The sequence below is a fragment of the Ahaetulla prasina genome, chromosome 4 (genome assembly GCF_028640845.1).
Source record: "Ahaetulla prasina isolate Xishuangbanna chromosome 4, ASM2864084v1, whole genome shotgun sequence".
Lineage (NCBI taxonomy): Eukaryota > Metazoa > Chordata > Lepidosauria > Squamata > Colubridae > Ahaetulla > Ahaetulla prasina.
Window position 1 is genome coordinate 127,558,830 of NC_080542.1, and position 144,179 is coordinate 127,703,008.

General features: G+C 40.9%; 1 protein-coding gene across 2 annotated transcripts; it reads left to right on the forward strand.

Moving 5' to 3' along the window:
- The first annotated feature begins 32,413 nt into the window (after positions 1-32,413).
- JCAD (junctional cadherin 5 associated) lies at positions 32,414-83,403 on the forward strand. Of its 2 annotated transcripts, none has more exons than XM_058184325.1 (4): positions 32,414-32,824; positions 72,959-73,273; positions 76,594-80,111; positions 81,612-83,403. In XM_058184325.1, exons 2-4 carry the CDS (start codon positions 72,999-73,001, stop codon positions 81,644-81,646), a joined length of 3,828 nt encoding a protein of 1,275 aa, XP_058040308.1. In that variant the 5' UTR covers positions 32,414-32,824; positions 72,959-72,998; the 3' UTR covers positions 81,647-83,403. The 2 variants fall into 2 exon arrangements, with proteins under 2 accessions (XP_058040308.1, XP_058040309.1); XM_058184326.1 differs by lacking the exon at positions 32,414-32,824 and adding an exon at positions 33,331-33,453.
- The last annotated feature ends 60,776 nt before the right edge of the window (positions 83,404-144,179 follow it).

Genomic DNA, 144,179 nt, shown 5'->3' on the forward strand with positions numbered 1-144,179 from the left:
CATTTCCATCTCAGCAACTCATAGATAATCACTACAGATCACTGGATACTTTAACCTATTATTCAGAATAAGAGAAAGGGATATAATGATCCATCCTTTCCTCACAAAAACATTGCTAGATCCACCTAGGTTTGTCCCATCTTCATGCTCTTCTGGCACTTTTTCCACTTCCTCTGTGGGTGGGTCTAATTGGTATTTATAAAAGGAAGGGATCTATCACTAGGTCCTTACTCTTTATCTGTCTTCTGGGTTCCACTGTATCTTATTTTTACTTTATTTATAAAATTTAATTGCTGCCTATCTATGGGGCTACCCTAGGCTACCTAGGTGGCTTACAACAGTAAAAACAGATAAATGAACAGAAGTGTAAACATAACAGTAGCAAAATAATGAAACAATGAAATAAACATGAAAAATACAGTAATATGAGATCAAAAGATGTGCAGTGGGGAACAAAGCAGGAAATGCAGAGTGGGGGAGGGGGGATTTGCTATGAATCTGGTAGCCATCTCCATTGTGAAATTTCCCCATTGGGTCCCCAGCCAATTGGTTGAGCCAGGTCTTCAGGCTCTTACAGAAGGACAGGAAGGTTGACTTACAGAAGGAGCTCATGCTGGGGGCAGGATGTTCCAGAGGGTGTGTGCCATGGTAGAGAAGGCTCTTCTTCTGGATCCCAGCAGCTTGAGTTCTTTGATTTAGAGGATCTTCAATAGGCCCTCTCTGCCAGCGGGATGAGATGCCTTATATTCTTATTTAACATTAATTTAATTTAATTTAAACATTAAATTAAATTATTATTAATTTTATGCCACCCATCTCCCCTATAAAGAGACACAGGGTGGCATCCTACATAAAGATGTTGGTGAGGTATAATCCATCGGTATGCTGAGTATTTATTTCTACCCCAAGGGATAAAATGACAGTGACAAAGTTCTTTCCCAGTGGTGGTGAAGCTTTGGATGGGAAATAATAACATCCCTAACAAGACCAAATGGTTGCTGGCGTTGGGGCTTCCTGGACTTAGATACATTCCAAATATAGTTGGGATGGAGTTGTACTTCCTCAGGCAGAAGAGGCACCGAATTGGACAGTCTTCTTAGTCCTTCATGGCAGAGAGCTGAGTTATGTTGTTGGTTTGAGCTCCGAGCTTGGCGATTTGTTGCAAACGTTTCATCCCCATTCAAGGAGACATCTTCAGTGCACTTTGGATTGTGCTTGTCTGCGGAAGCACTGGCCTTTAAATACAGCCAGCCAATCACACAGCCCAAAATCAGACCAGGACTCAGATAGGTATTTAAAGGCCAGTGTTCCCCAGACAAGCACAATCCAAAGTACGCTGATGATGTCTCCTCGAATGGGGGCGAAACGTTTGTAACCAAATTGCCAAACTCAGAGCTCAAACCAACAACATAACTACCAACCCAAGTTACTGATATTCAAAGACATTTTAACAGAGCTGAATTATTTGCAGGACTGCATGTCTCTGTTTAACTTTGCCCATCCAGAAAAATTTAACAGAATTGGCATGCCTCAGGTCTCCTCTATAAAAAAAATTCAGTAAGGCATTTGACAATTAAATTAAATTAAAGTCTCTTCTCAAAAATCCCAAAAACTTCAACCAAAAACTGTCTACTATTGACCTCACCCCATTCCTAAAAGGACTATAAGGGGCGTGCATAAGAGCACAAAAGTGCCTACCGTTCCTGTCCTATTGTTCCCTTTCATTATATCAAATTAATATAGCTTTTGCATACTTTTGCTTATATATATGTTTTTTTATGATGTGTTGTTGTTTTATATCAATGTTTATGTATACTGTTGTGACAAAAAAATTTTAAAAATAGACCATAACCTACTTTTTAGTAAGTTAGATAATGTGAAATAGACAGCATCACCACCAGATGGATTTGTAACTGGTTGACAAATCACAACATGTAGTCCTTAATGGAACTACATCTACATGGAAGGAAGGAAGCAGTGGGATTCCCCAAGGTTCTGCTCAAGGCCCAGTACTTTTTAATATCTTCATAAACTATTTAGATGAGGAATAAGAAAAAAGCTCATCGAATCTGCAGACAACACCAAACTAACAGGAATAGCCAACATCACAGAAGGTAGGCTCAAGATCCAGATAGATCTTGATAGACTTGAACACTAGTCTCTATCTATCTAACAAAATGAAATTTAATGTGGAAAAAGGTAGAATAGAATAGAACAGAATAGAACAGAATAGAATAGAATAGAATTTTTTTAATTGGCCAAGTGTGATTGGACACCCAAGGAATTTGTCTTGGTGCATATGCTCTCAGTGTACATAAAAGAAAAGATATCTTCATCAAGGGTACAACATTTACACTTAAGGTTTTACACTTAGGCAAGAAAAACCAAAGGTACAGATACAGCCAGAAATCTGGCTCAATACCAGTAACTGTAAGAGGTATCTTGAAATCCTTGTGGACAATCACTTAACTATGAGCTGTCAGTGTGTTGCAGCTGCCAAAAAAGACAATGCAATCCTAGGCTGCATTAACAGAGGGATAGAATCAAGATCACAAGAAGTGATACTAATGCTTTATAATGCCTTGACAAGACCTCACTTGGAACACTGCATCCAGTTCTATCCACCACAATATAAAAAAGAAGTTGAGACTCTGGAAAGAATGCAGAGAAGAACCACAAAGTTGATTGGAGGCCTGAAGACTAAAACATATGGAGGAATAGGATATGTGCAGTCTAGTGAAAATAATAATAATAATAGTAACAACAACAACAACAACAACAATGTTGGAAGGGACCTTGGAGGTCTTCCAGTCCAACCCCCTGCCCAGGCAGGAAACTACACCATTTCAGACAAATGGTTATCCAACATTTTCTTAAAAATTTCCAATGTAGGAGCATTTACAACTTCTGCAGGCAAGTTGTTCCACTGATTAATTGTTCTAACTGTCAGGAAATTTCTCCTTAGTTCTAAGTTGCATCTCTCCTTGATTAGTTTCCACCCATTGCTTCTTGTTCTACCCTCAGGTGCTTTGGAGAATAGTTTGACTCCCTCTTCTTTGTGGCAACCCCTGAGATATTGGAACACTGCTATCATGTCTCCCCTAGTCCTTCTTTTCATTAAACTAGGCATACCAAGTTTCTGCAACCGTTCTTCATATGTTCTTGTAAAAGAAGAACTAGAGGTGACATGATGGTAATTTTCCAATATTTGAGGGGCTGCCATAAAAAAGAGGGGGTCAACCTATTTTTCAAAGAACCAGAAGGCAAAACAAGAAGCAATAGATGGAAACTGAACAAAGAGAGAAGCAACCTAGAACTTAGGAGAAATTTCTTGACAGTAAGAACAATCAACCAGTGCAATGTGGAACAACTTGCCTTCAGAAGTTATCGGTGTTCCAGTGCTGCAGGCTTTTAGGAAGGCTTAAATGATATAGCTTTGTATGGCTCCTGTTTGAGCCATACAAAGCAATAAATAAATATTCTAGGACTATACTATACATGTAGCACGTAAAATCATTCTTAGGGACAGAGTTTCAGATAAAAAAAATTTCCTCGAATTCTGGATAATCTCACTCATGCAGATTACATTGCTTGGGCTAAGGTCCAGTTTTAATCCACATTATCTAAACCATGAAATGGATTGTTTCTAAAATATATAATTTATAGCAATGAAGACCATTGGTCTGACAACAGCTGTGTAACCAATGTTTACAGAGCTCCAATGGCTGGTCTCTAACAGATGTGTATTATCTCATCACATACATATGCTGTGGAGGAAAAATGCTTGGTTTACAGTTCCCTATTGAACAAGTATGACTGGTACCACCAGTTTATGCTGACATAAATAATAATTACTCAACATCTCCTATAACAAGCTATGAGAGAAACTTACACAGCAGATGTTTCAGGTAAAAATCACAACCTATTTATCTCAGATTTCAGTTACATATAGCTTATCTTTTTTCAGGCATCCCAACTTTTTAAGTATTTAAAAATTTACATTTTTCTTTGCTATACCTACAGTTTTAAGCATGCTTGTATGTTCTGTGAAAAACAACAGACTACTTTAATAAGCAGAGGTGAAGTACTTGGTTCACATTTTTGAAGTGTGCATACCCCACAAAATGCATGGTGGTTTTTGCCCTGTTAGAGTCTAGAGCAAGGCTTCCTAGTTTCTGGTCCATGGCCTGTTAGGAATCAGGCTGCACAAGTGAATGAACCTTCATCTGTGCATGCATGGGATTTAGGTCAGTGATGGCAAAACTTTTCGGCACCGAGTGCCCAAACCGGAATGCACAGGTGCGCGCCGGAACCCCAGAAACCCGAAGACGAGCTGACCGGTGTGCATACATGCACCAGCCACCTGGTCTTCTGGTTTTCAGTACACCGGCCAGCTGGTCTTCATGCGTGCCAGAGCATCAAAAACCCAAAGACCAGGTGGCCAGCACACATGTGTGTGCGTGCACTGAAAATCAGAAGAGCAGCTGGTGACAGTGCACATTCCCATAGAGAGGGCTCTGCGTGCCACCTCTGGCACATGTGCCATAGGTTTGCCATCACAGATCTAGGTAGTGAGTTAAACCATTCTTCCCCACCACATCACCACTGCTGGTCTGTGCAAAAATTGTTTTCCCCAATCTGGTCCCTGGTACAAAAAAGGCTAGAGGCTGCTGGTCTTGAGCAGTGTTTCTTGACCTTAACAATGCTAAGGTATGTGGGTTTCATTCCCAGAATTCCCTAGTCAGTCATAGGAGTTCTAGGTGTTAAAGTCCACACATTTTGGAGCAACTAAGATTGAGAAACACTAGTCTAAAGAGCCATCTAGAAGTAGCAATAGCATTTAGACTTATATGCTGCTTCACAGCACTTTACAGCTGTTAAGTCCTCGCCCTTACGACCTGTCTGCCGCAGCCAGGATAGAGAAAATGTTCTGATTGGCTGCGGCGCAGGCAACAAGAAAAGCGGGAAGTGGGAAGCGCGCCTATTGGTTCCTCCCTGACAGCCGGGTTCCTTTAGCTATCAGTGCGAGCTCGGTCTTGTCAGAACTCTCTGGCAAGCTCGGAAGTTGAGTTCAGTTGTGTATTGAAGTTAATAAAGGTTAGTTGTTGCAGCCTGGCCTCTGTCCTCATCTGTCTATCTCAGGTCTTAATACTGGCGACGAGGGTGGGATCTGCCCATTGTTATAAGATCTGAGCGATTGGCAGAGGGCACGAACGAGCCGTGGCTGTGGAAGAAAACTAAAAAAAAAAAAATTTTTTTTCCCTCACAACTTTGGGGGATACAGCCGGCTGCCTGAAGATGGCCAACATGCTGCCCGTTTTCTCTCCATTCGTCCCATCATCATTCGTCCCATCATCATTCGTCCCATCATCATTCGTCCCATCATCCGATAAATGGGACGAATATATTCAGAGGTTTGAATGTTTCCTACACGCTAATGACCTTGCGGACCTATCGGGCCCGAGGAAACGGGGCTATTTTTTAAGCTCATGTGGCAGCGAAGTATTCAGTACCGCTCGAGCCCTCGCTGCCCCGCAACAAGTTTTCGACTTGACATGGGAATCCTTACTGGAAAAGCTGAAGGACCATTACTCTCCCGCCCCATCCCGAATCGCCCGACGCCGCGCATTCCGGCACTGCGTCCAAAGGGAAGGAGAGACCGTTAACGCATTCATGGCGTCCCTAAGAGTTGCCGCGCTGCAGTGCGAGTTTCGGGACCTAGATGACATGCTTTTGGACCAATTGGTCTGTGGACTCCGAGACTTGCGCCTTCAACGGCGCCTCCTTGCAAAGAAGGACGTAGATCTGGCCACTGCGATAGCTGAGGTGAGGGCAGCAGAAATGGCCGACGAATCGGCCGCTGTGCTCCAGAAGGGATCCCTGGCAACTGATCGGCCGCTAGGCGTCCACCATGAGGAAACCAGCCGAGAGGACTCGTCTACGGATGATGTGGATGTTCGCCGTCTAAATCTCCGTCAGGAGCGGCGACGGGACCTCCCTGACAAGCGCCCGCCAACACTATGCGTGGGCTGTGGCGGAGACCACCCCCGAGGCGACTGTAGGTTCAAGACAGCTGTGTGCCGCCGCTGCGGTAAAAGGGGGCACTTAGCACGAGTCTGCAGGGCCGCCCTGCCGGCCTACGATGACGCCCAAGAGCGAACCAAGGCACGAAAACCACCTGGGAGGCCGTTGCCACACCAACGAGACTGTTTCACTGTCTCCCGTTTTGACGATGAAGCCGTCAGTTTCGCTACCACCGCGGCACCTTCCAACAAAATACACCTGACGGTGCGGCTTGAAGGAGCGCCGTGCGATATGGAAGTAGATACCGGATCGTCACGGTCGCTCATCGCCTGGTCCACCTTGAAGCGACTCCTGCCGCAGCTGCAACAAGAGTGTCTTCAACCCTGCACTGTTACATTGCGAGATTATCAGGGCAGAATGATTCCCACCCTGGGTGTGGGCAGATTCAGGGTAACCTACCATAAATTCGAAGGCAGCCTGCCACTGATTGTGGTCAGGAGCAACCTGCCATCCCTCCTGGGGTTGGACTGGTTTGCTGCCCTGGGGTTGGATATCATAGGGGTTCACGCCACTCACCTTGACAGAATGTCGGAATTGGCCAGCGAGTTCGCTGACGTTTTTGGAGACAACCTTGGTAAATATAACGGCACTCCGGTATCTCTTCAATTAGACCCCCAGGTGTTGCCTATTCGGCTGAAGCCACGGAGGGTGCCCCTAGCGCTCCGCCCGAGGGTGGATGATCAATTGGATAAACTGATAGCCCAGGGCGTTTTCGTTCCCATAGACCATTCCAAGTGGGAAACCCCCATTGTAACCCCCCTTAAGCCGGACGGATCCGTACGGATCTGTGCGGACTATAAGGGGACTATTAATAAGGCCCTCCAAGCTAACCCGTACCCTGTCCCGGTCGTGCAACATTTACTCCACTCCCTTGGGCAGGGGCGAATTTTTGCTAAGCTAGATTTAGCACAAGCCTATCAGCAGCTCCCGGTGGATGAGGAGACTGCGTTAGCGCAGACCATCGTCACCCATCGGGGGGCGTTTAAGTGCACCCGACTCCAGTTCGGAGTCTGCGTGGCACCTGGGATTTTCCAGGGGCTTATGGAACGCTTGCTCCATGGGCTCCCTGGAGTTGTCCCTTACTTTGATGACGTTCTGGTGTCGGGAAGCGACATGCCAGACCTAGTCTCCAAAGTAAGGGCTGTGCTAACCTGTCTCCGCAAGGCTGGATTGAGGCTTAGAAAGGACAAATGTCAGATAGGGGTACCCCAAGTTGAATTCTTGGGGTTCCTTGTGGATGCCAACGGCATCCATCCAACTCCCTCAAAGGTCGAAGCAATTCAAAATGCTCCGACGCCCACCACTAAATCTGACCTTCAAGCTTTCCTAGGTCTCCTCAACTTCTATGCTATCTTTCTCCCACACAAGGCGACGGTGGCTGAGCCACTACATCGCCTCCTAGACGCCGGTGCTCCCTGGAAATGGACTCAAACCGAAGCAGCTTCTTTTGAAGCTGTCAAACGGCTCCTCACATCTTCCGCCGTTTTAGTGCAGTATGACGAGAAGCTGCCCCTGTCACTCACCTGTGATGCCTCCCCATATGGGGTGGGGGCTGTCCTCAGCCACCTGCTCCCAAATGGGTCTGAGGCCCCCATAGCATTCTACTCCCGTACTCTCTCTCCAGCTGAACGAAATTATAGTCAGCTGGATAGGGAGGCCCTTGCAATTGTGGCGGGAATCAAGCGATTCCACAACTACCTGTATGGCCGTTTCTTTTCCTTGGTCACTGACCATAAGCCTTTACTAGGCCTACTGGCTAATGACCGCCCCACCCCTCAAATACTGTCACCGCGCATGTCGCGGTGGACGGAATTCCTTGCCGCGTATTTCTATCAACTTATACACAAACCTGGCAAGGAGATTAGACACGCTGATGCCCTTAGCCGTTGTCCCCTTCCAACTTCGTTAGAAGACCTTGCCCCTTCTCTGCCAGTGCTCCTGATAGAGGAAGCAAACTCCCCTATCACCGCACTGGACATCTGCAGGGAGTCCGCTAAGGACCCCATATTAGCGCAAATCCTTGATTGGACGCGCCGGGGCTGGCCCAGAGGACCCATAGGACCTGAATTTCTCCCTTATGCCCGCAGACAATGTGAATTGTCTGTCCAAAAAGGATGTTTACTCTGGGGAAACCGGGTGGTGGTTCCCCCAGCCCTCAGAACACCTGTATTAGAATGCCTCCACATGGCCCACCCAGGTATTGGGAGGATGAAGGCCCTGGGTCGCGGCTATGTCTGGTGGCCAAAGCTTGACCATGACATAGAGACCTGGGTTGGCCTATGCCAACTATGCCAGGGCTCCAGAGCAACACCTCCGGCGGCGCCAACCCTGGATTGGGAGACCCCGCGAGGGCCATGGGCGCGAATCCATTTGGATCTCGCTGGGCCGTTCATGGGGCAAACATTCTTAGTGGTGGTGGACGCTTACTCCAAGTGGGTAGAGTTATTCCTAATGCAATCCACCACCTCGGACGCCGTAGTCAGGGTCCTAGATAAACTGTTCACAACGTTCGGACTTCCAGATGTGCTAGTCACGGATAATGGGCCCCAATTCACATCGGCCTCTTTCCTACAGTTCCTGGCATTACGGGGGATCCGGCATGCCCCCACGGCCCCCTTCCATCCGGTGGCTAATGGCCGTGCAGAAAGGGCCGTACGGTCAGCCAAGGAAGCCTTAGGCCGCCTGGGCACTTCAAATTGGCAGCAGAAGGTAAACAGGTATCTGCTAGCCCAACACACTACCCCGTGCCCGATATCCAAGGTAAGCCCCGCAGAATTACTAATGGGGCGACGATTAAGGACTGTGCTTGACCGATTGCACCCCACTTACATGCCAGAGAAGCCCCAAGAGCCCCGTAGCGGGGCCCGAGCATTTGTTAATGGGGACCCTATATTCGCGCAAAACTTTGAAGGGCGAACAAAGTGGCTACCCGGTTACGTCATTCAATTGACTGGACCATACTCTTATAGGGTCCAGCTCACCGATGGAAGGATTTGGAGGCGACACATCAATCAACTAAGGCGCAGAGAAATAGGCGACGCAAACCAACAGCAACAACATCAGCTGCCTGCGCAGACCGATGAAATTCCACAAATCGAGCTGCCAACGGCACAGGCTTCGCTTACACCAAACCCATGCGACTTCCCAAAACTCCCTGCCAACTGCCCATCACCGCGCAACACCGGAGCGTTCTCGGCTGACATACCTGATAATCCATCGGTTCCGGTTCCGAGAGTCCAGCTCCTCCATCCACGCCTCCGGTAGTTCTTCAGAGCCTGCCTCCAGCTCCTCCCTCGAACGCCCCGACCTCAGGACTGAGGCGCTCGGGGCGGAGTCGACGACGCCCTGCGTATTTAGCCGACTACGCTTGCGCGGTCCGGGGGTTGAGGGGTGTTAAGTCCTCGCCCTTACGACCTGTCTGCCGCAGCCAGGATAGAGAAAATGTTCTGATTGGCTGCGGCGCAGGCAACAAGAAAAGCGGGAAGTGGGAAGCGCGCCTATTGGTTCCTCCCTGACAGCCGGGTTCCTTTAGCTGTTAGTGCGAGCTCGGTCTTGTCAGAACTCTCTGGCAAGCTCAGAAGTTGAGTTCAGTTGTGTATTGAAGTTAATAAAGGTTAGTTGTTGCAGCCTGGCCTCTGTCCTCATCTGTCTATCTCAGATCTTAATAACAGCCCTCTCTAAGCAGTTTTACAGAGCCAGCCTATTGTCCCCAACAATCTGGGTCCTCATTTTACTGACCTGGGAAGGATGGAAGGCTGAGTCAACCTTGCAGGAAAATCTTTAAGTTAGAATTTCCAGCAACCCCATTCCACTCAGTTTTGTTATTAGTAGAGATAAAAGAATGTATTACAAAGGACTCAATTTCTCTCTAAGCAGTTCCTTAGCTTCTATACGCTTTTTCCAATAGCTTTTGCAGTTTCATTAGAGAAGCACCTCTTCACATTTAAACAGGAAAACTCAGGCAACTGTCTAAAGAAATTACGTTCGAGAGGCAGTTTGCTGTAGTAGTTAAGGCACCAAGCTATAAACTAGGAGACTGAGTTTTAGTCCTGCCTAAGACACAAAGCCAGCCAGGTGACCTTAAGCCAGTCCTCTCTCAACCCTAGGAAAAAAAGCAATGGCAAACCACTTTGAATTCTTGCCAAGGAAGTTGCAGGAATTGCTTAAGGCCGTTACCAGTAGTCAAGATTAACTTGAAGGCAACACACACACACACACACACATACCCACACACAGCTTAATCCAAAATAAAAATAGAGTTGCTGGGGTTAAAAAGCACCACAACCCCAGTTTACAATCGTGCATTCCAACTTTTTCTTCCTCCATATGTGATGAAAAGAAAATTTTGGAAAAGAGCAGGCAAGGAGGAGGCTTTCTAGGCATTCAATTTTTATGGTCATTTCACTTCTCAACCCCAGCAGCCATTCAGAGAGATAAAGGTTGGGTAGAAATGGATGGGACGTTTTAAGTTTCTGCTTACCACACACCCCCTACCCCAATTTTGTCTTCAGTGGCCCTGACTGCCTCTTTTTAGAGTTATTTCTATATAGTTTTCTCTCCAGGTAGGAAAGAATCAGAAAAGTAAGTAACGCTCAGCTACTTCATGATTTCCAGTATAAAATGGCTGCTTGGGGTGGGGGACTGGTGGTTTATGGGTTACAGACTTAATCCATTGCTGTTTCAAACCAATTGACTGAGGGTGGGGGGAAACAGTTCAGTACCTGGATCTTGGAAGCAATTAATGTGCCAAGGATGGTGTTAAAATAAACTGCAGCAGCAAGAGCTGGCAGCAGGGAAGCTGCTATTTGCACTTCAGTGAACTGAGTGCATTTTGAAAGAAATTGTTTGGATAGTTGATCCAGGGATGTGCAGGGACATGGGTGCCAACCCACTGCAGCAGTGTCTGGTTCTGTGTCCCCACTGACCAGCCTATCAAATTGATCCATTCTGGATAGAAGTATATTTATCCCCATTTTCAGAAACCAATATTAATAATAACAAGAACAGCAACAACCTTTGACAACCAAAGCTCTAATTAAAAGCTGTGATTTATATTCTAAGTGAAGTCTCTACCAGGAAGGATTTATGAAATTCTGCAGGAAATTGGTATTACCCATAATTGTTTCCTGCTGGGAAAGATCTAAGAGAAAAACATTGTTTTACTTCTCAGCTATCATTTCTTTAATGCAGATTGAAAAAGAGCTTTGCTCCCTATTGCACAATGTATTTTTCTAGAATATTGACACATCATATTGCTGGAAAAATGCAAATTTCTATTACTATGTAAACAATAAAAAAACAATTTGACATGTAAGCAATCCCCAATAAGCAAGTTATTAGTTAGCACTGACATAAGATCTGCTTAAGGATTTATTGGAGAGAAAAGAAAATTAACCAATGCCATAAACTTGAAAACCAACTGCCAGTTACAACTTCCAGAAAGAATAAACTATCAAGAAAATTAAAAATTATTGTACTTCAGGACTAATAGAAAAATCCTATGCACCAAGTAGTGGATGGAAAACATCTGCAGCAAAACTATTCATGCTACCAGAGCTAGAACCAACATAACTTTCCAAAATCTTAGCTAACAAGCCATTCATCCCAGCATCAAAAATTTACATCAGATATATATATATTTAACTAGATGCCAAGGCAATCACATGAAAGCAACAATCACATGGCTTAGCATGATATGTGGTTCTAGTTACCATTAAATGCATGATAGTAGTAGTAGTAGTAGTAGTAATTATTAGGAAATACGAGATTTCACTGAGCTGTTTCTGATTTATAGCCTGGTCTCTTAACCAATTTTTCCTAAAGAACATATGAATTGGGGAACAATGAACAATGATTTGCAAGATCCTTTGGGAAACAATAGGTGAAAATATATTCATACTGCTTCCAGCATGCAGTAAAAAATATATCATTGCAAAAATTCGCTAATTGTAACTTTGATATTTCTTTCCAATTGATGCCAGATCTCTGTCTTATATCACAAAGAAAATTGCTGCACTGACATAAATATATATTTATTTCCCAGCCCAGTGTATTTACTGGTACCATGGTTCCTGGTAATTTTAGGAGGAATTGTGATCCCTTATAAGCAGATGTCATAGTATCACAATAATACAATAATTATCAGGTATAGGACGTAAGTTGTATAACATCATGTGATATTTTTCTCTTTTATTCTGTTTCCCCTATTGTGCTAAGCAGGTGTTTTTATATTCCTGCTGGCAAAATTTATTTTTCCACTCGAGCTCCATTTTCTATATATATATATATTTCATCAAGCTTCAACTGCACATAAATTGAGATAGTTTGATTTTAAATAAAAGTGATCCTTCTGAAATGAAATTCTTGGATAGGCATAATATAATGTCAGGCTCATAAAAGGAGAAAAGGTCACAAATCAGCATGTTTGCAAAGACAAGGAGAATGGGCTATAATGCTCTTTCAAAACTTGCTTCATTTTTGCCAAATGAAAAATGAGTCATCTCAAAGGTGCTTTTTCAAACGGACTGTTTTTTCCTTGAAGAAGAAGGACAAAACATTTCATTTCTCATCCAAGAAACTTCATCAGTTGTGATGGGAGAGTGGATGGAAGGATAGGTACTGACAGTTGAAGCTGGATGATGGGGGGATGGAAGGATAATAAAGTAAAGATAGCAAAGTAAAACCAAGAAAGAGGGAAAAGAACAAGAACTATAACTCGGGCAAGGTATCCTTTGGAACTTGTGATTATCCTAACTGGGCCTTCATCAAATCTAGAAAAAGATCCAGCAGGAGCTTGTCCATTACAGACAAGAAGAAAACAACAAATGTAGCAATGTTGTTATTCCATATAGTGCAGGAATATCTGAAAAGCTCAGGAGATTTTCAACCAACACAACATACATGTGCACTTTAAATCCAAGAATATAGTAAGGCAGAATCTTGTCCACCCCAAGGATAAAGTACTCAGAGACTGAATATTACTGAGCAATGTAATCTATGCAATACAAATGCAGTGAGATATGGGCACATTTGTACCTTGGTGAAACAAAACAACCACTTCACAAGCATATGGCACATGGCACAACAGGCAATCTGTTGAATCTTGTCCTTGAATCAGGACAAGATTCAACGGTCCATCTGCATTTGAAAGATAAAAGTCACTGTTTTGAAGATAGCAAAGTCCACATTTTGGACAGAGAGGAACATTTGTTTGAAAGACGGATAAAAGAATCCATGTATATCAGGAGAGGAAGACACCACCTGTCTACAATCTACAACGCAGTCCTTGCAGCTTTTCCAAGAAGATTCCACAACCAATTGTACCCAGATTCAGATGACTCCGAGGTCACAGATAACCCCCTCCCCCAACAGCATCAACAGCTCTCAGAGAATGCTTACAAGAAGATGACTGCAAAGAAATATATCAAAGAAAGTATCATGTTTTTCGGTCAGATCGTGAAACCCATAGAGGAGGTGGAGTGGCTATCTTTTAAAAAAGTCACTGAATCTAAAAAATATTCAAGTTGCACATAAACTTTCTCTTCCTGAAACTATTGTATGTGACCTGTCCCTTAACATCACATTTCAATTCTTACTATGCTACAGAGCCCCTAACTACGACATCACTCATGCGAACATGTTAACTACACTTCTAACATGGGCTACCTCTTGCCCATATCCTCTCATATTCCTGGGTGACCTTAATCTACCTTTTATGTGGGTATCATACAAAAAGATTATAGTTACTTTATGCTTATGCTTATATATGCTGTCTGACAAAATAAATAAATAAATAAAATAAAATAAAATAAATAAATAAATACAATCCTTCCATTCCACCACCTCCATTATCATCATCTGGTCAGAACCTACTCTTTCATTCCCCTCCACCATCCAGTCTCAACAGTTATCCTTCTATTCCTCCCCATCACAACTGATGAATTCTTGGATGAGAAATGAAATCGTTTTGTTCTTCTTCCTCAAGGAAAAATCACTCAAGGAATTGCCTTTTGAAAAGCACCTTTGAGACATTTATGACCTGATGACTGAGAATCTCCACAAATAGAAAGGATGAGTTCAACTTTTTCAAGTCATTCCCTATTTGCCCCTGTCTCGTTATTGACTTGCGCAAACAAAGGTGGCAAGCAAGTGATGATATATAGTTAAATGAGGACTCTCTGATTCAATTTTTCAGGTAGAATCTGGCACCTTTAAAGCAGGTGGGATTTCAGGACTGGAGTGCAAAACTGGGGCAATTCTAGTCAAACTGGAATATAAGATAAGCCTGTTCCCAAATCTACCCTGTCATAATGCAGAGAGCTCCCTGTGTGGCTATGAAGTACAGTATGAACTATGATCGAGTCCTAAGGACCCTAAGATGCAGAAAATATTGGGACAGCTGATCAACAAGCAAAAAAGTGTTTGGAGAAGAACCAAACACTAAACTACTTATAGGTAAGTCCATTTTCATGAGGCCTCATGTACATGTTCCACTTACTTTGATATGAAGATGCCTCATTAACCAGTTTTAGCTGACATGTGCTCCTGATGCGGTCTTTATCCCATTTTCAACTCACCATGGAGATACCTGAAATATTCCTAGATGTTTCAGTATACAATATTTTGTTACATCATCTTGATGATGATGCTATCAGAAGCTGGAATCTGCCAATTTTGTATTGACTAGTTGATATTACCTCAGGCATGGACATCCTGCCCAGGGGTGAAATGCTCCCGATTCGGACTGGCTCGCCCCATCTAGTAGCGATGGCAGCTGTTGATTCGGAGAACAGGTAGCAAAAATCCCTGGCCCCGACTCCTGCCCCTGCTGAGCTGCGCCATCATCAGAGGGTTTTTTTTTACTTTTAAAAGCATTTTTTCTTCAGCCAAAACAGTGCTTTTAAAAGTAAAAAAAAAAACTTTGATGATTGCGTGGCTCAGCTGGGATCATTAGAACCCTTTAAAAGTTTTTTTTTACAACCTCTTAGCCGAAGAGTTTGCAAAAAAAAAAAAGGTTTTAAAAGGCTCCTCTGGCAATTCCAGCTGAGTTGCCTGATCACCAGAACCTTTAAAAAACATGTTTTCTACAAGCTTTTTGGCTGAAGAGGTTGTTAAAACAATCCTTTTAAAACAATCCGATCAGGCAAGTTCAGCTGGGATCGTCAGAGGAACCTTTTAAAATCTTTTTTTCCTCTGGCAATCCCAGCTGAATTGCCTCATCAATACAGGTTTTTAAAATCACTTTTTTACAACCTCCTAAAACAGCCCCCACCCATGCCCACCCAATGCCCCGTCCCCACTTGCCGTATTGCTGCTCCTTTCGGGCTCACAAAGCCATGCTTTGCTTCAGCTGCTGCAATCAGCTGCATTAGCTAGCAACTGAATCTGCCTGCCTGCAATCCATCTCCTCGATGAGCAACTCAATCTGCCTACCTTCACTTCGGTAAGTAAATGGGGGAGAGCTTTAAAAAATAGTTAATTGGGTTTCTTTTAAGGAGTTGGGTTTTTTTAGACACCAATTTAGACAGCAATTTAAAGTTAAGGAAGTTTTAAATTTAGCTGCTTTTATCTAAAACTGCCAAAGTTCCTCAGCCAGCTTTTCTGGCTGAGGAACTTTGGGAGTTGAAGTTCACAAACCTTAAAGTTACTAAGGTTGGAGACCCCGATCTAAAAAATATAAATAAAATAAAATAATAAAATAAAATATTTGTGCAGCTTTGTGAGATTTGGTGTGTTTCTGTAGTGTTTCACAAACACACAAAATCTCACAAAGCTGTATGTGGCATTGTGTGTGTGTGTGTGTGTGTGAGTCAGTTGTGTTGTGTTGTGTATGTGTGTGTGTAAAGTGTGAAAGTTAGTTTTTGAGCTTTTTGTGGCTGTGTGAGGTTCCTGCTTGTTGCAGGGGCCATTTTGGGTGAAGTGCAGCTGCTTTTACATTGTGTGTGAGTCAGTTGTGTTGTGTTGTGGGTGTGTAAAATGTGCAAGTTGGTTTTTGGTACCTCTTATATTTTTGTATACTTTGTTTATTATTTTTATTATTTATTGTTATTGGCCATGCCCACCCAGCCATCTAACCACTAAGCCACGCCCACCAATTAAGCCACACTCACAGAACCGGTAGGGAAAATTTTTAGATTTCACTCCTGATCCTGCCTCTATCTACAGAAGAAACCACACACTTTGTTTCTATGTAGGCATTTGCTATGTAATGCTTATGCAAAACATAATTCAGCCATTAGTATAATGGTCTTCTACTAGAAGACCATTAGGTTTTATTACTTTGGGAGAAATGCAGTACCATACTCTGGATTACTGCAATGCTCTCTACATGGGGCTGCCCTTGAGGTGCACCCGGAGGCTGCAGTTAGTCCAGAATGCAGCTGCGCGAGTAGTAATGGGAGCCGCTCAAGGCTCCCACGTAACACCACTGCTCCGTAGTCTGCACTGGCTTCCTGTGGTCTTTCGGGTGCGCTTCAAGATTCTGGTTACCACCTTTAAAGCGCTCCATGGCTTAGGACCCGGGTACTTACGAGACCGCCTGCTGTTACCGTATGCCTCCCACCGACCCGTACGCTCTCACAGAGAGGGTCTCCTCAGGGTGCCGTCCGCCAAACAATGTCGGCTGGCGGCCCCCAGGAGTAGGGCCTTCTCTGTGGGAGCATCGACGCTCTGGAATGAACTCCCCCCTGGCCTACGTCAAGTGCCTGATCTTCGGACCTTCCGTCGTGAGCTAAAAACATATTTATTTACTCAAGCGGGACTGGCATAATAGTTTGATTTTATATTGGGGTTTTATTAATATTTTAAATTTTAAATTCATTTTTAACTATCAGCCGTTTAGTAATTGCTATATTTTAATTTCTTTTAATTGTATATATCTTGTATTTTATTTCTGGCTGTACACCGCCCTGAGTCCTTCGGGAGAAGGGCGGTATAAAAATTTAATAAAATAAAATAAAATAAATAAATAAATAAATACTCTAATGCAACCCTGTGTACTCCATGAGACACTTCTGGATGCTGCCAGCTGCAACTACTCACTGTCAGCACTATTTATTATGTATTTATCAAATTTATACAATGCCATATCACTATGCTTTTTATCACTGTGGGATATTTTGAAATTGGGGTGAAGCCAACAAGTTTTCTTGGTTTCCTGATCTGAAAGAACAGTGCGTGGTGCTTCAGCAGTTCAGATTGCTGATGCTAACTTGCTGCTGCCAATTTGCCACAGGACAACTCCACATGGTCAACTCACCACGGGTGGCCAGAGGGAGAGCCAGGTGGGCGAGCAAGTAGATTGGCAGAGTGCAGGGGGGAGGGTGGTAGCAGCCAGGGCTTCCCATTTTCACACCTGCCATCATTGCGCCAGGCTCCAAGCGGAATTGGCTGGTGACAGTGGTGGCAGTCAGAGTAAGTGACAGGAAGGCAGCGGTGGCTAGAGGCTTCCCATTTTACACCTCCTGTCTCCACCACGCTGCCAATGTCAGAGTAACTGTGCCACTACATATAAGCTAGGCTGAAAGGTTGAATAATTACACAATGACCAATTTATTGAAATAATGCTAATTATTTCAAGTGCTGGCAAGGCAACTCCTTGCAATTGAAGCTGGGCAGTAACATATTTTGGGATGTTCTCCTTCCTGCGTATGTTTATAAAACTATGATAAATATATTTATAATTCATGTTTTTACCTAAAACAAAGAAATTGTCCTATGTCATTACTTCTTCATGGGGATTGCAAAAACAAGGCTCAGGAAGCCACCAATCCCAAAGAGAGAGAGAGAGAGCATTTGATGTAAGCAGCAATGAAAGATCTACAGATTGAATAACTTAATTAATAAAACATAACTGTTCTTTGAAAAGTGCCACAATTGCTATTCCATAGATTCCTGGTTTTTTTCATATGGACAGCAAAATCCAGCAGTCTATATGAACTCATTTAAAATGTTTCTGTCAGATCACCCAACCAGATAGTTAAATTCCAGTGAAGAGGCATGGCTAGAGGATCAAAGCAGTTCCTTGCACCAATTTCTCAGCCATTCATTCTTTTGTGAGGCTCATATAAAGGGAAATCAATGCTTCCATCTTAGCATAGTCAGAAAGTAGAGGAAGTGCTGATGTTTGAGTAACATTGGCAGCTGTTTCTCCCATTTCCATAATGCTACTTTACATTATGATAGCTCAAAATCACCAGCTGAACACTGAACACAGAAGCAGGTAAATTGTATTAGAGTAATAATATGGGTAATTCTCGACTTACGACCACAGTTGAGCCCAGAATTTATGTTGCTAAGTGAAAAATGTGTTAAGTGACTTTTGCCACATTTTACGACTTTTCTTGCCACAAGTGAATACCTGCAGTTGTAACATGGTTGTTAAATGAATCTGGCTCCCCCATTGACTGCTTGTCAGAAGGTTGCAAAAGATGATCACATGACCCTGGGACACTGCAAATGTCATAAATATGAACCAGTTGTCTAGTTTCTGAATGTAAATCATGGGACCATGGAGAGGATGCCACAATTCTAAGTGTGAAAAATGTGCTGTTGTAACTTCAAACAGTCACTAAATGAACTGTTGTAAGTTGAAGACAACCTGTACAGACATTTATGAAAGCCAATACAGCATGTTAATTTTGCTGAAAATCCTGTTAAGATAAATGCTAAGTGTGTCTTTATATATATATATATATATATATATATTTGTTTTCTGAGGTTTTCACGGGTGTTTGTATATAGGTCTTTGGTTGTTCGGGTTTTCTCCCGTGTAAAATTGGAAGTGTCTTGGCGACGTTTCGACGAAGTCTCATTCGTCATCTTCAGGCTTCAGCTTCGTGCTTCTGGGAGCAATGTGTGATCGCAGCTGTTTCTTCCTTTTAACTGCTAGTGGGGGTTTGAACTGATTGGGTGGGAGCTTGGCTGTGCTCTGATTGGATGGGGGTTTTTCTGTGCTCTGATTGGCTGGGGTGTGTCCTGTGTTGGTGGGGGCTTGGTTGTGCTCAGTCTAGTCTGTGCTGCAGGGGATTTGAGCTGGTGAGCTGCATAGCTGTTGTTTGGCTTTGTGGTCGTGCTACATCTTCATAGTGGGTGTCAGTCTGCTGCATGTATGGATTGGAGGGGTTTGAAATGGCTAATGTTGCAGCTGCGGTCTGGCTTCTGGTCCTTGGTCGTGCTTCATGATCAGTGTGGGTTTGGGTCTGCTTTCTGGGTGGATGTGGTGGTGACATCCTGTGTGGACCTCGTGAGTGTGGGTCTGGTGTCATTCCTCGTGTTAGGGACTCGTTTGTCAATAAGGGCGGGTTTCCAAATGGCTGGTAGGCGGGAGGTGTCATCTCGTTTGTTCATGCTGTGTGGGCGTCTTTCTATCTCAATGGCTTCTCTGATTATTCTGTTGTTAAAGTGTTCAGTTTTGGCGATAGTTCTGGTCTTTTTTAAGTCAATATCATGTCCTGTGACTTTAAAGTGTTGGACCAGGGAAGAAGTTGGTTCCTCTTTTTTGAATGAGTTCTTGTGTTCTTCAATGCGTGCACTTATTCTTCTGTTGGTTTGTCCAATGTATGTGGTGGGGCAGGCGGTGCATGGGATTTCATATACTCCTTGATTTTCTAACTCAATTTTGTCTTTGGGGTTTCTTAGGATGGTGGATATTTTTCTGTTTGTGCAGAATGCTGTCTTGATGTTGTGTTTGTGGAGGATCTTGCTGATTCTGTCTGTGGTGCCTTTTATATATGGGAGGAGGGCTGTGCCGTTTTCTTGTTCTCTGTCTTGGATTTTAGTGGGGGGTTCTTTTTGGATTAGCTTGGTAATCTTATTTGTTTGGAATCCATTGGATGTTAGTACGTTAGTGAGAGTGTCTAGTTCGGGTTTTAGGTGTTGTTCATCAGCTAAGCATTTTGTTCTGGAGATGAGTGTCTTGGCTACGGAGTTGATCTGTGCTGGGTGGTGGTGTGAGAGTGCGTGCAGATAGCGGTTTGTGTGTGTTTGATCAAGAAGCACGACCTAGGACCAGAAGCCAGACCGCAGCTGCAACATTAGCCATTTCAAACCCCTCCAATCCATACATGCAGCAGACTGATACCCACTATGAAGATGTAGCACCACCACAAAGCCAAACAACAGCTATGCAGCTCACCAGCTCAAATCCCCCTGCAACACAGACTAAATTGAGCACAACCAAGCCCCCACCCAAACAGGACACACCCCCAGCCAATCAGAGCACAAAAAAACCTCCATCCAATCAGAGCACAGCCAAGCTCCCACCCAATCAGTTCAAACCCCCACTAGCAGTTAAAAGGAAGAAACAGCTGCGATCACACATTGCTCCCAGAAGCACGAAGCTGAAGCCTGAAGATGACGAATGAGACTTCGTGAAGCGTTGCCAAGACATTTCCAATTTTACGGGAGAAAACCCGAACAACCAAAGACCTACATACAAACACCCGTGAAAACCTCAGAAAACATATATATATATATATATATATATATATATATATATATATATATATATATATATATATATATATATATATATATATATATATATATATATATATATATATATTCATAGACAATCACTAGAATAACACAGGTATAACTTTCAAATTAGCCAATCAGTTGAAATGTGATACTGTTTATTGATGATAGTTGGGGAATTCAGGTTCTGATCTCCAGTTATTAAAATAATAATAATAATAATAATGCATTTCCAAGTATGAGCAAATTGCACTTTATCTCTATATTGGAACATTTGATGGCTTATCTATGTTGGAAGAAGGGTATTTTTAGAAAACCTAGAAAGCTTACAGATCTCAGTACTCAATTCTGATCCCAGTTTATAAATCCAGGAACAGTTGGTATAAAGTTGGATTGACTCCAAAACTGCCTGATTTGATTCAAGTCCCAAATTTAAAATTAAATTAAGAAAATTAAAGTTCTTTGCCTCCTATTAACCATCATGGGTATCCAGAAATGGCAGTCAGTCACTTCTTTGCAAAACAGAATTAATTTGCAGGCACAGAAAATAATCCCAGGAGGAAACTTAATTCAGCGCCTAGGCTTTGTAGCAAGGCTCCTTTAAATGCTGATTTAAATAGAAAGAAAAAAGGCATTACTTTTTTTGCCACAATAAAATACCTTTACATGAATAGTTGTTTTCTTCAGTGGGAATAAAGCCTATTAAAGCTCAGAAAGCTAGACATAAGAAAGGTTGTGCAAGGTGAGTTTTTATGGATTTGGGGTAAAAAAAAAACTCATTTCCTTTATTATAGTGAAATAGTTATTTATCGCTTTTATTGGTCAATTAGCAAATTTTACAAAACAGCATGGCTTGCTAACAAACTTTCAACATTAGAGGGGCAAATACGGCAGCTAAATTTAAAACTGACTTAAGTACCAGGTATCAAATGGAGACTTGACTTTTACTAGAAAGCTGGAAATAGCAAAACAATACAATATAATATAATAAATCCAAACTCTAGCTAAACAAATTTAAGTCTATTGTGTAGGGCAAATCCAGACAATGTTGTTTAGGTATCATACAAATCCAGAAAATTGGGTTTAATAAAACATAACTAAATTATGTTATACAACCCACTACATGTATAATGCAACATTTCCCCAGAGCATTATGATTGAAACAGGCCTTGATCTAGCCCATTGCCTGCTGTCATAAATCCTGACTTAGATATTTGGAAAAAGAAGGATTCTTTTGCATGTTGCCTTTTCTCTGCCTTCTGGTCATCAAAATGTTCATAAAGCTCAGTCGAATCTTGCAGGTCTAAAGGGAATCCTGTTTTATCGAATTCCACAATCGAATTCCACAATCGAATTCCAGAACCGGCATGCTTCTATTAAATCCAGTTTATATTTCTAAATACTAGCATATCTGATCCAGCATTTAAGGATCTAAGGAAAAGAAATGTAAAAACAGTCATTTGGATTAAGGAATTGGAAGAACAACACATTTTGAATGTTTTCTTTTTCAAGGTGCAGATAGCTGTGCTTGTACCACATGATGAGATTAACTCAATCCATGAAGGGTTATGAGTCTGTATGACACACTGAACCATAAAATATCTGCTTTGCCTGAATTTGCACAACACTTGAGGGTGAAGAGCCGTGACAAATTTGTATTCGAAGCTAACCAAGTCAAACTTATAATATAATAGCTCTATGCTAGTTCAAAAGCAGTTCTGTGATCCTATCAGGTCAGCTATCTTTGAAAGCTCCAGAAAAACAGAGTAGGAAATGACATTGGAGATTTTGTAGTCCAACCCTCTACTCTATACAATTTTTAAAAATGGTTGTCCAATCCCTTCTTAAAAATGCCCACAGTTTATGGAGACAAGTCATTCCACTGATTTATTGTTCTAATTGTCAGAAAATTTCTCCTTAGTTCTAGGTTGGTTGTATCCTCGATTAGCTTCCGTCCATTGCTTCTTGCCCAGTCCTTAAGACAACAGCAACGAAAAAGAAACAAGAGCAGCAATGAAAAGGTCCTCTAGCTCTGTGGGGGCTCCTACCCTTTGGAACGAACTCCCCCCTAGTTTGCGTCAATTGCCTGACCTTCGGACCTTCCGCCGCGAACTGAAAACGCATTTATTTATTCGAGCGGGACTGGCTTAAACTTTTTAAATTTTTAATTTTTTAATTTTTAAATATTAATTTTAATTGGGGTTGTAATTTTATGAATTTAAGGGTTTTAGTCTAATCATTTTAAATTTTTTGGCCAATTATTGAATAAGTTTTTTAACTCTGTTTTAATTGTACATTGTTATGGTTTTATCTTGGCTGTACACCGCCCTGAGTCCTTCGGGAGAAGGGCGGTATAAAAATCTAATTAATAAATAAATAAATAAATAAATAAATAAATAGCTGACCTTTTGAGGGAGACTGTACGTCTGGCATCACTCTCCTTGGAAAGGAACTGGTGGACATATGAGTATTGCTCTCCCCAGAGAAGCAAACTTTTTGTATTGATCTTGAGCATCTATTATCACAATATCCTAGCCTTGGTCTTTCTCTATTGTGTCCAAGAGGCAGGAATCACACTTGGCCACTTTCATTATGATTTGAAGGGCTTGTACTGCCATATCCTCAAGAAGGTTCCTGATGATTTCATGAATTGCATTACAAGTAATGGAGTGACAGCTCTCCCTTTCCTAGTTCTCATAAAACCTGATCTTCTGGATCGTTCTACATAAGCTTAGCTGAATTAAGCTGCCACAAGACTCATTGCTGTTCCCCAACATTTGAAAAGGAAATTCTTCTCAGACTCTGAACAAAGTCAGTAACCCAGAGTTCATTACTGATCTGGAAGATGGTATCCTCAAGGTACGGAAGCAACACAGCCGATTAGTCTTTCTGCTTGAAAGGGCCAGATCCTCCAAGAACAATCAGATGTGATGGTGTCCTCCCTTCCAGACACTTCTTTACAGACCCTGCCAGGCAACACATCTAAAATAGCACCAGGTTGAGACTTCAAGAGGTCATGGTTCTGCTTCATGAAAGGCATCAGTGTGTGATGTGGCCCTTTTTCTTCATAGCAATCACAGGACAAATGTGAATGTTTTCTAGAAAGGCTGCTCTCTCAACAAGAGTATTATTTTCTGTAGATGGCTGAGTAGTGCAGATTCAGTAAATAGTCTGACAGTGTTGAGGGAATTATTTGTTTAGCAGAGTGATGGCCTTCAGGAAAAAACTGTTCTTGTGTCTAGTTGTTCTGGTGTGCAGTGCTCTATAGCGTCGTTTTGAGGGTAGGAGTTGAAACAGTTTATGTCCAGGATGCGAGGGATCTGCAAATATTTTCACGGCCCTCTTCTTGATTCGTGCAGTATACAGGTCCTCAATGGAAGGCAAGTTGGTAGCAATTATTTTTTCTGCAGTTCTAATTATCCTCTGAAGTCTGTGTTTTTCTTGTTGGGTTGCAGAACCGAACCAGACAGTTATAGAGGTGCAAATGACAGACTCAATAATTCCTCTGTAGAATTGGATCAGCAGCTCCTTGGGCAGTTTGAGCTTACTGAGTTGGCGCAGAATTTCAGCCCGCTGAGCCGGTACCTGGCCTTGCATTCCCACAGGTCTTCCCTCTGCTTGGAAAGCCTATGCTCATAGTCCTCAATGAGGTGCTTCTACTGAGCTTTCTTCTCAGTCAGATCCGATTTGAACTGATCCAGCTATTTTGCCAACTCTTTCTCATGGCAGCTACTTGGCTCCAAAAACTGCTTCCTATTGGGTCCCTAAGGAGCCCAGGTGGGGAGGCGAGGAGTGGCTGGGAGGGGAGAGGTGAGTAGAGGCTGGTGAGGCATCCCTCGACGGGAGTCACATTGAGTTGGCCATGTCCACCCAGTCACATGACCACCTAGCCACGCCCATCCAGCCAGTCATTAGGTAGATCATATTAGTGGTCCGCAGGATTTAAAATTATGAATTTAGTGGTCCCTGAGGGCCAAAAGGTTGGAGACCCCTGCTCTAGCTGACTTTTTGAAGGAGACTGCATGTCTGGCATTACTTTCCTTGGAAAGGAATCTGGTGTACACATGCACATTGCTCTCCCTAGAGAAGCAAATTCTTTGTGTTGATCTTGAGCATCTAACATATCTGTGCTTCCCGCTCAATCTCTCTCACACAAGTAACAGTGGTTTAGTGGGTTTATTAATTTTCCTCAGCAATTCCCATCATCAGAACTCCAGAACTATCTTAATTAAGTCCAGCCAAAAGCAGACCAATGCTAGTCCACAGAGTAATGGCCAATGTGTCCACAGGCACTAGAAAGTTTCCCAAACAAAATAAACCATCAGATAAAATTAAATCCACAACACAAGAGGGTTGACAAGGCACATTCCAAGCCAAGATACGGTGGGAATCCAAAGCAAAGCAGGGATCACAGCGACCAGGTAACACAAAGTTAGGAAATGAACACGTTCCCAGCATTGCCTCCATCTGTCTGCTGTGCTAGATAAATAGCTTCTGAAGCAGCCCATCAAGAAGGACAAGGCTGCCTCCTCATGAGTAATTGGGATAACCTTCATTGCTACTGTCTTTTCTCTGTCCTACATGTTCTCAGATCAGATGCAGAAGGCAGTTCTTCCTCCTCATCACTGACTGGCTGCAACTATGTGCTTTCCCCATCTGAAGCCTCAGGGTTGTCCTACTGCAGTGTGCTTCAGCCAAATCTCTCTCACACAGCTGCTCAGAGCCACTGACCAACTACAATCCAGGCATGTCTGCAACTGATTCATCCTCTGAACTGACATCTGGAAAGGCATCTGGGGAAGATTCCAGGAGAGTCATCACAATATCCTAGCCACGTTCTTTCTTTATTGTGTCCAAGTGGTAGGAATCACACTTTGCCATTTCATTATTTTTGAAATACTTATACTACCACACACTCAAGAAGGTTCCTGATGATTTCATGAATTGCATCACAAGTAATGGAATAATAATAATAACAACAGAGTTGGAAGGGACCTTGGATGCCTTCTAGTCCAACCCCCTGCCCAGGCAGGAAACCCTACACCATCTCAGACAGATGGTTATCCAACATTTTCATAAAAATTTCCAGTGTTGGAGCATTCACAACTTCTGCAGGCAAGTCGTTCCACTGGTTAATTATTCTAACTGTCAGGAAATTTCTCCTTAGTTCTAAGTTGTTTCTTTCCTTGATCAGTTTCCACCCATTGCTTCTTGTTCTACCCTCAGGTTCTTTGTGACAGCTCTCCCTTTCTTAGTTCTCATAAACCTGATTTTCTGGATCGCTCTACATAAGCTTGGCTGCCACAAGACGCTTTCATTGCTGTTCCCCAACATTTGTAAAGGAAATTCTTCTCAGACTCTGAACAAAGTCAGTAACCCAGAGTTCATTACTGATCTGGAAGATGGTATCCTCAAGGTATGGAAGCAATACAGCCGATCAGTCTTTCTGCTTGAAAGGGCCAGATCCTCCAAGAACAATCAGGCATGTGATGGCGTCCTCCCTTCCAGATACTTCTTTACAGACCCTGCCAGACAACACATCTAAAATAGCACCAGGTTGAGACTTCAAGATGGTTTTGCTTCATAAAAGGCATCAGTGTTTGATGTGGCCCCTTTTCTTCATAGCAATCACAGGACAAGTGGATGAATGTTTCAGTGATGTTTTATATAGAGGATGCTCTCGCAACATAAATGCTATTTTCTGTAGATGAATGGGATATTTCAGAATCCACTAAATTACCCATGATAGTAACTGAAACAAAAATCAAAATGAAAGAAGGGAAAAGCAGCTACATTGCTACAGTCCTCAAGACCACAGCAACAAGGGCAGCAACTAAAAGACTTACTCCTCTCTGAAAAAATAACAATAGAATTTAGCAATGAGATTTATATACTGCTTCACAGTGCTTTACAGCCATCTCTATCAAAGTGGTTTACAGAGTCAGGCTGACTTGCCCTCAACAATCTGGGTCCTCGTTTTGCCAACTTCGGAAGGATGGAAGTTTGAGTCAACTTTGAGCTGGTAAGAATCGAACTGCTGAATTGTTGGCAATTAGTTGTCAGCAGAATTAGCCTGCAAAGCTGCATTCTAACCACTGCACCACTGTGGCTCTTGGAAATGCAGCATAATCCTTCCTCAAAGTTTCCATTGGTTAAAAAAAAAAGATAATGAAACAAGTGTAGAATCAAGGGCAATTTTAATATTGTTCTCCCTAGAAAAGCAAAGTTTTTGTGTTGCTTCTCAGCAACACATATCCCAGCCATTATCTTCCTCTATTGTGCCCAAGATGTGGGAGTCATACTTTGCCATTTTCATTATATTCTGAAGGGCTTGTACTGTCACAGCAATATATGAGTTGATGCCACTAGGAGTTGAGCTCATGGCGGATGCCAGAGGGTCCATTGTGCAGCAGAGTCTGAGGTAAATATGGTTCTTCATTTGCAAAGAAATCCCTTTCCCCCAATCCCAGTTCCTGAATATTGGATTTCATGTATTTCTAGAGTTTGATAGTTTTTCAATTTTTCCTCACAGTAACCAAGTTTGGGGGTGGGGGTTGCACATCACCAAATAAATGCCCACAAGAATACTAAGAATACGGGTGAACTGTACAAGAAATATATGTTATTTCTTAGTAAAAGGAATTGATGTTGAGGTGATATTTGTTACTGCAATGCAGAACTTTTGCTTGCTCTCTTTTGTGGTGAGCATATTTGAAGACCATCAAAGATCACCTTCAAAGAACTTCTGAAGACTTAGAGAATGGACCTATGGAACCACAGAAAGACATAGATATATATTCTGATCGGCAAGCTTTTTTAAGAGCATTTGTTGATTTACTAGGAGAATGGTTTTGAACACAAGGAATTCTCCACTTACTGACTGGAAAATAAATTTATGATTGTAACATGCAGCTGACCTCTTGTTAAAGTTATCTCCTTTCCCTTCCTGAAGGGAAGTACCACTGAATTTAAGAATGTCACTCTAGCGTATGGCATATGAGCTTTTATGAAATTGATTTTATTAGTAAAAGCCTATTTAAACTCTCCCATCTTATTTAAAGGATATAGGAGTCATTTTATAATTTAAATGAAACAATGGTCTAATACAAGTGGCCAGAGAAATAATTGAGCCATCTTTCTTATCTGCTAATTGTTAAAAGTTTAATATATTATTAATTTGGGCACCGTCTTCAGCTATTTATTGGTACTAAATAGTTAATATATTTTTCTAATACTTTCTAGAACTTATTTGTTTTATTGATCAAATTCATTTGATGCTTATCTCATTGTAAAACTAAGATTAATTGTAAAACTAAGTTTAATTTGTATTGATTTATCCTAGATTTAAAGTTTTAAATATTGTCATCATATAAGGCTGTGTAATTCTGGCCTGAAATCCCTAATTATTCTTAAAGGTGAGATTGAATGTATTTAATGTAACTTCAACGCTGAAATTAATTTGTATTTATTTAGAAGGAAAAACTCTGGTCTCTCAGAAGTTTTCTTGAACAGTCCTTGTTGGTATATGGAGATATCTGAGAGAAGAGATGGAAAATTTTGACATAGAAGAAACAGAGAAAAGACAATAAAAACCAATAAAACAAACACCCCGCCTTATATAGCATATTGAAATGAGACCACAGAATAATATTGATCAAACTTTCCAAAACATTGTCAGGAAGCCAGTTCCTACATAGACAGTAAAAACATAATTTAATCAAGGATTTAAAATCTGATGTAACAGAAACTTTCCACTAGAGTAAAACAGAATTGTTAATAGTCCACAATCAAAGCATTCCAAATTTTTAATATACAGTATAGTTCGGCAACACAATAACATCTTGTCGAAAATCTTATGACTTTGAATCCAAAACAATACATCTGTACAAGACTATAAGGTATAAATCAGGTTTTTTTTGTTTGTTTTTTGTTTACATTTATATCCCGCCCTTCTCCGAAGACTCAGGGCGGCTTACAGTGTATAAGGCAATAGTCTCATTCTATTTGTATATTTTTTTACAAAGTCAACTTATTGCCCCCCCAACAATCTGGGTCCTCGTTTTACCTACCTTATAAAGGATGGAAGGCTGAATCAACCTTGGGCCGGGCTTGAACCTGCAGTAATTGCAGGCTCTGTGTTCTAATAACAGGCTTGTAATAACAGTTCTTGTTACCTATTTGGGGTTCCCTATAAACATTCACAAAACTAACTGATTTATTTCTTAGAATAGTTCCAGGCTTTTATTCTACGTATGATGAGGTTTCCCATTTTTATCTAAGTTAATATTTTTCAACCGTACATAAAAATTAACTGTAGATTTGGGAACCTCCAAAATTTCCGTATATTATTAATTATTTAGGACTTTCAGATACTTTTAACGCATTGGGCTCAAACTATAAATCAGAATACATTTTAAACGATTATACCCAGACATTCCTTTTTAAGCATATCAAATTTCCAAAAGATTAACAATAAGCTGATCCAAAATGCAGTATCATTTTTATGCCCATGAGCTTCAGAAATAGCTTATAAACCATTATCTCTGCATCAATTTCTCATAAAATTTAGGAACAAATTTAAATTATCCTCCTTTCATGATTCATAAATTGATGATGTAACAACAATTAATAACAAAATGAAGAACTAAATCCCTGCCAGAATATCAATGGGATAAAATGATAACTATTTTGTTATGCCTGTGTTATTTTGAAATCAATCACTTAAATTCCTCAAAGAAATAAAAGTCAAAATGTAATACCCTAACTGAGCTAGAAATTATAAAAGAATTATTACATGGAAGTCATAAGTGAGAGAAAAATCTAGCAGTATGAACAATCTATGGAAATTTTCTAAGTATTTCATTGATCAACTTAAAATATATGCATTGTTTTGTATTTTAGATATTATTACATCTTTTTTTTTGTTCTGTCTTTGCTACTTTGTTAGCAGTTTAGACTTGTAAAAGAAAGATTGTATATGTCTTTTATAAATAACATAACGTAAAAAATCTGTACATTATATTTTAACCAGTAGTTCATACAATACCTTTAACAATTATTTATACTTGAAAATTATACAAGTTTTGCAAAGTTTCAACTAGTGATGAATAGTGAATAAGCCTATGTACTAGGAGAAAGTGGATACTTAAAAAATAATTTGTTTGGTTCTCTTGCCATCTACAACCTTAAAAGTTATATATGTGAAAAGATATTTACAGACATTTTAAGCCATGACTATTACCCTAACTCTATAGAAAATGTTTTAAAGGAATGTTTCTTTAAAGGAATAAAAGAATTACCAAGAAATATGACTCTTTATTAATGACACTTTATGACTTACGACCACAATTGGGCCCAAAATTTCCACTACTAAGGAAGACAAAGACATTTTACAAATTGTAAATTGAATTACAGTTAAGTGTATCATGCAGTTGTTAAGCAAATCTGACTTCTCCCATTGACTTTGCTTGTTGAAGTAAATACATACTGATTGCCAAGCACCTGAATTTTGATCACGTGACCATGTGGATGCTACAGTGGTCATATGTGTGAAAACTGGATGTGTTGCTTTTTTCAGTGCTATTGTAATGTTTTAAAGGGTTTTTTTTCCCTACAAGTGATTGAGTATATATAGTAACAACAGCTCCAGAATATCTGCACTGTAAAATAAAGTTTAAACAAAGTACATATGGGTGTGGAAATAGCTGCATTAGTTAAGTTACATAAGCGAAGAGTTAGTTATGGTGGCCTTCAGATCAGGGGTGAAATTCAAAATTTTCCCCTACCGGTTCTGTGGGCGTGGCTTGGTGGGCGTGGCAGGGGAAGGATATTGCAGTCTCCATTCCCATCCCACTCTGGGCCCAGCCAGAGGTGGTATTTGCCGGTTCTCTGAACTACACAAACTTTCTGCTACCAGTTCTCCAGAACCTGTTAGAACCTGATGGATTTCACCCCTGCTTCAGATGTTGGTGGCTGTAATATATGCCCGAAATTCAAAACAGGCCTCAAGGATTGTAGAGTAGACTGTAAAAATATCTCGATGACAAATTAGTAAACTTAAAATACAAGTCTATGGCATGTAGAAGGCTATGCTTCTAATTATGGCCCCCTACCAATATTTCCTTTCTTTAATGATTCTATTCCACCATTTCTTGGCTATTAGTGCAACTCAGTTCCTCAGTCAGCTGCACCATAGTTAGTTGGTCATGACAAGTTGGCTGTGGTGAATTGTCATAGACCCTTCTCCAGATGTGTAGATTCAGGCTGGAGAATGTTGAGATTGGAGATTCCCATCTCTGGAGAGAAGGATTTCTCCAGGTAGAGAAGGATTTCTAAGTGACAGACCTCACAAAAAAGGAAATAGAGAATTTTGAAAAACTGACCATGCTTCATAATTGAAGGTGGAGAAACATTTGCAAATTTAGATGCCCATAGAGAACAGTTACAAGCCTCTTGAAGACAAATGGTATGGCTTATACGAGAAAGAAATAACAGACCCAATGTTTCATTTGGCAGAGAGAGATATCTCATAAAAGATCATGTTTAATAAGAGGACACTATTCGACTCAACACAGAAATTGGAAATTCTACAGTAGTTCTTTCATATGCCAAGCAATGTTTCGTAGCACACTGATGCTAGTTCCAAAGCATTAATTTACAAGGCAGCTTTGTAGAGTTTCAACAATCACTCATCAATACAACGTAAACAAAAGCCATTTCTCTAACTAGCTTGCTTTGAATGCTGGCTATTTCTTTCCCTTCCGTTTCTTATCTTAATTTCTCCTTTTACTCTGGGTGTTTTCATGTGGCATGCTCCTCCCTTTTAAACAATCCATTCAACCCAATTTCCTGGATTTGCAGGACACAACAAACCGTATGCCAAGGCTGGGTTTGCAGAATTTGGTTAAAATGTGTCTGGTGTCATAATGTAGTGTCATAATGTGTTTCCTGGACACAGCTTGTTAGTAGCAATTAGGGGCGGGGAAAATAAAAGTTTATCAGGCCTGCTGGGCAACTTTTATTTTATTTTTTGTTAAAGGCAAATGAGAAGAGCTTGTATGTATGGTAGCAAATCCTACATCCAAGGGCTTCACTGTAAAGAGGGAGAGATGCCTCTATGGCATAAACAAATGACATTGTCACTGACATTAAATTGATGCGAGAAGACAACATCACTTGCAGATTATTTTCTCTTTGCATCATGGTTCCAAAAACAGAACAGTCTTTTACTGTGTTTTATCATCCCCAATCAGTTATTTAAAGTTTTAATATTATAAATTCTTAATCTCTATTCTCGTGTGATTTGCTGTCTCTACACAACTTGAGTTTACACAGTTTTGATTTGCTCCAGGATGCTTAAGGACTTTGTATCTTCTCTGAAACATCTTCCAGACATTTGAAAGAATAAGCAGCCTACAGACGTTTGGTGGTGGTAATTGGTGGTTGAGACTTGATCTTTTCCTTCTTGATGATAGATAAATAACACTTCTTTAAATAGGCCAGTCTTGATTGCTGGTGATCTCCCCTCCTTCATCTGTCAGTTTCTAGAGATCAGTGCTGAAATTAAGCAGTCCACAGGTTTATGTTGCTTACAGCCCTGGCATGGAGAATTGTTATCTGCCTCTTAATACAATTTAAACTTTCAGTCAAGTATTTCTTCACTGGATCTTGACCAGAGCGGCATCCTAAGGACTGATCTAATACAAATCTAGATTTGAGATGGAGAGTAGGGACTACTTTCATAAGAAATGAAGCCATCATACCCCCCATCCCAAAGTTGTCTCCCACCAAAGCAGGCTCTTTGCCCAGGTGGCTTAACATTAGGTAGCTTCCCTCACACCTTAGGACAAAATCTTAAAAGAAATACTTTGAGGAGGAAATAATAAATTCGGGCCATTGCACTGGAGATTTTCACAAGGTGCCCAGCTGAGGTACCCTATTTTGGGCTCCTGTACCAAAGTTTATTTAGGCCGCATCAACCTCCTCTTGCCTCTTCCATAAGACGCAGGCGAAGGAGACACACAAGGTGCACAGGGAAGGACGTAGGGAGGGGAGGGACGCGTAGCCTTTGAAACCTTGCCCGGCGCGCGAGTCGCTTTCTCACTTCAAAGTCGGTGCAGCGCTGGAGAGAAGAGCGACGCGCAGGCATCTCGGACTCTCGCCCTCCACCGGGCGTGCTAGGCGGCGATGCTGCTTCGCCAGATTCCCAAGTTCGGGATGTCGATGGCGGGCGCCCGCCAACGCCGCCGCCGCAGCAGTCCAGCACGTAAGTGGCCAGGCGCGCCGGGGGCTCCTGACGCTTCTTGCGATCTGCTGGGCTGTAAACTCCCGGGGGTTGTTGAGACGGGGGACACTTCTCTTTCTCCCACCACCGCCCGGTTTGCAAACTAGCCTCACTGTTGCGCAACTGCCAACGATTCGAGCCTGGCCTCTTCCTAAGTTTTTGGCCGGAGCAAAATGGGTTGCCTGTTCTTTTCTGTTTCTTCCTTCTCTCTTTCTGAGATCCAGGAGAGGGTGCGGTTACTAATCGCACGTGCATCCAGATTTGGGCTTGTTGTTACTTGGGGGAGGGGGTTATCTTCTTCCCTCCTGCCTCCCCGCTCCTAAATTTACAAATTTGGCCGCCAGATTGCCCGGCTCAACCGCCTAGCTGAGACAGTTGACCTTCTGAAGGGAAGTTGTTTTCGGGAAGGGAGGTGGGGAGATGTAACTTTTGGGCCAGTCCTCCTTTTCTGGAGCAGTCTTGCTTGTAGGTGGAATCGCAGTTGCTGGGTTTACGGCACTGGTTTTCCTAGTACCTCGTAGGTTTGAAAAGAGCAGCGTGATTTGGAGAGGGTGTTTTCTCCCCTCGAAGCAGCACCTTTTCCAGCTGTCTGGCGTTGGATGAGCCAAGGGGTATGTCTGTTGGATGGGACAGAAACTTTCTGAAGTACTCATAACTAGTTATATTACAGGCTTGGCCTGGCTGTTAACTAATTAACCACAGTTTGGGTCAAGGGGATGCTGGCCCTAAAAGTAATCCCTGGAGTTAGGTTAGATAGTTTAGGCTACCTAACCTAACTTCCAGTTTCATACCAGGAAACTGGTTACTTTGATAAGCCAAATTAAGCATGAGTACCTGTGTAATGTGAACGCAGCTGTGGAGTGCCCGGTCATGTGCATCTGAGCAGAAGACATGAGTGTAAATCTTGGGTTACTCTTTATCTCTTCATGGTTCATCATTGAACTGGGTGCTGCTGAATAATTGTTCTGCTTGGTTTTATCCTCAAAACAGCCCTGCTAAGTAAGGGGAGCTAATGCAAGAACATTTCCAAAAATGTTTTTTAAAAAAGGGGGAAGCTATAGTTTTCTTCTCTTAAAGAGAAGTTAATATTGACTGCTTGATATTTTGTTTCTTGGGTTGTATTTGTAACTCCATTATCTGTTTTCTGTGATTTTTTTTAAAAAAATAATAAACTTGGAACATTTGAGGGATGCTTTTATTGCTGGAAACTTTCAGCAGACGTCCCTTTAACAAATAATAGTAACAAATAATAACAATAGCTGGTAGAAATATGAAGCTGATATACTACCCATTCTTAATCTATAACAATGGGTAGTATCAGCTTCAAATCTCTAGTAAATTCCTGTGGATTGCCAGGGAATTCCTAGGAAACTAGGCCAGGTTTAGGGACAGGGACAATCTGCGATGCCAATTTTAAGAGTGTTACTTGTACTTATATCTAATGCCAACGTAATGTGCCTTTATAGAAAGTGAGTCTCTTCCCCCAGTAGAAGAAATCACGCACCCATCAGAGATGTGAAGCCTACAGTTATTGCAAAAACCAGATAAGTGTTCAGAATCCAGAAAGCTCAAGGTTCAAGGCTAGGCTGAAAAATGAAAAAAAAAAATCTATGCAAAAAGCGATAGTATAACCTACCATCTGTGTATGTTGCCAGGAAAACAGTGCTGATGTGCAATACAATCATTTTAACTTGAATATAAGAGTATGAGAGTGATTTTCACCTGGGACCGCTTGATCTAGGCTTGTCATTGGTTCTCTATTAGAAAGTTGATGTTCAGTATTAGCTTGTGCACATCTTAAGAGGACAGTAAGAACCACTATGCACTAAAGGCCCTTTTTCTTTCTAGTTCTGCCAAAACGTTTGCTGGCAGATGGGCTAATAGAAGACATTTAATCTTACGGCTTTTTTCTATTGTAAATACATTTTTGAAACTAGGTATTGACCTAAATACATTGCATTTGTGTATATCCCACCTTTCCACTCTGATGGTACTGAAGGTAGCCAACAGAAATAACATTTTATAAAAATCTAAAAAGTTAAAAGAAAAAAAAGAGTCTTAAATTAACATCATAGCAAGCATTTAATTTATTAATTCAAAGTATGACAGATGAACTGTCTCTTCTTAGATTTTTCCAAAGGCTGAGTTTGGGAAATTATTGCAACTTCTAAGGGATGTGTTTCCTAAATAACACAGGAGAAGGAACTTCCCATTTGCCACACACACACACACACACACACACACACACACACACACACACACATGAGCCTCCAAGGGCACGAGCATCTTCCAAAGGGTCTCCCCTGGAGAGCTTCCTGTCTGGATAAGTTCCTAAGATCAAGAGCAACTCCTTAAAATGTGCCTGGTAAAATGAAATCTTATGGAAGCTTTGGAGTGTAGTGGTGATAAAAGCACATCAAATGCTGCCATCCTGAACTGCAGTGTTGTCAGTTCTGTGAATTCAAGATGCTTAACGTACTTGGGTCCAAATGTGGAAAGTAAATAGGAATTGCTGCTTTTGCTCCTCTGAAGGGAAACACATGCTTAATAGAACAGCATACAACTTTCAGTGGTGGAGTTTTGGAACGTGTGGAGGCAGATGTAACTCATCTTTTTCTGGCTAATTAGAGCAGCTGTGGGTTTGGCAATAGACACAAGCTTTAGTCCTTCACAAAGAGGAACTTCAGTACACACTCCTGCACATTCCAAAGGAAAGATATGGATAGTTCTGGTGGTTATTTTTCTTTCTGTTCCTCTTCTCCTTATAGAAATAGGAATGTTTGGTTTCTGAATAATTATACTTAGATAATCATATTGCACATGGGGCAGGGAGATTAAGTAAAGTTTGGACCAAAAATAAGCCATGCAGTCTCACAGTTCTAGAATGCTAAAACTTAGACAACAACAGGGGTGTCAAACTCAAGGCCCGCTGGGCCATCCTGGTCTACCCAATGCGAAGAGGAAACATGCCAGCAGTTTGGAGAGTGGCGGCAGTTGGCCATACCCACGCAGTCGGCCACACCACCATTACCCCCGGCCCCCTGAGCTCAACCACAGCCCTGATGTGGCCCTCAATGAAATTGAGTTTGAAACCCCTGGACTACAACATGCAAGATCAAGAAGAGTGTTCTCCTTGATTGTTGAATGATCATAGCCAGTCCTTGTGCAGCAGGTAACTAAGGGAACATAACTTTCAAATAATTTGGAATGCTGATATCTCTCCTTTGCAGCCAAAAACTGCATGTCCTCAAACCTCTGAAGCATAACTACCCAAACTGGGCATCCTCCTTCTTGAAGTTCATCCACCTGGGGAAGATTACTCCAAAGTATGCATACAGTATAGTCTGCCCCTTCCCTCACCTTGGGCTGATTTCATTGCTCATTTTGAATTTAGTGTATTGATACCCTGCATTATCTATGCTTTAAAATTTTTTGATTTTATCATGTTTTCAAATGTTGTTAATTACATTTGGGCAATACTCCTGGTATTTTGTAAAGGGAAATTAGAGCTCAAACTTAAAGAGATAATCAGTGTATTCAATGCCCCAAACTATAGTTTTGCTGTCTAAGTTAAAGCTTTTTTCCCTAAGATAGGAGTTGTAACCATGTTGAATTACATGGTTGTATTTTTGGTCTTTCATTCTCTGGATTTCTGAGCATAAAATGGTCTGCTATTTTAGATAACCTTTTTAATGGATGTGAAGAAAATGTGAAGGCACTCCATTAAAAAAAAATCAGCTAGAACTACAGATTCAAGCAAATGTTGGCCAAGTTTTAAAAGTTCATAATCCTAAAATTAAAGAGTTTAATGACAGATTTGATTCCTTTGATCAGCATATGCGGTCAGTAGATCTGGGTGGATAGTCAAAAGCAGAAACAAATCTTGTTTTTCACTACTCTTTAACAACCCATCTTAAGGTTGCAGTCAGGCCAAGGCCAGCCCAAGATAATTTGGCTCAGAAAAATCTAAATAAAACACACTTCCCACTAATTACCATGCAGAAGAATCCAATCCATCAGCATCAAAAAAAAAAAAAGACAACTGCTGTTTCCATGTGGACAGGGGAAAAAAGAATATAATCTTTTTAGGGTAATAGGATCTTGGTCTATCTAGTAAGTGATAAGATGATGTATTACGATTTTGACTATTCTGTTTTGGAATAATGATTGTTTTAAATCGAGTGTCAGGGAAGGATCTGATTTAGATTGGAATGGAATGGAATGGAACGGAACGGAAGGGAACGGAACGGAACGGAACGGAACGGAACAGAACAGAACAGCACAGAACAGAACAGAACAGAACAGAACAGAACAGAACAGAATAGAATAGAATAGAATAGAATTCTTTATTGGTCAAGTGTGATTGGACACACAAGGAATTTGTCTTTGGTGCATATGCTCTCAGTTTACATAAAAAGACAAAATACATTTGTCAAGAATCATAAAGTACAACACTTAATGATAGTCATAAGGTACAAATAAACACTCAAATCATACTAGGAAACAATAGCAATATAAATCGTAAGGATACAAGCAACAAAGTTACAGTCATGCAGCCATAAGTTGCAGGAGATGGATGGTAGGAATGATGAGAAATTTAATAGTTATGCAGACTTAGTGAATAGTTTGACAATGTTGAGGAAATTATTTGTTTAGCAGAGTGATGGTGTTCGGGGAAAAACTGTTCTTTTTTCTGTGTCTAGTTGTTCTGGTGTGCAGTGTTCTGTAGCATCGTTTTGAGGGTAGGAGTTGAAACAGTTTATGTCCAGGATGCGAAGGGCCTGTAAATATTTTCACAGCTCTCTTTTTGACTTGTGCAGTATACAGGTCCTCTATTCATTTATTTATCCTCTCTTTATGTTCCTTAGACCTTATTTCCCTATTTTTCCTTAAACTGTGGTAAGATTATTACTCAAGGAGAGCAATACTAATGTGTAATTTCCTCTTCTCTGAATTCTGGATGGCATCATCCCTGCAGGACTGTACCACATTCTTTTATTTAATAAAGTACATAGATGAACTTGCAGAGTCTCATTCCGGGACTGCCATTAAAATGCCTTTTTCAGAATTAAATACAGCTGTCACTAGCATCCCGTGAATTTGTTTTAGAACATTACTAAATATTATTTGTACATTTCTGGGAACATAACAGCTGGTTGGTCACTAATATCTTGTATTTATCAATCTTAAGACTGACCTAGCTGATCTTGAAAAGGGCTGTGGCAAGACTAGGAAGATGTAAATATACCCCTGAAGAATGCAAGTTATTTCTGTACTGCAGGTAACCCTCAACTTTTACAAACATTCATTTAGTGCTCATTCGAAGTTATAGTGGCATTGAGAAAGTGACTTATGGCTATTTTTCATATTTACCACCGTTGCAGTATTCCCATATTGATCACGTGGTCAAAATTCAGGTGCTTGGCAACTTTCATGTATTTGTGATGGTTGCCATTTCCCGGGGTCATGTGTTCACCTTTTCCAACCTTCTGATAAACAAAGCTGCTCACATCACAAGGTGTGTCAGAAGCGTCAAGGTGCTTCAGGGTTGAAAGATTAGCCTGTGACATCACGAGTGCCCAGGATATACCCAGTTGGAGACTCCTTTCGTATCCCTGGCATGGGGAAGCCAGATTCATTCAACATACTAACAACTCACTTAACAATTGAACAAAAAGGGTCATAAAATGGAGCAAAACTCACTTAACAATTGTTCACTTATCAGTGGAAACTCTGGGCTCAACTGTGGTCGTAAATTGAGGACTATCTGTATAGCCAGAGGAAGTACACCAGTGTGCTGTGATCAATAGTCAAACTCAACTCAAGAGACACTTTCCTTTGTTCAATCATGTTATGGAAGGTCCAATATCCCACTGGATTCACATGCAACAATGCTGAATATGTAAACAATATTCATTGATAAAGACAATGATAGTGTGAATCACTATTCTAACAATGGAATTCCAATGCTACTTATGCAATGAACTATGAGTGTAACTGATCATTTGTTACTGGTGTATCTAAGGGAATCTAATGGATGCTTGCCACTATGGGCCTTATTTTTTATATAAAAAGTTTTTTATTTTTTATTTTCTTATATATATATATTGTAAATGTACACTCTCTTATCAATACATAATCATACATATTTTTTCTAAAGAAAGCACAAAAATAAAACACTTTAATTCTGTTTGGGTTTGCTCTTCTAACCTTTCTTTCCCTTTGTTTCACAACAAACCACCTTCTCCTCTTTTTCCTCCCTCTATCTTCACCTTTCCTACCTTCTTCCTCCTCCTCTCCTTCCTCTTTCCTACTTCCCCTTCCTCTCCCCCACTCCTTTCCTTCCTTTCTTACCTTCTTCCCTACTCTTATGCCCTATCTTATCCTCCTCTCCTTCCCCTTCCTTCCATCTCTCTCTCTCTCCCTCACCTCCTCTATCTTACCCTCTGTTCCTCTCTTCTTTCTTTCTTCTTTGTTGTGTAAAATTTTCCTTGTTTGCTAGCCAAGCAACTCCAATTTTCTAATATTGTATACTTTCTTTTCAGTTTCTTTTCCATTTTAACCCAATGTATCATTTCATAATTGTACATTTACATTTATAATCTTCTTTCCTTCCCTCCCCCAGCCCTTTTTTCTATTTACTTTGGTGACATCTGGATTTCTATTTCTTTTTTGTCATTTCCCTCATATACTTTCATTATTGATATTGTTATTATCTATTGTCTTTTGTTTGTATCTCTTTTCTAACCATACATAGAATCTTTCCCATGTCTTGAAGTACATCAATTCCTCTTTATCTTTTATTCTCAGAATTAGTCTATTCATTTCTGCACAATCTAAAATCTTTTTTATTATTTCACCTTCTGACGGGATTTCTCCATCTTCAAATTTTGTGCAAATACAATTCTTGCTGCTGTTATTACATGTATAATTAAATATATTTCTTCTTTACTATATCTCTCTGACAAAATATCCAATAAGAAAAACTCTGGCTTAAATTCTATAGATTTTTGTAACATTTCCTTTAACCATGTCTATATTCTAACCCAGTATCTTCTTACTTCTAAACATAACCACCACATATGATAATATGATCCCGGCAAATGCGAACATTTCAATATTTAGCTGATTTATCATTAAAAACTTTTGCTATCCTTTCTGGTGGCATGTGCCATCTATAAAACATTTTATATAAGTTTTCTTCATAAGCAGTTGCCATTGCCAATTTATAATTCCTTTCCCACAGTTATTGCCATTTCTCTAATTCTATTGCATAATCAAACAATTTTTGCCCATGTTATCGTTGTCTCTTTTACTTCTTCATCTTCTAATCTAACTTGCAATAAGTAATTATACAATCTTTTAATCATTTTTCATCCTTTCCTGTCAGTATTTTATCCAAATCTGATTCCCCCAGATCAAAACCATATTGTTTCAAGTCTTTGTCATATCTTGATTGTATTTGCAATCTTGTGTATCAGTCCATCTCAATCCCTTGTTTTTCTAAGTCTTGCTATGGGCCTTACTGAAGTGGCAGAAATTTCATCTCTTTTTTTCAGCCATTCTTATTCAATCTGATGGGAACCAAATGGTGTCTGATCTTTTTTTTTAAAGGAAATAATTCTGATGAAATTCTTATGCTGTGGCTGAAAACGTTAAGTAAATAACACTATCATGACTCTGATATGGAAAATAATAATCAAACTTAGTCATGAAGTACTTATTAGGTTGTGGGGTAAATGTTTATGGTGCTATAGCTTTTATTGTACAGTTTTTTCTGACTGCAGCCTTTCTAACTCCCCTCTGCCCTTTCAGTTAAATCCCAAGGGAAGATAAGATCGGGGACCTTTTCCAGATCAGAAAGCATAATCTGCTGTGGAGAAGGATGCGAAACGATCAAGAGGATCTACCCAGGTAGTCCTCAACCTAGGATCACAACTGAGCCCAACATTTCCATTACTAAACAAGGCAGTTGTTAAATGAGTCATGTTCCATTTTACAACCTTTTTTGCCATAGTTCTTAAGTGAATCACTGCAGTTGTTAAGTGAATCATATGATCATTAAGCTTCCCCCATTGAATTTCCTTATCAGAAGCTGGTTGGAAAGTTTGCAAATGGTGATAGAAAGGAATAGAATAGAATTTTTTATTGGCCAAGTGTGATTGGGCACACAAGGAATTTGTCTTGGTGCATTGGACCCCGAGAGGTTCCTGACGGAGCTTGGGCCATTCCCTGAGGATCTGGCCCACGGCACGACTGAGGAACTAGTTGCGGGCTGGGAGCGGGCCGCGGCTGGGGCCTTGGACCGTGTCGTGCCTTTGCGACCTCTGACCCGGCGCAGATCTCGTTTGGCCCCTTGGTTCTCCGAGGGGCTGAGGGAGATGAAACGCCGGAGAAGACATCTAGAGAGCACCTGGAGGTCCAGCTGCCCGGTTGATCGACACTAGTTAGGTCCTATTCTAGGACCTACCTAGTGGCAATGAGGGAGGCGAGGCGCTCATATACCTCCACCCTCATTGCGCCGGCAGATAACCGCCCAGCCGCCCTGTTTGGGTGACCCGCCTCCTTCATCAGGAGGTGCGGGATGACCCGCTGCAGGGACGTGCTGAGGAGTTTAGTGGTTATCTATACGATAAAATCGCTCAGCCCGGGATGGTCTGGACCGAAATTGGGATGATCCAGGCGAGGGAGAGGAGACACGTCTTGTTGAGTCCATTTGGGATGAGTTTGACCCTGTGGCTCCCGAGGACGTGGACAGGTTGTTGGGGAGGCTTCACGCCACTACATGTTTACTGGACCCGTGTCCTTCCTGGCTGGTACTGGCCACTCAGGAGGTGACACGAGGCTGGCTCCAGGAGATTATCAACGCTTTGTTGGAAGGGTTTTCCTGCCGCCTTGAAAGAGGCGGTGGTGAGACCCTCCTCAAGAAGCCCTCCTGGACCCAGCTATTTTGGGTAATTATCGTCCAGTCTCCAACCTTCGCTTTGTTGCAAGGTTGTAGAGAGTGCTGTGGCGCGACAGCTACCCCAATACCTGGATGAAGCCGTCTATCTAGACCTGCTCCAGTCCGGCTTCCGACCCGGGTACAGCACGGAGACAGCTTTGGTCGCATTGGTGGATGATCTCTGGAGGGCCAGGGCCAGGGGTTATTCCTCTGCCCTGGTCCTATTAGACCTCTCAGCGGCTTTTGATACCATCGACCATGGTATCCTGCTGCGCCGGTTGGGGGATTGGGAGTGGGAGGCACCGTATATCGGTGGTTCTCCTCCTATCTCTCTGACCGGTCGCAGACGGTGTTGACAGGGGGGCAGAGGTCGACTGCGAGGGACCTCACTTGTGGGGTGCTGCAGGGGTCGATTCTCTCGCCCCTTCTGTTCAACATCTATATGAAGCCGTTGGGTGAGATCATCAGTGGCTTTGGGGTGAGATATCAGCTGTACGCTGATGACACCCAGCTGTACTTCTCCACCCCAGGCCACCCCAATGAAGCTGTTGAAGTGTTGTCCCGGTGCATGGAAGCCGTACGGGTCTGGATGGGGAGAAACAGGCTCAAGCTTAATCCCTCCAAGACGGAGTGGCTGTGGATGCCGGCACCCCGATTCAGTCAGCTGCAGCCGCAGCTGACTGTTGGAGGCGAGTTATTGGCCCCAAAGGATAGGGTGCGCAACTTAGGTGCCCTCCTGGATGAATGGCTGTCGTTTGAAGATCATTTGACGGCCGTCTCCAGGGACGCCTTCCACCAGGTTCGCCTGGTTCGGCAGTTGCGCCCCTTCCTTGATCGGGACGCCTTGTGCACGGTCACTCATGCGCTCATTACCTCTCGCCTGGATTATTGTAATGCTCTCTACATGGGGCTCCCCTTGAAGTGCACTCGGAGGCTCCAGTTAGTCCAGAATGCAGCTGCGCGGGTGATAGAGGGAGCTCCGTGTAGCTCCCATATAACACCGCTCCTGCGCAGACTGCACTGGCTGCCTGTGGCCTTTCGAGTGCGCTTTAAGGTGCTGGTTACGACCTTTAAAGCGCTCCATGGCTTAGGGCCTGGGTACTTACGGGACCGCCTGCTGTTACCACATGCCTCCCACCGACCCGTACGCTCTCACAGAGAGGGACTTCTCAGGGTGCCGTCCGCCAAGCAATGTCGGCTGGCGGCCCCCAGGGGAAGGTCCTTCTCTGTGGGGGCTCCCACACTCTGGAACGAACTTCCCCCGGGTTTACGCCAAATACCTGACCTTCGGACATTCCGTCGCGAACTGAAGACGCATCTTTTTATTTGCACGGGGCTGTCTTAAATTGAATTTTATCTTTTATCAATTTTTAAACGGGGTTTTTAGTATGGAAATTTTTAATTTTAGGCTAATTTAAATAAGTTTTTTTAAAATGGTATTTTAATCTGTATATTGTATTGTTTTATCTTGCCTGTACACCGCCCTGAGTCCTTCGGGAGAAGGGCGGTATAAAAATCGAATAAATAAATAAATAAATAAATATGCTCTCAGTGTACATAAAAGAAAAGATACTTTCATCAAGGTACAACACTTACAACACTTAATGATACTCATAGGGTGCAAATTTAACACTTAATGATACAATACCTAATGATAGGCATAGGCTACAATTAACAATCAGGAAACAATATCAGTATAAATGGTAAGGATACAAGCAACAAAGTTACAGTCATAAATGGAAGGAGATCGGTGATGGGAATGATGAGAAGATTAATAGTAGTGCAGATTTAGTAAATAGTTTGACAGTGTTGAGGGGATTATTTGTTTAGCAGAGTGATGGAGTTCGGGAAAAAACTGTTCTTGTGTCTAGTTGCTCTGATGTGCAGTGCTCTATAGCATCGTTTTGAGGGTAGGACTTGAAACAGTTTGTGTCCAGGATGTGAGGGATCTGTAAATATTTCCACAGCCCTCTTTTTGACTCGTGCAGTATACAGATCCTCAGTGGAAGGCAGGTTGGTAGCAATTATTTTTTCTGCAGTTCTAATTATCCTCTGAAGTCTGTGACTGTCTTGTTGGGTTGCAGAACCAACCCAGACAGTTATAGAGGTGCAGATAACAGACTCAGTAATTCCTCTGTAGAACTGGATCAGCAGCTCCTTGGGCAGTTTGAGCTTTCTGAACATTCTTTGTTGTGCTTTTTTGATGACATTTTTGATGTTAGCTGTCCATTTTAGATCTTGCGATATGATAGAACCTAGAAATTTGAAGATTGATACTGTGTTGTCTAGAATTGTAAGAGGTGGAAGTATGGAAGGGTTTCTCCTAAAATCTACCACCATTTATGATCACATAATCCCGGGCACTGGGCAATCGTCATAAATACCTGCCGGTTGCCAAACGCCTGTATTTTGATCACATGACCACTGCAATTGTCATAAGTCACTTTTTTCAGTGCCGTTGCAACTTCAAACGGTCACTAAACTGATGGTTGTAAGTCAAGAACTATCTGTGGTGGAAAAGACATTTCTAGTATCACCCATCACTTCACAAAATTATATTCAAAAATAACACCCCGGAAAATCCTAAATCAGGGATCCCCAACCTCTGGACCATGGCCCACTAGTGCCATGAGCTATTTGCAACCAGGCTGCAGAAATAGTGGTAAGCATGTGCGTGTGCCTGCCCATTTGCACAAGCAACGGGCAAGTGTGCACACATGCATTCCATTTGTGGGAGTGGTTGGCATGCATGCCAGTCATCGCGTGGAACCATCCCCTCTCTGACGCCTCCCTCTCCCTGCTGGTCCGCAAAGCCAAAAGTGATTAGGTCAGGATGTCCTAAAGCAGGAGTCTCCAACCTTGGCAACTTTACGACTTGCGGACTTAGCGTATGCTGGTTGAGGAATTCTGGGAGTTGAAGTCCACAAGCCGCAAACTTGCCAAGATTGGAGACCCCTGTCCTAAAGCATCCTTTTTTTTTTTGTAAAAAGTTTTTTATTTTTTATTTTTCTTATATACATATTATAAATGTACATTTTCTTATTCATAGAAATCATATGTATTCTCTCTAAAAAAAAGCACAAAAATAAAAGCTTCTAATTGCCTTTGGAGTTGCTCTTCTAGCCTTTCTTTCCCTCCGTTTTACAACAAACCTTCTTCTCTTTTCCCTCCCCCCTTCTCCTTTCCTACCTTCTTCCTCCTCCTCTCCTAAAGCATCCTGAGAATCTGGTAATAAAACCAAAGTCTTTTTTTTTTTTGCATGAGAATAAATTTGTCAGTAAATTGGAAAACAGATATCATCACAGCCAACTCTTGAGTTGTGGCAAGAAAAAGAGATTATTTCTCCCCATGCATTTTATACCAATTTCTGAGACCACTCAACCATTAGTTTAGTTTAGTTTAGTTTTATTAGATTTTTATACCGCCCTTCTCCCGAAGGACTCAGGGCGGTGTACAGCCGAAATAAAATACAGAGTATATACAATTAAAAGAAATTAAAAGAAACTATTAATAAATGGCCGATAATTTAAAAATTAAAAAATTTACAAATGTTTAAAATCTCTAAAACCCCAATTTAAAATCACTATTTATGCCAGTCCTGCTTGAATAAATAAGTATGTTTTTAGCTCACGACGGAAGGTCCGAAGATCAGGAACTTGACGTAAGCCAGGGGGGAGTTCGTTCCAGAGCGTCGGTGCTCCCACAGAGAAGGCCCTACCCCTGGGAGCCGCCAGCCGACATTGTTTGGCGGACGGCACCCTGAGAAGGCCCTCTCTGTGAGAGCGTACGGGTCGATGGGAGGCATACGGTAACAGCAGGCGGTCTCGTAAGTACCCGGGTCCTAAGCCATGGAGCGCTTTAAAGGTGGTAACCAGGATCTTGAAGCGCACCCGAAAGACCACAGGAAGCCAGTGCAACCACGGAGCAGAGGTGTTACGTGGGAGCCTCGAGCGGCTCCCATTACCACTCGCGCAGCTGCATTCTGGACTAACTGCAGCCTCCGGGTGCACCTCAAGGGCAGCCCCATGTAGAGAGCATTGCAATAATCCAGCCGAGACGTAACCAGAGCGTGAGTGACCGTGCATAAGGCATCCCGGTCAAGGAAGGGACGCAACTGGCGAACCAAGCGAACTTGGTAAAAAGCCCTCCTGGTGACGGCTGCCAGATGTTCCTCAAAGGACAGCCGGCCATCCAGGAGGACGCCCAAGTTGCGAACCACCTCCTTTGGGGCCACTAACTGCTCAACAGCCAGCTGCGGATGCAGCTGACTGTACCGGGGTGCCGGAATCCACAGCCACTCCGTCTTGGAGGGATTGAGCTTGAGTCTGTTTCTCCCCATCCAGACCCGTACGGCCTCCAGGCACCGGGACAGCACTTCGACCACTTCGGTGGGGTGGTCCGGGGTGGAAAAGTACAGCTGAGTGTCATCAGCGTACAGATGATAACTCACCCCGAACCCACTGATGACCTCACCCAGCGGCTTCATGTAGATGTTGAACAGGGTAGGCGAGAGAATCGACCCCTGGGGTACCCCACAAGTGAGGCCCCTCGAGGACGACCTCTGCCCCCCTGTCAACACCGACTGCGGCCGGTCAGAGAGATAGGAGGAGAACCACCGATAAACGGTGCCTCCCACTCCCAATCCCTCCAACCGGCGCAGCAGGATACCATGGTCGATGGTATCAAAAGCCGCTGAAAGATCTAATAGGACCAAGGCAGAGGAACAGCCCCTGTCCCTGGCCCTCCAGAGGTCATCCACCAACGCGACCAAAGCCGTCTCCGTGCTATAACCGGGCCGGAAGCCGGACTGGAACGGGTCTAGATAGACAGCTTCCTCCAGGTGCCGGGGAAGCTGCCATGCAACCCCCCCCTCTCCAACCTTCGCTAAGAAGCGAAGGTTGGAGACTGGACGATAATTTCCCAAAATAGCTGGGTCCAGGGAAGGCTTCTTCAGGAGAGGTCTCACCACCGCCTCCTTCAAGGCGGCGGGGAAAACCCCTTCAGCTAAAGAAGCATTTATAATCCCCTGGAACCAGCCTCGTGTCACTTCCTGAGCAGCCAGTACTAACCAGGAAGGACACGGGTCCAGTAAACACGTGGTCGCATGCAACCTCCCCAGCAACCTGTCCACGTCCTCGGGAGCCACAGAATCAAACTCATCCCAAATAACCTCAACAAGACGAGTCTCTGTCACCTCAGCTGAATCATCGCAATCATGGTCCAAACCATCACGAAGCTGAACGATTTTATCGTATAGATAACCGTTAAACTCCTCGGCTCGACCCTGCAAGGGGTCATCCCGCCCTCTTGTTGAAGGAGGGCGGGTCACCCCAGGCGGCCGGGCGGTTATCTGCCGACGCAATGAGGGTGGAAACGTAGGAGCGTTTCGCCTCCCTCATTGCCACTAGGTAAGTCCTGGTAAAGGACCTCACTAGTGTCCGATCAGCCTCGGACCTGCTGGACCTCCAAACACTCTCTAGGCGTCTTCTCCGGCGTTTCATCTCTCTCAGCTCCCCGGAGAACCAGGGAGCCAATTGAGATCTGCGCCGGGTCAGAGGCCGCAAAGGCACGACACGGTCCAAAGCCCCAGCCGCGGCCCGATCCCAAGCCGCAACTAGTTCTTCAGTCGTGCAGTTGTTAAGTGAATCACTGCAGTTGTTAAGTGAATCACTGCAGTTGTTAAGTGAATCACTGCAGTTGTTAAGTGAATCACTGCAGTTGTTAAGTGAATCACTGCAGTTGTTAAGTGAATCACTGCAGTTGTTAAGTGAATCACTGCAGTTGTTAAGTGAATCACTGCAGTTGTTAAGTGAATCACTGCAGTTGTTAAGTGAATCACTGCAGTTGTTAAGTGAATCACTGCAGTTGTTAAGTGAATCACTGCAGTTGTTAAGTGAATCACTGCAGTTGTTAAGTGAATCACTGCAGTTGTTAAGTGAATCACTGCAGTTGTTAAGTGAATCACTGCAGTTGTTAAGTGAATCACTGCAGTTGTTAAGTGAATCACTGCAGTTGTTAAGTGAATCACTGCAGTTGTTAAGTGAATCACTGCAGTTGTTAAGTGAATCACTGCAGTTGTTAAGTGAATCACAGCAGTTGTTAAGTGAATCACTGCAGTTGTTAAGCGAATCACGGCAGTTGATAAGTTAGTAACCCAGTTGTTAAGTGAATCACGGCAGTTGTTAAGTGAATCACTGCAGTTGTTAAGCGAATCACGGCAGTTGATAAGTTAGTAACCCAGTTGTTAAGTGAATCACGGCAGTTGTTAAGTGAATCACTGCAGTTGTTAAGTGAATCACGGCAGTTGATAAGTGAATCACTGCAGTTGTTAAGTGAATCACTGCAGTTGTTAAGTGAATCACTGCAGTTGTTAAGTGAATCACTGCAGTTGTTAAGTGAATCACTGCAGTTGTTAAGTGAATCACTGCAGTTGTTAAGTGAATCACTGCAGTTGTTAAGTGAATCACTGCAGTTGTTAAGTGAATCACTGCAGTTGTTAAGTGAATCACTGCAGTTGTTAAGTGAATCACTGCAGTTGTTAAGTGAATCACTGCAGTTGTTAAGTGAATCACTGCAGTTGTTAAGTGAATCACTGCAGTTGTTAAGTGAATCACTGCAGTTGTTAAGTGAATCACTGCAGTTGTTAAGTGAATCACTGCAGTTGTTAAGTGAATCACTGCAGTTGTTAAGTGAATCACTGCAGTTGTTAAGTGAATCACTGCAGTTGTTAAGTGAATCACTGCAGTTGTTAAGTGAATCACTGCAGTTGTTAAGTGAATCACTGCAGTTGTTAAGCGAATCACGGCAGTTGATAAGTTAGTAACCCAGTTGTTAAGTGAATCACAGCAGTTGTTAAGTGAATCACTGCAGTTGTTAAGCGAATCACGGCAGTTGATAAGTGAATCACTGCAGTTGTTAAGCGAATCACGGCAGTTGATAAGTTAGTAACCCAGTTGTTAAGTGAATCACGGCAGTTGTTAAGTGAATCACTGCAGTTGTTAAGTGAATCACTGCAGTTGTTAAGTGAATCATATGATCATTAAGCTTCCCCCATTGAATTTCCTTATCAGAAGCTGGTTGGAAAGTTTGCAAATGGTGATAGAAAGGAATAGAATAGAATTTTTTATTGGCCAAGTGTGATTGGGCACACAAGGAATTTGTCTTGGTGCATTGGACCCCGAGAGGTTCCTGACGGAGCTTGGGCCATTCCCTGAGGATCTGGCCCACGGCACGACTGAGGAACTAGTTGCGGGCTGGGAGCGGGCCGCGGCTGGGGCCTTGGACCGTGTCGTGCCTTTGCGACCTCTGACCCGGCGCAGATCTCGTTTGGCCCCTTGGTTCTCCGAGGGGCTGAGGGAGATGAAACGCCGGAGAAGACATCTAGAGAGCACCTGGAGGTCCAGCCGTTCCGAAGCTGATCGGACACTAGTTAGGTCCTATTCTAGGACCTACCTAGTGGCAATGAGGGAGGCGAGGCGTTCATATACCTCCACCCTCATTGCGTCGGCAGATAACCGCCCAGCCGCCCTGTTTCGGGTCACCCGCTCCCTCCTTCATCAGGAGGTGCGGGATGACCCGTTGCAGGGACGTGCTGAGGAGTTTAGTGGTTATCTATACGATAAAATCGCTCAGCTCCGGGATGGTCTGGACCGAAATTGGGATGATCCAGGCGAGGGAGAGGAGACACGTCTTGTTGAGTCCATTTGGGATGAGTTTGACCCTGTGGCTCCCGAGGACGTGGACAGGCTGTTGGGGAGGCTTCACGCCACTACATGTTTACTGGACCCGTGTCCTTCCTGGCTGGTACTGGCCACTCAGGAGGTGACACGAGGCTGGCTCCAGGAGATTATCAACGCTTTGTTGGAAGGGTTTCTCCTAAAATCTACCACCATTTATGATCACATAATCCCGGGCACTGGGCAATCGTCATAAATACCTGCCGGTTGCCAAACGCCTGTATTTTGATCACATGACCACTGCAATTGTCATAAGTCACTTTTTTCAGTGCCGTTGCAACTTCAAACGGTCACTAAACTGATGGTTGTAAGTCAAGAACTATCTGTGGTGGAAAAGACATTTCTAGTATCACCCATCACTTCACAAAATTATATTCAAAAATAACACCCCGGAAAATCCTAAATCAGGGATCCCCAACCTCTGGACCATGGCCCACTAGTGCCATGAGCTATTTGCAACCAGGCTGCAGAAATAGTGGTAAGCATGTGCATGTGCGTGTGCCTGCCCATTTGCACAAGCAACGGGCAAGTGTGCGCACATGCATTCCATTTGTGGGAGTGGTTGGCATGCATGCCAGCCATCGCGTGGAACCATCCCCTCTCTGACGCCTCCCTCTCCCTGCTGGTCCGCAAAGCCAAAAATGATTAGGTCAGGATGTCTTAAAGCAGGAGTCTCCAACCTTGGCAACTTTACGACTTGCAAGATTGTTTACCATGGTCTAATTCAATAAAGTAGATTCTAGTCTTATTGTGGAGACTGTTCCCTGATTTGAACAACCATGAAGGGCTGGTATCCACAGAGGCATGAGAAAGTTGGGTGACAGTAGAAGATGCTAGTGAGGAAATGGAAACTTTGCTTGCATGATGATTTATTATAACTATTAATCCCTATGTTGTTTTTTTTACCCACAATCTGCTAGTATTACATGTTGGAACTGTGCTAAAATAGTTTTGCATGGTAGCCTGTCATTAAACTTAGTTGGATTGCTACTCAAAACCAACATTGTCTCCTCTTCCCAGCAGTGTGCTGCTACTCCCACTTCACCTTGCCCCAAAGTGCCTCCCAAATGTTTGATTGTAAATCCTGAGACCGAACCTGTAATCTGCAAAGCATATGTCAACCACAAAGCAATGAGGTTCAAAGCTCTTTTATTTTCTGATGAGATCATCCGTGCTTTTGCTTATGGGGTGGTCTGCTCTGTGTTGCCTAGAGTGGATGGAAATTGCATGTGTTAGCCTCTTAACCCCTTGATTTGCATACAGTTGTCCTGTGGCATGCAGCCATTGCCAGGAGTGTGCGTGGGACGAGGAAGCAATAATACGGTATTTCTAGAAGAACTGTATTTTTTTTCTCCTTCTGATGAACTACAACGATGTATTGTTCTGTAGATTAATAATCAGGCCCTGCTCTTCGGGTTGCAGAGGGAGGGGAAACAAACAAGAGCTTTTTTGTTCTCTAAAGGGAAAAAACATCTAATCTCTGCGAAGAGCTTGATTAAGATGAGTTCACAGTGGAAATCATGTTTCTGGATGGTTAAAATAGCCACCTGTATAAATGGTTCGAAGTATTGTTTTTTCCCCCAGATTGATTGTTTCTGAAGTTGAGCGGCTCAGTATGAAATGTTGTCCAAGGGTTAAACATTCTGATACCCTATCCAGAATGTCTGTCTCTATCTGTTTGATGGAGGGGAATATTGTGACACAGCATGCAGTGCTGGCTGCCATTGTACAAACCCCCTTCCCTGCCCCATTACTCTGTAAGAAAACCTCCAGATCATCCTCAACTGAGTCTTGCATAATATGCATAATTGTGCATTTTGATTTTTATTTATTTTTTTACTCCTTCAGAAGCCATCTAGCCAAAATATTTGTATCAGGTTACGAAACTTTTATCAGTTCCCTCTCAAGCACTGGTTCATCAGTTCTTGCAGTCTTAACTGGGCTCACATCATAAAGAGGGAAATGTTCTGCCCTAAACTGAGGTTGATTTAGAAGATTTTGAATGTCCCATTGAAATCTAAGATTTTATCTGGATTGAGTTATGTAAAGGTTCCTCACTAAAAAAAATAAAAAATCATAAATCAGTTTACAACCATCAATCTATGACAGGATTATAAATCTCAGATTTATAATCTAAAAGGTTGGGTGTACAACCTTGGCAACTTTAAGTTTAGTGGACTTCAGCTTCCAGAATTCCCCAGCCAGCAGGACATATTAAAAAAAGAAAGTAGGTAGTTGGAAGAAAAACATAAGCTTTTAAAGTTGGTTGATTGATTATGTGTCATCAAGTAAGTGTTGTCTTTTAGTGATCGTGTACATATCTGTTCCCAACCTGGGCCTGCAGATATTCCAATAATGTATCCATTAATAAAGGAGAATATTTGTAGCTCCGGTTGAAATGAGGGATGCTTGGTGCTCTCTGAGCTTGCTTGGTTTCTTGCAGACGTTCATTACCCAAACTAGGTGACATCATCAGTGCTAGTGCAGTGTATCCATCTTTATGTAATTTGAGTTCAACCTGGTTTCCTCTTTGTTGCCACCTTTCCCAGCACTTCTCAAAAAAGCTACGTCTCTGCATAATGCATACAAACAAGATTTGACCATGGTCATTTGTGCCTCCAATGAGAACATGGATTGATTTGTTCAATAATTCATTTGGGGGTGCTTTTGGGTTGTTGTTTTTTTTGGCTGTCCATAATATTCCCAGTAGTTTTAATCTTTCTAACATGCTTCTTGAAAGCACTTAATTTTTTTATAGTACAAGAAAAAATTACTGTCTGTTTAAAGATTCTGATCTTTAAAGATATAGAGATGGTGTGGCATCTTTTCCAAGGTCTTCTGGACTAACTGCAGCCTCCGGTGCACCTCAAGGGCAGCCCCATGTAGAGAGCATTGCAATAATCCAGCCGAGACGTAACCAGAGCGTGAGTGACCGTGCATAAGGCATCCCGGTCAAGGAAGGGACGAACTGGCGAACCAAGCGAACTTGGTAAAAGCCCTCCTGGTGACGGCTGCCAGATGTTCCTCAAAGGACAGCCGCCATCCAGGAGGACGCCCAAGTTGCGAACCACCTCCTTTGGGGCCACTAACTGCTCAACAGTCAGCTGCGGATGCAGCTGACTGTACCGGGTGCCGGAATCCACAGCCACTCCGCCTTGGAGGGATTGAGCTTGAGTCTGTTTCTCCCCATCCAGACCCGCACGGCTTCCAGGCACCGGGACAGCACTTCGACCGCCTGCTGGGGTGGTCCGGGTGGAAAGGTAGAGCTGAGTGTCATCAGCGCACAGATGATAACTCACCCCGAACCCACTGATGACCTCACCCAGCGGCTTCATGTAGATGTTGAACAGGGTAGGCGAGAGAATCGACCCCTGGGGTACCCCACAAGTGAGGCCCCTCGAGGACGACCTCTGCCCCCCTGTCAACACCGACTGCGACCGGTCAGAGAGATAGGAGGAGAACCACCGATAAACGGTGCCTCCCACTCCCAATCCTCCAACCGGCGCAGCAGGATACCATGGTCGATGGTACCAAAAGCCGCTGAAAGATCTAATAGGACCAAGGCGGAGGAACAGCCCCTGTCCCTGGCCCTCCAGAGGTCATCCACCAACGCGACCAAAGCCGCCTGCTATAACCGGGCCGGAAGCCGGACTGAACGGGTCTAGATAGACAGCTTCCTCCAGGTGCCGGGAAGCTGCCATGCAACCACATTTCTACAACCTTCGCTAAAAGCGAAGGTTGAGACTGGACGATAATTTCCCAAAATAGCTGGGTCCAGGAAGGCTTCTTCAGGAGAGGTCTCACCACCGCCTCCTTCAAGGCGGCGGGAAAACCCTTCAGCTAAAGAAGCATTTATAATCCCTGAACCAGCCTCGTGTCACTTCCTGAGCAGCCAGTACTAACCAGGAAGGACACGGGTCCAGTAAACACGTGGTCGCATGCAACCTCCCCAGCAACCTGTCCACGCCTCGGAGCCACAGAATCAAACTCATCCCAAATAACCTCAACAAGACGAGTCTCTGTCACCTCAGCTGAATCATCGCAATCATGGTCCAAACCATCACGGTTGAACGATTTTATCGTATAGATAACCGTTAAACTCCTCGGCTCGACCCTGCAGGGGTCATCCCGCCTCTTGTTGAAGGAGGAACGGGTCACCCAAACAGGGCGGCCGGGCGGTTATCTGCCGACGCAATGAGGGTGGAAACGTAGGAGCGTTTCGCCTCCCTCATTGCCACTAGGTAAGTCCTGGTAAAGGACCTCACTAGTGTCCGATCAGCCTCGGACCTGCTGGACCTCCAAACACTCTCTAGGCGTCTTCTCCGGCGTTTCATCTCTCTCAGCTCCCCGGAGAACCAGGGAGCCAATTGAGATCTGCGCCGGGTCAGAGGCCGCAAAGGCACGACACGGTCCAAAGCCCCAGCCGCGGCCCGATCCCAAGCCGCAACTAGTTCTTCAGTCGTGCCGTGGGTAAGATCCTCAGGAAACGGCCCAAGCTCCGTCAGAAACCTCTCCGGTTATTGTAGAGGTATAAACCTGCCTTCATTGCTCTTGAATGCAATGCATAGAAAGCCATAGTGAGAACCTTGGTGAAAATGGTTACAAAAAGAGGCTGGATATTGTGAGTTCTAGTCCTGCTTTAGGCATGAAAGTTGGACAGGTGAACCTGGACCAATCACCTCCTCTCAACCCAACTCATCTCTCCAGGTTGTTATGGGAAAACTAGGAAGAAGAAGGAATATAAGATATGCTCATGGCCCTGAGTTATTTATAATAATAATAAAGGTGAAATAAAAACTACCTTAAAAAAAAAGCAAAATGGGCAAAAATAATGTTCCTTCAGCCCTGAAAAGAGAAGGTATTAGGGAAGAGACTCAGACCAGCTCCCCCCTGTCTCACTGGGTTATAAGAGGGGAAGAAAAATAGAGACTTGCAAGATTGTTTACCATGTCTAATTCAATAAAGTAGATTCTAGTCTTATTGTGGAGACTGTTCCCTGATTTGAACAACCATGAAGGGCTGGTATCCACAGAGGCATGAGAAAGTTGGGTGACAGTAGAAGATGCTAGTGAGGAAATGGAAACTTTGCTTGCATGATGATTTATTATAACTATTAATCCCTATGTTGTTTTTTTTACCCACAATCTGCTAGTATTACATGTTGGAACTGTGCTAAAATAGTTTTGCATGGTAGCCTGTCATTAAACTTAGTTGGATTGCTACTCAAAACCAACATTGTCTCCTCTTCCCAGCAGTGTGCTGCTACTCCCACTTCACCTTGCCCCAAAGTGCCTCCCAAATGTTTGATTGTAAATCCTGAGACCGAACCTGTAATCTGCAAAGCATATGTCAACCACAAAGCAATGAGGTTCAAAGCTCTTTTATTTTCTGATGAGATCATCCGTGCTTTTGCTTATGGGGTGGTCTGCTCTGTGTTGCCTAGAGTGGATGGAAATTGCATGTGTTAGCCTCTTAACCCCTTGATTTGCATACAGTTGTCCTGTGGCATGCAGCCATTGCCAGGAGTGTGCGTGGGACGAGGAAGCAATAATACGGTATTTCTAGAAGAACTGTATTTTTTTTCTCCTTCTGATGAACTACAACGATGTATTGTTCTGTAGATTAATAATCAGGCCCTGCTCTTCGGGTTGCAGAGGGAGGGGAAACAAACAAGAGCTTTTTTGTTCTCTAAAGGGAAAAAACATCTAATCTCTGCGAAGAGCTTGATTAAGATGAGTTCACAGTGGAAATCATGTTTCTGGATGGTTAAAATAGCCACCTGTATAAATGGTTCAAGTATTGTTTTTCCCCAGATTGATTGTTTCTGAAGTTGAGCGGCTCAGTATGAAATGTTGTCCAAGGGTTAAACATTCTGATACCCTATCCAGAATGTCTGTCTCTATCTGTTTGATGGAGGAATATTGTGACACAGCATGCAGTGCTGGCTGCCATTGTACAAACCCCTTCCCTGCCCCATTACTCTGTAAGAAAACCTCAGATCATCCTCAACTGAGTCTTGCATAATATGCATAATTGTGCATTTTGATTTTTATTTATTTTTACTCCTTCAGAAGCCATCTAGCCAAAATATTTGTATCAGGTTACGAAACTTTTATCAGTTCCCTCTCAAGCACTGGTTCATCAGTTCTTGCAGTCTTAACTGGGCTCACATCATAAAGAGGGAAATGTTCTGCCCTAAACTGAGGTTGATTTAGAAGATTTTGAATGTCCCATTGAAATCTAAGATTTTATCTGGATTGAGTTATGTAAAGGTTCCTCACTAAAAAAAATAAAAAATCATAAATCAGTTTACAACCATCAATCTATGACAGGATTATAAATCTCAGATTTATAATCTAAAAGGTTGGGTGTACAACCTTGGCAACTTTAAGTTTAGTGGACTTCAGCTTCCAGAATTCCCCAGCCAGCAGGACATATTAAAAAAAGAAAGTAGGTAGTTGAAGAAAAACATAAGCTTTTAAAGTTGGTTGATTGATTATGTGTCATCAAGTAAGTGTTGTCTTTTAGTGATCGTGTACATATCTGTTCCCAACCTGGGCCTGCAGATATTCCAATAATGTATCCATTAATAAAGGAGAATATTTGTAGCTCCGGTTGAAATGAGGGATGCTTGGTGCTCTCTGAGCTTGCTTGGTTTCTTGCAGACGTTCATTACCCAAACTAGGTGACATCATCAGTGCTAGTGCAGTGTATCCATCTTTATGTAATTTGAGTTCAACCTGGTTTCCTCTTTGTTGCCACCTTTCCCAGCACTTCTCAAAAAAGCTACGTCTCTGCATAATGCATACAAACAAGATTTGACCATGGTCATTTGTGCCTCCAATGAGAACATGGATTGATTTGTTCAATAATTCATTTGGGGGTGCTTTTGGGTTGTTGTTGTTTTTTTTTGGCTGTCCATAATATTCCCAGCAGTTTTAATCTTTCTAACATGCTTCTTGAAAGCACTTAATTTTTTTATAGTACAAGAAAAAATTACTGTCTGTTTAAAGATTCTGATCTTTAAAGATATAGAGATGGTGTGGCATCTTTTCCAAGGTCTTCTTTGCTCCTACCAAATATAAGTATGGGCTGTATTTCCTAACTGTTGGTTCAAGATTGATTATCAGGATTGTTAATTTACTCTAAAAGGTAGAACTTCACTATCTTCATGTCAGTTCCGAGGGTGGCTGTGGCACCTTTTGTTATTAGTTTGGTGGTTCTCGTTTTTTGGTTTTTTTAATTGTGCTCCTTGATGTTCCTCACTAGAATTTCCAGCCATTCGCATTTTCAGTTATCAGAGTAGAGTCATCATCATAGCACAGACTATTAATGTTTCCTCCTCCAGTTTTAAAGCCGCATTCCTATTCTTACAATCCAGATTCCCTTAACAAATATTCAGCACAGTGGTTGAGTAAGTAAGAGAGTTTATACAGCTATGAGTAGGCAGGCAGCCTAGCAAATAGCCAACACCTGTGGTTGCTGTTGTCCTGCCTCTTTAAGCCTTTTCTCCAGCCGGTGCAGCAACCTATAAAAGCTAGGCTGGGTGTGGTCATCTTCAAGGCGAGAAGGAGTGACGGAAGAAGGAGTGACTGAGACAAGAGAAGGAGGTATGTTTGCATGTGGACGCGGACCAGCTAGAAAGATAATTTTGGTAGTGATTTGCTTTCTAAACTAAAAGTTATTTTCTGTTATTTCAGAGATAATTTTATCTATCTGAAAGATGCTTTTCAAAACTTAACTGAACTTTCTTGGTGTTTTTTTTTTAACTTGAAAACCAAGGAAGTCTTTTGAAAAGCACCAATTATGTCTCCATAGACAGAATTTTCTCTAACAAAACTCAGTAAGACTCACAAGGAGTAGTAGTTGGAGCAGCAGTGGGGAAGAGTGGTGTAGTGATGGGCAATGAGTAATAACTATGAATCCTTGTTTGTGTTGCCTAGGGACCTGTGCTTGTTGGCTCTTTTGTGTTTGGAGCCCATTAAATTGGGTTTAGTTAAAAGAACCTGCGACCACAGCCTTGTCTTGCTGTTTTGCCATTATGGAGCCCATATGTTTTATCATGTTCTGTCTGGACAGTAGATTTCTGTCCTATGTAAATGCTTTATATAAGAAAAATGATATGTTAGTGGGATTCCTATTTTTCTAAGAACATTCCACAACTTGACTCAAAAAGTTTTTCTATTACTGCTATTCCAGGAGTAGTATCCTACTACTCCTTGCGAGTCCTACTACTAGTGACTATTGCTAAAAAAATTCTCTGGAAATTCTCAGTTGCATCAGTCTGAAAGGTGCTTTTTAAAAGACAACTTGGACTTTCTTGGTTTTTTTCCCTAAGTTTTCAAGGAAAAAACTCCCAAGAAAATTCAGTTGCCGTTTGAAAAGAACTTTGGGATAGAAAATTAGCTCTTTCGAGCTGCTTCAGGCTGCTTTGCTTGAATTAAGCTTGTATTGGTTTCTTTTCTGGTATTCTTTGGCTTACTCAATGTTCATTTGTTTCTCAGCTTTTTGCAAAAGTATTTTAACATCCAGCATCACCCTTTCTATGTATTGCTCTAAACTGCATTGTATAATCCTAAACATTAAATTGCTAGCATTAAAATTAAGGATATTCTATGATATAATTTGTACATTTTTTAAATCTTCAGTATTGATATGTATATTAACATCTTTCAATCTAGTGATCACTCTCTAGATTTGCTGGCATTGTTTGGTTATAATTTTTAATTTTCTCTGTTGCTCATTGCTTTATTTGTGAGAATAACTGTCTTTTGGCTGAATTGTTTAAATTATTAAAAGAGACTAATTGTTTTAAATACAATAATACCAATTTAAATTTGGCAATGGCGTGTTGTTCTAACTTCCCCTTCTAGTATTAGAAGTTCTTGTAAGTAGGGAGTATCTTTTAAGGTATTTTGAATATTGAGAACTCTAAAATATGGCTTTCATCTTTTGAAGTTTGAATTAGTTGCTCTCAGTCCACTAGTGTCTTTAAGGATACCAATTCAAATATGGAACTCTTCCTGAGCTCAGCATTTTTTGTATAGCTTTTCTGGTTTTCTTATATATTTTGTCAACTTCCATGCCTTTACAGATGCTGCTGTACCACTGCTTTCTGAAATTCTTAAGCTCCTAAGAAATCTTTCTTTCTTAGTTTTGGCTTCTTTCCTTTTCTTGGCAATTTCTTGGGGTGTCTGGTTTGCTTACATTTCTTTCCTGGTCATTGGCAGTCTCTTTTCACATTCATCCTTAATATCTTGAACTGGTTTCATGGTTCCTATGGTTCTCTATTATTCCAAAACAGTTCCTAATATTCTTATTGGAAATGGTGGTTAAATGTTCAAGAAGATATCATGGTTTGCTTTTGTTCTGATTTATCCTGACTTAGAAGTGTTGCATCAGCAATTTATAATCGGAAGTCAGCCCCTAGCCACGCTTTGCTGTTAAAACCGAATTCATCTATTTTCTTTTATCACTAATGCAGCCAATGTGATTTCTGTATCCTCTCATGTGGCAATGTCCATGTACGGTTCCTGGTGAACATGCAATGTCCATGCAAGCTGTGGTTTATTGTTAATTTTGTCTGTACTGGTAGTTCCTTGTTTTTTTCTGGGGTCCTTAGCGTTCTCTGGTCTTGGTAGTTTTCTTGCAGGTGTTTCATTATTCAAACTAGGAAATATCTTAACTGCTAATAGGGAGTAGGCTTTGCTCTTATTTTTATCTACTAATGGCTTGATCTCTCGCTGTTGGAAGTACTGGGCTTAGTGGCTCCTTGATTGAGTTGTGGTTTATTGTTAGTTGGGCTGTTTGTTGGCCGTTTGTGCTCTGAGCTTGGTTGCTTGCAAAGGTTTCATCACCAAACTAGGTGACGTCATCGGTGTTAGTAGGGATAGAATTTTATTCTTTATGGCTTCTAATGGCTTGTCATCTCAGTGTTGGTAGCCTGACTAGGTGGCTCAGTGGCTAAGACACTGAGCTTTGTCAATGAGAAAGGTCGGCAGTTCAGCAGTTCAAATCCCTAGTACAGATCTCCTGTGTGGGCAGGGGGTTGGACTAGATGACCTCCAAGGTTCCTTCCAACTCTGTTACTGGTAGAAGTGAACTTGCTGGCTCCTTGATTCGGTGGTGATTTATTGTTAGGCCCTTTGCCATTTCAGGGGTCCCCTTTGTGCTCTCTGAGCTTGATTGCTTTTTTGAAGACATTTCATAAGCAAACCAGCTAACATCATAAGTGCTAGTAGGAATTACGGTTTGTGTTATTTTTATATATTTGTGATTTGCCCTGACAGTGTTTTGCTGGGAATGGTCCTGATGGTTACTTTTTGTAGTTGTGGGCTGTGGTTTATTGCTAGCGTGTTTGTCTGCCTTGATAGTTTCTTGACTGGGATATTGTTTACTGGGGTCCTTGGTGCCCTATGAGCTTTTGGCTGCTTTCTTGCAGCCGTTTCATAACCAAACTAGCTAACATCATGAATGCTATTAAGGATTAGGGTTTGCTCTTGTTCTTTAGTGGCTTGCTTTATCAGTGTTGGTAGCAGTGGTCTTATGGTTCCTTAATTAGACTGGCCTCTTGTTAATTTGTTTGTCTGCATTGGTAGTTCCTTGATTGGCATATTGTTAATTGTGGATTCCTTGGTGCCCTCTGAACTTGCTTGTTTTCTTGCAGACATCTCACTACCAAACTAGGGGTCCTCATCAGTGCTAACACAGATGAGGTTTTGCTCTTATGTTTATTTACTAGTGCCATGACGGCGAACCTATGGCACATATGCCTGAAGTGCACGCCTGTTGCTCTTCTGGGTTGCTGGTCTGCAAGTGCACGTGACAATCAGCTGGCCTTTTTGCATGCAGTAGTGCAAAAAACTAGAAGAGCTGTTTTCCTGAGTGAGCATGCTTGCAGGCCAGTTGATCATCATGTGTGCTTGCACGCCAGAAACCGAGAAGAGGAACGGGTGACTGTGCGCGTGCCAGGCAGCATGGCTCCTTGTGCTACTTCAGGCACGCGTGCCATAGGTTCGCCATCATGGCACTAGTATATAAACATAAGAGCAAAACCTCATCTGTGTTAGCACTGATGAGGACCCCTAGTTTGGTAGTGAAATGTCTGCCAAAAAACAAGCAAGAAAACAAGCAAGTTCAGAGGGCACCAAGGAATCCACAATTAACAATATGATTGACCCAGATTGTTGGGGGGGCAATAAGTTGACTTTGTAAAAAATATACAAATAGAATGAGACTATTCCCTTATACACTGTAAGCCGCCCTGAGTCTTCGGAGAAGGGCGGGATATAAATGTAAATTAAAAAAAAAATTAAAAAAATGGCACTGTTATATAAACATAAGAGCACAACCTCAACACTGTTAGCACTGATGAGGGCACCTAGTTTGGCAGTGAAACGTCTGCAAGAAAGCAAGCAAGTTCAGAGGGCGCCAAGGAATCCACAATTAACAATATGCCAATCAAGGAATTACCAATGCAGACAAAAGGAACTACCAATGCACGCCAGAAACCCGGAAGAGTAGCTGGCTGAAACCAGAAGTTCATTTTGGGGGTGATGCATGCGCCCTGAGCAGCTCCTCTTCTAGGTTGTGGCCAGATGCGCATGCGCCCTTTTCAGCACTCAGTGCCAAAAAGATTTGCCATCACTGTACTAGTGTTTTGCCCTCTCAGTGTTGGTAGAAGCGATCTTTGTGCTTCCTTGATTGGGATGTGATTTACTGTTAACTTCTTTGGCAGTTCAGGGGTGTTCTCTTAACTTGGTTGTTTTCTTGCATATATTTCACAATCAAACTAGCTAACATCATCACAGCTATTGGGAATTAGGGTTTGCTCTTATTCTTTAGTGGCTTGATCTGTCAGTATTGGGAGCAGTGGTCTTATGGTTCCTTAATTAGACTGGTTTTTATTGTTAGATTGTTTGCATACGGTACATTAGTAGCACTTTGATTGGGAAATTATTTCCTGTGGATTTCTGGGTGCCTTCTGAACTTGGTTGCTTTCTTGCAGATCTTGCCAGTGTTTGGATGGGAATGGCATGACAGTTCCTTTATTAAGCTATGGCTTACTGTTAGCTTGTTTCTGTACATTGGCAGTCCTTTTTGAGTTTGGTTGCTTTCTTGCCGATGTTACATTACCCAACTGGGTAACAGCATCAATGCCAGTAGGGAAAGGGGTTTGCTCTCATTTTATTTTCTAATGGCTTTGTGGGTAGCGGTGGTCTTGATGGTTCCTTGATTTAGGCTATGTGGTGTATTGTTAGCCTGTTTGTCTGCATTGCTAATTCTTTGGCATATATTTTGCTCCTTGGTGCCCTCTGAGCTTGGTGGCTTTCTTGCAGACCTTTCATAACCAAACTAGGTGCCCTCATCAGTGCTAACAGGGATGAGGTTTTGCTCTTAAGTTTATATACCAGTGGCTTGCCCTGGCAGTGTTTTGTTGGGGGTAATCCTGATGGTTTCTTGGCTATGGCTATGCTATGGCTTACTGTTAGCTTGTTTCTGTGCATTGGCAGTCCTTGGTGCTCTTTGAGTTTGGTTGCTTTCTTGCAGATGTTACATTACCCAACTGGGTAACAGCATCAGTACCAGTAGGGAAAGGGGTTTGCTCTCATTTTATTTTCTAATGGCTTACTTTGTCAGTGAGGGTAGCGGTGGTCTTGATGGTTCCTTGATTAGGCTATGTGGTGTATTGTTAGCCTGTTTGTCTGCATTACGAATCCTTTGATTGGCATATATTTTGCTGTGGGGTCCTTGGTGCCCTCTGAGCTTGGTTGCTTTCTTGCAGACATTTCATTACCCAACTAGATAACATGATCAATGCCAGTAGGGAAAGGGGTTTGCTATCATTTCCTAGTAGCTTTGCTCTGTCAGTGTTGATAAGAGTGATCTTGGCGGTCCCTTGATTAGGCTGTGAGGTTTTTTAGCTTGTTTGTCTGCATTGGTAGTTCCTTGATAGAGATATTGTCAATTGTGGATTCCTTGGTGCCCTCTGAACTTTCTTTCTTTCTTGCAGATGTTTCACTACCAAACTAGGTGCTCTCATCAGTGCTAACAGGGATGAGGTTTTGCTCTTAAGTTTATATACCAGTGGCTTGCCCTGGCAGTGTTTTGTTGGGAGTAGTCCTGACGGCTTCTTGGCTATGGCTAGGCTATGGCTTACTGTTAGCTTGCTTCTGTGTACTGGCAGTCCTCGGTGCTCTTTGAGTTTGGTTGCTTTCTTGTAGATGTTATATTACCCAACTGGGTAACAGCATCAGTGCCAGCTGATCATCTTGTACGCATGTATGCCAGAAACCTCCTCTTCTGGGTTTCTTGCATGCACACATGCATCATGATCAGCTGGCCTTTTTGCATGTGGCAGTGCAGAAAACTAGAAAACTAGAAAAGCTGGTCTTCTGTTTTTCTGCATGAACATGCATACTGGCCAACTGATCATCACATGTGCATGAATGCCAGTAACACAGAAGAGTAGCTGGCTGGAACCGGGAGTTCATTTTTGGGCATGCACATGCTCTGTCAGTGTTGGTTGCAATTGTTTTTTCATTCTTTGATTAAGCTATGGTTTAATGTTAGCTTGTTTGCCTTGGTAGTTCCTTGTTTACTATATTGTTTATTTATTTATTTATTTATTCGAATTTTTATACCGCCCTATCTCCCGAAGGACTCAGGGCGGTGTACAGCCAAATAAAAACATAAGAATAATACAAATAAAAACAACAATTAAAAAACTTATTAATTAGGCCGAAATTAAAATATCACTAAAATAGTATAAAACCCCATTAAAACTAAATTTAAAACTAAAAACCCTAGGCTAGCCCTGCGCAAATAAATAGATGTGTCTTAAGCTCGCGGCGGAAGGTTCAGAGGTCGGGAAGATGGCGCAGCCCTGGGGGAAGCTCGTTCCAGAGGGTGGGGGCCCCCACAGAGAAAGCCCTTCCTCTGGGTGTTGCCAGTCGGCACTGCCTGGCGGAGGGCACCCTAAGGAGTCCCTCTCTGTGAGAGCGTACGGGTCAGTGGGAGGCAATCGGTGGCAGTAGGCGGTCCCATAAGTAACCCGGTTTACTATGTGGTTATTGGTGCTCTGAGTTTGGTTGCATTTTTAGAGACATTTAATTATCAAACTTAGGTAACATCATTGGCGCTAGGAGAGATTTTGGTTTGGTCTTGATTTATGTTTTAGAAACTTGCTTTGTCAGGCAGTTTCTATGGTTTATTATTAGCTTTGTTTGTCTGCATTGATAGTTCCTTGATTGCGATATTATTTACTTTGGGCTCCTTGGTGCTTTGTGTTCTTGGTTGTTTTTTGCAGACATTTCATTCCTGGCTAGGTAACATCATCACTACTAATAGGGATTGGGGTTTGCTCATAGTTTTATATTCTAATTCTTTCCCTACTAGTGTTTTGGTGGTGCTAGTGGTATATTGATTAGATTGTGGTTTACTGTTAGCTTGTTTGTCTGCATTGGTGGTTCTTTGTTTAGGATATTGTTTATTGTGGGGGTGTTTGGTGGTCTCTGAGCTTGGTGCTTTCTTGCAGATGTTTCATTACCAAAATAGGCATGAGTGCTAGTAGGAAGTCAAGTAAAATATTCCTTGCCATGGCATTAAAATAATTGCTGCTTTGAAATCCGTTTGTGCATTGCTGTCTACATACAGGGGGACCTTGAGTAGAACAAGGTCAGTGTTCAAACACGTGAAGACAATTTGGAAAAAACTTGTAATTACCATATAATTTTGCAAAAGACCTTGTCGCCTTATCCCTTAAAAGAGAAGGGTATTATTTGTGCTGCTGTAGGCAATAAAGGTAATTGAGATGCCTTGAGATGTGAGTAAGAAACACTATAATTATCTCCTTTCTCACCTCTGAATTTGGTCAGCTGATTGGGATGCAGAGCAAATATTCAAGAGCTGGGATGCCACATGTGGCAAAAATGATAGTATCCCCTCCCAGCTTGAAAATAATATCCGTGAAAACATTTTAGGGCTTGGCTGTAATGAAGTGGGCAAGGGAGCACATGGGCAGAAGTTGTACTCTGAATATTGTCCCACCAGTGTCCACTGTTTAATCCCTGCCCAGCAGACAATATATTTCAGTCCAGTCTAAATGCCAAGATTTTGAAAGACACACCAGGCTTGTATCCCTATTCGCTTAAACCCAAATCAAATAGTTGATCAATGAAATGGTAAGTAGACTATAGAATAACAGAGTTGGAAGGAACCTTGTAGGTCATCTAGTCCAACCCCGCCACCCAAGCAGGAGACTTACACCATTTCTGAAAGATGGCAGCCCAGTGTCTTCTTGAAAGCCTCCAGTGATGAAGCTCCCAGAACTTCCGAAGGTCAGTCATTCTGTTTTGCCAAAGCCATGTGTCCTTTTATTCTTGGAATTTATCTTGCAAATCTCCAGTAATCTAGTTTGTGGCTGGTATTAACCAGAGATAACTTTGCAGTTTGAATTTTCCCATTTAATAGTTTTCAGATACAAGTCAGATATAAGTTTAACACAATGGCCGGTTTAATCAGCAACTGATGGGCAGTTATAGGAGTTTACCTCCAACACAACTAGGAAGTTTTTAGAAGGTAGCTTTATAGAATTAGTTATTTTGAGGGTCTGAATCTAAAATGTGAGCCCCAAATCAATTAAACTAATTATGCCTCACATGCCACCATCAAGTACCTCCCTGGCAAATTTGGTGCTAATTTGCACTTCTTTTTAATATAGGCTATTTCAAGCACTGAATTTGAACTGTGTTTAATATTATATCCTGAGAGGTTCATTTGGCACTGTTCTTTTTAGTAGAGTCCCATTCCATCTGCTATTAGTAGGTTAAGGGTAAATAACAGAAGTGATTAAATACTCCTTTACACCATTGGCTCAAGATAGATAGCAACCATTGGTTGCTTTTGAATTTTTATTTTAATTGCTTTCTTTACCAAATTCTTTATGCTTTTCACTTCAGTCCCTCTGATGTTTCCTCCAAACCTGCTAATGTTTAGAGAAAATAGGCAATTGATTGATATGAAAGAACAGTGAAGCTGCTTTGGTGCATTCATATTAAGGGGTTCTGATTAACACTTGCTTTTATGTGCTGTGGAAAACCTATGAAAAGAGGAATGTGCTTTGGGGAAACTCATACCCTGCCATGCCAAGTTCTCAAGAAGTCTGCAACAACTCCTGTAGGGAATGCCAGTGAACACTCTGCTATAATTCCTGCTTTTCCCCCTTCCCGCATTTTGTATGAGAACAAACTTGGCTTGTTGCCTTATTTGAATGCAGTCCTCCAACAGTCAGCATCATTAAAAACGAAAATATATCTATATATTGATGCTGATAATTTCTTATTTTTTGAACTTTTAAGTCTGGTATAGTTGGACTAGATAATTTTCTTTTTTTAAAAAAAACTTCAATTGCATCTGGAAGAGAGATGGAAAGTGTCTGTTCTGTACTTGTCAGCCTTTAAAAAAAACAACACAGGATGCTGAGATTTTTCTGAAGATAAGCAGGAAAGGGTCAAGGAGGGATGTGCTTCCAATCCAACTGCAGCCCTAATGGGAGGGAAGAAGTGGAAGCATGGGAGAGGATTTAGAGCACACAGAGAGGTGGCCAGGAGCTTGTAATTATTCTGAGTTGGATCATCCTTGAACTGAAAGAGTTGTGAAGATAATAGCTCACATATGGGAGTGGTGGGGGAGGGAAATACGAGCTGAAAAATCAAAGTGGCTCATTGCTTAAGATGTCCTATGTTTGGCTCCTCTGAAGAAATCTCAAATTTAGTTTGTGTCATTCTGTCGCCAACCAATGAATCTGTTATTGGTGTGCAGAACTTGATCCCGAATGCTGCTCCATCTCCAATCCTGTGTTGGCAAGGGTAGGTAAATATATGTTTGATCCTTACAACAATTACAGCTCTTTCAGTTCAATCCATCTTGGAGGTTGTTTCATTATTCAGTTTAGGCCCTGTCTTTCCACTCCAACAAACATTCAAACTAGTAGACATGAGCCGTGGTGGCGCAGTAGTTAGAGTGCAATACTGCAGCTACTTTTGCTGGCTGCCGATTACCAGCAATTTGGCAGTTCAAATCTCACCATGCTCAAGGCTGACTCAGCCTTCCATCCTTCTGAGGTGGGTAAAATGAGGACCCAGATTTTGGGGGGCAAAATGCTGACTCTGTAAACTGCTTAGAGAGGGCTGTAAAGCCATATGTAAGTCTAAGTGCTATTGCTATGCCCTGAGAAAGACTGAAGACAAGATTTGTTAAGAGAGAAGTGGTCTCTCTGCTTTTTCTTTCTACTGCAAGGATCAAGCATCCTTTGAAGATTATGACCAGTGCAGATACAGGTAGCCCAAAAGCGTCTAGCTTAGTTTTTCATAATTGCTCTTGCTGAACCCTCACAAATCAGAAACTCTGGGAAGATAGCCAACATCCTGAGGAAGTAAAATCTCTGAAATTTGTGACCTCATTGGCAAACAAAACAAAGCTACTCCAGGAAGACACACAGTTTTCCATTCTTTTTTTTTTTTTTAAAAACTTCCATCAAATTAGGAGTCTCAATACTCAAACTCTGTTCTTGTAGTGAAGGTGTTTTTAAAATTGTGCATTGTCTGGTCTGTCTTTTATCCACAGAGGGGGGAAAGGTCTATACCAACTGTTTACAACTATCTATAACCGATTGTTATTCCCCATTTTTTCCCCTAGGTTGTACAAAATTCTAGGAAGATGTTCTTTCTACTGAGAAGTAGAAATAATCGTTTATAAAAGCAGTTTTTAAATGTACAGACTGAATAGGGGAGCGAGCAAAATAAATAACCTGTTTTGCATTGTTTTATTATACTTGTGTTTTTTCTAGCTTTAACTTTTATGCAGTGGAGAAAGAATTTGGGCAATTGAGCAGTATAGAAATGCAGAGAGTAAACAAGTGAGCAGCTAAACTATGCAAGCCCTTTAATCAGTTTGGGTTACACTGCAAAATTGGCCTGTGTTTTGTCCTTTCAGATGATGTAACCATTCCCCCCTCCCCCCCCCCAAAGTCTTATTTTATAAGAAGTATATGGTAGCTTTGAAATATAGGTTGCTCCCCACTGTCCTTATAGAATGCAAATTTCCTTGGAACTTTTGTGCCTTCCAAAATTTTTTGCATTTATCAGTCTTTCCCAGCTTCACTTCTTCTGGGTTGAATTAACACGTATCCATCATCTCCAGCCAGCAAATCCATTTGATTTTGTGGTACCCAAGTCAACTAAGGATGCTTTACGCATTTCTTGGCTAGAGAAAGAAAGGCTGTGTTTCTTGAAGGAAAAGCTGGGCAGTATTTTGCTTGCACTGCACTTTTATCTATTCATTTCCACAGCCAAATCCACTTTAAAAAAGGAAACAGTAAAGACAGCCTTGTGTACTATTTATTGCTCAGAAATGGGTATGTTATTAGCCAGGAAATGGATGCTGTATGCTCCACTAGTACCTGGAGTTTATGTAGCACCAGGAAAAGCGCAGTTCTTCCTTGCACCTGTGTGACCCATCAGCTATGTGGCTGTTTTACGGGTTGCCATATGGATCCTCTATTTTGAAATCGAATTGTTCTAGTAACCAGCTGTCCCACATTCCCTTCGTAGAGTCCTTGGCCAGTTCCAGGTGTTCATGATTGAAAAATAATTCAGGATGGAAAAATAACTTCTATCCTGGACTTTCCCATCTGTTTTAAGATAGTTTAAAATGTGATCATCCCCCCCTCCCATTGTTAGAAATCCACTGTGTTCTGTATTAGTTCTGGGTCTGTTTGGGAACTTAAGTCCAGCTCATCTACCTTAAGGATCTACATAGATACCATGATGAGAGCAATCCTTTTCAAACCTAAGATTATCATGTCAATAAACCATGGGGCCATAAATCTCACAGTAAATCGTATTGAAGAACGCATACCAGGTTTGAGATCAATAGCTTCCCTCATGTCTGTAGTCCAGATAGTTTTATGTTAGTATAGTGGCTTGAGTTGGGAGAAAGTGAAGCGAAGCAGTGACCTACATGTAAATATTTGATGGCAGAAGGCACAGAATGGATGTATGAGCTTTAAAAGAGGTTATGATTGGAAAGGTGTCAAATATGACTGACATTGAGCTATACATATGATCCAATGCCAGCTTTTGACTTTTCAAATGTATTTCAGGTTTCCTCTTTTTATTAAGGAGGATGTGTTACAATAAACTCTACCATCCCCGGAAACCATTTAAGCTCACACTGACCGCTTCAGTGACTCCATCTAGCCACCTCATTCTCTGTTGTCCCTTTCTTCTTTTCCCCTCAATCTTTCCCAGCATTAGGCTCTTCCCCAGGGAGTCCTTCCTTCTCATTAGGTGACCAAAGTATTTCAGTTTCATCTTCAGGATCCGGTCTTCTAAAGAGCAGTCAGGGTTGATCTCCTCTAGGACTGAGCAGTTTGTTCACCTTGCAGTCCAAGGGACTCGCAGGAGTCTTCTCCAGCACCAGAGTTCAAAGGCCTCAATTCTTTGACGCTCAGCCTTCCTTATGGTCCAACTTTCACAGCCATACATTGCAACTGGGAAAACCATAGCCTTGACTATATGCGCTTTTGTTGGCAGGGTGATGTCTCTGCTTTTTATTGTGCTGTTTAAGTTTGCCATAGCTTTCCTCCCCAGGAGCAAGGGTTTTTTAATTTCTTGGCTGTAGTCCTCATGTGCGGTGATCTTGGAGCCCAGGAAAATAAAATATGTCACTACCTCCATTTCTTCCCCATCTATTTGCCAGGAATTGGGAGGGCCAGATGCCATGATCTTAGTTTTCTTAATTTTGAGTTTCAAGCTAACTTTTGCACTCTCCTTCTTTACCCATATCAGAAGGCTCTTTAGTTCCTCTTCATTTTCTGCCATTAGAGTGGTATCAACTGCATATCTGAGATGGTTGATATTTCTCCTGGCAATCTTAATTCCAACTTGTGCTTCATCTAGCCCCACCTTTCTCATGTTGTGCTCTGCATATAAGTTAAATAGGCAGGGCGACAGTATATAGCCTTGCCAGACTCGTTTCTCATTTTTGAACCAATCAACCAATGGTTCCATGTCCAGTTCTGACTCTTGCTTCTTGACCCATATATAGGTTTTCTCAAGATGGTCTGGTACTCCCATCTCTTTGAGAACTTGCCACAGTTTGTTGATCATTCTGTCATTTTGAGGATTGTATTCCAGTTTTCCTATTCTTTTATTGACTATGAAGGCTACTCCATTTCTTCTGAGGGATTCTTGGCCCGCAGTAGTATACCTGATGTTCATCTGAATTAAATTCACCATTCCTGTCCATTTTAGTTTGCTGATTCCTAAGATGTCAATGTTGAGTCTTGTCATCTCTTGTTTGACCACGTCCACTTGCCTTGATTCATGGATCTTATATTCCAGGTTCCTATGGAGTATAGATCTTTACAGCATCGGATTTTCCTTTCACCACCAGATACACCCACAGTTGAATGTCCTTTTGGCTTTGGCTCAGTCACTTCACTCTTTCTGGCGCCACTAGTACTAGCCCTCTGCTCCTCCCCTGTAGCATTTTGGACATCTTCTGACCTGAGGGGCTCATCATATCTTTTTGCCTTTTGGTGCTGTCCATGGGGTTTTCATGGCAAAAATACCGGAGTGGGTTACCATTTCCTTCTCCAGTGGATCACATTTTGTCAGAAATCTCTGCTATGACCTGTCTGTCTTGGGTGGCCTTGCATGGCATAGCTCATAGCTTCATTGCAGTGCACAAGCCCCTTCGCTACGACAAGGCAGTGATCCATGAAAGGTTTGAGCTGAAAACATCTCATACTTGACATTATTATAATGGAGTTAGCCTATTAGAGTCGCAAATGGTGACCTCCATGAAATGAGATAGACTTGCTTAGCACACACCCCTCCCACCTCTGTTCTTCCAGGTGCCCCTGTTAAAATGAACATGCAGGTTAAGAGGAGCATGGGGTGACTTCACGGGTAGGGGGAGTTCCTGGGAGGCCTTTCATCCAGCTGGGACCATAAAGGAGGCAGACAAGCAGCAAAAAGCTTTGCAAAGCCAAAAGCAGCCCAGTAGGGAGGAAGAGCTCAGCTAGCTTAGGGCCTAGAGCAATGATGGCGAACCTTTTCAACACCGAGTGCCAAAAAGGGAGCGCACGGGCGCACGCGTGACACCAAGTGCCGAAAAAGAAATATTACCCTTATATTCTCATCAGGGCCGCGACCAGGAAGAGGAGCTGCCCAGGGAGCATGTGTGCACCAGATAAGGTATTTCCAGTTTCCGCTGCGCACATGCTTACAAGCCAGCAAGTCGTCTGGTTACCACCACACGTGCACATGCACTGATCAGCTGGCCAGCGTACATGCTCATGCCAGAAAACGGAAGACCACCTCTTCCAGTTTCCAGCACTGCCACATGCACAAAGGTCAGCTGATAGTCGCACGCACATGGGTGCGAGAAACCCGGAAGAGGAGTGGGCGACGTCACACATGCCAGGTGACATGGCTCTGCCTGCCACTTCGGGCACGCATGCCATAGGTTCGCCATGAACGGGCCTAGAGTTATGTTCCAATGCCAGAGAGGCTTCGAACGAAGCCTCTGTGCTTGGCCGATGATGAAGCCACCCTTGTGGGCTGGGCCTCTGCCCCAATCAGCCGGCTGCCAGGAGACTGCAAACTTCTCCTGGCTCTTGCTAGGCTTTGGGGAAATCAGCCACCTGCATGTAAAGGCAGCAGCTTCGCAAAACCTTTTTCCTTGCTTGACCTTCCCCTTTCCTCCTTTTTTTTTTTTTTTTTTGCATTTATATCCCGCCCTTCTCCGAAGACTCAGGGCGGCTTACACTATGTTAAGCAATAGTCTTCATCCATTTGTATATTATATACAGAGTCAACTTTTATTGCCCCCAACAATCTGGGTCCTCATTTTACCTACCTTATAAAGGATGGAAGGCTGAGTCAACCTTGGGCCCGGTGGGGCTTGAACCTGCAGTAATTGCAAGCAGCTGTGTTAATAAGACTGTCTTAACAGTCTGAGCCACCCAGAAACCTCCATTTCTTCAATTAAAAACCAACAACAAAAGGACAGAATTTTGCTCATTTCTCCCCCTCAAACCTCCCCCCCACCAAAGTAAACTCTCCATCTCTGGTTCCAGTCCTGATTCTTTTCAACCCTACTTCACTCTGATGTCCTCACCCTGACTAGCTGGCTCAGTGGCTAAGACACTGAGCTCGTCGATCAGAAAGGTCAGCAGTTTGACGGTTCGAATCCGTAGTACAGGTCTCCTGCGTGATCAGGGGGTTGAATTAGATGACCTCCAAGGTCCCTTCCAACTCTGTTACTGTTACTTGCTAAATTTATGGCACGCCCGGAAAGAGGGTGACAAAATCTGTAAGTTACTTACCTTGATGAGTGACTGCCAGGTTAGGGACAGAGCAAAGGAAGGAAGGAAGCAACGAAAACCTTTCTGCAGCTTGTTTGCCCTGAGCTGCTGATTGAAAAACTCTAAAGAAAAAGAAGCATTACAAACCTGCACCAAATGGCCATGCAGAAGAGAACTATATCTCTCTATATGGGGTATATGGGTCCTAAAGGCAGCCAGGCAAGCAGCAAAAAGCTTGGAAAGGTTTGCAGTCTCTCAATAGCCAGGTGATTGGGACAGGAAACTCTGAAGATACCCGCCACTTGTTTATTGTTTGTTTGTTTGTTTATTTTATTTGTCACAACATTATATATAAGCATAAGCATGAAATAACTATATGATATATAAGCATATATATAAGCATAAGCATGAAATAACTATAAGAATTGGATACAATCAAAGGGAACATTAGGACAGGAACGGTAGGCATGCTGGTGCTCTTATGCACGCCCCTTACAGACCTCTTAGGAATGGGGTGAGGTCAATGGTAGATAATTTTTGGTTACAGCTTTGGGGATTTTGGGAAGAGACCACAGAGTCAGGTAGTGCATTCCAGGCATTAACAACTCTGTTACTGAAGTCATATTTTCTACAATCAAGATTGGAGCGGTTCACATTAAGCTTAAATCTATTGTGTGCTCATGTATTGTTGCGATTGAAGCTGAAGTAGTCTTCAACAGGAAGGACATTGTGGACGTTGTAACAGATGATTCTATGAGTTAAGGTCAGGTCACTTCTGCAAGGAACTGTCAGAGCCCTGAAAATGGCGGCTACATCCTGGAGGAATGGGGAGCACTGTGGGGGTCTCATCAGGGCAGGATGGGGGAGCGGAAATAAAGAGATGGGGAGGGTGTTGCAGTGGCCCTATGGTTGTAAGGGCAAATGACTGCAAGGGCTCTGGTTGTATGAGGCTTTTTTTATGGGACGGGGGGAGGTCATAACTTCAATCAGCTGTTAAATGACTGGTCTTATGTCAAGGATACTGTACTATTTACTCATAGAATTCTTTGCCTTTTTTTCAGTGATAAATTGAGATACTGAGGTAAATAAAACGACGCCAATATGTTCAGCGTAGACGACCTTCTGATTTCTCATGGATACAAGCCATCTAAATCTCCTACCAATTCATCTGGAGCTACTGGAGGTCAGCATGAAGATACTGGTAGGCAGTCTGGTCAGGCAACCAAGAATGGTTTGCCAATCCATCCTGGAGCCATACCCAAGACTAATAAAGCAAGAAGATATCTAAATGACAACGAGAACAAGCTTGCCGTTCGAGGGAAGCCAAGGAACACCAACCATGAATATTTCTCAGATCCAGGCAATGTGCAAGGAGGGTGAGTATTTTTTTAATTTGTTCAACTGTTTGTCAAACAATGTTGAAGTGCAGACACCAGGAGATTTAATTGTGTTGAAAGCATCATAAGAGGAAGTAATGTGTACTTCAACGGGTTGAACGCACTACATTTATCACAATGAAAAAAAGTGTGGCCAGGTGATCTGGGTCCCTACCTCTTTAATATTAAAAATTTAGGCAAGGTTAATAAGCACTGTTATGTTTTTGCATGTATTTGGACAGTTCTCCAGATATCTTCAAGAAACTCTGAAGAAAAACACAGCCAACTTTGCAGTATTTTAATTGTTATGTTTGTAATCCTATTTGGACCACAGTTTGCAGCCTTTACAAAAAATGGAGTATGTCCTCTCCATTTTGCTCTGTATGTAACCAAAATATTTAATTAAATATGAAAAAGAAAAAAATATATATGAAAAAGTCCTCAAGAATTTCACAAATAGCTTCTCGGAATTGGTGAGTGTTCTTGCCTCGACTGCAAAATTATTTTTTCAGCACTGTGAAAGCTCTGAATGGTCTCTTCAGAAGGCAATTGCTAAGTGAGGTCTACTTATACTTTCTTCTGGTTATGGAATCACGAGAACTGCCTTGTGCAGTGACCATTCAAAGTTAGATGGTGCTGAAAAAATAACTTTGCAACCAAGGCATGCAGTTATGCCTTTCACAGCATCTTTCTCTGAATCGCATGTTTGCCATTACAGTCCTATGCCTGATCCACATTTTTCTTCCCTATTTAGATATTGTCTAAAGAGATGATCTCTTTAAACAATTTCTCCTGTCCCTGACTCTTTTCTCTGCCTCACCCCAGAATGTAGCAGTTGCAGAGGAAGGGATTACCAAAGAGTAAGCAGGCACACAATGAGGAATATGCCAGGCTGTTTCTGTAGTATTGTGAAACATTAATTCCTTGTTAATCATTGCAGCACTGGAATGGGTATTTCAAAGGGTATAAAAAAGGAAAGCCTAGTCGTGGTCATTTCTCACTTAGCGACTGGTCTCAATTGTGGTTGCTAAACAAGGACTACCTCAATTATAAGGGATTCCGTATAATTCCGAATATTTCTTAGTACCATTTTATTTTAGCTTCAGGATTTACAGGACCATAACTCCTCTGTGAAATCAAAGAACAAATCTTTTCTTTGTGGATTAAGATTTTTTTCTTGTGATTTAGGATGGTCTTAAATTTCCAGAAAGAAAAGCATGTTCGTTTACATGTAAAATAAATAATATAAAATCAAGTTGTGACTGGCTTCTAAATTGAGGTGTCAAAGAAGCTCTAATCTTTTTATATACTTTTAAATCTAAATTTTAGACTATTTCTATTTTTTAATCATTTACCTTGGGCATCAGTCAATAAAAGATCCTGCTACCTTATCAGTTAAATTTAGTAGTTTATTGTTGAGGGTGGGGGAGACTGTTTTGGAAATGTAAAAAGTTGATTTAAGCGAAGAAAACAAAAAAATGCCCCAGAGACATATTAATATAGAAATCTACATGATGTTATTAAAAGCAGGAAGTCTCAAACTGAATTTCACTAAAGCAAATATGAGCCACTCCTGGAGGTCCTGTTTAAGCCAATGGCCTTGTCATCACTTTATAAAATGTGTTGTTGTAACTTCATGCTTGCCGGCAGCTAGATACAAATGCACTTTTGAACTGAAACATCCTACACACGAAAGATTGGAGAAATATTATGTGATTGTTCTGTTGTAGCTACTTAACTAATAACAAAGTTGTGGCTCATATTTGTTTTAAAAAACTAATGCAGAAAATGCAGATTAGTCTCAGTGAGAGCCAAAAAGATTAGCCCTGATCTCTTCTCTGCTTGCTTTCACTGCAATTTTTGTGGGGGTGGGGTGGAGTGTTAAATATGAAAAATATTTTATGCAAAATTTACCCAATTTAGAAAAGGCTCATAATTTTGAAGAAAAACCTCATTTAAAATTATTATAAGACATTTGCAGAGAACATGCTTGATGTGTAATATATATTGTGTCTGAGGGAATTGTTGAATGAGTGATTCATTCGCACAATCACAGTAAATTGGGAGGGCAGCGGTTGAAAATTGATGGAAATATAACTGCAACTACCCTGCTGAAATATTTGGCTAAGTTTTAAAAAATTAGCTGTTTACTTGGTAAATTTAATCCTTTGTTTCTGCTTGAAGGAGGAAAGGAAATGTTTATGTTATATGTTAAAAAAGGAGTTTGATACATAGACAATGGGGGATCAGTATTTGTATTATATACTCAGGTACACACAATTTTTTTTTAATCTTCTGGAAAGTATGACTTGTGATAGACATATGCATTCACACACAATATCTTCAACACTGATTTTATTAAAAATTGCCAATGCTAGGAAGATAACATGTGAAAGAGAATGGTGGGTTTGGGTTGGTTTCTTTCCTTATTTTTGTTTTTAGAGATTAAATTGTCTTAAGATTTTAAATTAACATCTTCCTTCTAGGTAAATATGCAATATTATCTTGCTTGCCAGCATATACTCCAAAGTGAGAGGAAGAATTGTCTTCTAGTTTATACAAAATTTATTTCACACTATCTGAGATTTTGGTTCTGTTGATTTCCTGCATTGCCTTAAACTCCTGTTACAGCTATCAAAAAACTGTGAGGAAAAATGTTTTTTCCAGGGGTCATTGGAAGGTCAAGTTAATGAATAAAGACTAAGTATTTAACTGCGTACACTGAAAATACTGAATACTGTCATAATTCAGGGAATCTAACTGCACAGGTTCCCACAGATGTATACCTTCTCATGTATCTCCATTTTTGCTAAAGTGTTCTGACCTCTTTTTTTATTGTGTACCTTCAATTTGCCACAACTTAAAAATTGGACATGGTTGCATGTCCCCAGTTGATATTTTACTATTGCAAAAGAGCATAAAATTTACTGGATGGCAGGCTGTCCTGAAAAGAGGAATATGTATAGTTAAAAAAAAACAATTTGTATTTTAAAATCTGTTCCAGGTTCACAACTGTAACGCTTATTAATTTTAAGAAGCTTTATCGGGGCGGGGGGATGTCTATGTGGTAGAATGTAACACAGCAGTTTCCTGTCATGTATACATTATGCTGAAGAAAGAAAAGCATATTGATTGCAAAATATAGTTACAATCCAAACTCTTTCGTGGTTTGTTGTGAAAAGATCTGTTTTTCAGAAACATGAGGAAAGTAAGTTGAATGTCTCATGATTGTGGCTGTTTCAGATTCTTTACTAACTTAGATCCAGAGAAAAAAAAACATTTACAAAAATCTCTTCACTGGTACTTCCTTTCATTTGCAGGCTTTATGACCAATCACTAAGTAGGTCTTCGCCCTCCAAGAAAGAGAAAGATTTTGCCTCCTGGAAACGACAATGCCATGATTTCAGCGTATATGATTATCCTGGCAAAGTAGACAATGAAATAAGAGGAATGGGTGCAACCTGTGCCCTGTTTGACAATGAGAACAAAGTTCAGTGGGAAAATGAAGAAAGATTAGAAAATCTGAGGAGTAACAAACAGGAGGCCATGAAACCTCCTGGTGACTACAGAAGGCAAAGTTTAAAGATGGAAACTTGGAAACAACCAAGTGCATTTGGGCGACGTGAGCATGATACAGATAATAAAAAAAGGCTGCTTCAAGATGTGTATTCAGGAAGAGAAAACATTGCGGCTTCCCATGTTAAGAATAAACCACAATCTTTCCCAGGATTTTTTTCATCAGAAAATTCTAACTTTGCTGAAATTCCTGCCGTAGCCAGTAGTAAAGAGCATATAGTAAAGCCTGAGCTGGAATCTTTGAAATACTTTGAACCAGCAACTAGGCAACCAGTAACTAGGCCCAAGTATGGCAGACCCCTGAAGCCGCCACCTTATGAATATCATCAACAGAGTAGGGGCATTATAGAAACCAATCCACCACAGGACGAACAGCAAAAAAGAAAAACTACTTTCTATGTGACTAAAGTCGATGAACCAGATCAAGATTCAACCTTAGGACCCCCCTTGTATGTGCCCCCACCATCTTACAAATCTGGTCAGCAAAGTAAAAATGATATGTCCAAAGAAGTGCCTGATTACAGTGAGTGCTTTCCCAAGGACGTGCAAACTATAGATCAGGATATTTCTATTAGTTCCGGGTCTTCGGTTAATCAGCTACAAGAAGATGAAGAATCAATTTCGAATAGTGAAACACAGGTGAGATGTCAGGAGAAACAACAGTCTTCTGTTCAATATATTCCTTTCGATGACCCTCGAATACGGCACATTAAAGTAATACATCCACCTGACCATCATCAGATGGAGGATCAAGCAGAAGATGCAAATAACAGTAGTGTCTTCCATAAAAATTATGTGGATCAGGAGTTCAATGATGTAGAAGTTGATTTATCAGACTCAATAAACCCTGCTCTAAAAAGCAACCAGGTCTCTGGTAGAAGCAAATGGTTGGTTGAAACCAGTGACGATCTGGATAGTGGTGCCTTGTCCACCCAAAGAGGCTCTTATGACACAGGCAAGAATCTGAACTCTTCATATCTCAAAGCAAGGTCATCTGCTCAAAGCCCAGGTGCAACAGAACTCTCCTCTGAGATTTTTACGAAAGTGAAAACCTTTGAACCTGGAACTGAGATTCAAGGCAAAAACAATCTGAAGAAAAAAACAAGTGAAGCTATGTTTTGCTTGGTGTATGTCCCACCTCAATCTGAACTGAACATGGCAGGTGTTGATAGGAATAACAATGCAATACAGGGTTCCGCTGAACTTTATGAAAATGACAGCAATAGAGATCTGAAAGAACAGAGTTTCCTAAGTACGTCTTCTACTGATTTAGAGCTCGAAGCCCTTACAGGAAACATGCTCAATAAAAATGTGTTAGAGAAACAAGATTTTCAGAGACCAGAGTTCAAACAAATGAATTATTTCAGCTGCAAGCAGCCTCCAAAGCACAAAGGGCTCGAGTATTCTGGCTCATTGCCATGCACTAGGTATAAGGACCAAGAAACACAAACCTGTTTCATAGAAGAACCCCAAATTCAGCAGCCACTCCAAGGGCCGCAGCATGGATCACAACTTAGGAAATCAAATACACTGACCAATGGCCACTTCTTAAAGTATGGGTCATCTACTACAGAACCTGCACCGAGTAGATTACCTATTAGTAACAGGAAAGATAGACCAATTCCTCCCCCTAGGAAAACTCAGTTTAACAAGCCCAGCAAACCTGAGTCTCCTAGGACTGTGGTCAGCTCCAAAACAAGCCAGAATGAGTTGTGTGCTACATCCACAGGGCTTCCTGGGCAGAAAAATGAACCCAGTTTTGCCCACAAGGAAGAAAGGAAATCACCTTGTAGTGTCAAAGAAGCCTTTGGGCAATTTCTCTTGAAGCCTGTAAGCAGAAGGCCTTGGGATGCAATAAGTGAACTGGAAAGCTTTAATAAGGAAATACAAAACCAAGACGAAAGTAGTGAGGATGATAAAGAAAATGACCAGAGGCAAGATAGAGAAGGAGATAAAAAAGTGGAAAAGGCAGAGGGAAAAGCATGTAGAGTGGATGAAGTCAGCCAAGACCATATATGTAGTGCAGAGGCGAAAAAAGTAAAACCAGCCACTTCTCTGTTTAAAAATGGGACCAATAAAAGTAAATCCAAAAGTGAAAGCGGTTCTAAAATCCCAGAGACAAGAGTTGTACTTGGTGATCTTAGGAATGTTAGATCAGAGGCGCGAGAAATGGATAAATCAGTTAAAGAAAAAAAGGGAAATGATCTAAATCAAAGACAGGATAATGCAAGAAAGATTATTAAACAGGCTATCAGTCTGCATCCAATGAAATCAAATGTTTCGGGTCGTTGGGAGAGTGGAAATTCTAAACCACTCAACCGCATTAACTCTGGGGAAGGAAGTGTTGAAAAGGATAAGGAGTTTGATAAGATGAACAAAATAGCAAGCAGGAATACCCCTGCTTCAAAAACAGCATCTGTAGCCCCATTATCTTTTAAAAAAAGGAACCAGGGGCGCTCTGAGCCAAATTTGAGATCTGCTGGCCTGGATGTCAATGAAGGAACAAACATTCCAGGTTCTTCTACAAAGAAGATTTTGTCAAATGAATCCCTTCGCACAAGAGCCTCTAGGATCCTGGGCATAGAGGTAGCTGTGGAATCTCTAACAGCTGATAACAAAACTCTTCCTGATGGTGGAGCCAATAAAATGGCACAGAGCCGTAAATTGTCAGACAAAAAGATACCAAGGGCTGAAATGAAAATAAATGTGGCTTCTTCCAAAGGAAAGCCAAAAAGTGGCTGGTCGAAAAGCACTTTGATTGGAGAAAACAACTTTGGATCAGTGAAGAACCAGTGTAGTGGTGAAGAAAAGTTGGCACGTGAACAATATTTTCTTGACAAACATCAAGAAGACCATGCTCCCACTCTTGAATCTGCTGTGCTTCCCCTTGCTGGAAGAAAATCGCTCGCCTCAAACATAGAAAAGAAAACTAAAAGCATTTCAAAGGTAACTGTGCCCAGACAAGGCAAAGTGGCCTCTGCTGTAAGCCGAGCAGCTATGGATCGCATAGCGCGGATGAAAGAAGTTGATTCAGTTTCTCGTATGAGACGTCTCACTATAAAGAATGCTGAGGACAGAGACGAAGAGAGGCAATTAAAGGAAACAGAAAGGAAAGGAAATGATTCCGCCGTTGTCAGCACTGAATTGCCCCGCAAACTGTCCCAAGGCAGTTGCGTTTCCAAGCGTATAATCTCACTGGATGAAAATGAACATCTAGGCCATACAAATGCAAAGAAAAATGGAAAAGATTTACCTAGCTCAGGTAAGATACAAGTTTCTTCAGGATTTGTATGGTGAGCGCATTATTGGGAGATGCATACATATTTTCCCAGAAGGGTCTTAAAAAGAAAATGTAATTTCCTGTTTGAGTCTTGGGTCTGAATTCTGCAGTTGCATTTTCATTTTTGGCAAGCAAACAGGAGATAGTCAATAGTTAGATAGGTACCCTATCAAATAAATCAGCTGTTTTGGGTTTGGGCTTTTTTTTTTTTTTTTTACAGATATACACCATTATAAATACCCTAGAGTGGAAGATGCTGTAATTCTGAAGGAATTTGCTATCTTCCTTTCCACATGCTCAGTCTTATGTTTTTAAACTCAAATAACTTCCTAGTTTTGCCTGCAATGTTCACCCATCATGCTTTCCAGAAAGGAATAGAGAGAAGAAATGTTTGGATCATCTAGGGCTTCATTTAAAGTAAAAACAGTTGCCCCACATTCTGAATGTGAGATCTCATAAAAATCAGGTTCTCCATTTTCATATTTTTGTTGAGCTGTTAGTTGCCCTTCAGACTCTGTGTAAATTCTTAAAAAGCTGAAGGTTCTGTTAGAACCATTCTTCCAAATGGTTCCATATAATTTTGATTATTTTTATTATTGCTTATTTCATATTGTTTATTCCAACAGTGGCTCCATGTTACTTTTGAGCAGGGGAATCAGTTTATTTAGCTTAGTTCTTTTATTTATTTAGTGTGTAAGAATTGCTTTAATCTGATCTTCCATCATTCCTAGCGAGATGACTAAACATCACAGAGAAGATGGGAGGTGGAAACTTAGCATTCCTGGCAGACAACAGATTGGGGAGGATGCCTTAGAAACGTTGTTGTGTATTAGCCAGATATTCCATTTGGGGTTTGAACAAAGGTGAGGGATTCCAGTTACATGAGGGAGGCGAGATTGAGAGCAAGATTCAAAGGTGTGCTCCAAACAAAATGTTTTAATGAAATGTGCTTTAATTAATTTTCTTACGTCTTTACAGTCTGTTAGGTAACAAATAATCATATATAATCTAAAGTATGGGGTGAGTTTTTCTCTCTCTCCCAATGATGATCCTGTTACAAAGACATATTTTTAAGGAATGACTTCTAAGGTAACTATAAAAAGTAGCTATAATTTTAGAATGAGACAGTTGGCTTCCAGAAAAGCCACAACACAGAGATTGTGTCTATTTACACAGTGTGGTGTGTTTTAAGAATTCTCTGGATCCTTTAAATAATTTTTTATTCTGCTATCCTTATCAGCAGACAAACTTTAATTAATATTTCTTTGTTGACATTCCTTAGTGGTAAAATAAAAAGCATATATTTATTTTGTCAACAAAATGCTTTAGTATAAATTTCTACGATTTTAATTTTTTTTCCATGCTCGCAATGGCTCTCTAATACAAATAGAATATAGAAGCATAAGAAATAATAAAAATCTTATATAGATAATTGTTATGAATTGCTAGTACTAATAATCATGCTCGCTTCCTATTTTACAGAGGCCTATGATCCGAGCCAGGTTGAAAGGGTGTGATACAAAAAGAGCTGGATTTCAAGAGATTTCAAATCTTTGTGAGGCATTTTGCTAAGTGGCACCATGTGGAAATATCCTTAAGCCTCAATGTTTAGAGAGTGTTACCTGCTAGAGGAGGAAAACAAGTCTTTATAGAGAATGTATGCTTTCTGAAACTTTTATGGAAGAGTGTGTGTATATATGCACGCACACAAAGATCTCTTAATCTGGAACCATCTGTTTTTCAAAGCATTAAGATTTAATGCCTCTACTTGGCATGGATTGGCCATTTTTAAACTGAATTGAATAGTGTTCAGTCAGAATGGTAAATAGAATTTGGGAGGGGCTCAGGGAAAGGGTTGCTTATTTCTCTGTAAAAAATGTAAACAGGAGAGATTAAGAAAATTATTTTTGAAAAAAGAATGTGAATTTCTAAGTTAAATATCCAAACTTCTGAACTCTCAGCCTTGTTGAACATTGGCCATAAAATGGGTTGCAAGAGAACCACTGGTGCCTTTTCAGTTCAAGGGGATGCCTGACAACAGGACTGAATGCCGACTGACCAACTGTGAAATCAATTGGGACTTGGTCTGAAACGGCTTTGAGTGGAATTTCTTCCTTCTTGCATGTCAAGACTATGCAGACAAATGGCACCCTTGGAAGAGGTGAACCCAAAATATGGCAGATCATTTTGCCGCCTCTGACCTCTGATCAAGTCAAACCAGCATCAACTCCACTTTGACTGCTGTTCTACCCTCGCTGTTGTGTAGTTCATTCTGTTTCCTTTTTCTCTTTGTAGTTTGGGCACCACCAACTCACTTGTTTGTTACAGCACACATCCTTTTCTAATCTAAGCAACCTTTTTGCAAAATGTGATGTAATTTTCTATAATGTAGGCGGTCTACCAGTTCTTGGTAAGGTCTTCCCCTCCCCTCCCTTCTGCTCTTCTTATGTGAGTTTTTCAAAGAAACTACATAAGAAGAATTTATTTGTGCATCTTCTACACATTCCACATTAGCTTCTATCTACAGCTGCCATGCTGTGTACATAATATTCGATCCTGTGTATAAACAGTCTTACAAAGGAGGTACCTAAATCTAGACAGGCTTAATTTTCTTATTGCTTGGATTGGTCCAAGGATGTTGGTGGTGTTGGTTCAACTGATCACTTTCTACCCAGTTAATTGCCAAAAATTAAAAAGATCAGTTTAATATATTTGCATCCTTAAGTATGTAAATTTTGTTTCTAGTGATGCAAATACTGAAGCCTTGTGCTACAAATGTACCCATTTATAGAAATAGGAGTCCTTTGCCACTATTTAATTCTTGGAGAAAATCTGGGACCATCTCTATGAAATAACAAGGGATAACACTTGTTTTCACTTGCTTTTATGGCAACTCTAGCAATAAGCAACAAAAGAATATATAATTTCAATCATTGATGCTCAGTGCCATTTATATGTTGATGTGATTTGTGCCTATATTTGAAACTCTTAAGCCAAATTTATAAGCACCCATCTTGGTACAGAAACTCAAACAATTGCCTTGCCTTTATGTTTGAATGTTGTATTTATACCTGTTTTGTTTAATGGCAATACGTATAGGATCCATATTTGTAAGCACACAAAGAGTTATTTTTGTCACTTAAAAACACTTTATGTTGGATTTAGGGCAAACTTTATTCATTTCTCCAGGAGTAATAAGCAATTTAAATTACTCAATGTTTATGTATCTGTTATTCTTTTTATTTGCTAATATACTTCTGGAAATAGTATCCTACCTTCTTGTTTTGTGTCTTTTTGTTATTCTATCAAAACCATATTACCTATTAAGTATTTCAGATTAATGGGTACACACAGAGATAGATATGCACACATTCACACACAAAGAACTTTTTGTTATTTGGCAAAATAGCCTGCTTTTTCCCCCCAGCAGCTATAATCCCTTATTTATAGCCTCTGCTATTAGAAACTTATCTAATATTTAAAATTTATTATACATTAAGCAAAGTAATGTATAGTTTCTTACTTAGAAACTTTCTTCCAAAGGTTTCTTTGGAAGATTTCTTCCATATTCTATTTTGTATTTCCAGCAATTAAAAGATACCAGTTTTTTTGCTTCTAACCAGATTTTACCTGGTTAAAAAAAGATTGTTCAGTAAAAGGATTCCAGATATTTTTTTTTTGATCCTTTGGAAACAGTCATTCAGGTGCTAAGTGTTAAGTGGGTACACAAGGTATATTCACAAACATTTTTCAGCTTGAATCCAATGCGCTGTTTTTCAGCATGCTGGTTAGAGAATTTTGGGAGCAGAAGTCCACACATCTTAAAGTTGTTGATGTTGGGAAATACTCATCTAATGATTTTACTGGGGACAGGAAATTCCCAACGGAGTTATAGATAGTCCTCGCATAATGACTGGTCACTTTATATATATACAAAGGCCTCAGAATGGGTGTTTTTCGGCCTACAAAGCAACCCTGGTTATTGAAAAGAGTTGTGTTCCCCCCACCCCACCCCATAGTCATATGAATGCATGTCAGATGGGTTAACTTTACAACTGGTTGCAGCATTCTGCAGTCATGTGATGGCGACTTATGTCTTTGACTAGTTTCTGCAAAAAAACACCTATTCAAACAAATGGGTTCACTTAATGACTGTCATATTTACTTAATCATCACTGTGAAAAAACTGAAAAATTACTTCCCATCAACAAGTGTATCTTGATTTATGATTACAACAACTTATGATTACTTCTGGGGTCAATGAAAATCATAAATTGTCTGTACAAGAACACATCTCCTTGTTTATTTTAAGTAGCCCAAAACCAAATAAATCAAGTTACTGAAAATAAGTTACAAAATAAACTTTTTGAACAGTCAGTTGATCAGAGAAGTAACTAATTCTAATCACTGAGCAATTCTGCATTAATGCTAAGGCCCACTCCTTAAAAACCACTAAAAATATTTGCAATTGTGATGTACTGTGGTACAGACTAATTAAAGGAAGCATCCATCAGAGGGTCATCAGACATAATTTGAGGAAGAAAGTACTCTTTGCCCTTCACTGACTTTAATTGATACTGTTTATGCATTTAAAACATTCTTATAGGATTTATTTATGTTCATATTAACTGCCCATTTCTCCCAGAAAGGGAGAATAAGTTGCAATCCATACCATGTAGGTGAAAGAAAAAACATACAGTTCCTTTTTATGGTATTTATCCTCCCTGAAAAGCAGCTTTCTTGCATCTAACAGGCTTTGTCACTAGAAATGATAAAGTAACCCTATCATGTCAGCAGGATGAGGCCTGCTTATATTTTCCTTAGTGCTTTGCACAGGGAAATAAAAGTAAATTCTGGAAAGGGTCTGAGATGGGTATGTTTTAATTAGATCTCAGGATTTTGCCCAGATACTGGCATAAGATCACATTTCTCGATCCGTACAACTCGCTGCTTAATCTCATAATTTTGGCTCTTGGGATTTGCAGAATGTGCGGAAAATAATGCCATAAAATTTAATGTTTTCTTGATAGGATTTTGCATTTTTTTTGTGGAGAGTCAAAGTCATAACAGTTAGTCCATCAAACCTTTATGCAAACAGAATAGATAATATTTGTATCACAAAATAAAGTATTTTAACATCCATTTTTCTAGGGGAAAAAAAACACAGCCTTTCAAGCATCTCCCCTTAATTTCTATTATTCAGAGAAACGGGGAGAGGATGACACAATAACCCCGTTGAGAATAATTCTTCCCTCTCATGTTCTTGCAAAGAAAATATTCTGGTTCAGATTTAGCAAAACAATTATATATTGGGAATAGAAAGATTGGCAGTTATGCTTAGTCTTCAAAGATAAAGAAACTGAACTCAAACTTCTGGTATCTAAATGGACGTATCCATAAATACTGGTTAAATGTCTACAGCCACTAAAGAAAACCAGATGCCGCTTATTGCTAATTGCTTTTATGTGTTCAATTATCTGTTAGTCCTCTCTATAAAGGAGTGGAACAAATGCTAAATTCCATAATCTTTGGTTTTCAGATCATAAGGAAAGTCCTGTTCTATGAAACAGCCTCCCACCCATTATGTGCAACATGTTGGCAACATTGTTACGACAGTCAGAGCAAAGGGCTGGGGGACAGTTAAGGAAACACCATATTTTAAAAGGGAAATTATATGGCAGAAATTAGGAATAAACATGGCATCCACCAGCCAAGAAAACCAGTATAAGATTATGCTTATGAAACCAATTAAGAATTTTCCATCCTGGGCAGCAAACAAATCCAAACAAGAAACAAACTTCAAAACATATTGGTGACAATTTTTTTTTTGTTTACATTTATATCCCGCCCTTCTCCGAAGACTCAGGGCGGCTTACAGTGTGTAAGGCAATAGTCTCATTCTATTTGTATATTTACAAAGTCAACTTATTGCCCCCAACAATCTGGGTCCTCATTTTACCTACCTTATAAAGGATGGAAGGCTGAGTCAACCTTGGACCTGGTGGGACTAGAACCTGCAGTAATTGCAGGTAGCTGTGTTTTAATAACAGGCTTCTTACAGCCTGAGCCACACCACGGCCCTAACAATGACTAGATTAAGAATATGGATGGCAGTCTCTCTACTTGTATCTTTGAAGCAAAACAAGCTACTTCCACAAGGGAGAATTTTCACATAGGTGGCACAGGTTTTCATTGTCAAAAATAATGGCTGGAGGTACCAATGCAAGGCTGGAGCTGGAAGGTTTTGTAAGGTTAGGGGAAGGGAAAAAGAAGCCACACAATCACACAAACTTTGGAATAACAATATAAAAAGAATTATTACATGACTCTTTGTTTTCTTCTGAAATCTAAACATAGCCAACTAGGATTACCCATTAAAAGATGGAGGGCATTTTTGATCACCTTTTTACAGGCAGCTATCAAAGAAGCTCCTAGTACAAGCAAAAGTCAAAAGAGAGTCTCTTGTCCCCAGTCTAGATGATGAGTGACAATATAGCAAGACTTCAAAAGCAAACTTATAATTATCAGAATCTGTTAACACCTATAAAAAGTGATCTTCCTTGAGAGTTTTATAGCCTGGCATTTGACAAATGAGAACAGCAAGAAAAGGGAAGAAGGCAACTAAACAGGGGATTTTTGTATGTATGTTTGTATGTTATGTATGTAACGGTGGTGAAATCCAAATTTTTTACTACCCGTTCTGTGGGCATAGCTTGGTGGGCATGGCAGCGGAAGGATACTGCAAAATCTCCATTCCCACACCACTCTGGGGTCAGCCAAAGGTGGTATTTGCCGGTACTCCGAACTACTCAAACTTTCCACTACCTGTTCTCCAGAACCCGTCAGAACCTGCTGGATTTCACCTCTGGTATGTATGTATGTATGTATGTATGTGTATGTATGTATATAGATACTAATGCTTAAGAGTAAAAAAAGCTGTTGGCAGAGTGTCTGGACTCTGGACAGATTTTTGGCAGGTCAAAAATTCCTAAAAGAAGGTAAAATGATCTCTGAATGTTCTTTTTTTCCAGTGTAGTGTGATCTTTAGAGGCCCACAGAAATTACAAATAAATATGGTTGGACCTTTGCTTTTCAGCATGCCTGCTTCCTATTTTTTCTAAGAATGTGAAAAAGAAGGGAAGGGAGGACACTAGTGGGTATCAAAGGATGCCTGCCTCTGTCCCTTACAGAAGGGTCTAAGGCAAGGCAATGATGCAAAATTTTTGGGCTCAATGTGGCCTGCACTGCGCGCGCACACCTCATATTTGGTGTGTGGTGTGCAGTGTGCACGCACATGCAGCGAATCGGTAGTAAACCAGTTCAGACTTTACCACTGGTGTGGCCCCTTTGACACATGTCATAGGTTCACCATCACTGGTCTAAGAAATAGTGGTGTATGACAAATAATGTTTCTCAGAGAAATAATATGTTTTGAAGAGGGATCTGAGGGAAGAAAAGGTGTGCTATGAATTCTGAAAAACAACTGCCAGGTATGAGAGATAATAAAACCTGCCCATGACATCATGTGACAAATCAGGTTGGTCACATGACCGACTAGATTTTACTACCTTTGTTTGCAACAGTCATTATGTCACTGTGGTAGTCATAAAATGAATATGATAATCATTAACGTGACAGTTGTTAAGCACATCCATTGCCATGGCATGGTTTTGCCAACAATTTAATGTCCAGGATTTGGGAAAAAACATTGTAAAATGTGGTGTCATAACCATGGGATGCTACAAATGGCCATAAATGTGGCCATGTTGCCAAGTGCCTAAAATATGGACATGTGATGGGGGGGAGGGGTGACTGTCAAAACTTTAGAATCAGCTTGTAAGTTTGACCTTTTCCAACTATGAAATTAGTGGTAAGTTGAGGACTTGTACTTTCACGCACAATGAAGAGGAAAGGATAGAGGCATTAGAGGGCAGAAACCAATGAAGAGACAGGCCAAGGGGTGTGGAAAGAGGAGAGAAGAAAGACATAATGTGTTTGTCATTCCTTCCCTCTCTTCTTCCAGTAACCAGGAGATCTCCCTTTGGTCTGTAACATCTTTGCCGTATATTTGCTAGGAAGGCAAAGGAACATGCTCCGCCCACCCCCCAAATGGCCAAAGAGAAAAGAACAATGAAAGGGCCACTTTATGACGGGATTATGCTCAGTGGTACCAACTCTTCTTGCCCTCATACACACTTCCTTCCATGCACAACAAGAGACTTCCTTTTTCCCCCGCTGGAAATAAATTCCTTTCTCTTCAATCAGTCTCAGAAACATGGAAAGACACATCAAAGAGTCCTGGTGGTGCAGTGGTTAGAATGCAGTATTGCAGGCTAACTCTGCCCATAGCCAGGAGTTTCATCCTGATGGGGCTCAAGGTTGGCTCAGCCTTCCATCCTTCCAGGGTCGGTAAAATCAGGACCCAGATTGTTGGGGGCAATATGCTGACTCTGTAAACGGCTTAGAGACGCCTGTAAAGCACTGTGAAGCAGTATATAAATCTAATTGCTATTGCTATTCTTATCTCCTTCCAGAGTCCTTGTGTTGGACCTGGCCTCCTTCCAATGCTCACCCAAAACCCAGGAACTGTAAACCAAGAGAAGCAAAGGGACCTGTCTGCAATTTCATGGATGCTCTTCAGCCTTCCACTATGACTATATCACTCTTGCTCTTCCATGCTCCCTGAAAGCTCTGTTTGATCTTTGATTTTTTTTTCCCCTTAGGAAAATGCCCCAAGTTTAAAGAATGGCTATAGAATTAAGGAAACGTCCAGTGGCGTTCTGGAAATTAAGATGATTCTGCAAGACAGGAGGGGTTGGTTTCCAGAATATCAGATTTCTATTTATTTTAGATTATTATGAGCATTTTAAATAAATAAATAAGTCTAACATGGGCAAGCAGAAAAGGAGGAGAATGTGTGCCTGTTGTTACTATTCTTCCTTCCACATTTCAGTGTTCTGCAGCTTGTGTACAGAGTAAAGAAAATGAAATATGCAGTCTCTGTTGCCTTTGCAAAAGGACTTCAAGCACTGTTTAAAGACAGATTAAGATATCAAGCAGAAGATGCCTTCCTAATTCAATATAATGTAAGAAGTGGGAATAGGTGCAGTGAAGTATTTATTACTCTCTGAGCCTGGTTGTTCATTACCTGACTAGGTAATATGATCAGTGCGCTGCTCAGGGCATTGATAGTGTTACCAATAAAAGAAAATATCACCAATGGTGTTAACTAGCCAGATAATGAAACATCGTCAAGCAAACACTCAAGCTCAGAGAGCAGTCAGTTCAACCCTGCACCAAGTTCAATAAATCTACACAACCACCCCTAGGATCTTTACACTACAGTGTATAATTTTTGGCTCTGATTCTTTAGAAATTGTGACTCCCATTAAACTCCACAGCTTAACGCTCAGCTAACAATATAGTATTCTCTTCCATTGGAGACATAGTACAATCAAACTTGCAAACAGCCAGTTTCGAAAAAAGAAGTGTCAGCTTTCCAATGGAATTGATTTTCTGGCCTGGTGTCTACCAGTGGGGTTGATATTCTTAACAGATCAGGCTATGGAAAATATATCAAGCTACAAGAAGGCATTTTTCGGCCTGAGAGTCCAGGTTCAGATGCATTATGACCCACAGGTTTATAAGAACAAGTAAGAAAGCCAGAAAAGGCAATGTCCCTTTTAAGTCAAGATTCACGGAACCCTCCGTGGTGATTTCTTGGAACAATATGCAAAATATTTCCCCAATACTTCTGGAAGTTACGGGAAGATTTCTAGCTCTGAAATAACCTGGTATCTCCCATCCAAGTAATAATATCAGACCTGATTTTTATTTTCTTATTCAATCTAGTAACTGATAACTTGTCTCTCACCATAGTGTCTCAAGCAATGCAGAACGGACCGTTTATATTTCAGGAGGAACAACGTTACGGGCTGTTTGTCAAGAATGGTTTTTTTTATTATTTTTATTCCAAGCTCTACAATGGTAATGTGAGATATTGCAGGGAAATCCCTCCTTAAGTCCCAAACGCAGTCATGGATGCAGTCTGCCTCCTACTGATCATAAAGGATATGTGTCACCTGGAAGAAGACTTGCAGCAAGCCAGTCGCAGTATTCCAAATTAAGCCGTCATTCCAAGCAGCCACTTTTATGTCTTCCAAAGTTTTCAAAATATCCCCTTCTGTCTTTTGGTGGCACACAACCCCTCCCCTCAGAATGGAATTCAAGCCTCCCAAACAAGCAGACCAAAAATTATATACTGTAGTAAAGAAGCCTAAAAGAGGCTTCAGATTTATTACAAAGAAGCCAAGATAGGAATCCATGTGGCTGAGAATTTGGAAGTGGTTTAACTGTAATAAACATTATTTCAATAGTATCTCATTGCATGCAATATGTTTTTATCCTAGAAGCCAAGGCCTGTTACAATTTGTTGCCTGACTATCATAGGTCTATTAAAAAAAAATACTTAAGGTCCAAACAATCTTATCAGTCCTGGTTCATTGATAAAACCACAGAAGGAAATTATTCCTGCTGTTGCTGCTCCTCCATTTAATCTCTAAAATCAGCATATAAAAATTAAAAATATAAAAAGGAGGCAATGGTGATTAAACTCTGTTAAAAATTAATTTAAAAAGGCCTAGAAAAATAATTAAAATATTAAACATTAAAGCTACATAGATTTAAGATTTTAAAAACTATATTGAGACCAGGACCTCCATTCTCACTCCTTTCTGGTAGTTAACATCTCCCATTGGCTCACCGTATCGATCACCTTCTTTTAAAATACAACAAATAATCTTTTCTAAGTCAAAGCATTCACTCAGTTGCAGTCTAAAGGGGATGCTATTTCCAAATGATGCTATTATCTTTCTATTTACGTTTTCAGTTTCGTTCAGCCTTGGTGGTCCCCCATCCCAATTCTGACCCTAGTTAGCTTTTTTATAAGAGCCGTTGAGAGCAGCTAGGTGGACCTTGTGCTAAATTAGAGAGGGTACAGATATATTTTGCTAGAAGAGTTCTTAAATCTTCTGCTCGAAATAAAATTCCCTATCCCACCAGGCTTGAAATTTTAGGTCTAGATAGCTTTGAACTACACCGTTTACGTTCCGACCTATGCTTAGTTCATAAGATAATTTACCAAAATGTCCTACCTGTAGGTGAGTAATTTCAACCATAATAACACAAGGGCTATCAATAGATTTAAACTCAACATAATTTGCTCTAATCTTAATTGTAGGAAATATGACTTCTGCAATAGAGTAGTAAATGTCTGGAACACTCTACCTGATCCTGTTGTTAATCTCTCTAATCCCCATACCTTTTACCGTATACTGTCTACCGTGACCTTTCATGTTTCTTAAGAGGTCCCTAAGGGGGCTGTGCATAAGCGCACCAGCGGGCCTACCGTCCCTGTCCTACTGTTCCCAATTATATGTAATCATTCTATGTGTTTATGGCTATCTTTTGCCTATTTATATCCTTTTTTTGTACCAATTTTTTTTCATGTGTCCATGTCTATGTTTATACTGTCACTTGTTTGCTTGTACTTGTTGACAAATAAATTAATAATAATAATAATAATAATAATAATAATAATAATAATTATTATTATTATTATTATTATTATTATTATCATCATCATCATCATCATCATCATCATCATCATCATCATCATCATTATTTTAAAAAAAACAAGCAAATGTCTTCCTTGCATTCTATCATGATTCAGGAAGCTGGCTTCCTTTTAAAACTTAAAAAAAGTTTTATAAAGATTTATAAGACTATGAATTCTATTCCATCTTAAGACATCTGTGTGACTCTGAGTCAATTACTCTTTCTCAAGCCTAAGAAGACAACAAAGGAAAACCACTTCTAAAAATCTTGCCGAGAAAACTGTGTCAACTGAGACTGATTTGAAAGCACAAAAGAATAATAACAGGTGTGGAACCTTAAGAAAAAGAAAGTCATAGAAAATGACTTAAGTTAAAGGGCTCTGAAATTTTAGAATTCAGACACTTCAAAGTTAACAATTGTAGATAAGAAAGACCAAAAAAAAGTATGATAGTGGATGTGGTATTACTTGAAGACAGCAGAATAAAAGAGAAAGAACTGGAGAAGATAACAAAATACAAAAACCTGAAATATTTTTTAATTTAATTTTATTTATTTATTTTGTCACACAGTATATATAAGCATAAGCATGAAATAATTATACAATATATAAGCATATATATGAGTATGTAATAACTATATTAATTGGATATAACGAAAGGAAACAATAGGATAGGAACGGTAGGCACGATTGTGCTCTTATGCATGCCCCTTAAATAAAAATAGAAGACTATGGCAAAAAAAAGTAAAGCTAGTACCAATAGCAATAGGTGCCTTGTGTTCAATCCCAAAACAAGTGGAGTACCAGGGCATTGACAAAATCATAATCAGTTAATTGCAAAAGTCAGCTTTCCTTGGAACAGCTTCCATCCTTTGATGATACCTTTATTACCATCAAACATCAACATCTGCTTATCCTGGGTCCTTTGGAAAAACTTCATAGATGGATAAAAATGCTGAATCTAGTTTGGACATCTGGCCAACTGCATAAGGAATCATAATAACTAGACAACCCATGACTCATTGGATCATTGTTTTACAGAGTTACCTTTACCTTTACCTTTTTTTAACACAGAAAAAGAACACCCAAGGGTGAACAAAAAAAACAAAACCAGAGTGGGAACAACTTTCAACTTCCCACTGGCTTCCCCTTTGACTTCACTTGTGGGAAACCGCACATTGGAAACATTGGACTTGTCATGTTACCACAGCTAACCACAGAAATGCTATATCAGCCATTATATAGCAAATGCAACTGAGATTGAAGATCCATCTGGCTGGGGAATTCTGGAATTTACCCAGTGGTGGGATAAAAGTAATTTAACAACTGGTTCTCTGCCCTAATGATTTCTTCCAACAATCAGTTTGCCAGACTGCTAAAAAAACTAACAACCGGTTCTCCTGAAGTGGTGTGAACTGGCTGAATCCCACCACCAAATCTACCCATTGGAAACCTGCCAAGGTTGAGAAACACTCAAAAAGAGTACCCTCTTTAAAATCATTCCCATAGGCAGTCTGCCATACCATGCTCAGTCAAAATGTTTGTTACGCAAAGCAATCATTACTTTCTTTCCTGTGCAAATGTGAACTTTCATATTTGCCCAGATCAAACATAATAATGTTTTTGGAAGGATACATCCTAAACAGGTGTGGCTCTTTAACACAGATAATTTGATTTAAATTCTAATGTGGAGAAACTCTGCCTGCAGAAGATTAAAGTGAACATAAACACTGTAACCTGGTGCCAGGCTCAGCTCACTGACCTGATAAGATTGATTGTAGCAAGTAGGTTATTCACAATGAGTTTTATAAAGCACGTGGCTCTGGCATAGATAAGACAAACAAGCAAACAAACAAACAACTGGATTGGCATTTCAATGTTAACTTTTCAAAATTGGTAATAAAATAGTTCTTATTGATAACAATGTAGAAGATACTCAGTAGAAGAGATAATGAAAATCATTTTGGCTTGGCTTTAATTTTATTCTTTGTAATTCCACAAACACCAGTTCAAATTCACTCTGTAGCACATTAAACCAAAGGCAAACAAATCACATGTTGACTTAGCGCAAGGTAGGGGCCCAGCCTAAGCTTCTATACATGATGACTTTATTGCATTTTTTCTCTTTAAAGCCATATTCTAACAATAGCAGAACTGGATCTACATTCACTTAATGTGGACTTGAAAATAATTCCTTGATTATTCCAGGTTAATTAGAAAAGAAAACCAGTTACCAAATAATGTAACTCCCTTTTTTTATGCACAAATGCATACTTATTATGCTACTTCCTTTGGGACTAAGTTGTGTTATGCAGAAAAGGAGTAAGAATGCTAAGCCAAAGAAATGAAACAAAAATAAGCTAATCACGGATTTAAGAAATATGTTTAATAACAAAAAAAGCAATAAGGTTAAAAAATGAATGAAAATAGGGGCTGAATGTAAAAATGTGTGATTGCTATGAAAGAAATATGTCAGCATCTTTGATTATGCAGAGAAATGCAGAGCAAATAGGAAACATAGTTTATTCACACCTGCATTATTTGCCATACCATATTTGCCTTCACCATATACTGCTTTCCCCCCCCCCTCCTTTTGAGGGTCTCATCAACCCCATCCAGACAAGAGTAACTCATTTCTTCATATGCCTGTTTTGCAATTCATATATTTATTCATATATATTGATTATATTTGCTGCACGTTATTGTTGTTTTTTCTGTGTTCAGTTAACTGCTTTACTTCTTATATCGGAACCGGAAAATGGTGCTAAGTATTTAATATAATTGGTAAGCCATATTCAAATAATAGCCAATAGTTCTTATTTGTTTTTTTAATCCATAATTAACAACTGTTCTTGGTTCAGACCAAACAGGCTACTTGCAGTTAATTAAAAATAAAAAGTTGCTAATACCTTATTGTAGCTTTACTAGGACAGACATGGAAACAAAGGATCTGCGTTGTTGTTGTTGTTGTTGTTGTTGTTATTATTATTATTATTATTATTATTATTATTATTATTATTATTATTATTGTCACAACATTATATACAAGCACATACAGTGAAAGGAAACAATAGGACAGGAACAGTAGGCACTTTTGTGCACTTATGCACGCCCCTTATAGTCCTTTTAGGAATGGGGTGAGGTCAATAATAGACAGTTTTTGGTTAAAGCTTTTGGGAATTTGAGAAGAGACCACAGAGTCAGGTAGTGTATTCCAAGCATTAACAATTCTGTTACAAAAGTCATAGATGATTCTGTGTGTTAAGCACAGGTCTTGTCGGAGCCGGCGTAGTTCTAAATTTTCTAATCCCAGGATTTCAAGTCTGGTGGTATAAGGTATTTTGTTGTTTATTGATGAAACACAACGTGGTGATTAGCATTATGCATGAACCAATACAGTATCTGACAAAACACAGAATAAAACACATGCTCATTTCTTAATTTCTCTAGTTCCTGGCAGAATTATTGTTTTGCCTATCAGATATAGAAAGTATTATTACAATTCCGTATTCCAGCTTACTAAATGTTTTCCAATAGCATCACCTACTGGGGGGTTAACAGAAATACTCAAGAATATTATCCCAAATTCAGGAAGGGTTAAATCCAAATTATTTTTCTCAAAATCTGTTACCTTTTATGACTATCTTCTTTATATCAGCTTCATTCACCCTCTTCTAAAAGACATGAGTGAATTGTTTTCCCACATGATGTAATTAAAAAATACCTTCTCAACAATCTGTCTTTATCTGTTAACTTTTATTTATTCTCAAATAATGCTTGTACCAATAAACTCGATGGACTAACAAGCTGGAATAAATCCACATCCTACAAATGTTGTGGTGAACAAACAAATGCTTCTTTGTTCCTTGCCCTATGATTGGGCCCTCTAACGTGCTGCCAAGATAACAATTAAAAACAGCTGGATATATCTCAAATGTTCCAAATTCATTTAAAAATGCATTGAATTGTTAAAAAGTAAAATCAGAGGCCAAGTCAGAAATAGCACTAATATTTATGAGTTGTCAATATGTGCAGAATTTACTGTAAGATCTATTGTATGCCATAGATACAATCAGCTGGAGATTCTGAGACACATTTACATTACATAGCTGTGTTTCAGTCTTTGACAAAGGAAACGTTCAAAGTATGAGTGTGTTCAGCCGCCGAGGAGAAGAAATATCCGATACAGGAAAATGAGGAACACTGTTGAAGCACAAACCACTTTGTGGGCAGCTTTGTGCTGTATTTTCTTGGAGATCTTAATCTGCTTTCTTCCTGCAGTTTTCCATAGATGGGTTGGACAATCTATATAATCTTCTCAGACATAAAAAATAGAGTTCTGCATTAGTCCTCTCACTAATACTTTATCCATGAAGCTCTGTGCTGCAAAGAATTTATTTGACCTGTAGTCTCCACAAGAAGTTCGATATTGATCTTGCCCAGCTGAATTTCCTTTGATATTATCCCCGGTTAGTAGGAAACAGTCAGGAGCAGTATGACAGACAAACCAGTAATAGGGTTCAATTTTTTTTACTACTGGTTCTGTGGTATGGCTTAGTGGGTGTGGGATGGCTTGGTGGGCATGGCTTGGTGGGCGCGGCAGGGGAAGGATACTGTAAAATCCCCATTCCCTCCCAATCAGCTGGGACCTGGGAGGCAGAGAATAGATGGGGGTGGGGCCAGTAAGAATTTTTAATACCGGTTCTCCGAACTACTCAAAATTTCCGCTACCAGAACTGGTCAGAACCTGCTGAAACCCACCTCTGAGACAGACAGTTTGGGCTTAGTGTTAAATTGTTCTAGGTGAGCCTTCTAAGTTGTGGATAGATCTGCAAAATATAAAACATGTGAGCTTACAACTTATCATCTTTTAAAAGTTTTATATATTCATACCTCTTGCTCTTCTGAAAGGGCCTAAGAACCTGACCAACTGGTTTGGGACCCCGATGCGGGCGTCTCAATTTGGAAGTAGCTAGTAGTAGATTAGATGTACATCCCACCTCCATTTTTTCTACACATTGGTTCTTTAATCCATTTTGTTGTTAATTTTAATGTTTTACTCTCAGTGATCATATTTTAATGTTCTTAGCCTTTTAATTGTTTTATATTACATATGGCATTGTAAGCCGCTCAGAGTGGCTTGATGGTTAGATTGGGTAGCATATAAATTTAAATAAATAAAATAGTATCAAATTTGGAAACTGTTAAGAAAAGTATGCCTATGGAATTTATGATGGGAAAATCTAGATGCCCATGAGTTGGCGAAAAAGCAAGATTTTCATCTGGATTTTTGCATCCCAGATGTGAGAACCTTAGTAAAAATTTCTAAAGTTTTTTTTTGGGGGGGGGATTGCTTGGCAGCATGCCAATTTTCTATAGTCTTCATAATCAGAGTTTAGAAGAAAACTGACAATGCTCATCATGGTGCCATGGTGTTTTTAACATAAAAAACTTTGTAAAAAGTTATTCCTCCAGCTGTATATCTGCAGCAATGTGTGCATTTATTATAAAAGGCCACTTCTTGTTTAGAGGTTGACTTACAACCACAATTAGGGCCAGGATTTCTACTGGTAAGAGAATCGTGCCCAATTTTATGCCTTTTTTTGACCATGGCTGTTAAGCGAATGGTGCAGTCATTAAGTGAATCTGATTTCTCCCACTGACTTTGCTTATTAGAAGTCAGCTGGGAAGGTTGCAAATGATGATCACATGATCCTGGGACTTGCAATTGTCATAAGTACATACCGGTTGCCAAGACCTGAATTTGGACCATCTGACAATAGGGATTACGCGAGGGTCATAAGTATGAGGACCAGCATCAGTCACATTATTCAGTGTACCTTTGAACTATCGCTAAATGAATGGCTGTAGGTTGAGAATGACAGAGAATGAGGTGGTTGGATGGAGTCACTAAAGCAGTTGTGTGACCTTAGATGGACTCCAGGGGATGGTAGACAGGAAGGCCTGGATAAACATTGTCCATGAGGTCGTGATGGGTCAGGCACGACTTCGTGACTAATAACAGCAAAGGTTGAGAACTACCTGAATAAAGTATTCAGCATCGCTGTACTGGGATCACTGCTACTATGTACATTAGAAGAATGAGGGCTGTATAAAGCTAGTCTCTTGAAAACCAGATCTGTGAGGAAACCCCTTTAAGACCACTAAATCTCCTTTGAATGCAATAGGCCTCTGTTTTGGTTTTTTTCAGCCTGAAGCTGAGCAAGGCTGGCTGCTGTCAGGAACAAGCCAACAATAATACTGGGGCTAAAAATTGTCATGAGAATATTGGGGGAGTTTTAGCAAAAGCTGGGGTCCTTCTTGTGCTCTCACATCTGTGTTGGATTATAAGCCCATCCTGATGATTTTGCTAAAATCAGCAATGTTCTTGAATGTATTTACTTTATCAGACAAGAAACCATTAATTTATTTGCTGAGTCTTCAGTATAAATAGTTCTAAGCCTCTTAATGTGTAACTCCTTTGCTTTCTTCATCTTCTTACAGCTTTTAAATTTTGCATCGAAATTAACCTTGCCAGTAAGGCTTTGGATGTACAGCAGCTAAATCATGATTTATTTCATTAGGGTTTTTTTTTAATAAGCCACAACGGGCTGTGTTCACACATCATATTAAACCCATGATTTACAAACTGCAATACACTATGCCAAAATGTAAGGCACCCCATTATAAATAAGCATGATGTATGAATCCAGTCATTGCACCACTTCATCCATCACATCTTTTTTGAATGACACTTGACATCAACAGAAATATAACTTCTTTATAGCTTATACCTGTGTTCAGTCACACTAGCCAGCACACTGGCTGTACATCTTTCTTGCTCCTGGCCAAAGAGCAGCTGGAAATTGGTGATTGACAACCTGCCAGCATCCTGGTGCTCCTGTATTCCAGAGATTGACTAAGTGTGAGTCAGAATTGCCTATCAAATTGTTGGGAAGAGCCACAATTACTTTCTGAAAGCCTTCCTAATCCATCAGTTGCTTGATGCGGGCCATTCATACAGTTCTAATTTTCAGAAGTCCAAGCGAGCTAGAGTCTAGACTGAATAGAAAGACATCTGACCAAAGTAGGGACAGGTATTAATATCTTCTGTATCCGGATCACGTCTCATTCATCCAGAAATGAAGGCCAGGACAAGGGAGGGCCTGCTATATATAACCTATACAATTTGTGACAAAACTGTGGTTGCTTTTAAGGCCAAGAACTCCTGCAGCCTCTGAAATCCCTTTCTAAAAGATGAAGTTTGAACTCACTCAAATCTGTAAGCCTTGAATCTTGAGATGAGGTCCAAGAGCTTATGAAGTGACATTGTCATGCCAACTGTATACCAGCAGAAGTGCTAAGTTCCTCTCTGATGCCCAACATAGCAACATAAATTGCAACCACTCCTTTCCAGAACAGCATTGCAATGTTTTCATAAAAGCTCTTCTCCCCAGTCTTGTGTCATAGCCGTTGCAGGATCTGAAACTTGATTGGTAAGATATCCAGACCTACATCCTTTTCTTATGTAGCCGGATCTCAGTAATATACATCAAATTTGTATGTTCATTTACCACTAAGCCCTAGATGAATGGGGTCTTATGATGTCCAGCTATAGCTGGAGGATACAAACAGAGAATCCCATTGTTTGGCAACCTAGGCCCAGATTAGGGGCAATGGCATAAAAGAAGTGATCTGGTAGTTCTTGCTATATTCTGCCCATTAAAGTCACAATTAACCTCCCCAGCTAGGCCCCCATCATATTACAATGATCCCTTTTCTATAACACTTCCAACAAAGCCCTGACTTATAGACAACTCACTATCATTGGCCACTGTTAAGTCATGGGCGAAGGCACAAAGACATATAGACTCCAGGGGTGCAATCTAAAAATTTTCCCTATTGGTTCTGTGGGAACCAGCCTAATTGGTGGGCATGGCTTGGTGGTTAGATGGCTGGGTGGGCGTGGCCAATAACAATAAATAATAAAAATAATAAAGAAAGTATACAAAAGAATAAGAGGTACCAAAAAGCAACTTTCACACTTTACACACACACAACACAACTGACACACACAAAGCCACATACAGCTTTGTGAGATTTTGTGTGTTTGTGTAGTTAGAGTGAAACACTACAGAAACACACCAAATCTCAGAAAGCTGCACAAATATTTTATTTTATTTTATTAATTTATTTTATTTATATTTTTTAGGTCAGGGGTCTCCAACCTTAGTAACTTTAAGGTTTGTGGACTTCAACTCCCAGAGTTGAACTCTGGGAGTTAAAGTCCACAAGCCTTAAAGTTACTAAGGTTGGAGACCCCTGCTTTAAATAAAAGCAGCTAAATTTACAACTTCCTTAACTTTAAATTGCTGTCTAAAAAAAAAACTCCTTAAAAAAAACCCAACTAACTATTTTTTAAAGCTCCCTCCCACTTTACTTACCCAATTGGAGATTGAATTGCTCACTGAGGAGATGGATTGCAGGCAGGCAGATTCAGTTGCTAGTTGATGCAACTGATTGCAGCAGCCGAAGCAAAGCAAGGCTTAGCAAGCCCGAAAGAAGCAGCAATTAGGCAAGTGGAGGCTGGGTGATTAGGTGGGCATGGGCGAGGGCTGTTGTACGAGGTTGTTAAAAAATGATTTTAAAAGTCTATGATGATCAGGCAACTCAGCTGGGATCACCAGAGGAAAAAAAGATTTTAAAAGGCTCCTCTGATGGATCCCAGCTGAAGCTGCCTGATCGCCAGAACCTCTTAAAAGGATTATTTTAACAACCTCTTCGGCCAAGGAGCTTGTAGAAAACATGTTTTTTAAAGGTTCTGTTTATCAGGCAACACAGCTGGGATCACCAGAGGAACCTTTTAAAAGCATTTTTTTTACAACCTCTTTGGCCAAAGAGGTTGTTTAAAAAATAACTTTTAAAGGGTTCTGATGATCCCAGCTGAGCCATCATCAATGGTTTCTTTTTACTGAAGAAAAAATGCTTTTAAAAGTTAAAAAAAACACAACCCTCTGATGATGGCGCGGCTCAGCAGGGGCAGGGGACAGGGCCAGAGATTTTTGCTACCGCTTCTCCAAACCACCACCATCGCTACCGGATCAGGTGATCCGATCCGAACCAGGAGCATTTCATCCCTGATAGACTCATTCAGCTTGCAACAGGTTTATTCAGCTACAGCTACAGCATGGGAAACCTGAGTCGCGGCAGCCCCTTTTAAATGGGAGTTGTCCATGGCTTCAGCCATTGACGCGTGCTTATTTTTCCTGCTCTGGTTCTGGCTTCCTGATTGGTTCCCATGTCAGTCTATGGATATCTAACACCCTCCCTTCTAGGCTGCCGCTATCCAATCTGGTGTCTTTCAGGCAACATAGTCCCACAAGTAGGTGGGCCTTCTCTGGGTGCGACTTGACCTGTGCAGTTCAGTTGGCTGAGTGGCTTCAGCCAGAGAGGTTGGATTCTGTGTCTCTCCGCTAGCTGCTTGTGGAATAGTTTCGAATCTGATTGTAGGCCTGATTTCTTCTTTTTGGATATTCGTTTCCTCATTCTCTGGAAGGAATTCCGGGGTGCTTCTGACTTCGGAACATCTAACTATTCATCCTCGGAGTTGGTCTATATGTATCTTCCACCCCCGGCCATCCTCTGTTTCTATCCTGTAGGATAGTGGGCCCATGATTTGTATTATTTGGGCTGGTATCCATAATGGTTCCCCACTGTAATTCTTAGCATATACCTTATCCCCCACTTTAAATGATCTACATTTGCTAGTGCAGTCTACTGGGGTTTCTGGATTATATTGTGGGTGTAGTCTATCTAGTTGGGATCTCAGCTTCCTTCCCATTAATAATTCTGCATGGCTTCTGTGTGTGGTCACACTCGGTGTTATGTGTTATATTGTTAGTAGTTTGTCTATTTTTGCTTGGATATCCCCAGGGCCCATTCTAACTAGAGTCTCTTTGTTCTTTCTCACCATTCTTTCAGCTTGTCCATTAGTGGCCGGATGTCCCGGCATGGACAATGCATGCCTGACCCTAGTTAGCTAGGAATAGTTTGAATTGGTTCGCAGTGAATTGCGGCCCGTTATCGGAGACTACTAAATCTGGTAGCCCATGTGTTGCAAATAATCTACATAGGACTCTTATGACTGCTTCTGTGGTGGTCAATGACATGAGGTTTACTTCTAACCATTTTGAGTATGCATCGACTGTGATCAAAAATGTGTTTCCCTGGCAAGGCCCTGCGAAATCAATATGTATGCAGGATTAAGGTGTCTTTGGGCTTTCTCAGTAGTGTGTTGAGTGCTGTTTGTGGTGCTGGCTGTGATTCCTGGCAGGGTATGCACGTGGCTATCCATGTTTCTATTTCTTTGTCCATTCCCGGCCACAACACATAACTCCTGGCTAATGCTTTCGTTTTCACTATCCCTGGGTGCCCCTTATGCAATGTTACCAGAATGTCCTTCTGTAAAGCCTTGGGAATGAAAGACTCTGTCCTCCCATAGTAAACACCCCCTCAGTCCCAAAAGTTCAGTTTGCTGAGTTTTAAAAGGCTTGACTTCTTCACTTACAGCAGTCTCTGGCCAGCTTCTCAAGACCCAATTCAAAACTCGTGCCAAAGTTCTGTCTTTTGCAGTTGCTCTCGCAATGTCGGTGGCTGTGATTATCGTGCTCGCGAGAGTCTTTATTAACAAAGTGGTTGTTGCTGGTGCAGGGACCTCCACTGGTTCTGGTAGTGGACATCTGCTGAGGACATCTGCATGGTCAATTGACTTTCCTGGTCAGCATTTCAGCCGGTAATTGTAGGTTGTGAGGAATTCTGTCCATCTCAGCATTCTCGGGGATAGTATGCGTGATGTTGGTCTGTCCCCTGCAATAATTCTTAGAAGCAGTTTATGGTCCATGATCAGCTCGAACCTCCTTCCATAGACATATTCATGGAACCTCTTGATTCCAGCAACGGCAGTGAGCGCTTCTTTGTCAAGTTGACTGTAATTGCATTCTGGTTTAGATAGAGTTCTAGAATAGAAAGCAATGGGGGCTTCTCTCCAGTTCGGCATGCAATGACTTAGGATGGCTTCGATTCTGAATGGGGACACATCGCATGTGAGTCTTAAGGGTAGTGTTTCATTGTACTGGACTAATATGCTGTCGGACGTTAGGATTGTTTTTATTTTGTCAAAGGCACTTGCTTCTTTTCGTCCCCATGTCCAGTCAGTCTTTTTATCTAGTAGATGGTGTAATGGCTCAGCAATGGTCGCTTTCTGTGGCAGGAAAATATTGTAGAAATTTAGTAATCCCACAAAAGTTTGCAGTTTCATTTTGTTTGTTGGGGTTGGGGCCTCTCGGATTGCCTTCACTTTTTCCCACAGTGGGTCGTATTCCAGAACCATTGATGAGGTATCCCAGGAATTCTACCTTCTCCACTGCTAATTGGCACTTGTCTTTTTTCACTTTTAACCCCACTTCCTGGAACTGCATTAGCATTGCCCTCAGTGCTAATGTTAATTACCCTCGGTTGTAATTGCTAATTACCCTCAGTTGTAATTGCTCCTTATTGCTGGTGAATATTAGTATGTCATCAAAAAATGGGACTACTCCCTCGATTTCCTGTAGCAGGCACTCCATAAGTGTGGAATAATCCCGGGGCTACGCTCACCCCAAATTGTAACCACCGGCATTTGAATGCTCCCCAGGGCATTACTATGGTCTGAGCCTCCGCAGTGGCATCGTCAACAGGCAGCTGTTGATACGCTTGGGCCAGGTCACATTTCGCGAACACCTTCCCTTGCCCGAAGGAATGCAATAGGTGTTGCACTACAAGCACTGGATATGTGCTCTGCTGTAGTGCTTTATTTAATGTGCACTTATAGTCCCTGCACAGGCGCACTGATCCATCTGGCTTTGTGAGGGGTTACGATAGGGGTTTCCCACATAGCATGGTCCGTCGGCTCTAAAACCCATTGGGCAACAAGCTTGTCTAGTTGCTTGTCGATTTTGGATCGTAGAGCAAAAGGGACTCTTCTGGGTTTTATCCTGACAGGGGCAACTTGGGGGTCTAGGTTAAATGAGATAAGGGTCTTTGTGTACTTGCCCAGCTTTCCGTCAGATGTCTGCGAAGTCTTTCAGGATGTCCTCCTCCCAGCGATCCTCTTCTATTTGGTTTATTCCCATCATACCTAGGCCCAATGGTTCAAAACATTCCAGTCCCAATAGGCTAGGCCTGTCCCGGTCTACTATGGTTAGGGGTAGCTGTCCTCTAAACTCCCTGAATTCTATTTTGAAAGTTCCAATGCCTAACACTGGGATTCAGTTTCCTTGGTAATCTTTCAGTATTAGCTTCTGTGGCTTGAGTGCACGGGTGGTGATCCCTGGTACCAGCTGCTTGATGGTTGCCCAGGCTACCATGGAAAGGTATGATCTGGAGTTGACCTCCATCTTGCATGATCTCCCCTCGATTGTTATGGTTGCCGCCATTTTCTTTGCTTCTCCCACGCTTGAGTGGCCCACTATAATTGCTTGATGTGTCTCTCCCCTTTCGGACTTGTTTCCCTCATTGTTTTTTTTTTAATTTATTTATTTTGTCACAACAGTATACACAAACAATTGTCATAGATAAAACAACATGTATTGAAGAAAATATATAAGTAAAAATATGCATCAATAATATTAATTTGATATAATGAAGTGAACAATAGGACAGGAATAGGACAGGAATGGTAGGCACTATTGTGCTCTTATGCACGCCCCTTATAGTCCTCTTAGGAATGGGGTGAGGTCAATAGTAGACAGTTTTTGGTTGAAAATTTTGGGATTTTGAGTAGAGACTATGGAATCAGGTAGTGAGTTCCAAGCATTTTTTTTTTTTTTTTTTTTTTTTTATTCAAAAAGTTTTTATTAGTCAAAAAAAAGGTTTATACAAATACATATCAGGTATGGTAAATTTTCATTTTTCTTATCTAAAATAAGAATTTTACTCAAATTTTTTAACACATACAACAGCCATATGGCAAGCAGGTAACACGAAGTAGCTAAGTTTACAAATTTTAAATACGTAATAAAGAAGGGTCAAGAATAAACAGAATATCGTACAAAAGAGAATAAGGAAAACCAACACAATCCCAAATATCTTTATCACTTCCTAGTTTTGGATCTCAGAACTCTGGGTTCAGCCTGACCCAACTCCAGGGCCGCAACAGCGGCAGCCGCTTCCGCCCCATGATCTATAACCTCCCTTCTTCAATTCCTGGGTCATCTGATTCCAGGAGGGCTTTGTGTTCCTCCACATAGGCCGTAGCCTCCGCAATTGTACTGATTTTTTCGTAATGCCCTCCCGGAAAATCATCAATCCTCTGGCATCAGCCATCTGAAGCCCACTCCCTTCTGGTACAATTTGCTTGACAAAAATAATATTTCTTTCTTTTTCACGTACCTGTCTGGGAATCTGCCTCAGAATGGCTATCTCCTGCCCCTGTAAATCAGTGCCCCACTCCTATGTTTTCTAAGAATTTCATCTCGCCTCTTCTCACAAATTTGACATGAACCTCTCTGGGAACTGCATGCGTGCGTGCATATTGCTAATTAACTCTATAAACTCGATCCACATCCCAATTCATGAAATCAACACCTCTCCCAAGAAATTCTCCCAACAATTTAGTCACAACATCTCTCAAGTCTTCTTGGTCCACTTCTTCCAAATTTTGAAACCTAAGGAAATAAGACATTTTATCCATCTGTAGTCCAAGCACAGCATTGCCTGTCGCCTCCTCTCTTTTCTGCACTGCCCGATCTCACCCTCCAAACCTTCCACTTTCTGCTTGTTTTCTGCTGAAACTTGTTGAGTATCCTTTAAATCCTTTTGGATAGTCACAATTTCTGCTCTTATTTCATCCAATTTCTTGTCCATATTAGATAACTTTTCCAAAATTCTCCATCTCTCCAGCAGTTGGTCTCTGACCTTTGCCATTAAGGAAAAAAAATACAAAATCCTCAGGCAGGCACAGTATCCTTGTAATTTCCTCCGGATCCACCAGGGGCACTCACAGGAGCAACGAGTCCAGAGTACAGTTAGTCAACCAGGAAGTCAAGGGAAGTGATGTCATCAAAATTCTCATAGTGAAGGCGGAAGCTGGACGCCACCACTGTTCCCCAGAAGGAGGGGGGGCCTCAAACCTTCCCTCCTAAATTTCTCCATCACCTCTTCTCCAGAGCTCCACAAAACCGTAATCTTCTTATTTTAAGTTCTCCTCTCTCCAGAATAACTCGTGCTCCTTCCAACCGCAGGGGAGAAAACCCCCGCACCGGAGCACTCCACCACGCCACCGATATTCCCTTCCCTTCTCCTCCTCAATTCTTCTCCGTGCCCTGTTCACCACCAGGCTGCTGCAGTTATAAATCCAATGCCCCGGTGTCACCGGGCACAGCGGCCCAGGCGACGACCAAAATAATGGCCGCGGCCTGTGGCCTCCAAACCCCGCCAAGCCTAGGACGCGCCAGCATCGGTCCCCACAGTCCTGTATGTCGGCTGGGAGACCCCTGGCGAGCCGTCCGTGCGGCAGGTGTCCTTTTCGGAACACCTGGCCCCTGAGGGCCTCGGCGGCGGCCGGATTCGGGCGCTGGAGGCAGGAGAAGCCTTCCAGACGTCCGTTGCCGCTGGACACCAGAAGTCGTCTTCCTTGAGTTCCAAGCATTAACAACTCTGTTACAGAAGTCATATTTTCTGCAATTTATTGTGCTGGTATCTTCCAAATGGTTGTCTCCGGTTGCCTTCTCGGAGTCTCTTGGTTCACTGTGGAGGTTTGGACTGTCGGGATCTGTGAGATACCCTGCAAATCCTGGTGATGTGTCCTTTACGCTCGCATCACTGGCAGACGGCATCTCGGAACCTGCATTCTGCCCGGGGGATGGTTTACCTCACAACCAGCACACCAAGGTCCTTTCCTCTCCTTGTCTTGGTTTCTCCCTTTCCATTCTGAGCGGAGGTGGTACACACTGTCCTCATCTCCGTCTTCAGATTCTGTCTCAGCATCCTCATAGTGTACGGTGGATGCCTCTGTAGTGGGTGGTGGTCTGTTCATTTTCTTCATGGTGACTGTGGATTTCTGTGAGGCTTCAGTCGCCATTGCTTCTTCCATGGCTTCCTGGAAGGTGATTCTGGGTTTTGTAAGCAATCGGCTTTGTAGGGTTAGGTCTCATAATCCCAATACCAGGCGGTCCTTCATTGCTTCGTTGAGGTTTGAGAATTTGCATGCAGTCACATTTTCCCGCAGTGTCACAACAAATTTGCTGATGGATTCTCCTTCTCGCTGGTCTCGCTGGTAGAATTTGTGTCTCCTTACCAGTGAGGATGCTTGAGGGGCATAATGTGCTCGCAAGATTCTTTCCAATGCCAGCCAGTCATTGTCCTTAATTCAGCTGGAGATGCTAATGCTTTGCCATTTTAAAAACAGTGGTTCTGCAGTGTGTGAGGAAAAGCACCCTTTTCCTCTGCTCTGACAGGCTCAACAGGTCGTTGGCTTCCAGGAACATATGGAAGTGCTCCATCTAGGAGTCCCAGTCTTCTCCCACAGGTTTGAACAGAGTAGGCAGTATGACGGAAGACATTTTGATTGGGCCAATGTTCAAGTTCGATGGCCATTGCTTCCACGTGGCGTTTCTGTTCAAGCCTCGTTTCTATTGTCCTTGGCCAGATCCCATCTTCATCGCCAGTGTTAAGTTGTGGGCGAAGGCACAAAGACAAATAGACTCATTCAGCTTACAACAGGTTTATTCAGCTACAGCTACAGCATGGGAAACCTGAGCCGCAGCAGCCCCTTTTAAACAGGAGCTGTCCGTGGCTTCAGCCATTGATGCACGCTTAATTTTTCCGCTGTGGTTCCGGCTTCCTGATTGGTTCCCGTGTCAGTCTATGGATATCTAACAGCCACCAGTGGGCCAAACTTCTTTTGTATGTGCATAATTGTCCACCACTTCCCATAACTACTTCTGATATCCATACGCACATTTATTTCTTCATTTACAACATTTGTCTATCTTAAAACCAAATTCCGTTTATAAAAACAAGATACGCTAAAACAAAAAATAGTAATATCAAAAATAGAAAGAACAGGGAAAGAATGGTACCATAATTATACATCCCTGATGCAACCTATCATGTTCCCCTTTGACCTGTTCCAGGACCAGGTTAAAAGTGTGGAGGCCTGTTCCACAGGGCAGGCACTGTAACAGAAAAGACATGCTTCTGATGACCTATAAGCGACACTGTTTAAGAGAAGGACCTGGTGTATGCCTACTCTATCCAGTCAGGAATAGGCAGCCTGAAAATAACCTTGTCTCATACCACATAGGTCTTTGTACCTACAGGCCTGGGAATAAATCCACTGATAAACAAAATCATATTTACTTTTGATATTATAGAATATAGAATTATGCTATAAATATCTCAGGCAAATTGTATAAAGTTTTCTGAGGAAACTCCATGTTAATCAGAGAGTGATGAGAAGATTATGAATGTCCACTCTTGTACAGCTTCTGTGAAGGGACATCATAATAACAGAATAGGTAGAATTAGTGGGACATAATAGTAGAGTCAGTAGAATTGGTTTGACTTGCTGTTTTGCTTCTGTAAGAATTGCTTTGCTAAGAATTGGAATTGCTTCTGCCATTTGCATCTACAAGTGATCTCACCTCTGTGTTGTTTTTCTGTACCACTCTGTGCCTGGTGGATATCTCAAGAAGTGGGTTGCCTCACACCTAGCCCCTCTGTTGTTAGGCGCTCAGCTAACAGGTAAGGTGTGGGCCAGGGGGCCAGAATTGGGTATTAAGCTAATGCCTCTGAAGGTATAAAAGGACACCATACCTTCCCCAACATGTGGCCTTTCAATATACATGTCTCTTTTGTATGTGTTTGGAACAGTTTTAGCCAGTATTTTGTTTTTGGCCACAAATACAAATACTTCTTTTTGCAAGCCTCGTCTTGAGTCTCTCTCTTCGGTATTCTGGTGACTCAAGTATCTTTTGGAACCTTACATCTGCAAGTAGAATAGAATAGAATAGAAATAGAACAATGCTGGCAAAAGAAAGCAAAGCAGGGGTGAAATCCAGCAGGTTCTGACAGAACCTGGAGAACCGGTAGCAGAAATTTTGAGTAGTTCAGAAAACTGGCAAATGCCACCTCTGGCTGGCCCCAGAGTGGGGAGGGAATGGTGATTTTGAAATATCCTTCTCCTGGAGTGGGGTGGGAATGGAGATTTTGCAGCATCCTTCCTCTGCCACATCTACCAAGCCATGCCCACCAAGCCACACCACACCCATCAAGCAGTGCCCACAGAACTAGTAGTAAAAAAATTTGGATTTCACCACTGAAGCAAAGGGAATACCAATAGTAATAGGCACCTTGGGTACAATCCCAAAACAGAGCAAGACTTGAACACCATTGGCATTGACAAAATCACTATTAGTCAATTGCGAAAGGTAGATTAACATTGAACACATTGTACATCCTGCTACAATAATTTAAGCTTACATCCTTTAACAAACAACAGCCTCATTCTGGAAGAAACCATAATAAACAAGGTGATACATAGCTCCTGATACATAGAATATCCTGATACGTAGAATAGCTGCTAAAGCCAAGAGTAGGCCATCATGCAAACCTAGGTAAATAGAGTTTGCCAGGAAAGAATGCAGCAGAGATCTAGAATAATTATAATAATATATACCTTCTATATAATTAATAATTTATTTTCTAGATTTAGGACTGTGTGTGTGTGTGTGTGTGTGTGTGTGAGAGAGAGAGAGAGAGAGAGAGAGAGAGAGATCTGATAAGAATTTGATGTTTCCTGAATTTATCTCCTTCCTCCTCTGCTGAAGAGTCACCAAACTGATCCATGTCTTGAGGTGAGACCAATGTAGAATTAACAATTTTGTAAAATAATAACCAGGAGAAAAATGGTTGTTTTCCCTGGGTTTAGAAACTAATGGTAGTTTTTTTTAAAAAAGTAATTCAGTAGTCTGGGACTTCTTCATTATGTCAGTATGGAAAGTCTGTTCATGCTTTAGACCATAATGTCTATCCTATTTTTCTCTGAAGACACTTCTTCCTTGCAAGATCCTTTTATTGAAATGACATTGCTCCAGCCAATGTTACCATTCTTATATTACACAACATGGAATCAGAGCTGTAAAAACAAAAATCCTGATAACCTTTAGGTGGCAGCCCAGAGTTACAGGAAACACTTTTTGTTGTTGTTGCTTTGGCTTTACCAGTTATCCAGAATTTTGCAGCCCAGATAATGCTTTGCTAAATGAAGACATTGTCTGTTTTTGGAAAGCACTCATTCTATCATGATCTATCATGATCAAATAACAAGCTTATTATTGCTCCTTGTAGAATTAACATTAATAGTTGGATATAAAATACAGTTCTGGGTTTTTTTGTTTCAGAATTCTAACTTCTAAGGAGTTCTGTTTAATCTGAAACCTTGTTGTTAGTGTTTTCAACCCTGGTTGGGCCTACAAAATTATAATGATTTCCTCTGCTTTTTATGTTTTCCAAAGTAACAATCCCAGGAAGACTCTGTAGTATCAGTTACAGAACCTATAATGACAACTGTGCAACTTGACCAAAATGCATATCAACAGAGAAAAGTTCAAATCTCAGCATGGCGTAAACTCATAACCAACCTCTTATACGTCTTTCTTTCTGCTTCCCTTGGCATTATGGATATGAGTTTTATGTGCTTGCAAATAAAATAATTAGCTTCAGTTTTTAGGGAAATTTTTTCTACGCTCTCCAAATAATTTCCTAGAGCAATCATTTTTATTTTTTAAAAAGGTTGCCTGTGTTTCCTCTAATCCTCTATAATTATATTTAATTATTTACACGTCTTTCTTTTTTGTTAATTCTCCATTATAGATTCTGGCTAGTTGCTCTCTTTTCAAATCTCTACCCTAATTTAAACAGTTTTTGTTCTCTCTGTCCCTTTTAGTTCCTTTTATCAAACTCTTTCATATAGTGTTTTTCACACTATTTTGTATTCTTTTTTATTATTACTAATAACTTAGCGGAACCATCCTATTTCTCTAAGTGCTTCTGTGCTGGAACATTGATTACTTTAATGTTAACCAGAGAGTCAGGGCAAAATTGAAGGAGCAATTATATTTGTTCATCCTTGTCCTACTGCAAATAGTTTAAAACAATGCTTTTAAAATCTGGCAAGTTGAAGATGCATGGACTTCAACTCTCAGAATTCCCCAGCCAGGATGAAGTCCACATATCTTAAAGTTGTCAGGTTTGAAAACACTGATCTAAATTGCTTCTGGATCACTGGCACTGCAGAAACTTGAAAGATTAAGGATCCTTCCAAATCAACACCTCCCTAATCTCTTTTACAGCCTTCTGAGCTCCCAATAGCAGAAAGAATTGCTCTTCATTCATTGGTTGTATCTCTTCAATCCATTTTTTCTGACTTATCAACTTTGGTTTATATATTCTCTTTAGAAATGCAGAGGGCCTTGCTTTCTATTTCTTTTTTAAATTAAGTTGACTCTTTCATTTCCTAGGAAGGAAGCAAACACTTCTGAAATCTTGCCAAGAATATGCCAATATTATGTCTGTCTGTAGGTGTGTCTGTCTTTCCATCCATCCATCCGTCCACCCACCCATATCTATCTATCTATCTATCTATCTATCTATCTATCTATCTATCTATCTATCTATCTATCTATCTATCTTAGTCTAATCATATGCATATGATATGCATATGCATATATATATGCACCAAGACAAATTCCTTGTGTGTCCAATCACACTTGGCCAATAAAAAATTCTATTCTATTCTATTCTATTCTAATCTAATCTAATCCCTTTAGTTCAAAAAAGGCACACAAATTGGTATGCTTTTTATTTAAATATTTCATTTGTTTTGCTATACGTGATTGTTTTTCATTAGAAAGGCAGATGGTTAACCATCTTAACATTGTGCAGTTATTTCACAGCCTCATTGGACCACTACGCTTTGGTAATAATCTGCATCTCTCACTACCTGATTTATTGTGTGAGAGTGGATGTCAGTACATCTGTGTTGCAAATTAAACGGATGTCTACAGTAGTTGATAGATGGAGACAATGTCTGGACAGGAAACAGAATTCTTCTACTTATATCAAAACTCCCTTAGTCTTATGTCATTCAAGCATATGGCAAATCAAATACTTGCTGGGGAAAAAATTGTCCATTTCTCTCAAGACAAAGAACTGTGCTGAATGTTTTTAATCAATTTGATTAGAAGAATATATTTTGACATTTGTCCTATTCTGCTATTCATTCCATTATTAGTCAGAATTTCCTTTTATTCTCAGATTCCATATAGTATACTCTGTGATATGATTCAACTCTAATGTAGCTCGTTGTTTAAGTTTTATCGGTTAGGCAAATTCAGCCACTGTGGTTTATAAGCAGTGATTTATGTCAAAAGTGGTCATGCTACATCAAGTGAGTCATATACAGCTCCTGCCCAATCCAATTATTGTAACCCCTAGATCACTCAAAATCATGCTATCAACATTTTATGGCAAATTCCTGATTTTCAACAGCTTTATGGGGGCAAGAACAGAAAAAGAAAGACTGCAAATTTCTTCATTTCCATCAAAAGAATATGGACCATTGCAAAATGGTCAAAATTTTTGGTAACATTACCATGTTACATTTTGGTCCTGAAATGTAATCTTGGAAACCTTGCATAAACTCAGTTGATTGTGGTTTGTTCAAGTGACAAGACAAACCACGGCTTAATATAGAGATAAAATCTCTGTATGTCTCTCTCATCTCCCTATTTAGCTATGTGTACATTATATTAATTACGAAGTTGCCAAATAGGATTTTTTCCCCCAATGAAATATACCGCATTAAGGAGGAAAAGACCAGATCCTTGTGCATTTTATTCATGTGACACAAATGCACCACAATATCTCAGGGTTAGAATATTAGTGTAGCTATGCAGGTAATCCTTTGAGATTGGTTCTGCTAAAATAGAATTATGAGTACACAATCATTTATGAGCCTTGTTGCTCAGAGGGGATTTGAGTTCTCATCCCCCTTTTCTAATTCATAGTCATCTACGATTATTTGAAATTTAATATAAAATCATCAGATTGACATTTTCCTTTACTTTTTCTATTTCAACAGAGGACAGATAATGCAAATGTCACATCTGAGAGGTGTAGTCAACGCAACAGCAAGCATTGATTTGCTCTTTATGGATATAGTTATGCTACACAGAAAAGAGATTGAATATGTGAAAGGTTTGTCTTGCACACTTTCAGTGAACCTTTGAAAACCTGTCCATCAATGCCAAAAGCATTGATTGTAGCAGCCGTGGGGATTTTTGTAGAATGTTTTAAATGGAAAAAGAAATCTGGGTTTGTGTGTGTGTGTGTGTGTTGTGTCTCACCCAATCTCACCACAGCCGGGGCCTTCTTATCTGCTTCCGAACACGGAGGAATGTTCTAGTATGCCTCCCGGCCCCAGCCCTGGCTCCATGCCCAGACAGGCTGAAGAGGAGGAAATATCTCCAGCCCCCAGCTCTGGCTCCATGCCCAGGCAAACGGAGCAACTAAACCCCTCCCCTTCCTCCACAGCATGTGAGCCTGAGGGAGGTCTATTGCCAACAGCTGCTGACTGGAGTGACCCTCGCGTCAGAAGACTTGATAGGCGGAGGCAACAGAAGGAAGGGAGGGGCAGGCCTGGATAAGTGCTGAGTCATGGAGCCACACCCCATGGCCTATATAAAGGATCTGCTTTCTGGCATTCTCTGAGTCAGGCAAAGTCTAAACATATCTTGCTGAAGTCACTTTCTGGTCTCCTGCCTGCCCTGAGGACTTTGCTAGGACTTTGGCAGAGCTGCAGAGGCACGCCTGATTTGGATTTCCCTGACCCGGCCGTCAGCGGAGGAGTGGGACACGACAGTGTGTGTGTGTGCTTAGACAACTAAAACCAGTCTCTTGAATATGGAGAGATGGGATCTCTTCTCCGTTTTTTCCAGAAAAGGGCTATAAAGAAACACACTGCAATCTAGGTGACCTAACCATGAATTTGATGGTTTGTAAGCATGAACCACATGGTCTTATGCCTCTTGTTTTTCTTACAATGAAACCAGAATCCTCCTTACATAAAAGTGAAATTGTGTTTACAGCAGAGGCATACTTCTACCTCAGATTCCTTGTTGGCAGCTTTCTAGCTTATTCCTTGGCAGGAGAGAAATGACATGTCCAAGAAATTCTGCAGGCCATAAACATGAGCTGCTTTGTTTATGTTGGACTTCTGAAGCCCATTTGGTTTGTGTTCCTCAGTGTTTTAGAAAGAGGGCTTTGCGCTGATATGCTTAGTTAAACATCCTTGTTTTTATTTAACCATTTTCCCAAAGATTCTGGGCATGTATCATGGAAAAAGAGTTCAAGTTGCATTGGGCATCTCTTTTCCCCTATCCAAAAAGATATTTGAAAGATAAGCTTGCATTAATGAATTCATTTGTTTCATTATTTCTAGACTGCTTCTCATTATAGATAATCCTAAAGCATAGATAACGATGTATAAATATCACAGTTTCAAGATAAATTACATATTGCTATTGATTGATTAGGCATAATCCAGTTGCTGTCAACTGTTATTGACCATGCAGATATACTCCAGGACAACATATGCCTAATCTGATTCTTCAGGTCTTCCAACAGTGCAACTATAAACACTATAAGATTATTATAGAGACTATTCACATTGCTGCTGGTCATTCTTTTCTCTCTCCTTCCACTTTTCCACCCAGCAGTGAAGTCTTCCCTAGCAAGCTGGGTCCTTGAATAATATGGCTGAAATGGGATGGTTTGAGCTCGGTTATTTGCACCTTGTGTGAAAATTCTGGGGTGATTTTTTTATTTATTTTTCAAGTTCGCTTAGGTTCTATTGGCTTAGCCTGATGAGCCAATTGTTTGTTTTATTCTCAGATGTCTTCTCCAATATCAAAAGTCTCTATATTCTTCCTATCCTGCTTCTTTAAGGTTCAAATTTCCCTTTCATAGAGTGTCACAAGAAATAAAATTGCCTGCATAATTCAGCTCTTGCATGTATAAAAACATAATGGCATATCTTTTCCAACCTTTTATCGTTTGCTTTACCAAGCCTTAGTCTGCGGCATAATTTTTGACTGCTTGTTCCTTTACTGTTGATGGTGTAACTTAAAAGGCAGAAGCTACTTACCAGGTCAGGATCTTCATTGTTAATTCTAAGGGTGGTTGCTATACTGTTGTCATTAGTTTGGTCTTCTTTATATTTAATTTTACTCCCATTTTCCCACTATGGGATATTGCTATTCTAGAAGTTTTTAATTTGTTGAATAAACCATGGCTCCTTTATTCAACCACATACAACGGTTCTAAGTTTTTGCTTTATACTGATCTTCAGCTCCCATTTTCACCATCCAACACTAACACTTCTGAAAGACATGGCTTGGAGAAGAGTAAAGTGAGATATCCAAAGAAAGAGAGTCAGAGGAAAAGATAAAGTGGCGTAAGAACAATATCCTTTTTCCTTGCTGTTTTGCCAGAATGCCTAAGGAAGCAAAATACAAAATAATACCAACAAAATTGAATATATAAAATATAAGGGGAATGCATAAGAGCACAAAAGTACCTACCGTTCCTGTCCTATTGTTCCCTTTCATTATATCAAATAAATACTTTTGCTTATATATATACATATTTTAGCCTATATTTTATATTTTATACATATTTTAGCCTATATATATATATGTTTATATGATGTGGTGTTTTTATGTCAATGTTTGCATATACTGTTGTGACAAAAAAAATAAATTAGCCCTTTCTGTTCATCTCCCCCACCTCCCGGCTTTCTGTGTGATTCTGCAGTGGAGAATTTTTAAAAAAAAATCTCAGTGGCTTCTTAACTTTGCCTGGTCCTGTTGCATGCACTTTCTTCTCCTACTTCCCTGCTCTTCAAACGTGCTAAAGAGCCATTCCTGGTTGTATGCATAGCAGATTTCTTGGCCTCTATTCACAGGCAGGCAATTTTATAAAGAGAGCCATTGTTGTGAACCACATACAGAAATTTATTGGGATGAGACCAACTAAAGTTCAGCAATTTAAGGTCACAGTGTTCACAGTCTGTTAAAACCCTTCCCAAGACTTTGGTCTTGTTCAAATATATACCAAATGGAATGTATAAATTAGCAAAGAACTAAAGTCCCTTGCCTCTTCTTGAGCCTTAAGCAGCTGCTTAGTACTTTCTTTTTCATTTAACACGGAATACACTCTATAGCAGGGGGTCGCCAACCTTGGCAACTTTAAGATTTGTGGACTTCAATTCCCAGAATTCCTCAGCCAGCAAAGCTGAGGAGTTGAACTCCACAAGTCTTAAAGTTGCCAAGGTTGGAGACCCCCTGCTCCAGGGGTGAAATGTAGAATTTGTTACTACCAGTTCTGTGGTAGTAAACAGGCTTGGTGGTACCAGGCTTGGTGGTGGTGGGGTAATGTGACTGGGTGGGCATGGCCAACTTTTTTTTACTTTTAAAAGCATTTTTCTACAACCTCTTCAACCAAAGAGGTTGTAAAAAATGCTTTTAAAAGCCTGTGATGATAAGGCAACTCAGCTAGGATCGCCAGAGGAGCCTTTTAAAAGCATCTTTTCTACAACCACTTCAGCTGAAGAGGTTGTAGAAAAATGCTTTTAAAATGTTCTGACGATCCCAGCTGAGCTGCGCGATCATCAGAGGGGTTTTTTTGTTTGAAAGCATTTTTTCGGCCAAAGAAAAAAATGCTTTTAAAAGTAAAAAAAAACCCTCTGATGATTGTGCGGCTCAGCTGGGCATGGCTTGGGGGCAGGGATTTTTGCTACCGGTTCTCCGAACCACCCACTGCCATTGCTACTGGATCAGGCGATCCGGTCCGAACCAGGAGCATTTCACCCCTGCCCTGCTCTATAGGTTTTATTGCTACAGGATATGATAGCTACTAGCTGGGATACCTACAGTATCTGGAATATTTAATATTTGGTATGTTTTCACCTTCCTAAAGGCTCTGAAATTTAACGTATATTTCCCCCAAATAATTGATAATAATCATTAAAGTCAAGAACTTATTTAAAAACAGATGCAAATCACTAAAAGGCAAGGAGAATAAAAACATTTGTTCAGCTAATCCAATTGTAGTTTCATCTTTTGACAGCAAATCTATAAGTGGGGAGCTGCCAGAAGAAAGGTCTTGCTTCACATTATGCAGCTGCTTTCTACTCAGGAGGCTCAGATCTTCACAGGTGTTCAGACAATCCCAATAAAAATCCACAATGAAGTGCTTTCTTTGACAGACAGAATGATGCTACGCCCTTTTCTTCTGGTACAAAATGGAAGGGGTTTTGGTTTTTCAGGAACAAAGCATGGTTGAATTAGGGAAACCCCTAGAAAAGAGGAGAAGGACAAGTGTGAAGATTCACTGTCTTATCATCAATCTCTGATTAAAATGGAGTCTACTCAGAAAACTGGAACTCAAAATGAATGCGGTAAAAAAGTTTTTGTTCTGAAAAAAATCACTGTTTCAGCTGAAGCGTGTAAAAATCACTAGAAATATGTAAAGGTCTAGCCAAAAACCTGCCTCACGTGTGAAGCAGTTGGTTAGGAACAGAGAACTCATGCCATTTTTGTTTAAAAGATCTGAAAGTTAAATTGCTTATAAACGTAGCATTTTGAGAGCAATTGGTTTATAATAGAAGATTTGTTCGTTTGGATTGAAAGCACATGAGTCAAAGTTGGCTGAGATCTTTCAAACCCATGTCTTTGTTTAGCAGATGTTATACTAGAAACTGTGTCATCTTGCATTGTTCTCCATGCAATGCAATGAAGCCTACACTACAATTGTCTACACAAAAGAATGACAGAAGCAGATACTCCTTTGCTGATGTACTTTTGGCTACTCTCTTTTTAAGGGACAGTTGGTCTGTCACTTTTTTGCTTCTCTCTAGCCTGGCCTTAGATGCAGGGGTGAAATGCTCCCAGTTTGGATTGGATTGGTTGATCTGGTAGCAATGGCAGCGGATGATTTGGAGAACCGGTAGCAAAAATCCCTGTCCCCCACCTCCCATGCCCATCCAATCACCTAGTCATCCCCTTGTCCGCTTGCTGGCTTGCCGCTTCCTTTAAAAAAATGCTTTTAAAGATTAAAAAAAGCTCTGATGATCACTTGAGCCGCGTGATCGTCAGAACCTTTTTTTTTTTACTTTTAAAAGCATTTTTTACTACCTATTCGGCCGAATAGGTTGTAAAAAAATGCTTTTAAAAGTAAAAAAAAAAGATAACACGCCACAGCTGATCATCCCCCCATGCGCTGTTCTACTTACCCCATGCCTCCTTTTGGTGTGCACTGCATGCGCGTACCTCACATTTTGTGTCTGTTGTGGACTGCGCATATGTGCATACAGCACACATGTGCAGCCAGCGAACTGGTAGTAAACCGGTTCAGATTTCACCACTGCTTGGAAGGAAGGATTAGGAAAGGAGAAGGAGACAAAAAAGTAGGCAGGCAAGTTGGAAATACATCTTTAAATGTACTTAGTGCTTCTTTCACTGAATTTGATTAAATCAAATTTCCTGGAAAGGAAGAAAGGAAATTAGTCATATCTCAGAGGAGATTTGGAATATGGAACCAGGAATAAAAATAATTTGGCACCTATTTCACATGGAGCATGTAAAATTGAATAAGAATGAGATTATATACTTAGGTAGACTGAGCAAGTTCTACGGAAAGGGCCATGGTGGCTCAGGCTGTAAGATAGCCTGTTATTAAAACACAGCAGCCTGCAATTACTGCAGGCTCGAATCCCACCAGGCCCAAGGTTGACTCAGCCTTCCATCCTTTATAAGGTAGGTAAAATGAGGACCCAGACTGTTAGGGGGACAATAAGTTGACTTTGTAAATATACAAATAGAATGAGACTATTGCCTTACACACTGTAAGCCGCCCTGAGTCTTCGGAGAAGGGCGGGATATAAATGTAAATAAATAAATAAAAATGTATGCTGTACACATGGCATACTCTGTTCTTGATCGCTATGGGATCCTTCCAAATATTACTTCACTTTCTAAAATTAGTTTTGATTTGCTTAATTCCATTTCATGTGAATCTGTCCTATTTTCTTCTTAAATTGATCTCAGTGCTCTCGATCAAGCTTTGCATCTTTAACCCCTGATAAATAAAGACGGATCCAGAAATTCAGATGGTTTCATCAGAATTCACCCCTTGTGATATTTGCACAAGATATACATTGCTCATAATATCACAATCTGCACATGACATCACAATGCATTTTATATACATGCCTATGACATATGAGTGTTCTGTTGCAACACTCCCTGTGATGCAAATTCTGCCATGATATTCTTGCCTGTGATGCTGTTGTGACACAAATTACAAAAGGGAAAAAGGTTTAAGTAAATAAAAAAAGTTTTATCTACTTAAAACTGGATGAAAGACTGCTGAAAAGTACAGATGTTAACTAGTAAGAAAGCGATCATAAAAATTGAACAGCAAGCAGTAGCATATATACTAAGTTGCATTGAGGCTGAAATGATGAATTCGGGTAATTTCATCCTTATGCAAATTGAGAGCTTATATAAGGATGTCATGACATCTGGGAAAGGTACCCAAGTCAATGTATAAAATCATACATATTTTATCACGTGACTCTCCCTTTTGCATGCCTACAAATATTGGGCCACCATGTTCTGTCTGCTGATATGTGATTAACCATCCTTCCTTTGCAGTGGGTTTTGCAAATCCCATTAATCTTTTATTAATCTTTCCAGTATCTCCTTTATGGCCTTAATTAAAAAAAGGCTCATTAACACCTTATCACACCATATCTATTGACTCCATGTTCTAATAAGCTTCAGACAAATCCCATAGCTCAGTTTATCAAATGAGAAGAAAGGTAAGGCCTAGAACTTACATGGTTGAGGTTGGTATGGATGCTAAGGTGTGGCAGAACATCTAAAAGGCTGTCACCTATTTTGTCATTAATAGATTTTTCATATCACTTATTCTCAAATGTTCTCAGATTTATCATAACAGACAGCTGGAGAAAACAGAAAAGGGGAAAGTTGACAGAAAGTTGAAGAGTCAGGACCTAAAGCAGCCTTCCTATCCTTCTCAGATAGGCCTGTGAATTGGGGATACTGAGATATGTGGTTTCAACTGATCTAAAGAAGATCAAACTAAGAACTGTAAGACTGGCATAAAATGAACCAGCTGCTGTCATATACTTTAGTTCTTTGATTATAGTTACTATCTTCCGTTACCTGGATTTTATTAAAAGCTGGGGATTTAGAATTAATCATAATTTCTATGAACATTTATTTTCACACAAGTAGTATGAAAGTCTTAAACCAAATCAGTGTGTGGCTCCCGGATGGGTTCTCTAAAAATGTGGAACTTTTTTGCTGACGGGGTTTTGTGATCAGGGACTTTTATATCTGGACTGAGATATTTATAGCGCAATTCTATACATCTATAGAAAGTATCAAAAGTAAATATGATTTTGCTCTATATTTTCAGGTCTGCAAGTAAAAGAGTACAGTCTTATAATCATATCAGTCACTTAAAAATCTTCAATCCATTAAAAAGCTAATTTAAAAGAATTAGATCATTGCATGTGCAGAGATGTCTGGGCAGGTGGGTGGAGCCTCCAGCCGCCACCGCTACCAGTTCGCCCCATCTGGGCCGAACTGGTAGCAACCCACCACTGGAGAAGATGGCAAGGAAGTGGTGGGCAGCAGGGGAAAAGCAGAGCTGCTTAATTCTTTCTATGCATCTGTCTGTTTGGGCGATTTCCATTGTGAAGTATCCTGTCTTGAAGGAGTTTTCTGCCTGCTTGTAAATGGAGCCAAACTCCCGGCTTCCACTTTATATTATCTGTAAGCACCGGTAGCTGTTTTCTGCTTATAAAGTTTCCTTTATACAGCTGGCAGGAATGTGGAATTCCAGGCAGGTTCCTTGCTAGCAGCTTGGTTATTCCTTAATTATCTGGGATATTTTATTTGGGAAATGAAGAGGGGGGAGTTTGAGTCCTTCCCAGAACAGATTAGTGGGGTGGGGAGGAAATTGGGATTTTGAAGTAACCTTCCCCTGGAATGGGGAGGGAATGGGGATTTTAGGCTTGCTGTCAAACATCAGCCACAATACTAATGTTTGTTTTGAACAATATGCAGGTTGTATTACATGAATGGCTATTTTATATGTGAAATTATGACTGAAACCTATATAGGTTCACACTGTCAGGAAGTTTGTCCTTAGTTTTAGGTTGCTTCTCTCTTTGTTGAGTTTCCATCCATTGCTTCTTGTTTTGCCTTCTGGTGCTTTGGAAAATACTTTCCCCCCCCTTCTTTCTAGCAGCCCCTTAAAAGACTGTTGCCTATCACACTCTTGGGCAAAGCATGTGAGCCATTTCCTCCTTTCAGTGATCCATGAAAGTGCATCTGTAGCAGAGGTCTCTAACCTTGGCCACTTTAAGACAGCAGAACTGGCTGAGGAATTCTGGGAGTTGAAGTCCATAAGTCTTAAAGTGGCCAAGTTTGGAGACCCCTGATCTATAGTATGTAGATAATAAAATTGAAAAAAGGTGAACAATATTTTTGCAGAACTATAGATATGTTGAGGCTGGGTGTGACAAGGAATGGCTGGGAGGGGAGGCGCCAGGCAAGGTACCCCTTGACATGAGAGACATTGAGTTGGTCATGCCTACCCAGTCTTATGACCATCAAGCCACACCCACTGTCACATGACCATCATGCCACACCCACAAAATAAGCCACACCCACAGAACCGGTAGTAAAAAAATTTAGAACCCACCCCTGAACTGCATTTACATGGAGGGAAGTATTCAGTGTATCCCAAAGTTCTGCTTTAGGCCCAGTATTCTTCAATATCCTCATGATCAATTTAGATGAGGGGATCAAAGGGGAACTCATCAAATTTGCAGATGACACCAAGCTGTCAGGAATAGCCAAAACCCCAGAAAATAGGTTTAAGATCCATATGGTTCTTGACAAACTTAAACACTGGGCCCTATTTAACAAAATGAAATTTAATGGAGAAATTATAAAGTTTTACATCTAGGCAAGAAAAACCAAGTGTACATGTACAGATTAGGTAAAACCGGGCTCACTGGCAGTAACTATGAGAGGGATCTTACAGTTCTAGTGGACAGTCACTTAACCATTAGCCAGCAGTGTGCTGCAGCCACCAAAAAAATTCTTGACTGCATTAACAGAGGGATAGAAACAAGAACACAAGTAATATCACTTTATAATGCCATGGAATAATGCATCCAGTTTTGGTCACTACAACACTACAACAAAAAATGTTGACACTCTAGAGACAGTGCATAGAAGAGCAACAAAGATGGCTGGAGGTTGCAGGAATTGAGTATGTCTAATCTAGTGAAAAGAAGAACTAGGGGTGACATGATAGCAGTGTTCCAAAATCTAAGGGGCTGTCACAAAAAAGAGTGGGGGTGTCAACCAATTTTCCAAAGCACCAGAAGGCAAAACAAGAAGCAATGGATGCAAACTAATCACAGAGAGAACTAACTTAAAACTAATGAAAAATTTTCTGACTGTGAGAAGGATTAACCAGTGGAACAGTTTACCTTCAGAACTTATGGGTGCTCCATCACTGGAGACTTTTAAGAAGGTACAGGATAGCCATGGTCCCTTCTAACTCTGTTAGTCTGTTAATGTAAATCTTGCCTCTTGTGTGAAGGAAAAGATTATTTGAACAATGCAACATTTATAAAGTAGAGAAAAGTGCACAAGCCACAAATTTCTGCTCTAAAAGATTGCCTAGAGTCTGTGCAGAAGTTCGTGACACGCAAGGAAAGATGACTCTGCCCAAGCAGCCAAATTGTTTGGGCCGCAATGCAGAGTGGATGCAGATTTTTATTCTAAACCTTTCACGAGACCTTGAACTGGCTTACTCATACTTCAAGGGACTTTAGGTCTACATTACATTTTACATCTGTCTTGTCCACCATGCAAGCAGGTGCAGAAGTTGGCAAGAAATCATACCTCATTGGCAAAGTACATACCTTGCATGCAAAGGCCTTGTTTGATTTCTGGCAATCTCAGTTAAAATGTCAGGTGGTATAATTCATGAAAGAGAGGATCTGCTCTCCATTATAGTAAACCATAAAGAAGTAATTGGGTAAATAGTATCTGACAGTTTTCTTTGTTGGGACTGGATGTGAATGGGTATAGCTACCCAAAATCATGTTTGAACTTATACATCTGTTCATTCTTGAAAAAATTGGTTGCATGCATTGTATTGTGCATTAGAACTCTCTTTTGAAGAGCTTAGATTGGGATTTAAATCTGATAGAGAATTGCTCTTTAAGGTTTATGTCAAATGTCATTACAGCCTTTTCTTGCTTTTTTATTTTTGGAAACATATCCTTAGAAACCTCATTGTTCTGAGCATTAAAAGTCAAATCTGTACATATAATTCATTTTGGTTCATAATCCAATGTGTGAATTCACATATGAAATGTATCAGGAGCTATATAAAGCTATGATATTTTGTAAATATCATAGCTTTATGATATTTTGTAAATATCAGGAAATAAATCAAGTAAAAGCATTGTCCACAGCGATTATTATTATTATTATTTTTTGCGATGATGGGTTTTCTTTGCTAAGTAATAGTGTGCTTTTGTTTGTAGCATTGGGCATTGATGTTCAGAATTTTCACATCATATCACATCTCACTCACGCATATGCTCACACACACAAACACACACACACACACACACAATCCAATTGGCTACTCCAGCACAGGCAATTTTTTTTTTAGAGAAATAAATCTTTATAAGGGAATTATTGGTAATCAAAATCCTGAGAATAAGAAGAGGCATGTACAGTAATCCTTAAATCAAAGAGGGTATTCAGCCAAGCAGTCAATCTAGATTTACTACTTATAGTCATGCTGGAGGTGGCCCCAGTAGTGCAGGGTTCAAACTTAACTATTGCTTAGTTGGTGTTACATTACCACTTGCCCCTTGCAAAGCGGAGTGCTGGCAGTTTGCCATGGCTGAGTGATGGATGCTTTTTATTCCATTCTCCTAGGGACATCTTCAGCTTTCTAGAGTTCTTCAGTTCTTCCCTCCCAAATGAATAATATCCTCAGAACTTTGTTTTTTATGATTTTTCTTCGTCACCTTGATGGTAAATTGTGATATCAAAGTCATCTCATCCTTCCATTACAGGTGATCCTCAACCTATGACCATGATTCGGACCAGAATTTGCATTGTGAAGCAAGGTGGTTGTTAACTGAATCGTGCCTGATTTTTAAGATCATTTTTGCCATGGTTGTTAAATGAATCACAGCAGTTGTTAAGTGAGTCCAGATTCCCCATTGATTCTGCATTTTGGAAGCCAGTTGGGGAGATTGCAAATGGTGATTATATGATGCCCCAGGATATAGCAACCACCACAAATATACACTATATCGATTGCCAAGTATTCAAACTTCGATCACATACCATGCAGATTCTGCAACAGTTGTAAGTGTGAGGATTGGCTTTTTTAAGTCCATTGCCTGGGATTCAGGATGTGTTATGCACCCTGTTACTTGGCTTTACTGTTAATTGATTAATCATCTTAGCTGCTGTTTGTATTAATTTGTTTGTGGATTTTTTTTATCGTTTCAATTGTTTTATAATACTAAAATTATAAGTTGCTCAGAGTCCCTTGGTTATGTCAGTCAGCTATAGAAATAAAACAAAATAAATTTCAAATAGCTGCTAAGGACTATTTGTAGAGTAAACAGAAGGATTTGGGCTTGATTCATTTTCTTTTCTGCTTTGGATGTTCTCTTTAATGAAGGTGGTAGTTTCTTTTTTAAAGCATCATAACCCAGAAACCATCTTCTTGATGAAGTTTTGGCCTCAACTGTCTGTGCAGATTCTCACTCATCCAGGTCATGATTGTCCCAAAGACACTTTTTCAAAAGGCAACTTCCTTTCTTTTTGGTTGAAGATATTTCTCATCCAAGAAGCTTCTTCAGTTCTGACTATCAGAATTGAAGAAGCTTTTTGGATGAGAAGTGAAACGTTTTCAAGGAAAAATAAATACAGTCCAGTTGCCTTTTGAAAAAGCACCTTTGGATTTGGCCTCAATTGTTGCTCCATTCCAATTTCTTCTTCCACATTATAACGGACTCTGTAAACTATAATTACACTACTGTTACACTGGAAGGATTTTATAGTATTTGCCTACATTCATGCTTTTTTGGCTTAATTATTTCTCATTTTGGGCTGTTCTTGTTTATTAATTTGGCAGATTTATATGGCTTCCCACTCACTCTCAGTGACTCTGGGTGGCTTACAAACAATAAAAGATAAAGGTAAAGGTTCCCCTGCACATATGTGCTAATTGTTCCCGACTCTAGGGGGCGGTGCTCATCTCTGTTTCAAAGCCGAAGAGCCAGCACTGTCCGAAGATGTCTTCGTGGTCATGTGGCCGGCATGACTAAATGCCAAAGGCGCATGGAATGCTGTTACCTTCTCATCAAAGGTGGTCCCTATTTTTCTGCTTGCATTTTTTATGTGCTTTCTAACTGCTGGTTGGTAGAAGCTGGGACAAGTAATGGGAGCTCACCAATAAAATAAAACCCAATAAAAGAATAAAAAGCAATACCCCCACCCCAAGGAGCAATGCACAGTCACTTGAGCCACTTGATGGGCTCCATACCAGTCTGCGTTCCCCAGGGCCATTGGCAGACCAGCCCTTTAGCACCTTATAAAAGAGTGTCACAGTGACAGCCAGTCTAATCTCTGCAGGGATGATGTTCCAAAGGAAGGGAGCCACCATGGAGAAGGCTCTTATTCCAGGTTCCACCAGATATATACCTTCTTAGGAGACAGCTCTCTTCCTTCTATTCTTACTGGATAGCAATAGCAATAAGACTTATATACCATTTCACAGTGCTTTACAGCCATCTCTAAGTGGTTTACAGAGTCAATCTATTGCCTCCAACAGTCTGGCTCCTCATTTTACCCACCTCGGAAAGATGAAAGGCTGAATCAATTTTGAGCCACTCAGGATCGAACTCCTGGAGTGAGCTGTGAGTTAGCATTGCACTACTGCATTCTAACCACTGCGCCACCACAGCTATCCGCCACCATGGTTAGCTTTAACAGATTTAACAGATTAACAGAGTTGAAAGGGACCTTGTAGGTCATCTAGTCCAACCCTCCAACCCCCCCCTCCGGCTCAAGCAGGAGACCCTACACCATTTCTGACAAATAGTTAAATGATAAGCTTTGATGGCTCGATTTGGATATGTTAATCTATAATCCATCTTGTAGACTGAGAGTATAATTTATTTATTTTTATTTATTTTATTTACATTTATATCCCGCCCTTCTCCGAAGACTCAGGGCGGCTTACAGTGTATAAGGCAATAGTCTCATTCTATTTGTATATTTTTACAAAATCAACTTATTGCCCCCCCAACAATCTGGGTCCTCATTTTACCTACCTTATAAAGGATGGAAGGCTGAGTCAACCTTGGGCCGGGCTTGAACCTGCAGTAATTGCAGGCTGCTGTGTTTTCATAACAGGCTTCTACAGCCTGAGCTACCATGACAAAGGATAATTACAATTAATAAATTTTTTATTATTTATTAATCATATTTATATACCGCCCTATCTCCCGAGGGAGATAAATAATAAATAAATAATAATGTATCATCAATACAATTGTCACCTGGTGAAAATAGCAATGTGGCGGGGAAGCACATGTGGGATTTAATTCTGCTGTCACCATGGCATGTTTGTTATGTAGAAGCCCTGATGTGGCACATGAACCATGAAGAGCTTTAGAGGATAAGGAAAGTTTTCTAAAAAAATATTTATTAAATGAAACAAGATGGGATCTCCAATGTTTGTCAATCCACGCAGAAATCTGTTGTGCGAATTAGAACAATTATACTTGATGAGACACCATGACTGCAATTTCATCATGAACCCACAGGCACATATCAAATATTAACAGTACCTAATACTAAAACTTTCATCGGTTATTATAAGCGCATCTGGAGACTATTATAGCTCTTAAAATTTCCCTTCAAGGGCTGGTTGCCAAAGTTGAAAACCAAGCACCCAGAAAAGATAGCCCTTGGAGTAACTCAATCTTTTTTTCATTAAAAATTACTTAAAGAGATTTAGAATTTCTTCTCCCGGCTGACTTTACACTGTTTCTTTACACTGAGTCTCATCAATCGATAGAAATAGCACAAATGTGTTCAACTATTTGAAATGGGTTTTCCTTCCCAAAATGTTCAGCAGTTATAAGTTATGTCTGCAAAACCAGAGTATTATTTTTCCAACTTTGGCAGCTTCTGAGTACTATACAAAGGGCCTCTGTCTTGTATGCAATGTGTTTAGAGGTAAAAAAATAAATAAATTACAATATTTATGGGGTTGTAAGAAAAGCAAGCCAGCATTCAGAATTGTCAAGAAATGTAGTCTATTAAATGTAAGTGTGGAAAGACTGCATGGCATGAACAGTCTTTAAGGAGGCCTTCTGGCTGTTGATCTAGTCTACATACATGGCAGGCAACTGATAACATTTTTCCTACACTTCGACTGCTTCATTTTGCTGGAGGAGATCACAATATTGAATAAGGCACCAGTAATATCTCCAGTGGGGGTCCACCTGTGTAGAAAGTTAGCACCCACCCTTCTCCTAGAAGAATGAAATATTCTAGGAAATATTAAAAAGGCAGAATATTATACCTCCCTGGATGAGAAAAGGAGAAACATGCTCTTGGAAAGCACCCCCCAACTTTGTTAATAGCCCCAGAAAGATTGGGCCATTCTATCTACAAGGCAAAACACCTTCACCCTCAGGATGTTATAGGATTAGCCCTCTACTCATTTCACCGCATGGCACCTGGGAAAATTGCATCACCCAGCAAGGTTTAACCAAGCCTGGGACTCAACACAGCCTACAAAGTTACCCCTGCATGGTCCCATGGGAGCTTGATAACCAATCAGAATACATGCCCTTGCTACAGGAACAGGAACAAAGTTCAAAGCCCAAGAGCCCATAAATAACCCCCCCCTCTCTCTCTCCCATGTGTTCAATTGCCCAGGACCTCAAACCATGTAGTCCTGTCCACCATTAAACCATCTTTCCAAACAGTCTCCATGTTTCCAGTGTCTTTCTCCCCACTTGGAACTGAACCCAGATGGACATTTCTCTATTATAACATGAAATAGTAATAAGGTGTGTGTAAAATATCTTTAACATCTAGCTAGGGATTAAGTGCAAGGACTTAAAAGGGAAAAATGCATTCCAGCTTAATTTAAACCCTTAAATGAGAGTTCTCATTTCAGAGAAAAATATAAGTCCTGTGAATTAGCTTATTGCTACAAAAATCTACTTGAATACAGATGAAATGGTACTGGGCTACTTTTACCAATTACTGTTAATCATCTGGAATTGGTGGGTGAGCAGAAGTCCATTAGATGCCAAGTACTAAAGATCCTTGAGTATCTTTGTTGAACTTGCTCAGAGAAACTTCAAACTGTGAGATGGGTGGCAAATAAATTTGATAATGATGATGATAACTTGTACTTGCCAATAAGTGCAGAAAATAATCAGTCACATGGTTGTTTGTGAACCACAAACTTCTAAATGCATGTTGAATTGAAATTAGAAGCACATGCTGCAGAGAACAAAAGTTAATATAAATACATTCCATATTTTTGAGCTTTATTTTAAAGCCAACTTTTGTCTTTTTACTCTCAATGCACAATGTTCCACACCCATTTTTTAAAAAAATTAAATTATATCTTAGAAAGATTTATTCCTCTATCAGCCAAAGAAGTACTTCACTATCCATAAGCATATGTGTATGTGTGTAAAAATTTATATATATGATAAGAAACTGGACTAACTTGACTTAAAGTTGATGGAAGTTGTAATCTAATACAGCGGTCACCAACTGATCCGCGAGAAAATTTTGGTAGTCCACAGGAAAATTATTTGCATTTTTTATATTGCACTAAATCAGGGGTCCTCAAACTATGGCCCCTGGGACAGATACGTGCAATGAACGTTTGTGTTGCTGCAGAGAGTCTCCCCTTTGGGGTCTTTTTTTGTGGGTCAGAGGGGGACAGAAATTCTGACTTGGGGTCAGCTTTGGCCTCCTGGTGCAGGACTTTGGGCAAAGATTGGAGGGAAGCGCCAGTGGTGGTGAAGAGCCAGAGGGCTTTGTTCCAGTGGGACTGCATCATGGCCTGTAACTGGCTGATTATTTCAGCCCGCTGAGCCAGTACCTGGCCTTGCACTCCCACAGGTCTTCCCTCTGCTTGGAAAGCTTATGCTCATAGTCCTCAGTGAGGTGCTTCTATTGAGCTTCCTTCTCAGTCAGATCCGATTTGAACTGATCCAGCTATTTTGCCAACTCTTTCTCCTGGCGGCTACTTAGCTCCAACAATTGCTTCCTATTGGGTTGGAGACCCCTGTTCTAATACACCTGAAGGATTCTGGAGAAAACTGCCAGAATTAAAAATTACATATATGTCACATTTACACAAAACCCCCAAGTCTATAGAGAAAAGACTTCGACAGCATGTAATTACAGAGTGAGTGCCTGAAGTAACAAACCTTTTATGGGATTAATTGTGAAAGGTTGTTCAGTTCTTGCCTTAAGGAAAAGAGACACAGACATACTTCCACGGCTTCCTTAGAGTCCACAAAAACAATTTTTTTCCAGTGCATAAAAAAAAAACCCCTCACAGTATTTTTTTTTAAAGTGGTCAGCCTAGGAATCCTGTCTGATCCTCACCATTTTTGTTTTAACTCCAGAGCCATTTTTCATTTCCATCTCTGGGTTGAGGTTCTGGGTCCTACTGTACTTGTTTCAATATTCCCTCATATGGCTTTACTTAAACAATAAAAGAACATTCAGGTCTGTCTCAGTCTGAGCAATGGGAGGCTGTGAAAAGGGGAACAAATGCTTGGGATGTTTGCAAAGGTATTGACATGAGCTACTCTCTGGCTTGGAGGCAAATTTCTATTCAGACATTCTGGGATCTGTTAAATTTCTCCGTGGCGACACTCCTGAAAACTTTCCAGACTATCCCCTTGTCTCTCATTTTATTCTATATTCATACTATTTTTTAAAGAAATGACATTGCATAGGGGGTGGATGGGAGTATTCTTGTTGTTGTTTCTATTTTCTTTTTAGAAAAGGAAAAACTCAAAGCAGGATTTGCAACATTTAAAAAAAAAGATTTTTATATTCTGAGCACATCACTTCTTCGGGCCTTTTTACAATCCTTCGAGTGGACCGATTTTGACTAGGTAGCAAATCACTTTAGCAATAAATCAGTTTTCTCCACTGCTGATCTCTATCATGCTTCTGTTGTGTCTAATTTGGTGCCAAATGGAGTGCGCCTGTGCTATCATTTATTCTTTAATTTGGTAAATGACTGTTTAATTTTGGCAAGTTGATGGTCCAGCCTTTCTCAACCAGGTGATCCCTAATTGTGCTGGAACTATAACTCCCATAGTTTCCAATACATGTGTCTTTATCGGAATCAGATGGATTTTGGGCTGGAGAAGCTTGGCCTACATGATTAATATAGATCACAGACCAGCAGGGGGAGCTATGCTCATGCTACTCTGAGCATGTTCCTTCATTGAGCATGGTGCCATAGTTCTCCTTGCAGCACACATAATGCCTTCAGTTCTTTGTGTATATTTCTAAACCACTTCATATGTCGATTTATGGTACATGGCTATATACCAGGGGCAGTCAACCTTTTTATACCACCCACTTTTATATCTCTGTTAATAGTACAATTTTCTAACTGCCCACAGGTTCCACAGTAATGCGCCGTGTATCGTCATCTGTGCATGCCTCTTGCACATCGTGGATTGGGTTTGGGGGGCGCACCGGCTACCAGCTCTGTTTGTCTGTTAGAGCTGGGTGGTGTGCGGGGGGGGGAGATGCGCCAGCTATTCTGGGACAAGGCTCTTTTGTTTGCACTATAGCGCCATTTAGTTTCACTTACGTAATGTGAACTAAACTTATGCGCGGGTGATAAAAAATAGTATATGTTCAGAAATTTAAATTGTCACGGGGAATTTTATGAAAACCTAATGAAAATGTTTTTAAATAATGCTATGAATTTTTTTAAAAAAGTCAATTAAATTTAAAAAAAGGAAAGTGCTTCAGTATTGGAAAAAACCCTTACCACCCACCATGAAAGCTGGAACGCCCACTAGTGGGCGGTAGGGACCAGATTGACTACCACTACTATATACAATGAGCATGTTATGTACAAATCAGTGGTATGGCTTATTAAACAAGCCATGATTACAGTATCTTGGTTCAGCTTTTGCATGGATTGCAGCGGAGTTGAGATTCACTTTCCTTCCTTACCGGTTCACAAAGTGAGCATGTGCATGCGCCACCTCTGCTGCATGCACACGATCTTCCGCGCGTGCACAGTAGTTGTACAGTACGTCTGGGCAAGTGGGTGGAGCCTATCGCAGTCGCTGCTACTGGTTAGCACAATCCGGAGAGATCCAGCTGAGTCCCACCACTGGATTGCAGCCATTATGTTCCTTCTTATGATGGGCCTTCAAAAGAGCTAATCCTGAATGAGAAATCGTTTGAAATCTCAAGGATGATTTTGCATTTCATTGTTTATCCCCGCCTTTTCAAACGAAGTGCTCTCCAGTTCTTTTGGAGCACAACTCTTAGTCCCAGACTGCATGTTCAACCATCATGAATTATTAAGGTTTTAGTTAAAACTCTTGGAGAGCAGCTTATTAAGAAAGGTTTACCATTCTAGCACTTTTGAGCTAAGAAGTCCATTAATCTTTTTCTTATATACCAGTTTCATCTTATATTGTCGTTCTTTTTCTCTGCTTTCAAAATATCACAAGAGATATTTTCAGTGCGCATGGCTTCCTCACCACCAATGCCATTTTTGCGCCATAAGGCTACGATGAACACCCTGCTTTCTTGGTATAGCCATGCACCCCCTCCCTCCATCCCCTTGAGTGTGGGAGAAGCTTCTGCAGTTAGTAGACTCATTCGACATAAGTGATAAGGGCTTGCAAGTTGCCAACACCATTCCTTTATGGAAAAATATTTTCCTCTGTGATTAGCCCACCATACACCATCAATGCTAAAACACAGCGTTTAACTTCCCGAGGGAACATTTATATACTGGCCAGTGACAGGTTTGCTTTGTTCTTTGGCCAGCCTTGGCTTAGACTCCAGTGCTGGAGAACACCTGCCACATATTGAATGACCAGCTCCCTTGGGATGGATGGGGTATCATGTGGGCGGAGGAGCAGGGGGTCCACGCATCAGCCAATGTGCTTGCAGACACTTCCCGTTGCTGGCTGCTTAATTGAACAGCCAGAATGCCTGGCTGAAGACCTGTGCCTGAAAAGCAACAGAGGATATTTGTTATTAGTAACAGCAGTCAACACTGGGAGCTATATTCAGCAGGAACAAGGAGCAAGCATAACTCTGAAGAACGACCGTAGCAATCTGACCAATGAACGAGAGGGCTGTAGGACTGGGGTCTTTCTTATAATGGAGCTGTTAAACCTCAATCATTCTCCAAGAATGTAAGCTTGCAATTAAATGCTACCCGTTCGAATTGTTCTCAGAGAGAAACAGGCTGCCTTCATTATGGCTAGAGGATTTGAGGTATAATAGAATTCTTCCATATGGGTTGCTCCCCCCCCCTTTTTTTCTCCCATCTGCTGGAAGAATATCCTGCAAGAACAGCTGGGCCCTTTGGCTTACTGGTTTCTCAAATTTGTTGCCACAAAACCTTTAATAAGGCAAAAAGAGTGTGCTTCATATATTTTCTGGGCCGGAGATCTGATTTTGCAAAAGAGGCAGAAGTCCTTTGTCATGAATAGCTTTTATTTTGTGCCCGTACTATTTTTCCTTCTGGAAGGGCCCCCAAGCTATTTATAACAGCAATAAAATAAATAATAACAATAGCACTGAGACTTATATACCGCTTCACAGCCCTCTCTAAGCAGTTTGCAGAGTCAGCATATTGCCCCCAACAATCTGGGTCCTCATTTTACCCACCTCAGAAGGATGGAAGGCTGAGTCAACCTTGAGCCTCGTGAGATTTGAACTGTCAAATTGCAGGCAACCTGCAGTCAGGAGAAGTAGCCTGCAGTACTGCATTCTTAACCACTATGCCACTGTGGCTCAATCCTTTCAGTTTTAATCCGTAAAATAGAAAGGTTGCATTTAAAACAGAAGAAGGAGGCGAATAGAACAGGCAATCTTGCATGCTTGATTCGTGCATGCTTTGCTGCCTGAGGGACTCTGGGAGTTGAAGTCTACAAGTCTTAAAGGGACCAAGGTTAGAGACCCCTGTCTTAGAAGAAGCATATGAATGGCCCTTCAATCATTTGTGAGGATATCACTGTGTACATCTTCATGAAAGACTGCTAGCATGCATGTCAGCGTGGTAGATTTCTGAACGAGCCATATTTTTAAAGCATCCCCCAAAACTGAAATCCATCATAGCATGTGTTCCCAACATTGCACCCCTTGACTGAAGTCAAGATGATAGCCCAAACTGCACGGTTGCCACCACTCTTTTCAGTCTTATGACTTCCCTTCCAAGCAAGCACCTCTGACTCTAAATGTGGGTTCTACAACTTCTAAAATTCAGTTCTGAGGTTTATTGTTCCCATAAAACTGAAAAGCATCATTTTAGGGAAGGCTGGGTTACTGATTAATTGCTCCACAGCTCAGCCAAACATTGAAAACTTTTATTTATTCAAAATGATCTGATGTTGCTAAAAGCTGAATCTCTGAATTTGCATGTAAACAACAATCAAACCACCCCCCCCCCTTTAAAATGATTTCTGGTACCTGCAGGGCCTGGAAAAAAGTCTAAGCTTAAAATTCTCGTAACCTCCCCATCAAAATCAAATGCACAGAGCTAACACTCTGCCAATAATGTGCAATACTTGAATATTATTTGGGTGCTGCAGACAGAGAGAAGAGGACCATCTGCTAATCCATATATGTTGTCATACTATTTCTAAAAATAAATGAACATTTATACCTGAAATGCGTTTCTTGCTCTCATTACAGCAAAGAGTTTTGAGGAGAAAGGCAAGATCTGCTTGCCTTTCTGCTCAAACTGTGGTCTGAGTGAGAAGTGTTGAGGGGTATTTTCAAAACTAATGTTTTTCAATTTTAGCAGATTTAAGATGTATGGAGTTCGATTCCCACAAGTCCATCTGAGGAATTCTAAGAGTTGAAGTCCACACATCTTAAAATTTCTAAGGTTGAGCAATACTGTTCATGTTAGGATCCTACATTTGACTGGATTGAGATGACTAGCCCTTAGAGGAATCACTGCAGTATCTATTTTATACAAGTGATCCTTAACTTACAACTGTAGTTGTACGCATTTCTATTGCTCAGCAAGCCGGTTGTTAAGTGAGTCACACTTTGTTTTAAACTTTTTTTTTTTTTGCCACTGTGGTTAAGCAAATCTCTGCCATTGTTAAGTGAATCAGGAGGTCATTAAGCAAACGTGGTTTCCCGCATTGATTTTGCTTGTCGGGAGCCAGCTGGGAAAGTAAAAACTGGTGATCCCATAAGCCCAGGACACTGCAACAATCAGAAACACATGCCATGCCAGTTGCTGTGTGCCCAAATTTTGATCATGTGATCATGGAAATGTTGTGACCAGAGGTGGGATTCACTTACTTTCCCTACCAGTTAGCAAATGTGAACATGCAAATGTGAGCATGCACGCGCAGTAGTCACGCATTACATCTGTGCGTGGGTGGGCGGAGCCTCTTGCAGTTGCTGCTAACGGTTCACACAATCCGGACAGAACCGGCTGAATCCCACCACTGTCTGCGACCGTCCTGTAGTACGAGGACCTGTGATAAGTCACTTTTTTCAACACTATCGCAACTTCAAACAGTCACTAAATGAATGGTTTTAAGTTGGGAGCTACCTTCACGTTTTAGACAATTCCAGTTCTGTTTTTCACCATTCTGACTTAAGGTCTTTGCAGTATGTTTAACTTCTAAATAAAAATGGCTACTTCCTTTCGTCCTATATACTCTTGCAGAATAGAGGATCTATCTGGCAGAACCCTTCTTTAATTACAACTAGTTCTTCATTCCTTTGGGGTATTTTTAAATCTTGCCTTTATTACTTTTATACATAATACAAGGTGCCGAACATATCTACCGTTCCTTCCTTCTCCTATTTTCCCCACAACAACATTGCAAGCAGGTGAGATGGGCTGGGAGTGACTCATTACTCATGGTTATTTAGGAGTCAAAGGAATGTAAGAAGGTTGAGAAAGACTGTCTTTTGATTACTTTTATTATTTTAAAAGCATTTTGGTTTGACACATTGTTTTTGCTGGGATTATTTTTAATGTTTTCTTTGTATTGGTTGGCAGATTCTTTTTACCTGCTTGCGTTTCTTTGGCTGCCTAGGTTAAAAAAGGGTTAATAAAGAATGCAAATAATTGCTTGAACACTATCTGAAACCTTAGTTATAGCAACACAATGCAAATTATACGAAGCAGATTTCAAAAAACCCTGTCATCAGGGATGTCTGTGACTCAGTGATTGGCAGACTACTCCCTCGATAGAAGCATTACCTCATGATCGGGTTATATAACTCAGAGCCCTTGCCCCATTCAAGCCGGCATCATTTCAAGATTGGCACTGCCCTGAATGTTGCTGAAAGATTTTTAGCAAACATGCTAGATGGACTTCTGAATGTACAAGTAGTTCCCAACTTATGATTACAATTGGGGACTGGAACTCCCATTGCTAAGTGAGGTGGTTGTTAAGTTTTTGCCATAGTTCTTAACCGTTCTTAAGGGAATCATGGTCATTAAGCAAATTTGGCTTTTCTCATTGATGTTGCTCATTGGAAGCCAGCTGGGGAAGCTGCAAACGGCGATCATATCACACTGGAACATTGTAAATGATAAAAAATACATACGGGTTTGTGGGTAGCCCCCCCCCCCATCCCAGAAGAATGAAATATTTTGGGAAATATTAAAAAAAGGCAGAATATTATGTTTTCCCAAACGGAGAAATGGAGAAACAGGCTCTTAAAGACCGAAAGCAGATCCAGGCTTTCCTAATAGCCCACAGCAGATGCCAGCACTTAAGAGATAAAGAGCTTATCGAAAAAGGAAGAGAGCTATCTAGATGGCTCTATTCATAAGCAAAGCAAATATTGCCAGCAGAAGCCCATTCAAGACAGGATATTTCAAAACTTCTTGCAGCAAAGTTTGACAGCTAACAAGGCAGAAGGGTAGGATTAGAAAGCAGCCCCTCACTCAAGATCCAGCACAGGATGAAAGCCACAATAGGAATTGCCCAACACCCTTTTAGAACACAAGCCCCATTGTTGCACAACACCCACTCCCCAAGCATTTCAGAACCTGTATAAAATTCTGGCACTCATCTAGCTACACGTTCAACCGACCCAGAGCCACACACTGTCTTTGGGTGTGGTTCTGTTCATCAATAAACCAACTTTCCAATCAGCCTCCAGGTTGTTTTCAGTGCCTTTCTCCAAACTTGGAACTAAACCAGATGGATTTTTCTTCCAAAAGATTACAGGGTGGAATGGACATTGCAACAGTTGTATGTGTGAGGACCAGTTACTTTTTTCAGTGCCTTGTAACTAACCGAACAGCTGTAAGTTAAGGGACTTGCCTGTAATGGGTTCAGCTCAGCTCCTAGATCTGTGTTTCTCAACTTTGGCAACTTTTAAGATGTGTGGATTTCAACTTCCAGAATTCTCCAGTCAGCAATGCTGGAGGTTGAGAAACATTGTCTCTCCAGCTGTGGAGAGGGGGGAGGGGGAGTCCCATAGGAAGAAGTCTCATCTTATACACCTCCCCCTCTTTGGAGCCCCCTCCTCACAAGAGACCTTTTGCTCTTCTCCTGTTGCTTTCCAGGGCTTCTAAAGGCTGCTTTCTCACCCCCCATCCCCCACCCATCATAGGGCTTGCTTTGTTTTTCTTTTTGACTTGTCCTATCATGAAAATAAATGATGAGAGGGAAGAACAAGGAATGAGGCAAAAATCCTTTTTTTACATTTGGGGAACAAAACTGGCAGCTGTTTAGAATGGGGACACAGCTAAAACATCAAGTTCCTAGCCCTTTTACTTTTTTTCTAATCAAAGCTAACTTAATCAGCCCGATTCATTGTTTGTATGCGCTCGCACATGTATGCAGATGCATTTTGTGTAAGGTATTTGAAGTCCCAGATTTAAATGCTTTTGCAGTTACCAAAGTGAACTTGGAGAGGGAAGCTGCAACCTTAGTTAGAACAGGGGTGATAATAATGTTGTTGTGATGATTGCACGTTGCATTTAATGCTAATGCTATCCTTTGCCCAAGGTTTTATTTTTCATTAATTAGGTAAAGTGAACAACAACAACAAAAGCAGAAATATTGAAACAGGAAAAAAATATGTATACACGCATAAAACAAAATTTACACTAGAGCAAAGATGGAAATGAAAATACGAACAAATAAGTATTGTTAAATAAACAATTTTAGTTTCTCTTATCTATTTAATGTTTTAGCTTGTTGTGTAATATATTGTATAGTATTCAGAGAAATCATTCTTGCTGAAATTTGGTTAAAGTTTTGTAAATATATACAGTCAGTTTTTCCATTATCCAATTTTGGTTTCTTAGACTTGTGTTGTCGGCAAGGTCTTTCTTTTCTAATGTTGTGTCAGACAGATTCTTGCTGCTGTCAGCATTTTGCATAATAAGTTGAGATGCTTTCATTTATATTCTTTGGCATCATGCCTAATAATGATCCTGGTAAAATTCCCTTAATGCTTGACAGTACCACAGAAGGAAGATATTTATTTATTTATTTATTTATTTATTTATTTATTTATTTATTTATTTATTTATTTATTTATTATTTGCTTGCTTACTCACTCACTCAGTTTGTAACAGCACTCTAAGATCAAGAGTGAGCATTGTTTCGCTCACTCAAAACAATTCTAGTGTACAACTGGTAAAAAAAAAACAATCCAATAAAGACAGATTTAAAACCAATGTTCAAACATGCAAAAATTTTGATAATCAATTTAAATGATTATGTACTATCATTATATATTATCAACCTCAAATCAAAGAGCCATTTAATTCAGAGACTCCGAGTCAATGCTGCTGTCTCCATCCAAAATGAAAGGATTTATTGAAATTCTTTTTGAGAAGCTTGCTAGTAAAATTGTATGGACAAGTCCATGTAGCCACTTGAAGTCAAGACTAACTTGAAAGACCATAAGAACAACAAAAACATGACAAAAACTCTTGTTCTTATTGCAGAAATTTGACGATGGTCTCCTGCAGTTGTAGACAGTGTTCTGAAATGCGGGTTCTCAGCACAATAGTGTGTTTTTTTTCCTGGCTTGAATGTAAGAGAGGAAAGGAAAGTTTGTTTGGACATATTTGTCTGTGGTGCAATTTTGGATTTTGATCAGCATTTTGGAAGAGATATAAGCAGGGAGACTGTAATTAAAACCAGAAGAATAGAAAACCATCATACTTGACTGAAAGCACAACACTGCTTGTGCAACAAACCGCTTGCATAAAAGTTGGTGTTTAGCAACTTGTGGCTGGGCACACCCAAAGTGATTAGTTGTTTAGAAAACTGTTTATGTTTGACCTGATTTAGTCCAACCAGGACTAAATGTATGGCAGTGATGTTTATGAACTGTTTTCTATGCCATAAACCTCAGCCAAACACCAAATTATCCTGCAGAACAGCTGCAGATCAATCCAGTATGGCTATTGTACTGGTTATTGGGTTATAATTTTTTTTTTAACAAATGCAGAATGAGGGCATAGTAAATAGATTGATATTTTGGAGATTGTTGCGTGGTCCTTGGCATTCTGGTATTCATTCTATATTGTTTGGATACCCCACACATTTGACATTTTGTAAACACGCATGTATGAACTCTTACAAAATGCAACGATCTAGGTCGGGGTGTCAAACTCAACACCCATGGGCCAGATCCAGCCCATGGGGAGCTTAAATCTGGCCCATGGGACTGGCCTAGAAATAGTAAAGGACGGGCCTGCAGTGCCCCTGGCAGCCAAAACGGCCTCGATGGCCTCCTGCAGCACACAGCCGGCCAAAATGGAGCATAGGTGGGGCACGAGCGTCCCTCCCATGTCCCATTTTGGCCACAGGGTGCTGCAGGAAGCGTCCATCTCGTCTCCCTTCTCCTCCGCCCCCCCAGTGGCCTGGAGAGGAAAACTACAATGCTGATCCAGCCCTTAAAGAAATCCAGTTTGAGACCCCTGATATAGGTGAGTACTCAAAGTGGCTGGTTTATGTATCTGCCAAATTGTCCAAATAACAGGTTGTTGCTACATACCTGTTACCTGTCAATGTGTCTCTTCCTGAAGGTTGGTCAAGAGCAGTGTTTCTCAATATGGCAGTCTTAGAATGTCTGCACTTCAACTCCCAGAATTCCTCAGCCAGCATGCTGATCTAGAAGATCCTATGATGACAGGATCAGAAAACCACAGCTAGCAGAAACAAGCCAGCTTTCCTGTTTAAATTGACCTTACGTCAATTTAGATAAGATCTGATTGGTATTTTTGGAAGTGTGGTCAGTCACTACTCAAGAAGATACCTCTTCAGATACAAGACATCCAGTCTCTCCTGCAATTCAATCCAAAATGCCCATGGTCATGGAGTATTCTGGGCATGGAAGACTGTATCTGCAGAAGCCCAAAAGCGCTGGGAAGATCTTGACTCATTAACCACATCATTGAAGAAGCATACTGGATGGCATCCAAAGCAACAATTATGCCAAATGAAGACAGAAAACAGTATTTTAATAAAACACATTTAGTTGCTTCAATCAAATGAAGAAGGTTACTCGACAAAGTTGCATTGCTGTTTGAATAAGGTGAGGATGAGTCCTCCAACTCCCTGAGAGTTATTCTGGATATGAATTCTGGAAGCTGAGTTCTAATACACCTCAAGAGTATCAAATTAGGTGCAAAAGATCTTTGCAATAAAAGAACAAACTACACATGTGTTAAATATACTTGAATATTTGCAACTGGAGACTTCTATGGAGAATGAGCTGCATTCCAAAAAGTAATGGGTTGGGCTAGTATAAATACCAAATATCATTGTGTTTGTTTATTTAAACATTTCTATGCTGCTTCTCACTAATAAGCAATTTCCAATTAGTTACATTTAAAATAGAAAATTAAAACAATTGATAAAAATGTACATTAAAAGACCATATATACAACATATATAATAAAATAAGTAATAAAACAAACATTTTAATAAATCCTGGATTTAGTTAGTAGTAAACAGTTACTCATCTGTCTCCAACCTTCCCTTTTTAGGAAAGGTTCTTGAAAGAGTGGAGGGAACCACTGATCACTCCAAAGCAGTGCTTCACAACTTTGGTAATTTTCAGATATGTGGATTTCAGCTGCCAGAATTCCTCAGCCAGCATAAGGAATTCTGGGAGTTAGTCCATGTGTCTTAAAGATGTCAGGTTTGAGAAACACTGTTTTAAAGGAAGTAGATTATCTGGATCCAAAACTTATCTGGTTTCAGGCTTGATAGGGGAGGGATATAACATTGGCTGGACTAATAGATTACTTTTGTTGATATTTAGAAAGACATAGTGTCTTTCCCTTTTGCTCTTATTAGGCCTTTTGTAGCCTTTGGTACAGAGATGATATTCAGCAGGTTCTGACCAGTTCTGGAGAACCGGTAGCGGAAATTTTGAGTAGTTTGGAGAACCAGTAAATGCCACCTCTGATTGGCCCTGCCCCCATCTAATCTCTGTCTCCCAAGTCCCAGCTGATCAGGAGGAAATAGGGATTTTGCAATAACCTTCCCTGGAGTTGGGAGGGAATGGAGATTTTACGGTGTCCTTCCCCTACTACGCCCACCAAGCCACACCATCAGAACTGGTAGTAAAAAATTTTGAATCCCACCACTGCTTTGGTACTATAAAGCATAGTAGCCTTCTGGACCACTTACAAAGGATGGAGGTTCTGAGCTTTAGTGGTTCCACTCCTTTTCCCGCAGCTATTCTTCATTATGAAAGGGACACGGTGACTCAGGGGCTAGGACTTTGAGCTTGTCAATCAAAAGGTCGGCTGCTTGGCGGTTCAAATCCCTAGTGCTGCCATGTAACGGGATAAGCTCCCGTTACTTGTCCCAGCTTCTGCCAACCTAGCAGTTTCGAAAGCATGCAAGTAGAAAAATGCAAGTAGAAAAAATAGGGACCACCTTTGGTGGGAAGGTAACAGCATTCTGTGCATCTTTGGTTTTTTTATTATTATTATTATTTGCATTTATATCCCGCCCTTCTCCAAAGACTCAGGGCGGCTTACACTATGTCAAGCAATAGTCTTCATCCATTTGTATATTATATACAAAGTCAATTTATTGCTCCCAACAATCTGAGCCCTCATTTTACCTACCTTATAAAGGATGGAAGGCTGGTGGGACTTGAACTTGCAGTAATTGCAAGCAGCTGTGTTAATAACAGACTGTCTTACCAGTCTTAGCCACAGAGGCCCTTCTTTGGTGTTGAGTCATGCCGGCCACATGACCACGGAGACGTCTTCGGACATCGCTGGCTCTTCGGCTTTGAAACGGAGATGAGCACCGCCCCCTAGAGTCAGGAACGACTAGCATGTATGTGCGAGGGGAACCTTTACCTTTTACCTTTATACTTTGTTATACATTACCATTCTGGGCCACACTGACCATGCGGTCAAAATCATGGCCCAATGTCTGGAGGCTTTTAAACTCTAGATTGAAAGACATAGGTTGAGTTTTTGTTTCTACTTAAAAGTTATCTGTTGGCTCTGATGTCAAAGGATTGCCACTTTCTCTGAAATAGCAGATCCATGATTTGCTGGTCCTTTGGGGCTCATAGCTAATACTGGATGGTCAGACAGGGAGACTTTGGACTTTGCCCAACTCCACTTAGTTATGGAGCAAGTAAACCTAGGAACAGTAATTATTCCCCATCCGGTTGAACTATTTCTATGCACTCTTGAGGAACAGCAGTTGGTACAAACTGTAGCAGCTCACATATGTTAAGTGGCGCTAGCAGACCATGAACATATTACAGCTATACAGCATGCCCTCCATTGGCTACTAGTAGGTTTTCATGTTCCATGTAAAATGCTGGTTTTAATCTGTAAATGGCTTGGTATCAGAGACCACCTTAGGACACAGGTAGGAACATTGTATGTGGAAATATAGTATATTGGTTTTTCCTTTTAAAACCAACACTGTGAGGTTGGGATAGAAATTCACAAGGAGCCAGTGAAAATAACAAAGAAATATTCCAGTTGCAATCAGTAGTATTACTCCAGCATTTTGAGTTAACTGAACTTTTCAAAATGTATTCAAGGGGAGACACATGCATAATACATTGCAGTAATCTAAACAAGAGAAGGAAGGACTCGCTGGAAAAGAGCCTAATGCTGAGAAAGATTGAGGGCAAAAGAAGAATGGGACGACAGAGAATGAGGTGGCTGGATGGAGTCACTGAAGCAATTGGCTTGAGCTTAAATGGAGGATGGTAGAGGACAGGAAGGCCTGGAGGAACGTTGTCAATTGGGTCGTGATGGGTCGGACACAACTTCGCAACTAACAACAACAAATCTAAACAAGAAACTACCTGATCATAACTTTTTACACTGGATTACCTTTGTCCATTTTTATTTGATTCCCTGTTTAACAAAATTTAAATAGCATTAATATTTAGTCATGTATTCCATAAAGTCTTCTCATTGCTGTTTTACAAATTTCAGTTTGATTATAAGTTGGCAAGTCTTTAGAGGCCACACATGCCATCCTGCAGCCTTAAGAGGGACATCTTTACAATGATTTTATGGGACTAATTCACAGGGGCTGTGAATTACCCCGGTCATTGCTAGGAAGATGAGCGTATTCCTGTGGAGAAATAAAACATTCTCCATCTTGTCAATTATCAGCAGTGCACTTCTTTCCTGTCAAGAAGATTAGAAAGCCTTCAGCAAACAAACAAAAAGTGGAAATTGATTTCATTTAGTGCAATTTATTTATTTGTTCTATTTTTATGCATGAGTTTTGAAGAGGAAATATAGGCTAGCAAGACAAGCAGTAATGAAAACAGTGTGTTATAAAAGAAAAAGAATCTAAACATAAAAGGAAGTATCAGTGATCCCTCCACTCCAGTTCCTCTCTATCCCATCCTTTTATATTTGAGACCATATCAACAAATCCTTCTTTTATATATACCTATTTTGGGAGGACATGAACCATTTACTTGCACTATGGTTCCTAATCAGTTTAGACCAGTGGTGAAATTTGATTTTTTTTACTACCGGTTCTGTGAGTGTGGTGTGGCGGACGTGGTGTGGCTTGGTGGATGTGGCTTTGTGGGAATAGCAGGGGAAGGATACTGCAAAATCCCCATTCCCACCCTACTCCAGGGGAAGGATACTACAAAATCTCCATTCCTTCCCCACTCCTGGGGGAAGGATATTTCAAAATCTCCATTCCCACCCCATTCTGGTGCTAGCCAGAGGTGGTATTTGCCAGTTCTCTGAACTACTCAAAATTTCCACTACCAGTTCTTCAGAACCTATAAGAACCTGCTGAATAGCACCCCTGGTTTAGACCTGTTTCTCATCCTCAGGAACTCCAACAGGACTTCAACTCCCAGAATTCCCCAGCCAGCCAAGAGTTGAAATTCCACATCTTAAATAATAATAATAATAATAATAATAATAATAATAATAATAATAATAATAATAATAATAATAATAATAATAATAATAATTTAATTTGTATACCGCCCTTCTCCCGAAGGACTCAGGGCGGTGAACAGGCAAATAAAATAATACAATAGATTACAATAAAACACATTTTAAAAAACTTATTCAAAATAGCCTAAATTTAAAATACCATACAAAATATAAAAAATAAACCCCAATAAAATCCATATTTTAAAAACCCTATTTAAGCCAGTCCTGCTCGAAAGAATAGATATGTCTTCAGCTCGCGGCGAAAGGTCCGGAGGTCAGGAAGTTGTCGAAGTCCTGGGGGAAGCTCGTTCCAGAGGATAGGTGCGCCCACAGAGAAGGCTCTCCCCCTGGGGGTTGCCAGCCTACACTGTTTGGCTGACAGCACCCTGAGAAGACCCTCTCTATGGGAGCGTACCGGCCGGTGGGAGGCATGTGGTAACAGAAGGCGGTCCCAAAGATATCCCGGTCCTATGCCATGGAGCGCTTTAAAGGTG

What these genes read in the sequence shown, in the direction of transcription:
- JCAD (XM_058184325.1), top strand. Translation starts at nt 72,999, where the DNA reads ATGTTCAGCGTAGACGACCTTCTGATTTCTCATGGATACAAGCCATCT. An exon ending in CCAGGCAATGTGCAAGGAGG is followed by an intron (nt 73,274 to 76,593) that starts GTGAGTATTTTT and finishes TTTCATTTGCAG; the next exon opens with GCTTTATGACCAATCACTAA. An exon ending in AAAAGATTTACCTAGCTCAG is followed by an intron (nt 80,112 to 81,611) that starts GTAAGATACAAG and finishes CCTATTTTACAG; the next exon opens with AGGCCTATGATCCGAGCCAG.